This window comes from Equus caballus, chromosome 5 (genome assembly GCF_041296265.1).
Source record: "Equus caballus isolate H_3958 breed thoroughbred chromosome 5, TB-T2T, whole genome shotgun sequence".
Classification (NCBI taxonomy): Eukaryota; Metazoa; Chordata; class Mammalia; order Perissodactyla; family Equidae; genus Equus; species Equus caballus.
Genome location: NC_091688.1, coordinates 99,049,644 through 99,193,822, shown reverse-complemented (window position 1 = coordinate 99,193,822; position 144,179 = coordinate 99,049,644). Strand labels below are relative to the sequence as shown.

The 144,179-nt window shown below is 43.2% G+C and overlaps 2 protein-coding genes and 2 long non-coding RNA genes across 14 annotated transcripts; 2 read left to right on the top strand and 2 right to left on the bottom strand.

Annotated features, from left to right (window-relative positions):
- The first annotated feature begins 23,908 nt into the window (after nucleotides 1-23,908).
- IL12RB2 (interleukin 12 receptor subunit beta 2) lies at nucleotides 23,909-100,285 on the top strand. Of its 7 annotated transcripts, XM_070268866.1 has the most exons (18): nucleotides 30,243-30,369; nucleotides 30,861-30,953; nucleotides 36,005-36,116; nucleotides 37,814-38,101; nucleotides 44,458-44,572; nucleotides 45,502-45,686; nucleotides 47,301-47,443; nucleotides 48,130-48,280; nucleotides 57,204-57,283; nucleotides 68,469-68,688; nucleotides 76,389-76,589; nucleotides 81,552-81,650; nucleotides 81,741-81,899; nucleotides 86,179-86,316; nucleotides 89,071-89,161; nucleotides 91,616-91,715; nucleotides 91,919-92,053; nucleotides 96,302-97,320. In XM_070268866.1, exons 3-18 carry the CDS (start codon nucleotides 36,041-36,043, stop codon nucleotides 96,839-96,841), a joined length of 2,721 nt encoding a protein of 906 aa, XP_070124967.1. In that variant the 5' UTR covers nucleotides 30,243-30,369; nucleotides 30,861-30,953; nucleotides 36,005-36,040; the 3' UTR covers nucleotides 96,842-97,320. The 7 variants fall into 7 exon arrangements, with proteins under 7 accessions (XP_023497656.2, XP_070124970.1, XP_005610566.2 ...); XM_023641888.2 differs by lacking the exons at nucleotides 30,243-30,369; nucleotides 30,861-30,953 and adding an exon at nucleotides 23,909-24,043; XM_005610509.4 differs by lacking the exons at nucleotides 30,243-30,369; nucleotides 30,861-30,953 and adding an exon at nucleotides 24,864-24,898.
- Nucleotides 83,642-96,303, bottom strand: LOC102148316 (uncharacterized). Its single transcript, XR_290356.4, has 7 exons — nucleotides 94,613-96,303; nucleotides 93,419-93,649; nucleotides 90,332-90,498; nucleotides 89,977-90,071; nucleotides 89,734-89,892; nucleotides 88,721-88,845; nucleotides 83,642-84,244 (listed from the first exon to the last, which is right to left on the bottom strand). It is a non-coding gene; the product is annotated as an uncharacterized lncRNA (long non-coding RNA).
- Nucleotides 100,286-109,147: 8,862 nt separating the features above from the next.
- SERBP1 (SERPINE1 mRNA binding protein 1) lies at nucleotides 109,148-124,652 on the bottom strand. 4 transcript variants are annotated; one of them, XM_023641883.2, is made up of 8 exons: nucleotides 124,005-124,652; nucleotides 120,443-120,593; nucleotides 119,660-119,800; nucleotides 119,463-119,552; nucleotides 118,748-118,867; nucleotides 115,896-116,073; nucleotides 112,762-112,935; nucleotides 109,148-111,374 (listed from the first exon to the last, which is right to left on the bottom strand). In XM_023641883.2, exons 1-8 carry the CDS (start codon nucleotides 124,315-124,317, stop codon nucleotides 111,318-111,320), a joined length of 1,224 nt encoding a protein of 407 aa, XP_023497651.1. In that variant the 5' UTR covers nucleotides 124,318-124,652; the 3' UTR covers nucleotides 109,148-111,317. The 4 variants fall into 4 exon arrangements, with proteins under 4 accessions (XP_023497651.1, XP_023497653.1, XP_023497652.1 ...); XM_023641885.2 differs by having other exon boundaries at nucleotides 118,748-118,822; XM_023641884.2 differs by having other exon boundaries at nucleotides 119,463-119,534.
- Nucleotides 124,608-126,677, top strand: LOC111773627 (uncharacterized). Of its 2 annotated transcripts, none has more exons than XR_011439373.1 (2): nucleotides 124,608-125,379; nucleotides 125,475-126,677. It is a non-coding gene; the product is annotated as an uncharacterized lncRNA (long non-coding RNA). The 2 variants fall into 2 exon arrangements; XR_002808296.2 differs by having other exon boundaries at nucleotides 124,653-125,344.
- Nucleotides 126,678-144,179: the final 17,502 nt, after the last annotated feature.

The window sequence follows — 144,179 nt, the reverse complement described above, 5'->3', positions numbered from 1 at the left end:
GTTTCTTTAAATTTACATGCCACGAAAGATTGGAATCTCCTTTTTGCCAGCAGTACACTGAGAATATAGCCGTTCTCCCCAGAGCATATTAAAGCCAGCAGGTGCGTGTAGTAGAGAAATCACGAAAGGCACATCACTGAAACATTTTCAGAGTCGGCAATAACAAGTCATTTAAAAATTAGGCTTGACCACCAAGTGCAACACGTGACCCTGGACTGAATCCTATGCCAAGGGCAAGCGTGACAGGAGATTTGTTGCCAAGATTATTAGTGGGACATTCAACAAAATTTTAATATGGCTGTGGATTATTTTTTAAATGCTGTATCAGTGTTAAACTTCCTGCATTTGATACTTATATTGCGAATACTTAAAAATATACCTTTATTTGTATAAAAACACACTGGAGTATTATAGCTAAAGGGCCATAATATATGCAAGCAACCTCTCTCAGATAGCTCAGTAAAGAATTTGTATTGAGAGAGAGAGAGAAAAAGGAAAAGTGACAAAATGTTATGAATAATCTGGTAAAAGATGTATAGGAATTCTTTGCATGCATTGTTTTCACAATTTTTCTGTAAGTTTGAAATTATTTCAAAATATAAGGTTAATTAAAAAAGCGCTAGGCTGAGACCCAGGAGTCCTGGACCCAGGTTCAGATTTCCCATTACTACCTGAGTGGCATTTGTCATTTCATGTAACCTCTCTGGACCATGTAAAATACAGAAGTTCCTTGTGTAACGGTGGGTCGGCATCCCGTTACAGGGAGAATCCTCAGCTTGTCCATCCCCGCCCTGGGCAGCTTTGACTTTCCCACTGCTCCAGACAGCGCTGCAGAGAAGCTGTGCAGGGGCTTCCTTGTGCTCATGTGCAAGCTGACCCTAGAGTTGATCCACATGCATCAACGGGGATAAACTCCAGAATATAACAGCGAAAAACAGCACGCTGCAAAAGGCTACATTAATACTGTCCCATCTATGTAAGCTTTCAGACAATAAAATACATCATAAAAGGATAAACACATACAGTGGATTGATACACACCAACTTCACCAAGGAGGTTACCTCTGTGGGGGGGAAGATAAGGGGCGGTAGGATGGGCTTTAGTTGTATCTATAACGTTTTATTTCTTAGAGAGAGAGACAGAGACAGAGAGACAGATGGAGAGAGACACAGAGAGTAATAAAAGGTTTCAGCTGAAGAATCTCTCAGTCCCTTCCAGCTCTGACGGTCTACATTCGAGTTAGATTTGTAACCTTAACAAACTTTACAACCTTTAGCCTGGTCACGAGTGTGTGTAGACTAATTGAACAGAATTCAACAAGCACGTATTGAGAAAATACTTTACGCAGGGCCCTGAGCCACATACCAAGGTCGTCAGAGATGAATAAAGCGTGGTTTGGAATGCTTTGAAGGAAAAAGGACTCTGATGTTGTATTAAAGAAAAAGCTTGGTTAATCATTTCCTTGAGATAATGGAACTTAGGCTACAATTAAAGGAGATAATGAACACGGCGGGGGGGAGCGGTTTGGTCGGAGAAATGCTCAGTAGCCATAATTCCTGATGTGAAAACAGGAGCTTCCCGTTCTGAGCATCCATTGTTGGCTCGGTGAACCTCCTAAGGAAGTCACACCCCAGGAGGAAACGTGTTATCACACGTTGGAATTAACCGGCCCTCCATTAACAGCTACGATTGAAACTGCGTGTTTTGAAACAGCAGAAAAAAACAAGCAAAGAGAAAATATTTTTGATCCAGGGCTGGTGTCATTTAAAGTAAAACAAAGTGGAAATTTGGTACTTATGTGGTGAATTTCTGCAACTCAATAAACAAACTGAATAGTTCAAGCAAAAAGTGCATCTGTTGGTGCATCACACCATTACAGCCAAACATCTCTCTACCTCCGAGAGTCACCTTACAGAAACATGAACAGAAGAGGGGTTTATCCATGGAGTCTCTTTTGGTAGAAAAGGACGGAAAATCTAACTCAAATGAACTTAAAGGAAAATAGGAATTTATTGGATCAAGTAACTAAAAAGTCCAGGGGCAGAGTTAGCTTCGAGTCCTTGACCCAGGAGCTCAGGCGATGGCCTCGAGACTCAGCTTTTCCCCATCCCTTGGTTTGTCCTTCTGCGGTGTTGGTTTCATTTTCAGGCTTCATATGGCGGCCGAGAACGCCTCCCGTCTCAGGGCACTCTCACTGCCAGCAGTCCCAAGGAAAAAGAGATGGTCTCAGCTGAGTGGTTCCTACACAGATTCCAATATTTAGGTGCTTGGCATGACCTGCATTACATGCTTATCTCTAAACTAAAAACTGGTGCCAGGGAATGCAATGCTCTCAATTGGCCAGGCCGAGTCACATGCCCACCAGAGGAGTCAGGGGTTAGCACATATGGGGGATGACGTGTTCTCAGCTGACACTTCTCACACTTTACTGTGCATTAAGTTGGCGGGGGGATCTTTTAAAATGCAGATTCTGATTCAGTAGGTCTGGAGCAGGTCCAGAGAGTCTGCATTTGCAACAATCCTGGACATATGAAACTCCGCTTAACAGGCTAAACTGCCATTTTAGGATTGCAAGTATAGTGAGCTGCAGGCTGGACCAGCTACAGAAATTCAGAGGCCCGGTGCAAAATGAAAATGTGGGTTCCCTGGTTCAAAAATTATTAAGAATTTCAAGAAGGTGACAGCAGAGCGTTAAACCAAGCTCAGGGCTCTTCTAAGCTCAGGGCCCGTACAACCTCACAGCTCACACACCTGTGAAGCCAGCCTTGATTGCAGCCTCCTGTTCTGGTGAGTCTGGGGCCAGAGCAGGATTGCAGTGAATGGTGGGAGAGAGACTGGGGCAGACCCTGAGGTCCTTCTCTGTTCTTCTCCCAAACAGGTTCTGCCTCACCTTTGAACACGCGTTGAACAGCTATTTGAAACCCTTCTCTCTGGAGGAGCACCAGTTATCAGCCTGCTTGTCGAGCCCACGTCCCTCAGCCCCACTCTCCTGAGAAAAGTCCTAAAATGCTTACCTGCTTCTTAATTGCCCCTGATTTTACTCCCATATTAGGCTAGTGTTCTTGCTACGTGTCCCCAAGGCACCTTACACTTTCCCCGTCATAGCACTTAGCACGTATTATTTCTGCCAACAAGCTCAGCGGTCTGTCTTCCTTCCTGGACCATAAGTTCAAGGAGGGTGGGGACACAGGCTGTTTGTTAATCTCAGTGGACCCTTTCTCTAGTGTGGTGCCTGGGACGATGTTTTATAAATATCTATTAACTGAGTCGACAATTATAGTAATAGTTAACACTTTCAGCATTGTCAGACATTTAAATTTAGCCATTCTGGTGGGGAGCGATGGTCTCCTATTGTGGTTTTAATCTGCATTTCCCTGATGAGTGGTGAGGTAGAACGCCGTTTTGTGTGCTTATTGGCCTTGTGAATACCTTCTGTGTACGTTTGCCAGGGCTGCCGTGACAAAGAGCCACAGACTGGGTGGCTTCTACAACAGAAACTAAATTTTTCATGATTTTGGAGGCCAGAAGTTTGAGACCAAAGTGTCAGCAGGGTTGGCTTCTGAGGCCTCTCTCTTTGACCTGTGGGTGGCTGTGCTCTGTCTCCACGTGGTCTTCCCTCTGCGTGTGTCTGCATCCTAATCTGCTCTTCTTATAAGGACACGAGTCACATTGGCTTAGGCCCGTCCTAATGACCTCAATTTAGCTTAATTACTTCTTTAAAGGTCTTATGTCCAAATGCAGTCTCATCGTGTGGTGCTGGGGATTAAGACGTCAACATATGAATTTGGGGAGAGGGGACAATTCACATAACACATAACACTCTCTTACATGGAAGTGTCTTTCAAATCTCTTGCCCGTTTTTCATTTGAGTTGTCTGCTGCCAGGAGCTCTTTGTGTATCCTGGATGCTGTCCTATTTGCCTCTTCTCTCTCTATGGACTCCAGGTACATATATATTAGACATTTTTATTGTGTCCTTTATGTCCCTTACATCTTTGTCTCTCCTGGCTTCAGTTTGGATATTTTATTCTGACCTCTACTCTAATTTACTTATCTTCTCTTTAGCTGCCTCTAATTTACTATTAAATCAATCCATTCAGTTCTTACTTTGTATTTTTCAGTTCTATAACTTCCATTTGATTCATTTTTATAGTTTCCAGGTCTCTGACAAAATTCCTCAACTTGTTGTTTAATTTCTTAAACATATTCTCATAGCATTTTAAAATCATGTCTAAAAACTCTAATGTTTGTACCTCCTGTGACTCTGTTTCTATTTTCCTTCTGGTTTAGGTCAATTATCATTTTTGTAGGCTCAATTATTTTATTTTTTTTAAAGATTTGTTTCCTTTTTCTTCCCAAAGCCCCCGAGTACATAGTTGTATTTTTCTTTTTTTCAGTTGAGGGTCTTTCTAGTTGTGGCATGTGGGGTGCCACCTCAGCATGGCCTCATGAGTGGCGCCAGGTCCACGCCCAGGATTCGAACCAGCAAAACCCTGGGCTGCCAAAGCAGAGCACGTGAAGTTAACCACTTGGCCAGGGGGCCGGCCCCTTGATTATTTTTTGATTGAGTTCTAGACGTTGTACGTGAAGAATTATAAAGGCAATGTGAGGCTCTGTTTGACTTTTACTTCTGGTGGGAAGTTTGGCCAGAGGTGGGTCATCTTAAAGCAATCCGAGATTAAAATAATGCAAAGCAAGGCTGCGGTTCTTGTGAAGCCAGCCTATTTCCCATTCACATTTACTCCCAGGACGAAGCCCTTCAGGATCCCAACCGAATGCCTGGAGTGTTTACCAGTGAACCTTTTCTGAGCTCTATCTTTTTGCTCCTCCATTTTTTGTCCCTACAGCTCATGGGACTCCTCACGGAGTGTCTCAGTGACCACTTTTATCAGGCCTCTCTAAAAGGAAAGAGGGTCCAAATGCGAGTCTCACATATCAAGACTTTCTTTTTCTTCCAGGCCTTGGTCCTGCAAATTCTCAATGTCTTCCCCGTTCTCTTGCCAGCTGGGTATGGATGGGAAAAGAAGTAACCAGAATCAGCTTTTCATAATCTGACTTTCTCAGAGGGTCCCACTGCCAGGACACACCGGCTGGTCTGCTGAGCTGTGCTCAGGTGTCTCTGGGAAACAGTGCTACTGTCTTGCAAACAAGGAGCCACATCACCAATCTTGGCTTTCTCCAACAGACAGAAGTACACACACATGGGGACAAGTAAGCCTTAAAAAGATGTTTCCTAGAGAATCACTGCTTTGAAGATGTTTATTTTCCTCAACTCCTCAGCTGAATCTGTATATGTTTTAAATTAGATAATAAACTCCATCTTGAAGTGGGGCTGTTGGACGTAAGCTCAGCCAGCAGTGTGAGCCCTCTATGTCAGCAGCCTGAGCAAGAACTCCGCATAACAGCGGTTTGGAGAGTGACTGTGCTGGATTGAATAGTGTCCCCCCAAAACTCCTGTCTACCCGGAACCTCAGAATATGATGTTATTTGGGGAGAGGGACTTTGCAGATGTAATTAGTTAAGAAGGGTCATGCTGGATAACAGAGGGCCCTAAATCTGATGACTGCTGTCCTCATAAGGCCACATGAAGCCATAGGCAGAGGCTGGATGCTGCCACAGTTGGAATGCCAAGGACTGCTGGGAGCCGCCAGAAGCTGGGAGAGGCAAAGAAGGATTCTCCCCCAGAGCCTGCGGAGGGAGCACGGGCCACCTTGATTTCAGACTTCCAGCTTCTAGAACTACGAGAGGATAAATTTCTGTTAAGTCACTCAGTTGTGGTAATTTGTTACAGCAGCCCTAAGAAAGTAAAATAATGACTAACAAATTTAATCATTAGTTCTGTCAAGGTAGTATTAAATCTGAGACATTATTTTGATTTTACTCCAGATTTAGTTTATAGAGGTGACAGAGTCATGACATGGAGAGGTCAACGCCGTTGAAAAAAAGCTCTATTTCTCACAGTTCTCAAGAGAAAGGGGGGCATACAATGCCACACAGGGCCACATAGGGGAGTTCCAGGATTGCTCAGGAGGTAGAAGGAGCGAGGGGAGAGCATGGCCCAGAGCTTTCTTGTGGTTTTCATGGGAAGGCAGGGTAGGAAGGTTAGGACTGGATGGTTGGAGTAATTTCAGTGGGCTCTGGGCTGGCTGTGGGGGTAGGCTTTGCTTGTCTGGTACCCGGACACAGCGTGGTTTAGAGCAGGGGAAATAGTGACTCGTGTGTGGGAATTAGATAAGGGAGGTGCCTGGGGAGATGGGCTTTGGATTAGGTGGTATGATGGATTGAATGTTTGAGTCTCCTAAAAATCTGTATCTTAAAGCCCTAGTTCCCAGGGAGATGGTATTTGGAGGTGGGGCTTTGGGAAGTAATTAGGTTTAGATTAAGTCATGAGGGTGGGACCCTCATGGTAGGATTTGTGTCCTTGTGAAGACAGGAAGAGAGAGAGATTTCTCTGCAAGTGCAGGCACTGGGGAAAGGCCACGTGAGCACACAGCGAGAAGGCCGTAAGCCAGCCAGGAGGACAGCCCTCACCAGGAACTGACTCTGTTGGCACCTTGATCCTGAACTTCCCAGCCTCCAGAACTCTGAGAAATAAACGTCTGTTGTTTTAGCCACCCAGTCTATGCCATTTTGTTATAGCAGCCTGAGCTGACCAAGTTGGTTTGTACACGAAGGGAGTGTTTGCAGGCAAGTTGTTTACCATCTTACGAATTAGCTAGCCCTGAGAGGGATGGTCTCTCCCTTGGTCTGCAAGGCCCCAAAATGTCAAACCATCATAAAATACAGAAAACAAAAAATATAATTAATACAGACACACAGACAGAAGTCACCAGAAGCAGAAGTAGTAGAGAGAAGTTGAGAGAGAAGGAGACAGAATCTGAAATTACTTACTTCTTTGTAGAGCCAAATTTCTTGAAAAAATAACTTACATTTCTTGTTTATTTATTTCTCATTTACTACTCACCAACTACAATTTGACTTTTTCCCTTGCCTCTAAAAAAATTCCTCTTATGCAGATAATTGACTTCCTTGATGCCAAATCCAACTGACAGTTTCATTTATGTCACCTTCTGTATGAATCCTTGCTGTTCCCCCTGCCCTCCCTGGGTAGAATTGGTCTCTGTCACACTGGCGCTGTTTTTGTAACTTATGGAAATTTTGATAAGCACCTTAAATATTTCATTACATATATACATAAGCATATACGCCCTCTACTAGATTGTAAGCAGCCAAACTCTGAATTCCTATCCTTAATGTTTAGAATTGCTTCTATTCTTAATGTTTAGAACCTAACACAGACTAGGTTCCCAATAAATCTTTTACAAACAAATTTAATGACTAAACGTATTCCTCTGAAGCAGAACTTAGCATTTTGGACTATTCCTTGCTCTCTTAAACTAAGTTCTCCCTCAATTTCCGTGACCTGATTCCTGATTTTCCTGACCTCTTCCTGATTTTTCTCTTACCTCTTACTACTTCTTGTCTATCTCATTTTTTTTCACATCCTTTAAAGTGGGTGTTTTTAAGGGTCCCAGGAACTTTATAAAATCTCCCCAGATGATCTTATATACTTGCATGTTTTCAGTTACCACCTTCATGCTGATGACTTCAACATCTCTATGTCTTGGCTAGATCTCTCGTCAAAGTTCCAGGCTAACATAGCCAGCTGCCTACTAGACATCCTCCATGCTAGCCCCAAGCTGCCTCAAACTCAGCACGTCCAAAGCTGAACTCACCATCTTCTTCCCCAGACCTGATCCCCCTTCAAGTTTCTTAACCCCTCAAGTCATCCTAGACTCAGTCTTCTCTGTAACTTTCCATAATCTCCTGGTCGAGTCTTATTTTGGAGTCTCTTTCTAAATGTCTCTTAATTCCACACTATCCTCTACATCTCTGTGCCTTGCTCACAGAGTACCCACTCTCTCCTTCCTCCAATCATTCTCCTCCCTGTTTCAAGAATGACTTAAAAAAAGAATTAGGTCAAGTCCTGAGAATTAGTTTTAAGTTCTTCAATAGCTCTCTATCTTCAGGATAATTATATTTCCTTAAACATAACATGCCTCTTCCTTTGTCTTCTCCCCGAAAGACCCTTTCTATCTTATCAGCCTGTCAGTCTCTTGTCCATGTAATCATTCAGTTAACTTTGATGTGCAACTTCTATGTGCAAAAAAAACACTGGGCTCATGCATCCTCCATGTTCCTATTCATTCTTCCAGACTCGCTGTGAGTGTCACATTCTGTGTAATTCTGTTTTTGATTCCCTCAAAATGTTAGATACTCTTCTGATTATTCCCATAGCAGTGTGTACATTCTAAACCTTACTCTTGCACATATGCTGTTTTTTTGCATTTGTTTTCTTCACTAAAATGGGAAAAGATTGAGGACATGAAATGTCTACCCACATTGGTAGTCTCAGCGATTGGCACTGTAAACTGAATGAATGCTTGAATGGCTAAACCAATGTTCAAATATGAGCTTTAGGAAGATTAAATTGGCAAAAATGTAATTAGGGCTATAATACAAAGGCAATGAAGACTTGAACTATGATGCTGGTAGTGATGATAGAAATACTAAAAGTATCAAGGCGGCAAGGTTAAAAGGATTTGACATTCAAGCAAAAGTTAAGAAAGAGAGAAAAAAAACAAAATTTACTCGAAGTCAATTTTATTCAGTTATACACCCCTTTGAAAATCTAAAGAAAGCTAAGGACATTCATTCCTGAAAAAATGCACATAAGCTCATTCACAAAATCTTTTTGCATATTACATCAAGAGATTCCTTTCTTAAACATCCCCCACTCAAGTTCACACATCACTACTTGAAATCTGTGAAATTGGATGGATTGGAGGACAGCGATAACATTAACCAACCTATGAACAACTTGAAAAATAGCTGGTTCAGAGGCGTGGAGGGAAGTTGGGTTTTGAGAATATAGAAGATCCTGTAGTGTGCATGGTTTTGACTTCTCTAGAGAGACCCTTGAGAGCATGACATGTGTAATTTCCAAGGATACTGAAGCATATTTGAATCCTGGGGCACTGCCATATAACAGCAAGTCACTTAGTTAGCCCAGCTGAGTGCCTAGCAAAGGAAACTCAACTTCTTTATACACTGGCCCTAACAAAGTGAAAAAGATTAGCTTGTGGAATGGGTATATGCAAAGGAAACTCATGGCTTTAAAGGCTAAATTTAAATTGTGAACCCAATCAAGCATTTCCTTATGTAAGAATTGGTAGACATATTCATTCACCTTGACTATCAAGGTTTACTGTGTTGAGTTTGAAATGCTAATGCACCACAGAGACAGAGATGCTTATTAGACGATTGAAATGGTTATTGGAAAAGGAACTGAAATTGAGATGCAGATTTGAGAGTCCATCTTGCTGAGGAGTGAATTTCATATATCTAAGTATGAGATTACCAAGCCTAATAGGCTGAATTTTAAGACAGCCCCAGGATTCCTGCACCCTTGTAGGCACAAGTTTGTATGATCCTCTCCCCTTGGGTGTGGGTGGAAGCTGTGTCCTGTCTCTAGCCAACAGAAATGGCAGAAGTGATGGGCTATCACTTCTGTAATTAGATACTTCACATGGCAAAGGCGAAGGGATTCTGCAAATGTAACTAAGGTCCCAAATCAGTTAACTTTGAGTTAACCAGAAGGGATATTATCTTGGATGGACCTGATCTAGTCCGATGAGCCCTTTCAATGAGGGACTGAGGCCCTCCCTGAGTTCAGAGAGGTTCTCCTTCTGGCCTTGAAGAAGCAAGCCATCATGAGTTCTGCAGCGGCATGGAAACGAATTCTGCCAACAGCTCTGTGAGCTTGGAAGAGGACCCCAAACTTCAGATGATATCATAGCCCTTGTCAACACCTTGGCTGCAGCCTTGTGAACCTGAGCAGATTCACAGGCTGAGCAGAGAACTCAGCTGAGCTGTGCCTAGACTCCTTATCCATCCAAACTGTGAGATAATAAGCACAGAGTCATGCATTTCATAACGACATTTAGGTCAACGATGGACTGCATGTACAACAGTGGTCTCATAAGATTAGTACCATATAGGGGCCGGCCTGGTGGCACGGCTGGTAAGTTCACACATTCCGCTTCAGCAGCTCAAGGTTCACTGGTTCGGATCCTGGGTGCAGACCTATGCACTGCTTGTCACGCCATGCTGTGGCAGCATCCCACATATAAAGCAGAGGAAGATGGGCATGGATGTCAGCTCAGGGCCAGTCTTCCTCAGCAAAAAGAAGAGGATTGGCAGCAGATATTAGCTCAGGGCTAATCTTCCCCCCCCCCCCCAAAAAAGATTAGTACCATATAGCTTAGGTGTGTAATAGGCTATCCCATCCAGGTTTGTGTGAGTACACATTGTAACGTTTGCTCAATGATGAAATTGCCTAATGATGCATTTCTCAGAACCTATCTCCATAGTTAAGTGATGCATGACTGTGTGTCATTTTAAACTGCTACATATGTGGCAATTCGTGATGCAGCAATAGAATACTAATATATCAAGGGAAAAAGAATATGGAGAGAACAAAGAGGGTAAAAAAAAAATCTACATTTGAGTGACTGGGAAAAGAAATAGGGACAGTAATGGATATTAAAAGGGGGGTGGTGGTCAGGTGTGTCTTAGTCAGTTCAGGCCGCTATAACAAGATTATCAGAAACTGGGTGGCTTAAACAACGATATTTATTTCTCCCCGTTCTGGAGGCTGCAAGTTTGCATCAGGGAGCCAGCATGGTCAGGTTCTGGTGAGAGCTCTCTTCTTGGCTTCCTCACAACAGAAGAGAGAGCTTGGATCTTCTCATCCCCTTATGAGGGCACTAATTCCATCTCGAGGGCTCCATCCCCATGACCTCATCCAAACCTAATTACTTCCCAAAGGCCCTACCTCCAAAGACCCTCATGTTGGGGATTAAGGTATCAACATGCGAATTAGGGGGGACACATTCTGTGCATAGCAGGTGGAGACTTCCAGATAATCAGATAGTAGCTGATATAGGAAGCTGTCTCTAACTCCAAACACGCAGAAATACTGAATATTAAAAAAAATTGTTTACGATATAAAGCCAAGCCAAAAGCAAGAGAGAACAGCCCCACTTGCCAGAAATGAAGAGGGGCTCAAAGTAAGAGCATCGAGTAGGAGCTAAAACAGAACAGCTCACGGGGGTAAAGGAAATAATTATAGACCTTTGGGACGAAAATTTTACTGCCTCTGAAGAGAACAAGCAAACAGCCTCGGAACTGTGCTTGATGGAAAGCTTGAGGGATCCTCTGAACCACACAAGGCGGTCCTGTTAGTGAAAGTGAGACTAGGAAATCTCCCCCAAACTAACACAATAAGACAATAAAAAGAAATAAGAAGTAACAGAATTAGAAGTGAAGAGACAAAGGTTTCATTATTTTTAGGTGATATAATAATTTACATAAAAAATCCAAAATAAACTATGATAACCAATAAGATAAACTATCATCAAAGGTTTTTATAATAATTTACCAGAACAAGATCAGTATATAAAAATCATTGGTGTCCCTTGGTTCCAGCAATGTCCAATTAAAGAACATAATCAAAAGATTTCATTTATAAACCAACAAACAATAAAATAGATCAGAATTAACATAATAAGCAATGCTAGATCTTTATGCAGAAAATTTTAAGTAAAAATTATTAATAAAATGACTATACCATATATATAGTTTGAAATTTTAAAGTATACGTAGAAAGAAATATTGTTTTAAAATTCCCTCTCACGCTTCCTCAGCCATTCAATTGTCCTCTTCCTGGGTAGCCACTCAGCTTCTCATGCGTTATTTCAGAGATATCCTATGCACACACAGGCAAAAGAGAATTGAAGTTGCAAGTGGCATTACAGCTGTTAATCAGGGGACTTCGAGAGAAGGAGATCATCCAGGAGGGCCCAATGTAACCAAAGCTTCCTTAAATGTGAAAGAGAGAGGCAGAAGAGAGAGCATGAGTCAAGTGATGTGAAAAACACTTGACTGGCCGTAGTTATCTTTGAAGATGAAAGGGAACCATGAGCCAAGGAACACTTGAGACCCTAGAAGCTGGGAGAGGCAAGAAAATGGATTATCCCCTAGAGTCTCTGGGAAAGAATGCAGCCTGACAACACATTGATTTCAGCTCATTAAGACCCATTTCAGACTTCTGACTTTCAGAATTGTAAAAATTTGTCTTGTTTTAAGCCAGCAAGCTTGTAGCAGTTTGCTGCAGAAGCAATAGGAAACAAATACAATTGGATAATGCAAAATTCTGAAAATGAGGAGGAGAAACGGATATCCTCGTGTGCCACTCATGTGAGTGCCAATTGGTACAGCCAATTTTGGAGAGCAATCTTATAGTACGTAGCACAGCTCAATGTGTGCATCATTTATGACAGCCAGCCCTGGTGGGGTAGTGGTGAAGGTGTGGTGCTCTCACTACTGTGGCTTGGTTCATTTCCTCGTCAGGAAATCACATCACCCATCTATTGGTTGTCATGTCGTGGTGGCTGTCTGTTCCTGTGACTCTGAAAGCTGTGCCACTGGTATTTCAAATACCAGCAGGGTCGCTCGTGGTGGAAAGGTTTCAAGAGAGCTTCCAGAGGGAGACAGACTAGGAAAAAGGAGCTGGCCACCCACTTTTGAAAAAAATTGCCATGAAAACTCTATGAACATCAGTGGAACATTGTCTGATACAGTGCCAGAAAGTGACAGGATGGCGCAAAGAGCCTGGGCAGGGTTCCACTCTGCTGTACACAGGGTCTCTAGGAGTAAAATCAACTCAACGGCACTGACAACAAATCATTAGGACCCAGCTCTTCTGTTTCTGGGTACACACCTCAGAGACACATCCATGTACAGGCACAAGAGGCATACCTGAGGATGTTCATTCATCCAGGCATTATTTGTGGTAGCAAGGAGTTGGAGGCAACCTAGAAGCCCATCAATATGAATAAGGATACGGAAATGTGGGTTAACTTTTGATGGAATGCTATGCAGCAGGCTGAAACAATGAAACAAAGCTGCTTGTAACAACACGAATTGACCATAAAAATATGATGTTGAGACAGAAATAAAAGTAAAAACAGTATTAAATTCATAAAATAGTACCATTCATTTAAATGCTTAAAACATAACAATGTTAGATATTTATCACACATTCATATGTATGTAAATAAACATATGGAATGTGGATTAGAAAGACATACATTACGTAAGTGAGAGTGTCAATGCCGTGGGAAGGAGAAGAGGACTGGAGATGGAGGGTAAGTGAGGAAAAAAGAAAAGAAGACCAAACAAAAACTTAAAAGGGACGTGAACTAGACTCGACAACACAACAAAATAAAGAGCAATGACTCCAAGAAATAAAATCAGAAAATGGATACCACAGAAATACAAAGCATCATAAGAATCTGCTATGAACAATTATAGGCCAAAAAAATTGGACAACCTAGAAGAAATGGATAAATTCTTAAAAACATACGACCTACCAAGACTGAATCATGAAGAAATAGAAAATCTGAGCAGACTGATTACTAGTAAGGAGATGGAAGCAGTAATCAAAAACTTCCCCAAAAACACAAGTCCAGGAGCAGACGGCTTCACCTGTGAACTCTAATGAGCATCTGAAGAAGAGCTGATGCCAATCATTCTCAAATCCTTCTAAAAACACAGAAGAGGAGGGAACACTTCCAAATTCATTTTGCGAGGCCAGCATCACCCTGATACCAAAGCCAGACCAGGCTACTACAAGAAAAGGAAATTACAGGTCAATATCCCTGATGAACATAGATGTAGAAATCCTCAACAAAATATTAGTAAACTGAATTCAACAAAACATTAAAAGGAAAACTCACTATAATCAAGTGGGGTTTATTCCAGGGATGCAAGGATGTTTCAACATCCACAAATCAATCAGTATGATACACCACATTAATAAAATGGAGGATAAAAGTCATATGATCATTTCAATAGATGCAGAAAAAGCATTTGAAAAAATTCAACACGCATTCACGATAAAAACTCTCAACAAAGTGGGTATGGAGGGGATGTACCTCAACATAATAAAGGTCATATATGACATGCCTTCAGTTAATATCATACACAATGGTGAAAAGCTGAAAGCTTTTCCTTTAAGACCAGGAACAAGACAAGAATGCCCACCCTCACCACTTTTATTCAACATAATAAAAGAAAACCTGTCCAGAGCAATTAAGCAAGAAAAAGAAATAAAAGACATCCAAATTGGAAAGGAAGGAATAAAACTGTCTCTACTTGCAAATGACATGATATTGTATATAGAAAACCCTAAAGGCTCCACCCAAGAACTGTTAGAACTAATAAAGAAACTCGGTAAAGTTGCAGGATACAAAATCAATATACAAAACCAGTTACGTTTCTATGCACTAATAATGAACTATCAGAAAGAGAAATTAAGAAAACAATCCCATTTGCAGTTGCATCAAAAAGAATAAAATACGTAGGAATAAATTTAATCAAAGAGGTCAAAGACACATACACTGAAAACTGTAAAAAACTGATGAAAGAAATTGAAGAAAACACAAATAAATGGAAAGATATTCCAAGCTCAGAGATTAGAAGAATTAATATTGCTAAAGTGTTCATATTACCCAAAGCAATCTACAGATTGAATGCAATCCCTATCAAAATTCCAATGGTGTTTTTCACAGAAATAGAGCAAAGAATCCTAAAATTTGTTTGGAACCACAAAAGACCTTGAATAACCAAAGTAATCTTGAGGAAAAAAAGAACAAATTGGAGGCATCACACTTCCTGATTTCAAACTGTATTACAAAGCTATAGTAATCATACAGTATGATATTGACATAAAAACCAGACACATAGAGCAATGGAACAGAATAGAGAGCCCAGAAATAAAGCCACATATCTGTGGTCAATTAATTTACAACAAAGGAGCCAAGAATATACAAAGGGGGAAAGAACAGTCTTTTTGATAAACAGCATTGGGGAAATTGGATAGCCACGTGGAAAAGAATGAAACTATTTCACTCTATACACAAATTAACTCAAAATGGATTAAGACTTGAATGTAAAACTTGAAACTATAAAACGCCTAGAAGAAAACATGGGGGTAGGCTCTTTGACATCAGTTTTAGCAATGATATTTTGGATTTGACACCAAAAGCAAAGGCAACAAAAGCAAAAAGCAAAAAGCGGGACTACATCAAACTAAAAGTCTTCTGCACAGCAAAGTAAACCATCAACAAGATGAAAAAGGCAACCTACTGAATGGGAGAAAATATTTCCAAGTCGTGCATCTGATAAGGGGTTAATATCCAAAATATACAAACAACTCACACAACTCAATAGCAAAGAAAAATCAGATTAAAAAACAGAGGATCTGAATAAACATTTTTCACATAGACACTCAAATAGATAACAGGTGCATGAAAATGTACTCAACATCACTAATCATCATGGAAATGCAAATCAAAACCATAATAAGATATCACCTCACACCTGTTAAAATGCCTATTATCAAAAAGACAAGAAATGACAAGTGCTGGTGAGGATGTGGAGAAAAGGGAACACTTGTGCACTGTTGGTGGGAATATAAATTGGTGCATATTGTTTTCCACTATGGAAAACAGTGTGGAGGTTCCTCAAGAAATTAAAAATAGAAATACCATATGATCCAGCAATTCTACTTCTGGGCATTTATCTGAAGGAAACAAAAACACTAACTTGAAAAGATATTTGCACTCCCTGTTCACTGCAGCATTATTTAAAATAGCCAAGACATGGAAACTCCCTAAATGTCCATTGATGGATGAATGGATAAAGAAAATGTGGTGTGTATATATATATATATATATACACACAATAAAATATTATTCAGCCACAAAAAAGAAAATCCTGCCATTTGCAACAACGTGGGTGGACCTTGAGGGCATTATGCTAAGTGAAATAAGTTACACAGAGAAAGACAAATACCATATGATCTCATTAAATGTGGAATCTAAGAAAAGAACAAACACACACCAAACCCATAGATATAGAGAACAGATTGGTGGTTAACCAGAGGCAGGGGGTGGGGGTGGCAAAATTGGTGAAGGTGGTCAAAAGGTACAAACTTCTGGTTATAAAATTAGTAAATCCTAGAGATGTAATATACAACATGGTGACTATGGTTAATAGTGTGCTGTATATTTAAAAGTGGCTAAGATAGGAAATCAAAGAAGTTCTCATCACAAGAAAAAAATTGTAACTATGCATGGTGATGGATATTAACTAGACATTGTGGCAATCATTTCGCAATATATACATATATCAAATCATCATGCTGTGCATTTGAAACTAACATAATATGTCAATTATATCTCAATAAAAAAAATTGTAACCATGCACTTTCCCTGATGCTGAAATCCTACTTCGAAAGATTTATCCCATGAAATAACCACACATGTTCAGAAATAAGTAGATAAACTATATAAAGGATATTTCTTGCAATATCATGCATAATAATGGGAAATTACAAATAAAAATGTCTATTAAAATGGAAATAGTGCACGAATTGTGGCCTATATATACTTCTGATATGAGGAAGTTATTTAAGAAAAGTATGAGGTAGAGTCACACACCTTGATGTAGAAAGAACTTCAAGATGAGTAATGCTGGTAAAGAAACAACAAGCATACTATGGTCCCAAACACACCACACAAAGAAAGGGGTATGTTTGTGAATACAATGAATAGAAAGTGGGTGTAGAGATTAGAAATTGTTAACAGTAGACACAGCTCAAAGTCATGTTTGCTTGGGAACTTTGCATAAATCGAAAAAATAGAAAGTGTCACTATCAAAGTATGGTGTGGAAGGACTGAAAGAGATTATGAGAGGACCAAAATCTCCCTATACACCAAAGAGTGACAATTGTTGAGTCTGTGATGGGGGTGTGGGACAAATGGCATTGTTCATATTTTGTTCTCCACTCTTTTGTATTCATGACTCTTGCCTGAAAAAAAAAGGGGGGCCAGCCTCGTGGCCTAGTGGTTAAAGTTCTGCGCACTCTGCTTTGGCGTCCTGGGGTTCACAGGTCTGGATCCAGGGTGCCGGCCTACTCCACTCATCAACCATGCTCTGGAGGCATCCCACATACAAAATGGAGGAATATTGGTACAGATATTAGCTCAAGGCTAATCTTCCTCAAGCAAAAAAGATGAGTGCTGGCAATGGGTGTTAGCTCAGGGTAAATCTTCCTCACATACACACGCATACACAAAAGTACCGATGTATTAGTCATAAAAAAGGGGTGAGGCACAGGACTTTAAAAGACTTGCATGCTGCATACTCCATGTACTGACTATCATACTCAACACAATTCTATACATCTAGGGCAAGGTGAGCAAACTTTTCCTGTAAAGGACAAAATAGCAAATATTTTAGCCTTTGTAGATCACATAACATATATAATCTCTAGAATTCAGAAAAAAATTACTAGATGTGCAAAGAAGCACAATTAATTTGACTCATAGGTAGGAGAAAGATCATGCAATGAAAATAAACCCAGAAACAGCAGAGAAGATAGAAATAGCAGGCAAGGACTTTATTACAACTATGATAAATGTATGCAAGGATTTAAAGGAAAAACTGATAAGAGAGATGAAAATCATGAAAAAGCAACCAAATGGAACTTCTACAGCTGATAAATATTTTAGTATCTTATGTAAAACTAATTGGGTGCATTTAATAGATTTGGCACTACAGAAGAAAGAGCAATAAACTTGAAGACATAGCAAGAGAAACTATCCAAACTGAAGCAAAGAGAGAAAAAAAGTTGAAAAAAAAAGAGCAGAACCTCAGTGTCCTGTGGGAGAATATAGAGCACTGTGTAACTGGAACCTGAGAAGTGGGGCAGAAGAAACACTTGAAGAAATAATGTCTGAAAAATTTTTGAAATTTGGCAAAACTAAAAACCCACAGATTTAACAAGCTCAACAGACACTAAGCAGAATAAACACCAGGAAAACCACACCAAGGCACGTCACAAGATAATATTGAAAATCCGTGATAAGGAGATCTTGAAGGCATCGAGAGAAAAGAAGACATTACGTACAAGAGAACTTCTCACCAGAAACAATGCAGAGCAGAAACATGGAACAATGTCTTCAACGTGCTAGGGGGAAAACACCTGTCATTTTATATACAATAAAAAAATTCTTCAACAATGAAGGTGAAATAAAGACATTTTTACACAAACAAGAGCTGAGAAAATTTATCACTGGCACACCTGCAATATCGGACATTTTAAAGGAATTTCTTAAAGTGGAAGTGAAATGATACCTGATGGAAATGTTGATCAATACAAAGGAATGAGGGCACTGGTGATTGTAAATATGTGGGAAAATATAGAAAACTTTTGTTTTCTTTTTTTAAACTTCTTTAAAAGGTAAACAGTTAAAATAAAAGTAGTAACAACGTATTGTGGGACTTATGATAAATATGAAAGTAAAATGTACAATGGAATAGCGTAGAAGAAATGAAGATACAGGTACCCTGCTGTGAAGTTCCTGCATTATGCACCATTTGAAAGTAGACTGAGATAAATTAATAAAACATATTTGTAAGGACTATCAGACGTATGAAAAAGATGTTCGTAGGCAAGGATATACTGTTTAAATCCATGAGATACCACTTTTCACCTGTTTGATAAAAATTACAGCAGATGGAGAGCACTCACTGTTGGTGATAATGTGGTATGCCAGTAAGAGCGTGAATTACTACAGTTTGGATAATAATCTGGCATAATCCATTCAAGTAAAGAAGCTCTTACACTTTGATTCAACAAGCCACACGGGAGACTTTACTACACACAAATAAAAGAACTGTATATTTTTACACAGCCGTGTGTAAGAATATTTTTATTTTGGTAAGTATGTTGTATTTTTGTTTGGGGGAAAATTGGAAAAAACCCGAAGACCTATAAATAAGAGGATGGTTGACTAAACCTTAGGACACGCATAGTATGCAATACTTGCAGCTACTGAGAAAATGAGTTAGATCTATTATGTTTGTTATGGAACGAAGTCTACACCATGTGGTAAAGAAAAACAAAAAGATAGACAGATGGATACATAGATAGTTGAACAGCACGGTTCAATTTTTATTTAAATGTGGATAAAAGCCTATTATGCTTTTACATATCTATAATGGCAAGAAGAAAAATGTGGAAAGAGTCTCATAAAACTATTACTTTAGGGGGAAAGATTGGAGGGGAGAGGACAAATTATTAAAATTTGATATTACTCTGTTATGTTTGACTAGTAGGAAAGGATACTTATGTGAGATTCTTCCTGTCTCAGTTTTAGCAGAGGTCCTGTAGGTCAAAATCAAAAACTCTAAGACACCGTCCAGCAGACAGCAGCGCTCCACACCAGCGACTTCTGATGTCTCACATTTTCCTCCTTTCCAAGGGGGAGCGTTCGTTGTTGCCCTTCCACCACTTTACATCATGGGTGGGGAGTGGAGAGCAGGAAACATGCGTTTGGGGATTACAGGCAGCGGACCAGAGGAGTCATAGACCACAGGTGGCTGCCACTGCTCACTACTCAGAGAACGTGGCTCTGCACTGGATGAAGCGACCGGACAGGATTTGGGGTGTCTCACTTGGGAAATCAGAGTATTTTCTATGCCTGGGAAGCATGGAGCAAAGGGATATTTGGAACGTAAAAGGTTGAAATGTAGAAAAGAATGTTAATACTCACCGAGCATCCACGTTCCAGAGTACTCTACATTAGGCTTTCATTGAGGAACTCTGTAACTAACTAAATAAATGAGGAACATATGTGCGGTTTGGTGCAGGAATGTCTTTTATGTGAATCACTCTCTTCTTTATAAGAACCTATGAAACACTTTCTCTCGGGCCACTGAAATTCTGCCTCTGATGATTAGGTTAAAAGTCATTACATTACGGAATCCAGGAATCCTGTAACTCAGCTGTTGAGAAGAGCAGAGCCAGATTGTAAACCAAGTTTATACAGAATGGGACCCTGTAGCTGACAGTGTTTTAAATTTGCCTCATGTCTCATTTTACTCTTTAACCTTTATTTTCATTTAATAAGGGCTCTGGCAACCTAAAACCTCTTGAAAATGCATCCCTCCTCCCCAAGACACGGCATGTTCCCTGTGGTCTGTTCATCTATAGACAACATCTGTGCTCGCTGAATGCCAGCTGTGGAAAAGTTACAACTCTGCATTTTAAGAATCTTTGGGGATTACTGATAATCTAAGAATCTTACACTACAGTTTTCTATGTAAGCCTTTCAACATACAACACTACAAGTAAATTTAGGAGTTATATTGGTGTCCTGTAAGTGTGACACTTTGGACAGATGAGCAAAATGAATAATTAAGCGAAAACTTTTAGAAATGGAACTTTTGCACAGTGAAGCAGCAAGGATGAATAATTAATCTTAGCTTCTGATCTCCTGATTAAAATAAAAGGTTAAAATGCATGTCAAAACCCTCTTACTAAGCTTATCTTGTGCCAACATTTGTCTGAGGCACTAAGTCACTATGTTGGCAACCTTCTTAGTATTTATTCTGACAAATGACACACAGCGGTTCACAGCACAGTGTGAGTAGGTATTTTCAGGACTTTTGGTATCAGCAGTGAATCAAAATAGACACTTAAAGGAATGGAAAAGTACCAGCAATGGAACCTGAGCTAGTATTTCCTAGAAAAGTCTTTGTTGCTGTCACTGTGGTTATTCACTTAACTCAGCTTTTGATTCATCTAGCTAGAGCTACGCGGAGGCCATCTCACACCCCTAGACTTCAAAATAAGCATCCTAATGCTCATAGGTTGATGCTCTGGGTGGTATGTTAGGCTCTTGCTTCATCAGGCATTCTCCACTACTTAGGCCTTGTTCTCAGAAAACACAGAAGCAAGATTTTTTTTTCTCTAGCTAGACAGGCAACCACTGCCAACAGCCACGCATCCACTAAGGAAACTCCCCAGATACTAAAAGGAGAAGGAGCAGGAGGAGAAAGAGAAAGGAAGAAAGAAAACAAAAAGCCCTCTACAGACGGTTAGATTCCATACGGAAGGGTCACTGACTTGCTAAGAAAAACTATACATAACTTTCCAACCACTTGTTTTTTTTACTTCGTTGAAAGTTTTGAAGATTCAACACCACCTGTAACTTTGGTTCACCAAAGGGAGTGAGATCGCTCCAGAACAAGTCAATTCAACTCAGTAAACATTTGTGGAGCACCTGTGCCCTTCACTGTGCCAGGTGCTGGAGATAAGGGAGCAAACAAGACAGATGTGGTCCTGGCATTCATGGAGCCTATAATACAGGGGAGATGCAGGCAGGATGAGAGAACTGCTGTTATCCGTAACTATTAGCACAAACCTTCCCCTGATCTTTTACCCTAAAACTGAATGATACACTGATGGACTTAGAAGATGATAATTGCTCTACGTAAGATTGGTCATCTTTTGACATTTTTTGCATCTAGGGAAAAGAAAAGAAGAATGAAGGCTATCATTGTTGCCTGCATCTTACTGTATTCTCATAATTCATTGTCATTGCTTAACAATCAGATTCAAGTCCTTTCTCCAATACCTCTCACCTGCTTCCGTACAGGAAATGGCTAGGATGCGTTTGGAACACCATCTTGCGTCTGGCTTAGCAATTTTATAAGATGCTGCAATTAGAAGTTAACAGACTAGTGGTCTTTAAACATTTTAGATTGTGCACTCCCTCAGAAAAAAGGGATCTGAGAATACACCTCCAATATATGTTCAGTTGTTTTTTGCATTTACTTATAAATTTTACATATGCATAAATATATATTGCAAATATATATTTATAATAATATTGTAAAATCTACACAAAAATACAAATTAAATTTTAAACTGAGATAAAGAGTAAAATACACTTTTGGAATAATTTATTAACAAAATAAAAGCCTTTCTTCTCACTAAAAATTATTGAAAATAAGCTAATCTATGAATTATATACAAGCTTATTATTAACATTTGGTTACCATAATTTTGTTTTCCCGATACTGATCAGTTGTTCTTTCAAACTAATCAGAAGCTGCTGCATTTTCAGATTTTTTTAACAAATGGGTTCAAAATTCACCGAACTACTCAATTAAAAGATTGAAACAAGATAGCAAATTGTTTCTGAGTTTTTTTAAGCATTTTTTTTGGTAGGTGACAAACTTACATAATATTTAGTAAAAAAGAAAAAACCCACACAATAAAGGCAAAATTTTGAAATATTTGTTTTCAAATGTTCTCTTCATAGCACTTTCTCGTGCAGTGTTAAAATGTTATCTTTACCTTGAAGGAACAAAGAAGCCTGTGATTTTTTTCAGAAATATCTATTAGGTTACATACTACTGAGAGACATACATCATTACAGCAAATTTAGAATATTTGCTTTCTTATTGTAAGAGAGAGAAATAAAATAATAACTCACTTTTAACAAGGATAATTCTTTTTGTTTTAAAGACTGGCACTTGAGCTAACAACTGTTGCCAATTTTTTTTCTGCTTTTTCTCCCCAAATTCCCCCAGTAAATAGTTGTATATTTTAGTTGTGGGTCCTCCTAGTTGTGGCACGTGTGATGCCGCCTCAGCCTGGCCTGATGAGTGGGGCCATGTCGGCGCCAGGATCCCACAAGGGAAACCCTAGGCCACGCAAGCTAAACCACTCGGCCTCAGGCCGACCCCTAGGATAAATCTTTTAACTTTGTTGCAAATGATTTTCACAATCATTCACCATCTCACTACACAGTAATGTTAAGGTTCTACAGTTTAAAAGATTTATTTTATCAAATTATTCACATGGGTAAATTGTTGAAGTATGTAAACTACAATATGTCTAATCTCATGAAAGCAGCCTACTGTACTTTGTCCAAGTACCTTTTTCATACTTAACATCTGCAAGATCGCGAGGTGCCCTATGCCCACTGCCCGCACAATACAGTGAGGTAGTTGGCTCCGCACGTGCTCAGCAAACCTGGCTTGGTTTCAGTGGACTAGAAGAATATCCCAGAGACAACAGTGGGACAATCTTTTAAGAAATGCTGTGTTATTAACACTCATGTCACTGAGGATGATATTGGGTGAAACAAAAAAGTAATTGGGGGCGTTGGTCTCTGAACGTGAATGTATCTAAAGAATATTTTAACCAACTTATTTTGCTTATATATTCCTTCTTATTTGAATGAACAAGAGTGGTAGATAGTAAACATATACATCTAAATCTATCTAAAAGGAATATTTCAATAAATAAAATTTTAATTAAAAATAATCTAAGTGACAAGAAAGCATTGCGTCAACGTTTATGAAACAGTTCTTTTTATTTCTTACTGGTACATAAAAAATGATCTGTCTTGGGGTTGATAACGTCCTGGATTCAACGAACTATTGTCACCAGGAAGGGCACCGCTGTCACCCCTCTGCATTTGGTGCCATTCGCCCTGTTCCCTCAGAGTCCCCCTTAGAAGATACAGAACACGGGACGCTTTAGGGTCGGTGTCATGCCACCTGTTAAAGGCTCGTTTTTCTCTCCTTTTTCAGACAGCAAACACAAACGAAAGTCAGCTTGCTTCCCGCGCCAGGTGGTGCGCGCAGCCCAGCGCCGAGAGCCGGGCGCGGGGTGCGGGGTGAGCTGGGCGGCCCAGAGCGCGGAGGAAGGTCTCCGAGGAAAGTTCCCGAATGAGTGTCAACCAAGTGCCACTTCTGTGGCTGCGAAAGCCGACGGCACGGTTTTGTCGGGCTTATCGCACTCACCACACAACTCGGCAGTTTTGACACAGGCTTTCCTACCCGCGATTTCTCTCCGGGGAAACGGAGGTGTGGCGCGGTGACCGCCTCCTCCGGGCGACACGGGCCCAGCCCGCCTGGGCGGAACCGGCCCCCGGCCCCTGCGGGGAAGCCAGGGCGCGGGCAGGCAGGGCGGCTCCACCGAGGCCCGCCGCCGCCTCCGCCCACCCGGGGCCCGGGCAGAGGGCGCGGCGCTCCCCGACGCCGGGAGCGCGGTGAGTTCCCGGGGGCGCAGGGGGCGGACTCCGGGGACCTGGGACGCTGGCCGAGGCGCGCCGGCCCCCCGACGCCCGGAGCGTGGTGAGGGCCTGGGGCGCAGGGGGGAGGGATCCGGGGACCCGGGACACAGGCCGAGGCGTGCCGGCCCCCGACGCCGGGAGCGCGGTGAGTGCCCGGGGGCGCGGGGGGAGGGATCCGGGGACCTGGGACACAGGCCGAGGGCGCCGTGGCCCCTGACGCCCAGAACACAGTGAGTGCCCAGGGGCGCAGGGGGCAGACTCCGGGGACCCAGGACACTGGCCGAGGCGCGCCGGCCCCCGACGCCCAGAGCGCGGTGAGTGCCCGGGGGCGCCGGGAGTGGGGCGCAGGGGACCCCCGACATGCGCCGAGGGCGCACGGATCCCCGACGCCCAGAGCACAGTGAGTGCGTGGGGGCGCGGGGGGGAGGGCTCAGGGGACCCGGGACATTGGCTGAGGCGCGCCGGCCCCCGACGCTGGGAGCGCGGTGAGTGCCCGGGAGCCCGGGGGGAGGGATCCGGGGACCCGGGACACAGGCCGAGGGCGCCGTGGCCCCTGACGCCCAGAGCACAGTGAGCGCCTGAGGACGCGTGGGGGAGGGCTCCGGGGACCCGGGACATTGGCTGAGGCGCGCCGGCCCCCGACGCTGGGAGCGCGGTGAGTGCCCGGGGGCCCGGGGGGAGGGATCCGGGGACCCGGGACACAGGCCGAGGGCGCCGTGGCCCCTGACGCCCAGAGCACAGTGAGTGCCTGGGGGCGCGGGGGGGGGGGGGGGTGCTCCGGGGACCCGGGACATTGGCTGAGGCGCGCCGGTCCCCGACGCTGGGAGCGCGGTGAGTGCCTGGAGCGCGGGGCGGGGGACACCGGGGACCCCGGGACACGGGCTGAGCTGGGAGTCTGCTGCTCCCGAGGGTTTGGGCGGCGGCCTCTCCTCGCCGAGGGCCGCGCTCTCGGGGCGCTGCTGTTCCCTCGAGGTGCTGTTTGGAGTTTGGCCAGATGGAGGCGAGGGGCGCTCCCGGAGCGGGACACGGGATGGTGGGGGCTGAGGAGGGAGGGGATGGCGTCTCAAAGCGCAGAGGGCCCCCCTCAGGGTCCAGCCTGGGTCCCGGCCCACGGGCGTGACTCGGGGCTTGAAAATGTGAGGAAGATATGGAGTCTTAGTCTTGCACCAGGGCGAACTGTCTCTTCCTCGGCAGCACTTTCCTGCGTCCTCTGTAGACAGACCCCGAGACCTCGCCTGGCCGGTGACTAGCGGAGCGCTTGGTCCGCCGCTCAGCCTCCGTTTTCGCGTCTGAAATGTCTCTGGGGAGGTCCTTGTCACCTGGGTGAGGGGCGCTAAATATGAGCGTTGTCAGAGATGAAGTACCCTTATGATTAGCTCTGGCTCTTACAGATAGTAACCTCAAAGCATACAAAAGGCCTTTTCCCTGGTGTGTCTAAAGAACAGGGCAAAGTTCGTTTTTATTCCTTTTTAAACTCTGAATGATTGTTACAATCCCCTAGTGTATATCTTGTCTGGATAAGAATCTTTGTTGAGCACCTACTTATGTCCTTGGCCTTTGGGTACACATTGTTATGCCGTATAATTCTGTACGAACTGTATGGTTGAAGTGGTTGTTGGTATTCCCATTTTGCAGAGGTGGAAACTTTCTCTCTTTGGTGAGATGCTGAGGTACAGCTTTCTGTCTCCAAACCGGGTGCTGCTTGCCTTTGCGTGTCTGGCTCAGAACGTTCTGTCCAACTCCACTTGGGCAAGCGAACGTTAGTTTCTTAGTTCCCGTTAGCAAACAATGCTCCAGTGCCCTGTTTCTCTGTCACACAGAAAACTGAAAGAACTTCCGTGGCTAAGAGCAGACACTCTCCTCCTTAGTTTTAGTGTGAAATCCTCAATTCATTACTGTTGCTTTGTTAGGCACCTAAGGCTCTAAAAGAGTTTGCAACATTCTTTTGTCATGTGTTGTGTTTCTTGAATGTTATGATGGTTACATAGAATAGTAAATTTCCAAATTTTGGCAAGCCCTGAATGTTCCCTGTGTTAGAATGAGATCTAGTGTGAAAAAAACTCTAAAGCACATGTAAGATTTTTATGGGAGAAGAATCTCTAAGGACAGCAGATGTTGCATGTCGTTCCTCAATTGTGGGCTTATTTTTGTATCACGGCACCTGCTTTGTTCTCTGGCCGGTTACTTGTCATCTTTGTAATTACACTTACAGCACTGCTCTCAACTCTTACATGTAAATTTGTGCAGACTAACCTGAAAAGAAAGCCAGATCCCAAAGAAGCCTTGTCCAATGTCCTTTGGGTGCTCTTTCCTAATGGGAACAATGGTTTTTGAAAGCACAGGTAGGTACTGAACATCCAGTATGTCCAACACATTGTGCTGGTCACTGTAGTGAATATAAAGAAATGTAAGACCCAGTTCCTGTGCTCAAGAGGTTAAACTGTTTGGGAAGACAGTAATTATGAGAACACTGAGCATATCATAAGTGCTAGGTGGCATAAAGTCACGTAATATAAAGCAGGTTTGGGATCTAGCTGTAATCAAATTAGTCTTTCAGTGGTGAGCCAGAAGAATAGGCAAAGAGACAAGTCAAAAAGCCAGGCTGTCTAACGTAATTCTGACAATATCCTTGAAAAGTAAGTGATATTATCCGTTTTCTTATAATAATAATAATGGCAAATGACAGTATTTATTGAGCTCTTCCTGGGTCCAGCCACTGCACTGAGAGATGCTCATTTAACCCCCATAATCCTGTGAAGTAGGTGCTTTAGCCATAAGGAAACTCAAGCATGGGAGGTAGTTCTAGTTTCTCTAATTTACTTCTGGTTTTTCTGTATTATCTTAGTCAACTCGCAGATTTCCCCACCTGTAGAATAGAGATACCAGTAGTTACTTCATATAGTAGGAGACCAAATATTAACAACTCAGTGATATGCTCTGCATTGTGATAAATTGCCAAGTAAATGCCTAGAAAAGATTGCTAAGATTAGAATCTTTTTTTTTGGAGGAAGATTAGCCCTGAGCTAACTGCTACCAATCCTCCTCTTTTTGCTGAGGAAGACTGGCCCAGAGCTAACATCCATGCCCATCTTCCTCTACTTTATATGTGGGACGCCTACCACAGCATGGCTTTTGCCAAGCAGTGACACGTTGGCACCCAGTATCCGAACCAGCAAACCCCAGGCAGCCAAGAAGCGGAACGTGCGCACTTAACTGCTGTACCACCGGGCCGGCCCCTAAGATTAGAATCTTAATTTATGTCCCTTTTGCAATGATATGCCGAGGAAAAGGAAAACGTTAAGTAAAATATCAGGCAGAGATGCTGATACATGGAGTGGTTCCTGAAGAGACTTTTGTTGAATTCTTTGTTTATATAAGAAACCTCGAGAAACATCTTGGGATGGTGGTCACACTCCTCCCCAGTGTGCCTCCAATTATATCAAGATAGTTGTGAAATTTCTAGAAAACTCAAAAAACAAAGTAATTGTAATGTGCTTTAATATTTCTAAATAGCACTCTACGAAAAGCCTCAGGGGTTACAAGGTGAAGGAAAACTTGCCAGGATTTCACAATACCCGAGATCCGAGGGGAACCCTTCACCCCCGTGCCCTTGTCCACAAAAGAGACTTCAAGATTGAGGATGTCCAAGCAGAACCCTTTCCAATAAACTAAGGAAGAAAAGTTAGTGAAAGAAATTTAATTTTCTCAATAAACGTTGATTGCCATTTTTCAAATAAGGAAAAGAGGCTTTGAAATATGAAGTTACTCATGTTGGTGACACAGATAGAAGTGGAGGAACCAGGATGGTACCCAGGTCCTCTGGACCCAAACACCATGCTCTCTCCAGTACATCGTCCTTCCCAATAGAAGATGGCTTATTTTTTTTTTTTAATTTGAGTTCATAATAGTTTACATCATTATGAAATTTCAGTTGTACATTATTTCTTGTCTGTCACCACATAGGTGCTCCCCTTCACCCCTGTGCCCACTCCCCACCTGGTAACCACTGAACTGTTTTCTTTGTCCATGTGCTTGTTTATATGCCGCATATGAGTGAAATCATCTAGTGTTTGTCTTTCTCGGTCTGGCTTACTTCACTAAGCATAATTCCCTCCAGGTCTTTTCATGTTGTTGCAAATGGGATGAATTTATCTTTTTCCTGGCTGAGTAGTATTCCATTGTATATATATACCACATCTTCTTTATCCAATCATTAGTCAATGGGCACTTGGATTGCTTCCTTGTCTTGGCTATTGCGAATAGTGCTGCAATGAACATAGGGGTGCATATCTTACTTTGGATTGTTGATTTCCAGTTGTTTGGGTAGATACCCAGTGGTAGGATAGCTGGGTCATATGGTAGCTCTATTTTTAGTTTTTTGAGGAATCTCTATACTGTTTCCTACAGTGGCGGCACCAGTTTGCATTCCCACCAGCAGTGTATGAGGGTTCCCTTCTCTCCACACCCTCTCCAACATTTACTGTTTTTAGTCTTAGTGATTATAGCCAGAAGATGGCTTATTTTATTTGTAGTTCTAGAAGGATGCAGAGGGTGAAAATAGAGAAGCTTGGATTGTTGAAACTCAGCTGAACAAGTGCCATGAAATTTGTAGGCTTCTGGAGCTCATCAAAGAAAGAAAAGAGGAAGTGTAGCAAGTAACATCAGTTGATTTGAAAGTACCTTGTGTCTTCAAGACTCCATCCGTGTCTCAGTTCTTCTTCCCTTATTTCTTTTTTATTGTTCTATTGTGGGAATGCTTGTTCCATTTGTAAGACAGTTCACAGGACAAATGCTTCAGGGGTTGGGGCCAGATAAGGTTCCCTAATGCATTTTAGATGTAATTTGTTTACCCACAACATTTCAGGAGCCCATCTATTTTGTCTTGTGTGATATATTTGAAATGGAAGTAAAGACAAATAGAATTGACAGAAAGAACATTCCAGAAAAACAGAAAAGAGAGAAAAGTCTAAGGGGACCTTTGTTAAGGAAAATAATAAAGTCATAAAGGGGAGAAGGAGAAAACAGTCTGACTGAGATTTAAAAACAAGAAAATAAACAGGACCAAAAGTTCAGAAGTCTCCTGAATTTGAGCAAGAAAAGCAAGCTCCTGTACATGGGTAAAATTAGGACTCCAAATGCTTACAGTGAGAAGAGAGAGAATTCAGGAGAGACTCAGCAGCTGCCTAAGAAGGAAGAGCAGGTGGGTGTCCAATTTGGCTCCTGTGCGGGTGTTGGGACTGTTGGGTAGAGAGAAGAAAAATCAGAGAATATTGATGTGGTGTTTCTTTCCCTCCCCTTCAAGCCACTGAACATGCCATTATGAAGGGGCTGATTTGATGTTTGGGGCCTGGCAGGTCAGCATTTGTCCTTGTTATGGCTTGTTAGGTTTTTCACCAAGTGGTAGATTCAGAAGGAAAAAGGAGAGAAAGCTCCAGTCAGGACAGTTCTTTTCCTGACAAAGCTCACAAAAAGTCAGGGCAAGAGAAAATTAGCTCCAATGGCTAAGTTGCAAGTTAGCCACTTGGTTCTGATTTCCCTTTTCCATGCTTATAGTGGACTAGATCATTAGAGATGGTTACATATTGTGTCTGCACTGGGTTTTGTTGTTTCATCCTCTTTTGAGGGAGGTAGGTATCAGAAATAATGATTCAGGCTTCTGGAAATTATAAGTGCTTTCCTAGGTGGATTTCAGAAAGATTGTATGTAACGTGCATGGTGCCTGGAACATAGTAAGAGATCAGCAAGCTGTAGCATCAGTATTAACTGTCGTGTTAACATTAGCATTGTTTTTAGTACAGTGTTGCTACTGATCAGAAGCAGTCTCATATGCTAGAAGTGTGTTGGATTAGAAATCGGAGACCTTGGGGCTGGCTCTGTGGCTAAGTGGTTAAGTTCGCGCACTCCGCTGCGGCGGCCCAGGGTTCGGATCCTGGGCATGGACATGGCACTGCTTGTCAGGCCACTTTGAGGCAGCGTCCCACATCCCATAACTAGAAAGACCTGCAACTAAGATATACAACTATGTACAACTATGTAAAGCAGGAAAAAAAAAAAAAAAAAAGAAATCAGAGACCTACTCCAAGACCTATGTTCTGATCTGGATTCTGCTATTTAATGTGACCTTTGACAAGTGCCCTCTTTTCTCTAGGCCTTAGTTTATCTATCTGTACAACGGCAAAGCTAGAATAGATGACCTCCGCAGCGTTGTCTTTATGCTGATCTGCCCCCAGTAAGGCATGTCTGGAAGTCGCTTTGCCTGCAGAAGGGAAGGATTTTGTGTCCTGCCTCCTTGAGTCAACTGGGTAATTAACAGTGTCATTTGATGAGCGTTCAGAACAATCACTTGGTTGTTCTGCAGCGGCCCAGACTCAAATGTCTGCCGTTGGGCGGGGGAGGGAGTGCAGGGGCATGCTAGTTACTAGCTAACCTTTGAGGTTTCTTCCTCCTCTAACTTATTAAATTCTAGGACAGCCAGGGTTAAGAGTAAAAATTGCCTAACATAGGATTTTTTACCTAGTCTAACAAAACATTCAATTTCAGTACATTGAAGGTCATAGGTGATTTAGAAAAGAAATGCAGAAGCAGGGCCCAGATGGGAAGACAGGAGCCAGCCTCAGTGGAGTGCCTGCTTTGTGCTAGGTATTCTCATGGGTCCATGACCCTATCATCTTAGTCTTCCCCATAACTTTGTCTAGGTAAGCATTACTGTACCCACTGTAGGAATGAGGAAATGGCTTTTACAGTTAATAGCACACCGTGGAACGGAGCTCACGAGCCTTTTTCTTCTCCCCAGTACCTAGCTACCCTTTGAAGCTCGTGTGGTGGTACAGAGAGAAGTAGTGTGGAAGTAGAAAGTATTCCTGCCTTCATGAAACTGTCACCTGTGGTAAGGGTTTTTCCTAGCCTAGTAAAATGTGAGTTTGAAGTGGCTGCATATTTTGCACTTCTTCCTGGATAAATGGGGGAAAGAGACTCACTGGGGGGTAACTGTTACCTCTGCCCTTCTGCCAGTTGCTGTATTTCTCAAGGTCCCCACCCCCCCTCATTGAAACATTGTTTTCACTGTCTGGAAACTGTCACACTTGAGTGATGAGTCAATGACATAGCACACTTTGTTTTTCTGATTCAAGAGAGAGTTGTAGTTTTAATATTGACCCTCCAGGCAGGCTGCATGAAGGATGTTTACTGTTGATAGAAGGTTTCATTTTATTGGAAGATACCTCATTTACTTGAAGGTCTTTGGGGTCTGAGTTTCTTATAAATGGAGAAGCTGTTTTACCTGGTATTCAGAGAAATTGATCAAGTTTGTGTTTGGATCCATGTACTGTATAAACTTGAATTTGTCCTCTGCTTTGCCTATTTCATATATAGGTTGGGTATATATATTGTACATATGCATATTTCATATATATACATTTTTAAAATTCTTATAATAACCAATTGAATATTTGACTATTGAATATTTGACTATTTGGAGAATGCTATGGCTTCATGAATTGCAATGCACAAAGTGAAAGATACCCTGTAGATACCCTTTGCAGTCAGGAAGCGATTAAATAGGTTCTCTTTAATCCATATATATCTGTTCATTTAGTTATCTTCAAATTGTGGCCTCTGCCTGTGAGGAGCTGGAAAGATAATGGAAGAGACAGGCAGACACCTAAACAAATTTGTTCCATTCAATATGGCAGGTGCTTAAACAGGAGAATGCCACGATGCTATGAAGATAGTACAGTCATGCGTTGCTTAATGATGGGGATATGTTCTGAGAAATGCATCGTCAGGCCATTTTGTCGTTTGTGGACATCATAGAATGTACTTATACAAACCTAAGTGGTGTAGCCTCCTACACACCTGGGCTGTCAGGTACTAATCGTCATATATGCGGTCCACTGTTGAGTGAAACGTCGTTATACGGCACATGGCTATGGTAGGAGGTTTCAGTCTGACCTGAAGACATAGGTAAAGCTTCCCAAGACCTCATTGCTTCTTTCCGTCTCTACTGCTATAGCTGTGGTCCACATCACCATCATTTCTTACGTGGGTCCCTGCAATTGCTTCCTAACCAGTCTGCTTGCTTCCACTCTGGACCCCATACACGGGGCCAAGGCTAAGTCTTTTGTTTGTTTATTTTTTGTTTTTTTGCACGTGTGTGTTTAATGTAATTCTTATCTTGTAACACACCAATTAAAACTCTGTTAAATAAATTAAATCTCTAATTAAACTGGTTTCTCATAGCTTTGGGAGTAAAATCCGGGCTCCCTTCCATGGCAGACAAGCCCGTGGTAAATCTGGGGCCTGCCTTCTCCAATCTGATCCCAGGCCATTCTCCCCACAGTCACTTTCCCCGCCTCCCTGACCTTATTTCTGTGCCTTGTCCACAGCAGGCTTATTCCTCTGGCTCCAAACTTTGTACTCACCATTCTCTCTGTCAGGGAAATTGTTCTTGAGGCTTCATAAATCTCAGCTGCATAAATCTCAGCTCAAGCTTCATCTTCTAGAAACACCTTCAGGGGCCGGCCTGGTGGCGCAGCGGTTAAGTTCGCACGTTCTTCTTCTCGGCAGCCTGGGGTTCACCTGTTTGGATCCCGGGTGCGGACATGGCACTGCTCAGCAAGCCATGCTGTGGCAGGCATCCCACGTATAAAGTAGAGGAAGATGGGCACGGATGTTAGCTCAGGGCCAGTCTTCTTCAGCAAAAAGAGGGGGATTGCCAGCAGATGTTAGCTCAGGGATAATCTTCCTCCAAAAAAAAAAAAAAAAATGAAAGAAAAGAAAATAAGAAGAAGAAAAAAAATAGAAACACCTTCACTGACCGGCTTCTCTCCTCCCGAGGCTCTCCCTCCCCTTAGCCTCTCTTCAGTTCTTCTTTTATCATTATCTGAATTTGTTTGTTATTTATTTCTTTGTTTTCTCTCTCCCTACTCCAGAATGCTGGTTCCATGAGAGCCAAAACCCAGTCTGTCTTGTTCTCCATTCTATCCTAAGCTCCAGGCACATAGCAACTGCTTAATCCGTATTTATTGAATGAATGACTGAATAAAAGGTGTCTGAGCAGAGTTGGGAGGACGAGTGAGACTTAGCCAGTCTAAGAACAGAGGAAAGGTAAGAGAATAGCAAGAACGAAGACACAGAAGCATGAATTGACAGGAGACGTGCAGCGGAACTATAAGCAGCTCGGTGTTACTAGACCGTAGAATGCTGGCAGAGAGCGGTAGACCCCCAAGAAATCCATTTTATATTCTCTGTAAACTGAGCTCCATCCTCAGATTTTAGAGCCACCACACTCCTTGGCTCATGGCCCTCTTCCTCCGTCTTCAAAGCCAGCAGCAGCAGGTTGAGTCCTTCTCACATCACAGCTCATTGACTGACTATTCTGCCTAGTTCATCACATGATTAGATTGGGCCCATTTGGGTAATCCAGGATAATCTCCCCATCTCAAGGTCGCTAACTTTAATTGCATCTCCAAAGTCCGTTTGTCATGTAACATAATATATTCACAGGTCCCGGGGATTAAGGCGTGGGCCTCTTTGTGAGCCCTTATTCTGCCTACCACGGGGATGTTTATAGAGGGTTTTCTATAGCTCGTAATCCTTCCCCCCTTCCTCCCTCCTTCCCTTCTTTCTTTCAATAAACGTTTATTGAGTACTCTTTCCCAATGCTAAGTGCTGGCATACAGCAATGAGTAAGACAGTCAACGTTCCTGCTCTCATGGTGGCTTAAATTCTAGCACAAAGATAGATGGCAAACAAGTAATCAAGTAAATAACAAGGTAGTTACAGATTGTGCCATGAAGGCCGTAAGGCAGTGAGTAGAAAGTAGCTGGGCAGGACCACTTTGGCTAGGTGGTCAGGGAGGGGCTCTCTAAGGAAGTGACACATAATCTGAGATCTGAAGGATCTGAGGCAGCTACTAAGAACCAGGGGAAGAGGATTCTAGCACAGGAAGTGAAAATTGCAGAGTCCTTCAGGCAGTAAATTGCATGTCTTGTCCAAGGAGCAGGCTGAAAGCCAGTGTGAATGGAGCACGGTGAGCAAGACAAAAGAGTAGAGTAAAGGATGGTGGCAAGACGGAGAAGGGAGGCCATGCAGGGGCTGTGAGAGTGTGTGTGGTAAGGACCTTGGGTTTTATTCTAATGGCCATGGGGATGTGTTGAAGGGTTTTAAACAATGACAGCATTAAGCAGGTAATATCATCTTAAAAGGTAGTCAGCTATGTGAAAATGACTTGGAAAGGGGCAAAGATGGATTGGAGAGACACATTAAGGGGCTACTGTAGTCATCTGGCGGAAAGACGACAGTGGTTTGGACTAGGGTGAGGATGGTGGAAATTTCTCTAGGGTGAGAAATGGAAAGCAGTAGACTGATCTGTGACACATTTTGGAGGTAAAATTGACAACACTTAGTAATGGTTTGGTTTAGAGGGTGAGAAGGAGGGTGGAATCAAGGATGACGTCTAGGTTTTTGAGCAACTTAAGGGATAAAAATGTTATTCACTGAGATAGAAAAGGCTGGGGGAAGAAGCAAGTAAATAAACAAGGTAGTTACAGATTGTACCATGAAGGCCATAAGGCAGTGAGTAGAAAGTAGCTGGGCAGGACCACTTTGGCTAGGTGGTCAGGGAGGGGAAGGAAACCAAAAATTCGAACAGAATATGTTGACGTTGAGCCGTCTGTTAGACGTCCAAGGAGATGGATGCGGGAGATGCGCCCAGACAGATGTCTGAGTTGAAGATATGCATCTGAGAGTCTTTAGCGCAGATGATATCTAAGAGCCGGGTGACCAGATGAGATTCCCCAGGAGAGAGTAGAAATAGAGGAAGAATAATGTCTTGAGTGCGCTGAGTTCCTCCAAGAGTTAAAAGTCAGGAGGAGGAGGGAGAGCAAGCAGCAAAGACTATTGAAGAGATGCCAGCATCTTTTGGGGCTTCGCCGGGTGATGAGTAGGCTAGAGGCAGAGGCTTCAAAGAAGAAAGTGAGCACTTTCCTAGAAGCCCACCCGGACAGGACTGTCGTATCTCTAACACTTAACGTCGCACCTGCCACGTGAAGGGTAGCTATCACTTGAATGAACAGATGAATGTTTCTGAGGCTCTCCAATACACCTAGCACTTTTCTAGGTATGGGAATAAGAGGCGAACGTTTGCCTTGGCTGGTTCCCAGTGGCCTGACGTCACAGAACTTTCTAGCCTGCTTTCTGAATTTTTGGCCCACCTTTAATAGAAGTTAGAGAATTTGCTAATGACTGATGGGGCCATTCCTTAAGTTTAAATGTGGAAACAACTGAAAATCACCAGCTTGCGTTTTCCAAACCATTCAAGAAAAAAATTCTTAGTAAAATAAATAAGTAATAAACACGCAAACAAACAAGTAAAATTGAACTTCTGTAGAAAACCCGAACAACCCCCCAAACCCTTAGGATTCATTTCTTACTGTAAGAGATCATCTTTTACTAAGTTCCAGGGTAGGGGGTGGGGGGGCTGGTAATGAGGCATTTTTAGATTTCCTGTTACATCCAGAAGGACATGGCCAGGTCAGAAATTCTTGTTAGTGTGGGGATTTAACACGACTATGTTTGACTATGACGATGCTGCCCTGTTTGGAAGAAAAGACAATTTTGTGTGGGACTGAGGCTCAGAAGGTTCAGTACCTTTCCCCTGCTCTCAAAGGATTTAATCGAGTTCCAAAGGACTCCAAGGCTGTGTCTCTTTTCCCACCCTTTGCTGACCCCAAGAAGCTTAAGTGACATGGGGGTTAGAGGTGGCCAAGATTTTCAAATTACTAGTTGTAAAGGTATACTTTGTTTTTTAAAAAATAGCAAACAAAATCTTAACAATATGGAGAAAAGTAAAGGGGCATTTTTAGCCCTTCTCAATGATGCTGATTCTGGTATTTTCTGAATGTATTTAACATGAATGAATTTGTCTTCTTTTACAAGGAAAAATACAGAGGCGTATTCCAGAGTTGACTGTTGATGGCATGTACAGTTAGAGGGTGCTTGTTGGCACTTATTTTTATCATCATGTCGCTGTTGGTTAAGGCAAAAATAGGTAAGGTATTTCTGTTATCTAGTCTGTGGAATTATTTGTGGTAAATTCTCAGTTACAGATAAGACATTGGTGGTAGATGTTCTGGTAGTTGATCTTTTATAGTCAATCTTCTGTCACGTTTGAGTAGAGAAGTCTGGTTCTCTATCTGTAACTGATATGTATTTTAATTTTTACTGATGATTAATGTAAGAGTATAATCATATCATTTCCTCTTAGGAAAGGGAGTAGGTGATCGAGCTAGGCATCGTGAATGAATGTTTCACGTTACACTGCATTTTAACAGAGGGTATTCATGGGTGAATTCAGCTATGCACGCTCAGTAAGCTCAATTTTACGTGTTTGTTTGCTTGTTTATTACTTATTTATTTTACTAAATATCTTTTTCTTGAATGGTTTGGAAAATGCAAGCTGGTGATTTCCAATTGTTTCCAGATTTAAACCTAAGAAATGGCTCTACCACACTAAAAAAATAATGACTGGCATTTTCTCTGCTTTTTTTTTTTTTTAAGGAAGATTAGCCCTGAGCTAGCATCTGCCACCAATCCTCCTCTTTTTGCTGAGGAAGACTGGCCCTGAGCTAACATCCGTGCCCATCCTCCTCCACTTTATATGTGGGATGCCACCACAGCATGGCTTGACAAGTGGTGTGTAGGTCCATGCCAGGGATCAGAACTGGAGAACCCTGGGCTGCCAAAGCAGAACGTGCGAACTGAACCACTGCACCACTGGGCCAGTCCCTCTTTGCTTTTTTTATTGGGAGCTTATTTTTGACTTTCTGGCCCATTAGGATCAAAGAAGATTAAAGAAACAGAAAACAAACATATAAGTAAGATAAGAGAGAGAAAGAGACTTAGTTTTAGTTATGAAAATAAAAATGAGAACTTTTTATTTTAAATGAGTTTTCAGTATTTTCTGTATTTGATTTAAATAACTTCTTTACCAGTTTCTGTTTGTGGTTGTTGATTCAAGCAATCTTACTGTTACCCAAAAAAGACTTTTGGTGGAGGCTTTATATCCATCTAAAAATTCGGGGTGAATCTGTAATTCTCAGGTTCTTTCCTTTGCAGTTACTAAGCACCATCCAAAACTGTTCATTTCTGAATAGTTGTCATGTTTATTGACGCAGAAACTTCTGGACAGTAGCAAGGACCTCTCTTTTAAATCAGAGTTTAATGTAGTACCTGGAATATCATAAATAATATGGAGAACTCTTTTAAAAAGCATACATTCATGTAATTTCATTTTAGCTGTACTGGGTGATGGTACATCCAGCCCATGGTCTTACATCTTGAAGGAATACCAAAATATGGCACGGTAAAACCTAATTTCCATCCTTGGTGCCGACTGCACCAGAGTAGTAATCTGGTGAAAAATTTGCATAAGAGAGATTGGTTTTTCCTGGAATTTGTATTCCTGAATGTTCTTCCAACCCTGTTTTCTCTCCACTTTTCTACTTGTAGTTCTGGGTATAGAATTACTGTGTTGAGAAGGATGCATGTTTTAATGCAAATACAGTTAGACTTCAATATGTTTGCCTTCTGCTCTCTTTGTGCCAATACAGCCAGAGTAATGTAGGTTACTTATATTTCCATGATTCGATGGGGTTAATTTTACCCTGCTTTTAGGAATTACGCGCCTCTGCATTTTCAAATGGGAACTCACGTGCCGACTGAGTATTGCGTTGTGTCTTACTGCAGACGTGTGCAAGAGAGGGGACGTGACCGTGACGCCGAACCATGTAATTTCACTGGGATCAGCAGTCAATATTTCGTGCTCTTTGAAGCCCAAACAAGACTGCTCGCGATGTTCCCGCTGCAACAAGTTAATCCTCTACAAGTTCGACAGAAGAATCCATTTTCAGCAGGGTCGCTCCCTCAGTTCTCAAGTCACAGGTCTTCCCCTGGGTACAACTCTGTTTGTCTGCAAACTGGCCTGTGGCAGTAGTGACGAGATTCGAATATGTGGGGCAGAGATCTCAGTTGGCGGTGAGCATTCCATTCTGAATTCCTAAAAATTGGTGATCTTTGGGTATTTGTCATGTGTTAAACAGAAATTCAAATATAGGGCAGTGTTCCTTCCTCTCCCACCACATGAATATATTTTATCTTGAAAGCAACATGAGCACCTCAATGTGAGAAGTCCAGAAATCAATAGAATTGGGGTCTCATTCGGTAAGTTTCTCTTCTCTTCTCCTCCTCCTACTCCTTCTTCTTATTCTTCCTCTTCCTCTTCTTCTCTCTTTCTCTCCTCTTTTGGGCCAATAGGGCCATTTACTGTAGTCCTTGGACTCCAATGGCAGGAAAATGGATCTGTGTAGCTGAGTCTTCATGCCTTCTTGACTTATGAGAATTTGTTCAAAGCGACAGCCTCCTAAAACAAGAAAGAGATGTCTCTTTTGGTTTTTGCAGCCCAGGCTGACCACCCAAGGCTGAGCACTTCTCCCCTCTCTAACTTAATGCACAAAAAAATCCTTCTTCCATCCGCACTCACTCCTGACCACTGCCTATCATACTTAGCAGAGGTTAAAAGAGGACTATCATCATACTTATTATCTTTTCCTGGGTTTTCTAGAAAACTGCCTGAGGCAAAAGTGATGTGCTAACACTTCGTTGGGGGAGGAGGGGAGTTGTAGAGTTCTAGAGAGTGAGGGAGTGAGCCAGGAAAAGAGCAAAGCAAACACGAGGTGGTGACGTTCTGGAGCTGGCCAAGGTGTCTACAGAAAATGCAGCTGGGTGCTTGGTCACTATCAACATCCCCAGAAAGAACATACGGAAATACAATGGCTGGGGAAGAGAGAAGAATTAAACTGTCTGCCATTGGTCAAAGTTCACCCAGAGGGTATCAACCTCCCCCTCCCTGGTCCCTCCAGGCAGCTGCTGGGGGTAAGAACCAAAATGTCAGAGTTGGCATCTGCAGCATGAGCCGCAATCCTCAGGGGGAGCCAGCAACACACCTTCCTGCAGGTTGTAGCCTGCATTCTGCAGCCTCGAACACCCAGCCAGCAAGGCAGTGAGCATGCATGGGCCCTGAGTGGTCCCATTGCACTCCACGCCTCCATGGTTCCAGGGAAGCTCCAGAGTGGCAGATGAGATGCATGAGGAGAGTAGGAGGAATTTGCTGCAGCAGGCTGGCTGACCCAGATGCAAGGACAGGGTCCCTGTCGTAAAGACAGTGATATAAAGCTCCGTGAGACTCTCTTCAGGAAAGATGGAAACCTTTTCTCTGTGACCTAGAAGGATATGGTCAATGCTAGGCAACTGGAGGGCCACCAGCAGCTCTGAGCCGAACACCAGGCAAGTGAGCAAGCAAATCCCTGGGGGGCCAGGAGGCATAGGCTGGTCTGGTCCTCCACTTCCAGCTCAGGGCCTCCTGTTCACACCGCTTAGGGGTCACGTGCTCTCAGCTCTGAGAGTCTGTGGGGTCATAAAAGGAACATGGGCTTTGAGTCCCAGCCCTGCCACTGGCAGTGTCCCCTTAGACAATTTCAATACTCTGAGCCTCAGTTTCTCCGTCTGTGTTATGGAAATGCTAACACCTTCCTCATGCGATGGTGTGGTGATCGGAGGACAACCTGTACACTGAGTGTTTGGCCTAGGAGCAGGCACACAGGGGGCACGTAGGTGATGAGCGCTAGTGTTGCAGTTCCATTCGGTTTTACTCTTTTCTTCATGTGAGCAGCTTTCTGGGTAGCTCAGCAGGTTTCCCTTAAAAGAAAGTACATATGTTGGTTGTAGACAAAATGAAAAATTTTTTTAAAAACACTATTGTTCCTCATCTCCCTTGTCCTTGGAACACCTGAATCTTTCACCCAGGTAATCCACCATCTCACTAGACCGAATTTACACATTCGTATCACACATTCCTAGCTCTGCAACGTCAGCTGCAGGTGTCCACAGTGCTGCTGGCATTTTCTTCTGTAGGAGGCTCACAACAGCCTTGGAAGTAGCATCCTTGCACATGTCCTTGGCCCTTCCATTCCACTTGCTGTCTTTGCTCAGATACACGAGAGTGCTGCAACCCTTTCTGGTTTTTGACTTTTGCATCCCGCGTATGCGGATGCCTTTGTGGCAGTTTGAGCCTCGGAAGATCTTGGGGATGGTGAAGAGTGTCTGTCACGGGGCAGCTCCTTTGGGGGGTGCTGCAGGGTGTTGCTTATGCAGCATGCTCAAGTGGTAACCACACCATCAAATGGCTGCTCTTTGAGCAAGTTTAGCACCTTCAAGGTGAAGGACTGACTGGAAGCGATGCATTTTTCTGAGTATGGCTAGTCATCCCAAGAAAAGACACAATGAATGTTGGTTTCACCCAGTGTAGTAAGCTTAATCCTGTCTAGTGAGGGAGTAAGCAGCCCATTTTCTTCTTTGTGATAAATGGTTGTCCATAGTGCCATTGCATATCCCGAGAGGGCCGGTCATGTAGTTGGCCGGGTCTTCAGAACTGGGGATGGGTCCACAGCCTTGAAGCCTTTCCTTCTTGGCCCCTTCCTGGGCTGGTGTTGCTCTGCTGCCCAGGGCTCATCCAAATTGTGTAGTAACTCAGCAGTCAGTGCTCTGCTTGACCTCATAGGGTTGATCTACAAACTAGTGAGACAACCAAGGCAATAAATGAAAGACAATGGATTTTTGTTCGATTGTTTTCAATATATGCCTGGCTGTTGATTGTTTCCAAAAGCTATATTTCTAAAACTTTTTATTTCCCATAATAAGTGGGACTCTTAAAAACAGTAACAAGCATAATACTCATAATAGTGTCTTAATTTTCAGAGGCTTTGATTTCTGCCCTTTCCTTGGCATCAGCTATTATACATTTGTGTTGAGGAAAATTAGGTCTGGTTTCCCCAGGGACCAACAGTCCCTGTCGAAACCGAGTCCTGGGCTGAAGTAGATACTTTAATTTCATGGTCCAGGGAACTCACACTGAGAAAGAGGACTTGATTTGTGTGTAAAAGCTGTGATCTTTAAAATGACAGTCTCTGTAAACTTGGAGGAGTAAAGGTGAGAAGGAGAACTAATTTTTTCATTATGTAGAAGAGCCAGGAACTTTATATCTCATTCGGTCATCAAAAGACCCTATGAAGGGTTAGGGTAAAGATGGTGGTTTGAACACATGCATTTACTTTCATTCCCCCTGAAATAAAGCCAAGATACAATAAAGAAAGTTTTCTAGAGGCACAAATCCAAAAGGACAAAAGAAAGGGAGGGTAGATGCAGCAACAAAATTTCGGGAGCTGGAAAGCAGGTGGAGCAGTGATAACCGGCTTAACTGACAGCTGGCAGTGAGAAAAGTCAAGATGCAACCTGATTTAATGCAGAAGCTCCCGTCCGAGAAGGACTCAGAAATTGGCGTGACCATGTACTTCTGAGAGTGAGGGTAAAAGTGGGGCTAAAAATGAGAGATGTGATTGAAAATCTATTTCAAAAGCAGATTCTTAGAGCCCCTTCCCAATGCCATGGAGCTGGACAGTCCTGCTCCACTTCACTGGCATCGCACTGGAGGCTGGATAGCTGAGGTCTCTGGCCTAGTTTCAGCTAGTTCCCTTGAGGTTGGTGGCACCACACTGACAAACAGAGGGATTAAAGGAACACTTACATTCAGGCCTGTACCCTCCTCCAGGCAGATTAGAAAATCTTCTCTGGGAAATCTGACCAGGCCAATAGGAAATATCTAAAATTACTGACAACAGAGGTTCCCAAGAAAACCTAGCCAGATCACCCTGCGCTGAAACCTAGAGTCAGCAAGTGCCCTTCAAGTGACACACACGCAGAGCTCCAATCTGTAATTTAGTGCCTGCTCCTGTATATGCAGAAAATACAGGGATCTGAGGAAAAGGTCTAACATGAAGGACAGAAACCAAAACAAACGTGGAACAAAGCTTATAAGCAAAGTGGAAGAAATAGGATGTATTCAAGGAGAGGAAATGTTAAAAAACAAAAACTATCCTTGATACCCTTAGAGATTTAAGAGAAAATATTGTGTACAGAACATAAATAGGATGCCACGAAAAGGAAATATTCAGAGAATAGAAAACATGCTCTCCTCCAAAAAATGATAAGCAGAAATGAAAAACTCAATGCGTGGGTAGAAATATAAATTGAGGAGGTTTTCCCCTCATAGTATAGCAAAAAGACCAAGAGTTTTAAAATACAGAGGATAGAATATAAAATTAGAGGAAAGTCCAAACTATGAAAACTAGGGATTTTTAGGAAGAAAAAAAACAGGAGAGAATCTTCAGAGAAGTAATTCAAGAATGTTTCCCAAACTAAAAGACAAAAATTCCCAGAATGCATGAACGCTTTGAGAATCAATAAGAATTAAGGAAAACAGACATTCATTAAGCACATCTTTGTGAAAGTTGAGAATAGTGGGGACAAAGAGAAGATTCTAGAATCTTCTGAAGAGGGAAAATAAACAATACTTCAAGAATCAGAATGACTTCAGTTTTCTCAGGAGCAACCTAGAATGGAGACATCAACAGGGCATTGCCTGCAGAATCCTGAAGGAAAGTTCTTTTCAACCTAGAGTTCTATACTCAACCAAAATATCAGTTAAGTGTGAGAGTAGAATAAAGACATTTTTAGCCATGCTTAAAATATTACCTCCCCTGTACCCTGCCCAGGGAACGACTGGAGGATATACTCCACCAACATGAGTAATTAAACCAAGAAAGAAGAAAGCATTGGATCTAAGTAACAGGAGATCCAACACAGGAAAAAGAAGAAGGGATTTCTAGGACACTGAGAGCTTGCAATTCCAGAATGACAGCTGCATATCAGGCAGGGAGGCAGACCCATCTTATTGGAAAGTTCGCAAGGCTCTAAGAAAGAGGATTTCAGGCAGATGAAACTATGAGAATTCTCAGTGTGCCTAACTATGTTGAACAGGGATTCAGATAATTGGCTTGAGAATTTGGAATTATATCAATAAGAAGAAAACTAAACAATGGAAAAACAAGACAGTTAATTACTAACTCCAAGATAAACAAAGAGTTGTACAAATAATGAAAAGTTAACATAACTTACATGGCTTACTCCTAGGTAGCTGTGTATACAGATGTACAAAGTGTGTCTATACACATATACTTGTATGGGTGTGTATATACATACACATACGTACACATACGGAAGAGTCTATTATTCTAGGAAAAGAAAGAGTTTGTTATTTCATTAAACAAAACTATATAAACTGCATATTGTTATACCCATTTTATAGATGAAGAAACTGAAGTTTTGAGAAATTAACTTGACTAAGGTCACACAGTGGGTGGTTACTGTGTCTGGGTTTATGGTGTGTGCTAAGGACAAAAAACATTTATTCCATCAATTAAAGCTTTTTCTGGTGCAGACAATACGCAGGACTTCCGTGGTGTACTTGTTTTATCTCAGCCAAAGGAAACATCTATGGACATGTGGGGCTCTGTATTAGGGTGGAATATGATAACCGGGCAACAGAGTCTTTTCTCTCACCTCCATTAAATCTGAGAAACTCCTAGCTTTGGGTTCTGTCTTTGACTACAAAATGGCTTCTTTTAAAAATACACACCTTGTGATAGAAGGGGCCATGCCTGCCTTGTACTCTCTTGTATTTCCACAGCAGGCTCTGTGCCTCACCCTTGGAAGGCACTCATTGTCTACGTACATAGAGAACTAATTTATGAGTGTTCATGAGGTGCTCCAGTGATGCTGCAGAAGTCAGATTCACATGGCACAGCCCAGAAGGATGTGACTAGTGCCAGTGGGTAGAAGTGTCTTGGCAGCAAATTTCACGTCAAGGGAGAAAAAAAGCTCCTAATTTTTAAAGGTTTCTAATATTTGAATGGGCTTCATTCATAAAGGAAACTCACCATCACCAGGGGTAACAGGGCTGCACCGGGTGTTCACACGTCAGGGAGAATAGTGGCATATGGCGGGGAAGCCTTGCCCTCAGGACGGCCACACCTGGGCTGGGGCCCCCTTCTGCCACTTCATGGTTTAGTCACCTTGGGAAAGATACTCAACCTCTAAGTCTCAGTTTCCTCTTTGGTAAAATGACGGTAATAATAGTACATACTTGATGGAGCTATTGTGATGTCTAATTGAGAAGAACCACACACTCAACACTTAGCAGAGGACTTGGCAACTAGTAAGAGTTTGATCCATATTCACTATTATTACTATTGTTATTAGAAGAAATTTGTGCCTCTGGGGCAACTTTGAAGTTGGTGGCATCTAAAATAGTTCCCGCTCGGCTGGGTATGGGAAATGTGGGGGGAGTATTGTTATCTTCTTGGCAAAGAATGATAATGGGATTGAAATATCACCTCTGTGCTATTTAAAACATGAGGTTTTGCTCTTTCTTTTTAAAGTTGTTCCAGAACAGCCTCAAAACTTATCTTGCGTACAGAAGGGAGAACGTGGGACCGTGACCTGCATCTGGGACAGAGGCCGGGACACCCACCTCTATACGGTGTATGCTTTACAGTGAGTGAGACACTGCATTTCTGCAGGTTTTGTGTAGGTCATCTCTTAGATGGTGTTGAGAAATATCTAACAGTTCTAGTTTTATCAAAGAGAAAAAGCGATAGACCCCTCTGGATAACTGGATACTTAGAAAGAATTCTGATGTTCATCCCTGAAAACGGCTGCACTCATCTGACGTGTCAGATGTGAGAGCTTGTGTCTTGGGCCTGAGGTCTAACTCAGAGTTCTCTTCAGGGCATCCACGGCCCACACTGTGGACATTCTTCCCTGCGCTACTAGGGTTAAACTGGCTGAATTATCTCCCTTCTCCCTTTTGCAGTTGCGGACTCTTGGCGTCATGATATATAAATAGACTCTTGCTTGTGGTAGCTTTCCATTAGCCTTGGAGAAGTTTCTTTTTAAAGCACCTTTGCCTAACCTGAGAGTCCACAAAAAGAGAGAGTCTGGGAGATTCTTCTCCTTGGAGTTGATTCCATAATCCCATCCAAAGATCCAGCTGGTTTGCACTGTGCCTAAGTGAGCAGGAGATGGGGGAAAGGAAGTGGGGCCCAGGGTTCCAATCTGTACTAGGAGCTGGCACTTCTCTGCTGTAAATGCCAAGGGGGCCACAGATCCTTTGGATCTGATTCTGTTTGCTCTAAGGAGCCAAGATGTCAGCCAGGGTTTTGAGAATTCAGGCAGCATAGGCGTGGTTATTCATCTATACGAACATCAAAAAAATCTCGGTCCTACCAAAAAGAGGGAGGGGGGGAGGTATGGTCCTATTAATGATCCTAGAATACAGATATTCCCATAGTGTATTCCCTAGTAAAACTGACTATAAAGAATTTCTAGAATTTTAAATATTTGAACATTTTGTTCTTTTGTGCTAAAAAGGAGACAGTAGCACGTAAAGTATCTTGCTGAACACCATTGTCTTTTATTTACAGGTTAAATGGACCAAAAAACTTAACTTGGCAGAAGCAATGTAGTGATCATGATTGTGACCGTTTGGACCTGGGGATCAGCCTGACCCCTGAATCCCCTGACTCCGGTTACACAGCCAAGGTTACTGCGATCAACAGTCTTGGGAGTGCTTCTTCGTTTCCATCCACGTTCACATGGTTGGACATAGGTACATATTACTGAACTCGTTGTAAGTGTCATTCATTGGCACATGAGCAATCACTTGAATGTTCTGTGATTGTTTCAAAAGGAACAATGGTTGATGGAGAGTGCCAGTAGGCACAGGCAAAGGACAGATGTTACTTTGAGGCAAGTAAAAGAGTCTCTGACCCGAGAGCTACATAGAGATGGCTGTATAAAATGGGATGTTCAACATTGTTCTCTCTGTTGGAGAAATAAGAGCCCCGGCTTCAAGTCTCAGGAAAGCACCAGCCGCCAGCGATGCCATCTGACTGAGGCGAGGTCCTCTGAGGGTATTGGAGAAGCTCAGTGCAGGCCTCCTTGGTGGCGGTGTCTTTTTACCCCCATGGCTGCCCCAATGTTCTGAGATAGATAGACTACGTGTGGGCCTGCTGGGCTAGGGCAGCCAGGTGCAAACTATAAGTAAAGTGTATCAAGGTACAAATGCATCTTGCTCTGAGAATACCTAATTCCACCCCTCCCATCGGCTTGGGAGGTGGAGTGAGCCAGTCCCAGCACATTTCTGACAGTTGAATCAAAGGCCAGTCGCAGGCATTCCCAAGTTCTGACCATGCCAGGTAGACTCTGGGCTTCTGGCCTGCCTGAAATTCCAGCCTCACACTCTGCCTCTCATCTCTCTTCCCACAGCACCTCTCTGGACACATACTGCTAACTGTGAGTCTGCATATAGGCATTTACTGTACATTTTCCTATTACATTTCTCCCCATCCCGCCTTCCATCCTCTCTTCCATCTCTTTACATTGACTCTTCATCTCTAAGTCACCTTCTTTCTCTCTCATTCTTTTCTTCTATTCCCTGTTCCTATGTCCCTTTCCTAGAACCTACCAACATTTCTTCTCCTTCTGCGGAGATCATCACTAGCTGTCTCTGCCTTCTTAGGCATCGTAATTGGGTTTGGCACATTTTGTCGTTAGTGCCGTCAAGTGGATTCGGAGTCCTAGCGACCCTGTGGACTGCAGAGTGGATCCCTGCCTGGTCTTTTTGTGTCATCCTCTCATCAGACAATGCTCTGCTGCTATCCATAGGGGTTTTTTCGGAAGTGGATGTCCAGGTCCTTTTTCCTAGTCTGTCTTAGTCTGGAAGCTCCGCTGAAACCTGTCCACCAAGGGTGACTCTGCTGGTATTGTAAACCCCGGTGGCACAACTTTCAGCATCACAGCAACACGCAGCCACCACAGTATGGCAGCCAACAGGTGATGTGGTTCCCTGACTGGGACATGAACCCAGGCCACGGCAGTGAGAGCCCTGAATCTTAACCACGAGACCCCCAGGGCTGCCACGTTGCTTTTCTTTAAATCATTGAATTAAAAGGAATTGACACTATCTATCACTAATATTGGTGGTCGTTTATTTGGTATAAGTGAGGGTAGATTAAGGGGAATTATTTTAATGATTTAGAAGTGAATCAAACTTTTTCTTCTTTCTAAAAGCCAGGAACTTCTCTCTTGTATATTTCACCAAATTTGGTGGTTGTGCATCTTACAAATGAGTTTTGTTCAACTCTATATCTCATGTTAATACATACGGCAATTTTGGGTCTCGGAGCCTGAATCATGCTTTTTTGTTTGTCCTGGTCACTAGTGAGGCCTCTTCCTCCGTGGGACATCAGAATCAAATGTGTGAACGCTTCCGTGAGCAGATGTATCCTTCAGTGGAGAGACGAGGGGCTGGCGCTGCTCAATCGACTCCGATATCGGGCCAGTAACAGCAGGTCCTGGAACATGGTAATGGTCTTGAGAGTGGGGGCCAAACAGGGAGGGTGCTTAGGGTCATGGCACACATCTCTGTCTTCTCACACCAGCAAGGTGGGGAATTTAAGAATGTTTAGCCCACCAGGCCAGCCTGGTGGCACAGCGGTTAAGTTTGCACGTTCCACTTCAGCGGCTGGGGGTTCGCCGGTCCGGATCCCGGGTGCTGACATGGCACTGCTTGGCACACCATGCTGTGGTAGGCATCCCACGTACAAAGTAGAGGAAGATGGGCACGGATGTTAGCTCAGAGCCAGTCTTCCTCAGCAAAAAGAGGAGGATTGGCAGCAGATGTTAGCTCAGAGCTAATCTTCCTAAAAAATAAATAAATAATCTCTAGTGTAGAAACTTCTCCCAGGCCTTTTTGAAAACTGGTAATTTTTAACCTTCACTAGTTTTCAGCTGGTTTCAGGATCCTGTTTGGAACCCGTGTAGATGGGTTCTTAGTCCTAGGAGATTTGGGCTTTGTTTTTTTGAGAAGCTATTGTTTCAGATTAATGTCATGTGTATTCAGTAGCCCAGTCATTGATATTTCTTCTCATTGAATGACAGATCTGAAAAGATAAAAAGAGTTATCTGGTCTAGTTGCCTACCTTTATGTTAAAGTTCTATACATTAATTTAGTATTAATAGACACCTTTAAAAATCTTGTCTGATTCAAGGTTAATGCTACAAACGCTAGAGGAAGATATGACTTGCTGGGTCTGAAACCCTTTACAGAATATGAATTTCAGATTTCCTCTAAGCTGCATCTTTCTAAAGGTAGCTGGAGCAATTGGAGTGAACCACTGAGAACACAAACACCGGAAGAAGGTACGTGTCAAAAAACAGAAAGAGGTGAATGGAATGGGAGGAAAAAAGGGGGGAGAGAGGAAGATACAGTGATTCCCCTGGAACAGTCTTTACAGTACTGGTACTGAGTGCATTAATTAACAAGTTCATTTTGACGTTAACTAATTACTGAGACTGTCCAGGGAGATTTGTCTCTATTGCTAGGAAATTTTTAACATAGGAAGTGCTACTCCTGCTTGCACATATTGTCGTGTTGGTTACAAGCTTGTGCCCAGTAATGTTTAGTTATAACTCTCATTTCTGCTTCACAACTACCTCAGTAACTCTCTTCTTCCGCAAAACTCAACCAGTAATTAATTCCATTCCTTTATAGTTAAACCTTCATACATTTTACCTTTTGGATTCTACGAAAATTAATATGGCTTTCTAAGCCATACTAGAAGTTTAAAAGAAAGGTAGACTCTGGATACATAACATTTTAAAATAAAAAGTTTGACATCCAGCATTCGTTTCTCCTCCAAATCTGGCAGCCCTGCACTTCTTCATGCCTTTAGTACTGTCCGCTCAGATGAGCGCCACCAGACTGCCCATAGCTATGAAAGGATGTCAAATAGATTTTCCAGTCTGACGGACTTTTCTTTTTGGTAATTATTGGGAAGAAAACTTTATTGAAGTGTAATCAAATATTTTGTTGAAGCAAAAATTCTTATATGAACTTTATGCCAATATTAACAAATCCTTGGAGACACAAGATAGCCATCTGAATATTAGTTTTCAAAAGCACTCAATTAGTGATATGATATAGAACTTTTCATAATTTGTGTAAATTTGGTTCAGAGGAAAAATTATTGGCATGGAGTCCATTGCTTTATTATCTGGAGAGTTTGAGGTGTTCATGTGAGAAACTCTTAATGCTTATTTGTGAAACTTAGGGATCCGTGTGCATGTGAACTGGCTTCATGATTATGTTACATTCGTTTCCTTTGAGCTACTAATGGTTTTTGATGGCTGATGACACTTATCAATCATACCCCAATGACATTCAAGGACCTAAAGAGCCTATTAATAAAATATAATACCTAATATGTGAATTGTAGAATAATTGTATATTCTTCCTTTCTTCTTATATTAATTGCATTTCTCTATTTTAAAAAATATTTAAAAATGAATTCATCCAACAAATTACGATTTATTCCCTCTATTTTAGGATAAAAATCTCTTAAGTTAATCTTGAGCCACTTGCTCTCTGCTTGTCATTTTTATAATCCAGAACTTACTCCTGTTATCGTTTTATTACACAGTCAAAGTAATGTATTTTTTTTAATCCCTCATGGATTAGGTTTTGTTTATACATAGTACAGATTAAATTCTTGAAAATGGGCCATATTTTATGTCCAAGTCCAAGGCAGTAAACAGGCTGGGACATTTTTAAGTTATATCACGTTCGACTAAACTATAAAAAGTAGGGAAACTCTGGGCTTGTGAATTCTTGTCATTCTCCCTCCCATTTGAGAAAGACCTGCTGAGAGATATGTGAAAAGATTTTTCTTTTTTTTTCCCTCTAAGTGTCTATCTGTCGAATTAAAAACCCCTGAAGGTAACTTTGTCATATCCTAGAAAATAAACCACCACTGTGACAATGCGTGTAGCACCCTGTTATGCTCCTGTACCCGTGGATGGTTATGAATGGGGAGCTGGCTTCTTCAGAGTAGGTGCAGACAGCCATGCAGAGAGAAACCCGTACTCCTGAGTTACCACCGTTACCAGCTCCGTGGGCTTCCTGTCGACGTCTGACTGTCCCTTTTCTGTGTGTGATCTTTCTGTGGGCTGTCTCTTTTCTCTTTTCTCTGAGCTGCATGGTTTTCACCTCTCACCACTGTTTCTGTCATCAGTTTCTTTATGAAACACCAACTGATGGAAACCTAAAGGTGTGAATTTTTTGTGAACACTTCTTCCTTTAACCCTTTAGACCTGGACTCATACATAAGTTGGCATCTAAAAAAATTACTAGTAAGCTTTTCTTTTCTTAGTTACTCTCTAAAACTGTGAACCGTCTCAGGATAGAGATCTTTCTCTGCAGCCTTTGCTAATCAAAACTAGGAGCAGCATAACCTCTCCCGGAGGATTGGGCGCACTTATTTATATCATGTCAGCAGAGAATGAGGGCCTTGACTCCAGGTGGCCCTTTCCCATGTCATTCAGTCCAACTCTTGTCATGGTCCTCCATGAAAAACACTTTTAAATGACCACTAAGTAAGACATGGAGTAAAAGAAACCACTTTCCCATGTTTAGGAGGATAGTCCCGCGATCCTATCCATCGAAGGCATGCCTGATCCTGGGGAGCGAGCCGCCATATTTTGCTTCTAGTGGGAAAACACTGTTGAGTTTGGGCTGTATGGTGTCCAGCCATGCCTGAGAATAGGCCAGGTGTTGGGGAAGGCACTCCTTCACCACTTTGAACCCCCAAGGCGGAGACTCCAAAATGAAGATGCGTGAGGCGTTCCTTAGAGCTGTGTTATCAATCATGTGTATCTGTCTGTTCACTCACCGTTTTCTGAAGTCTTATTTACACATTTGATCTTGTTAAACTCTACTGTGGACTGTTAATAAGGGAAGTGTTACGTGCTCATACTTGTGCCAGAGTGGTAAAGGAGGAGTCCCCCTCCACCACTGTGGTGATGGCATGGGTGATTGGTGAGAGACCCCCAAAGAGGGAGAAAATGCAGCGTTACCAGCTGCAGCCACCCCTTCTCACATGGAGAAGCTAGGCAATTCATTCATCCATTTGTAATTTTAAAATATTTCCAAGAAAGTTTCAGTGTGAAAAATTAAATACTAGAGGTTATTTTACCATCTTGGTTAGCAAGCATTTCTTAACAGCCTAGCTCAGGGGTCAGCAAACATTTTCTGTAAAGGTCCAGAGAGTAAATATTTTCAGCTTTGCAGACCATACGATCTGTCACAACTACTGAAATTTGCTATTATAGTGTGCAAGCAGCCGTTGATGATATATAAATGCATAGACAAAACTGTGCTCCCATAAAGCTTTATTTATGGACACCGAAATTTGAATTTTATATAATTTTCACATATCACTAAGAATAATTCTTCTTTTAATTTGTTTTCAACCATTTAAAAATGTAAAAACCATAATTAGTTCACAGACTGTACAAAAACAGGGAGCAGCCCACATTTGGCTCACAGGCCGTAGTTTGCCATCTCCCAAAGTAGCCAAACTTGAAAGAATCCTACTTGTGTCCTTTTGCCTAAGGCTTGAGGAAATGGGGACGGATGGTTCTTACCCTTCTAAAGAGGCTTACATGCAAACATTTTCATTAGAAGGAAAATGTTATGTTTGAGATCCAATAATAGTCCCTACCCTCTTTTATTATTCTTTTGGTCTCCCCTAAGTTGAACACCTACCCTGGAAGAAATAAATGCTGAGCTCAATTATTTGACAAGATGCTGATCACTCCAATAAGAAGAAATGCTTTCCATGAAGCCCTCCAAACAGAAACCAATGAAAAAATTGTGTTCTTCTGGATGGCCTGTGAGGAATGTGTGTGTGTCAGGAGCTCTGCCAGGTGCTGGGACATAATGAGAACCAGTCAGACCCTCAGACTCAAGAGCGTCTAGTCCATCTCAGAACATTAGGGGACGATACCTGAAGGAGCTGACACCAAGAAAAATGCAAAGTCCAAAGGGAATCCTGTGGCCTTCCTCCATCTAGGACGTATGGCCTCCGAGGTCGTTGCAACAGGAGAAGGGAGCTGTTTCCTCCTTCAAGTGCTCGATTCCCTTGACTTCTGTGAAGTCACGTGTTCCTGGTTTTTATTCTATCTTATTGGCCAATTCTTTTTGGTCTCTTTTACTGGCTGTTTTTCTCTTCTCAACCACAATTCCTATGGCTTTACACTGGGTAGGATTCCTTCTTTACCTAGCTGACCTCGTCCAGTCCCATGACTCTAAAACTAGATAAATAGAGAGAGACAGAGACAGAGAGAGGGAGAGGATAGAGTTTCAGTCCTGGACTCTCTGCAGAACTTCAGATTTGTATTCTAATTGCCTATTCCATATCTTCATTTTAGATGTCAACAGACATCCCAAATACTGCACAGCCTAAACAAAACCTTTTATTTTTTCTTCAAAGCAAAATCTTTCTAAAATACTTCTGTTTCAATCTTTTCTATCCCAGTAAATGACACCTCTGTCTCCCTAGTTACGCAAGTCAAAATTTGAGAAATTATCCTTAAATTCTTCTTTTCCCCCACTCCCCCATATCAGCAATTGACTCTCTCTCCTAAACACGTTCAAAATCTGTTCATTCCTTCCGTTGCCACTATGATTATCCTAGTTTAAGCTACTTTCTTCTTACAAAAACTAACAATGAAAGGAACACTTACGAACCCAACATTCAACTTAAATACTATAAAATTACCAATATATTCTTACCCTTGTCATGCTTCCCCAGAGGTAACTGCCATCCTGGATTGTATGTTTATCATCCTCATACTTTTCTCATAGCTTTCAGAAATGTATGTATCTCTAAACAATAATTAGTTTTGCTTGTTTTGAGCTTAATCAAAATTATATACTACACATAATCTTTTGCAACTCACTTTCTTCCCATCAGCAGTGTAACACAATGCCTCCATTGATTTCAGGATGGATGAAACATCCCTGCTTCTACTAAGAAACAAACTCTTCGCTTGTGATCTGTATGGTTAGAAGTTATATTTCTAAAAAAAAAAAAAGTTGATGGAAGTATATTCAACTATGTCAAATGCTGCCACTAAGGCCAATGAAATAAGAACAGAGAAGTAACCATTTGATTTGGTAAAACTGAGTTCACTGCCAACCAGGAGCAGTGTCAGTAGGGTGATGGGGACAGAATAGCAATTGGTATGGGTTGAGAGTGAATGTGAGGTAAGGGAATAAAGACGGTGACAATTCATAACTCTTCAAGAAGTTCTGTGAAGAAGAGCAGAGATGCGGGGCAGTAGCTGGCACAGGATGTGGTATTGAGAAATTCTTTGTCTATCTTTTTTGTTTTTAGGATCAGAGATAATCAGTATATTTGCAAGGTGATGATAAGGGCCCGGCAGAGAGGGAGAAATTAATGATGCAGGAAAAGTGGGAGAGAGGTCCTTGATGAAGCAGGAGGATGGGATGCAGAACTCGGGTGAGGGGTTGAACTTTGATGGAAGTAGGGATGCTTCACCCACAGTATAATCAGCGGGGGTGCTGTGTAAGAGAATTGGCGGTGAAGTTTGAAAGTTTTCATCGTGGAAAGATGGGGGAATCCCTGCCTGACTACTTCCTTTTGCTCAGGGAAGTGTGATGCAAAGGCATCAGTTGAGAGAAACGGATCATTGGAAATGGGCCGGTGGAGGGGCTACAGCACCAGCCGTTGGGAAGGAACACCCATGTGGATGCTGGACCATCAAGAATAGTGACAGAGGAGAAAGAAAGAGTTGACAAGGGAGAGTGAACCCAGTGTTAAACACCATGACTCAAAGAGGAGGAGGTTGGGGAGTCTGTATGGGACTTCCCATGGAGGCATAGCAGGTGGTAACGTCTGAAGGCAGAACCCACCACTAAAAACTTGTTTAATCAAGCAGGTGTTTGTAAGATCTGTTTGAACTGTGTTGTTTGGAAATAGATTTTGGATAAACGTATCACACCCCAAAGAGTGGACCTCAAGGAGCCAAGGCGGTGAATCACTCATCTCTCTCTCTCTTGTCCTGCTTACGGCATGATTTGGGCCGAAAAATCTTTGCATGTTTCATTTAGTCCACTACTTGAAACCTCTCAAGATAGGCCTTTTCCATATTTCCTTTGTGTTAGATTCTCCATTTTCAATGTTCTTGGAGGTCTTTATACTCCTGTTCACTGCGGGCTGAAGCAGTGGAGGGCTTGCTCTCCACGGCAGTTCGGCTGTTCTTGTCCACGTTCCTGCACCTGCCTTGGCTTCAGATGTGGATGCTCCTCTCAGTAGAACGCATGGCTTGGCCCTGATTTCTTTATCACATCTGTTGTTTCACAGAACCTTGCACTCTTGGGATTCTCGAGTTGAAAGAACCCTGGGGTCATTTAGATCATTTAGGTCCACCTCCTGCTTAAATTAGGATCTTTTTTTCATATTGGTGACTCCCTCCTCTTTAACCCAACAATCTTTCCCTTTCCATAGGAGATGCTTTCATCTCAGGAGAGCCGACTTCCATTTCTCAGTATTTGTGTTTTTAATCATTTGTACCCATTTGTTTTGTAATCATTGGACACACAGGCCTTTGACTTTCCTTTTCCACCTGCCTGTAGTAGCTGTATCTGTCTTCTGTTAGATAACACTGAGGTTAGAACTTTAAGTGACTTTGTGTTGGTTGAATGTCAAGGGTTCTAATATTAGCCCTTTGATTGCTTTCTGCAGCAGTGGTTTGACACCCCTGGTCATGAAACGTTACACTTTGAAACTCGTACAGATTCAGCTAATGATTTCCCTCCCAGAGGCTCACATTGCAGGTGGGCACCGTTAAAATTTCAGATTCACTTTCAGTTTATCCTTTGAAGAGAATGTGATTCTAGAATTTGATTCTTAGTTCTGTAATAATCTACTAGGTTGTAGATCTTTAATGAGGCAAGGAGTGTTCCCTTTAAAATTCTTACAAATATCTAATTAACTGAAGACAGCGCTATGGACCAAGTCAGCTGGCTCTGACACTGAGCATACCCCAGTTTCAGGATGCTGATTATGTAGACAACGTCTGGATTATCTCATCTGTGGCACGTTCCTATCTTTGCTCAGTACATTGACCTGTAATGGAGGAGCAGCGGCTTTAGAGACGCAAGACCTGGGCTCAGCTCTCAGCTTTGCCATTGACCAGCTCTGAGTGTTCTGTAAATCATTCAACCTTTGTCAGCCTCCTTGTCCTTGGCTGTAAGACAGCTGTAATCACCTGCAACTGCCTGCAACCTCAGCGTGGTGTGAGGATTAAAAGAGATAATGTACATAAAGTGTCTGAATATCACCTGGCACATAGTAGGTGGTCAATAAATGTCAGGTCCCCTTTCCTCTTGCCTGTGCTTTTTTTTCTTTTTTGCATCTGGACAGCAGAAAAAGGTCCTGGGCTTGCTTCGTGGGTCACTCTTCATGATTCTGAAGGACTGGAAGCATTTTCAGAATGTCTTATGTATACGTTTCTTACTGCTGAGTCCTCAATGAAAGGTAAACACTACACTGGTAGGAAGATGGGGGGAAGAAAAGAATGAATGTTCAGAAAAATCAGAAAGAGAAGAGGGCAAGAGAGGCAGGAAGAGGAGGTGACAAACGAAGAAAAGAGAACACATAAGGGGCACGCCTGCTGGGGAGGGAAGTATTATAGAGAAGTCAGCAGCCGTGTCAGAGCCAGGCAGGGGCATGGTGCAGGGCGAAGACCATGGGCTCCGTAAGAAAACAGACCTGTGTTCAAAGCCTGGCTTCTCCCATCATTAGTTCTGGGACCTTGAACAGGTGCGTTAACCTTGCAGCACTTCAGTTTTCAAATGAAGAAGACAACACAACTAAATTTACCAGCTGCTCAACATGTGTCAACACTCTTCTATTCATGTAAATTCTCACAATGGCCCCATGCCATGTGTAGAATCATGATCCTCATGGGGCAGATGAGGAGACTGGCTTAAGGATGTGGTTAACATTTTTCGAGATCAGAGAGCCGAGGTTTGTCCGTAGATGGTCTGGCTCTGGAGCTCACACTTTAACCGCTGCACTAAGCTGCACACATCACGGGGGTGACGAGGAAGTGAGGTGTAACTGTGAAAGAGCCCACACAGGACCTGCCCAGAACGTCCCTTCCTTTCCCTCTTTCTCTTCTCCTCTTCCTTGCTGCTTGTCTTCTCTTATCCATGTGGGACTTAATTTTCTGGAAACTTCCATCTGGTTAAATGGAACTTGCTACTCCAGGAGGAACCTCAATGTACCCTCACTTCAAATACACTTTAAGTGACTGTTAAACAAGTTAGGTTGGTGCAATTGAAGCCTGATTTCAGGGGTTGCTTCCATTGACTCCCTCCCTGGCTATAAATCAAAATAAATATGATAGTGGGAAAAATAAAACTACTTCACCCACTCACAGACACACAGGCATACACACACATGCAGACACTCTTACACAGGAGCTGATTATTCAATTTCTCTTCAAGTATGTTTGATTGACTTTCTCAAATTGAATTAGGTCATATTTGACCATTGTCTTACAGATTGGCGGTTATTTCTTCTATGGGTTCAGCCTGTGCATCAGCATCAAGTAGATAATATTGCCTGATTTGTCCATTTGCTCATTCATCACTGAACAAAGAGTCATCGGAAGCCTCTTACATTCTAAGCACTGTGCCACTGTGAGGACGGTTGGGATGAATGAGAGAGGCGTTCCTTTCAAGTACACCATTGTCTAACAATCATAAAACCCGATAATTATACCACAACATGAAAAGTTCAGGAGTGGCGATGAACACAAAGTTTATTATTTGTATTTTGTATTTTTACAGGATTGGAAAATGTTTCCCATATGATTTATGTCTTTAATTTTCTCCTGAGAATTCTTTTTGCATTCCAGTGAAAAAGAAATAACGATACATACTTTCTTTATTTTATTAGTACATGCATTAAGAGTAAGTTAGGAACCTAATTTCTTCATCATTTAAAAAAAATTTTTAAGGTAACTTTGTTTTTTCTGACTTCTGTGGCCAAAGATATCCATGTTCATTGTTTAACAAAAGAAAAAGGAAAATATCGTGGTACAAAGAAAATTGAAATTATGCTATAAGTCTACTCTCCCAGAATCATTTATAACCAATTGACTTTTTCAAGTTTTTATATTGTGTGTGTGAGTGTGTGTGTATATATATTTTTTTATTTTATGAAAATATGCTTTTTCCCCTTCAAAACAGAGCCTACCGGGATGTTAGATGTCTGGTACACGAAACAGCCCATTGACTACAATAGACAACGGATTTCTCTTTTCTGGAAGGTAAGTCTTCAGTGCCAACTTAAAATTCAGGAGAATTATATATTTGCTTCTTTGTTTTATTTTGGTTTTGTTGAGATATAATTGCCATATAAAGTGAATTATATATTTGAATAGTAAGTTTTAAGACCAGAAAAAGACCTTTTATTTCCCTCATGGCTTGGACATGAGGCTTCAGAGACCTGGTTGGAGCTCATTTTCTCAGCCACATCCTCATGATTCTTAATGTCGTTTACTTGTGCCAGATGAGGGGGGGGCTCTGCCTGAGTTCCTGCCTCGACACACTTGTATCTTTTCCTCCTCCAACTCAATCGGGTCAGGGTCCCAAGCATGTCCACCTCTGACCCCACTACACCATCTCTTCTGACTCTTGTCCCCTCTCTGCCCACCCTTCTCTCTCCTACGTACAATATGCCCAGCAGTGACCAGGCCACCTGACTTATTCACCTTTCGGGAAAATAAAGATGGCAATCTGGGCCAGCCTGTGGCCGAGTGGTTAAGTTCACATGCTCCGCTTCAGGGGCCCAGTTTTTCACCGGTCCGGATCCTGGGCGTGGACCTAGCGCCGATCATCAGGCTGTGCTGAGGTGGCGTCCCACATGGCACAACCAGAAGGAACTACAGCTAGAATATACAACTATGTCCTGGGGGACTTTGGGGAGAAGAACAAGAAAAGGAAGATTGGCAACAGATGTTAGCTCAGGGCCAATCTTTAGGGAAAAAAAAAGAGAGATGGGAATCTGTAGATGTGGATATTTAGGAATTAATTTTCTATAGTCATTAAAAAGGGAGAGAGTGGAAGGAAAGCTGCCCTTCCTTTCCAAGAACTCTAATAATAGTAGAAAATAACACTCATAGGAATAGAAAGCCTCTCTTTCTCAGGAAGAGTAGGAAGACAGTAGTAAACCCAGCAGCCTTCCAGCAAACAGTGAGGCCTAATGTCGTTACAGGATGTGAAGGTTTCACGAAGTGCCGAAAGCTGGCACGTCGTTTCGTTTAATCCTTATGAAAACCCTGGGAGGTGGGTACGAGGGATCCCCACTTAACAGGTGGGAAAACTGAGGGTCAGAGAGAGGAAGTTCTTCCCAAAGTGTCCCAGCTCCTAAGGCAGAGCCGGGACAGAAGCCTGTCCACAGCTCTTTGTGCGATATCACGACTCGCCTTTGTTGAAGGAAAACACTGTTTGCACCGGCATGCTCGTGAGAGGATGTGTTCAGGTGAGCCATCCTCCCCCCTCTTTGTTTCCCAAAACCTACAGCCCTCTCACTACACACTTTCCAGTTAAGGGTAAACAAACAGTTTTGGAATTATGAAGCTGATGAGCACGAAACCAGAAGAGTCAGAGTGGGAATGTAACGTCCTCTGATGGGGTTAGCATGAGAGATTTCGATAACTGCAGTCTTCTTCAGTTTTAAGAAATGAGCTCTTCCTCTTTTCCTTTCTCTCTCTCTCCCTCACGCACACAAACTGGTGTAAGAGAAGACTACTATAAATAGCTTCGTGAGTCACACTCAAGCTCTTCACTTTGAAACTAAAACTGCAGCTTAAAATTTGTTTTAAAATACAGCCATTTTTAACAGCAAGACAATTCTCAAAGCAAGACATTTAGAGCAGCCGTAACATGTGAATATGATAGGAGAACCCAGCCCAATTGTTGGCTGTTGGTTTTCATTTTTACAAGTAAGTGACTGGTTAAAACCAAAATTCTTCCTCCCATAAAGATTCCTGCTCCCAAACATCTTCAACGGTCATCTGAAGAGCTACGCTGTTTTAGTCCCTTCACTCCTCTCTACTCCAGGTTTCTCTCGGTAGAATGAGGGCAATGGTACTGGTACCTGTGTGGCTGATGAGACCGTTGGGGGATCTGTCAATGGGATCTCTAGAAAAATCTCTGGGGCCACCAAGGACAAGTTAAATGGTACTACATCTTGCACCATTTATTGTTATAAACAATAATGGTTATCTTAACATTGTTATTGTGAATTGTTATCTTAACAGTGAAAGCAACACACCCAGTCCTCTGTCTGTGTGCTCCTCTCTGTAACAAAGAGGGTTTAGAAGAGGCGGGATCCAGGTACTTTGAAACTAGACTAAACATTCGTTCCCACAGATAACGCTTAGCAAAAATGCACATTCTTCTCTGCTTCTCATTTTAATCTTCTCCCTAATCCTCGCAAAGCTTAGTGTCTAAAGTGACATCTTGGAATTCGAAAGGACTTTAATTCTCTTCTAGCCCACCCATCCTCTCATAAACATTGCTCCCACTCTAGCCAGGACAGACAGATGCCTCTGCTGGGACCTTCTGGGCCAGGGAGAAGTTCTCCTTGTGGGCAGTCTGTGCCATGATGGGCATCTCTTATTGTTAGAAAATCTTTCCTTTCGTGGAGTGAGAATTGTGGGTGCTTTGGACTGGAACTGGCTTGAACAAGAAACCAAAAAATGTAAATACTAGAAGCTTCTACAACTTGATGTCATGACAGGGCACCTTCAAAACCTGCAGTGACTGTCTGGCCTGAGAGGCCCCATAGGAAGGTCGGATCCAGTCGTGAGTTTTGCAGGGCCCCTGCAAGATCAAGTCCTTGCCTGCCAAATCCTGGGCTTCTTCAACGGCCTCAGATAGGCCTCTCACCTCGGAGTGGGAATGAAACCCTCACCAGAGGGACTGAGTGAGCAGACCTGCTTTGGACCAAGAACCACAGAAGCACAGACCTCTAGAGCGCCAGGAAGTCTCACCAGCACGCAGTCCCACACTCGTGACAACCGTGCAAACAGGTCTAGGAGGTGGAGGGCTTTCTGATGGGAGGATTTGGTGGAACACGGCGCTTGTCACCGGGAGCCTTTCCCGCCCCTTCTCTTTGGAACCACTTCTGTCCTACTCGTCCAACTGGGGCTCCTCACGCTGTTCTCACAAAGGCTGGAGAGTTTGGCGGGGTGCTGCCATGCCACAAGGAACTCCTCCAATGTCAGACTGCCGGACCTGCTGCAGCCAGGTCAGGCGCTTGGTGCTGGGGCCCGAGTCAGGCCTCCCCGGGGAGAGGAAGCAAGGCTGGAAGTTTGAGCCATGCTGGGAACCCCGCTGAGAGGGACACCCCGCCTCGCAGAGAGGGGATTTCAGGGCTCAGCCCAGAGGAAGCCCGGAGTAAAACCCCATGACCTGTGAACACAGTGAGAGGGTGCTTCTCTCGCGGCTGGGGAAGTGCGAGCTGACCTTTCGTTTCTGCAGGATGTTTACACTGGAGGAGAACGCCTGGGTGCTGAATGGGTGCAGCTCCTGTGCGTGGGGCGAGTGTGTGTGAGTGTGCGTGTGGGTAACGTTCGTGCATGTCCGTGTGTGTTGTATATGTGTGTGCGAGTGCAAAGGGTATGTGTGAATATGTGTGTGAATGTGTCTGAGTTTTGTGGGTATAAAGAATAGTAAGTGTGAGTGTGGGTGTGTATATGTGAGTATGTGTGTGAGCGAGTGCGTGCATGTGAGTATCCTGGTCCATTCAGGCCGCTGTAACAGAGTACCAAGGCTTGAGCAGCTTATAAACAACAGACGTCTATTTCTCACAGCTCTGGAGGCTGGACGTCCGAGATCAGGGTGCCAGCGCAGTTGGGTGAGGGCCTTCTTCTGGGTTGCAGACTTCTTGTGTCCTCTCATGGCAGAAGGGGTGAAGGAGCTCTGGGGGACGTCTTTCATCAGAGCACTAATCCCACTCTTGAGGGCTCCACCCTCATGGCCTGATCACCTCCCAGAGGCCCCACCTCCTTACACCATCATGTTGGGCGTTGGGGTTCCAACATGTGAATCTTGGGGAGACACAAACATTCAGACCACAGCAGTGAGTGAGTGTGTGTGTGTGTGTGTGGGTATGAGTGTGTGTGAGTCTGGGTGTGCTGAGGGTGAAGGAGGCCTTTGCTTTGTTGCTCCGGTTCCCACGTAGTTACTCATTTTTCCACACCTTGGTTTCTCCTGCAAGCTTCATTTCCTGAAGAGTAGCCTGTATTACTTTTTGCCACAGCTATTTTTAAGAGAAAACATACTTTCTGTGTTGGAGCCAAAAAGCACAACCTCATCTATGAAATAAAACCAGAACGCCTGGGCATTGTTGAAGCCACAAATGCAGTAACAAGTGGACAATGTCGCAGTGTCACAAACAGCCCCAGGGTTGCTTAGAGCCCTCACGGGGCCTTGTGGCAATCGTCTCCCTCGGAGTCCCTCCATGATCTCCTTCTGTGCAGAGGCTCCTGTTGTTTCCCTGGCTCTGATTAAGCATCTCAGTCCGTGATTCCCATACACTCTCTTCCAGTGAATGCAGCATGTGTCCGTTAAGAAGAAAAATCACCTCCAATAGATGGATAGATAGATAGATAGATAATGCACGAGAAGATATGACAATGGCTTAGAGCCGCATTAACCTTTCCAGTTTCCCCTGTTAATTTCTTCCAAGTCCTCTCACTCTCTTGATCACAGCAAGTCACAGACTTTCTGAAGTTATGGTTGAGGCCGTGGGTCTGGAAGAGAAATACCTGTGTGTAAATGAAGCTGAATTCACTCCATCCATTCATTCATTCAAACAAACTAGTATGTTAAAGCTCTTCCTTAGAGCTAGACACTGAGCTGCATGCCAGGATGTGGAGGCCGACCAGACCAAGCCCGTCCATGGGTCCTTGAGCTCCCAGTCCAGCAGGAGGGCAGAGAGAGGAGTGGGGATGGTGAGGGCACTCGGGTGTTAAGAAGGAGTGGAAGATTCAGCCGGAGGGTGACAGTCGTGTCACCCAATGGAGAAGGGAGTGGGTGAGAAGTCAGACCTCTCAGAAGGTGACACTGGAGCTGACACCGCAGGAACAGGTTCCCAGGACAAGGTGGGACAACCCTTGGCAGGAGACCCTCGGGGGACTATGGATACGGCAGATCATGGTGGTGAAGCGCCACCTCGTAGAAATGAAAGCAAGCCACAAATGCGGGCCACGTGGCTAATTCAAAATTTTCTCATAGCCACATTTTAAAAAACTAAAAACAGGTGGAAATAATTTCAGTAAATATTTTATGTCACCCAAATATATCTGGAATATTATCATTTCAACATGTGATCGATATTTAAAAATTATTAATGAGCTATTTTACATTCTTTTTTTCCTGTGACATCTTTGAAAGCTGGTGTGTCCACTAAGCACCAGTCCGGTACAGTGGGTCAGAGCTCCCCTCCAGAAAGCCCATCTCAGTTCAGACCGGCCTCTTCCAGGGCCCCATGGCTTCCCGGGGCCACTGGCTCCTCCTGCGCCAGACGGCGCAGCTCTACGGCCTTCACAAGCAGTGCCAAGAGTCAGGAAACTCTTGGTTCTAAAAGTCGGGAAAAGATTCAGAGTTTTTATTTAATTGTTAAATGAAGTAATTCATTTTGGTAAACAGCTACCCTCAAACCAGAGAATGTAAGAAGAAGGAGAAAATAACAAGCCCCCAAAGCAGTTTAAGCACAGCCTCAGAGAGACTGCTGGGATGGGAGGCCGCTCAGTCAGTCCATTCTCTGTCTCCTTCTCCCTGTGTTTCTCTGCGTCGTATGAAGAATCTTCCAGCCTGTATGGCATCGCACTGAAGGGACGAATTCTTTGGCCTCCTCATAGGAAAGACATTCAGTACAAGTAGAAAGTATTATTTGTAACCTGATTTATAATGGTGTGGGACAAAGGTCTGTTGTAAATCCCCAGAGAAGACTGGCTGCCAGGAGCTGGAAGCCCTCATGTAATTATAGGAGGTGTCCCATCTCAGAATCAATATTTGAGGACAAAAGCAGCTGGTGGGAAGATTGCGATAGTTTTGCTATAATATTCAACTCTCTCTCCTCCTCCCTCCCAGCCCCTTGTCCGTCCCAGGCGGCAGAGCGTTTCTGAAGACATTTTCAGAAAGGACGGGCTGCTTTGCCTTGCTTACGAGTCACATGTGGCACCGGCTGTAACGGAGGGAACTTTGGTTGGCTAGCAGAACGTGGTCACTGACAAAGATAAGAGAGTCAGTAGCAGAGAATTAGCGGAAGATAGAAACAGGTGGAAGGGGGGTTAGCATTTTGCTCTTACAAAAGTCCCCATCATTGTGCCATCTTTCTGGCTGCGGAACAAGATGGAAGTCATTATGCCGGGGTGCTACCCGGAGGTCTGACTATGGGTCAAACGGGTTCAGTGTAGCAGCACACCTGGCAAGTGTCCACTCATGCTGCTGCGCCAGCAGTGAAGAGTTCGACTTCCAGATACAGCCGGGCTTCCTGGGCCACAGTCCCAGCTTCACCAGTTATTGGCTGTGTCTCCCGAGCAAGGTGCTTAACCTCTCTGTGCCTTACTTTCCTCAAGCGCGGATAGTAACAGTATATACCTCAGAAGCTCATTGTGAATTGTGAGAAGTGTTTGCTGAGGCACTGTTGGGAGGCAGACTTAGTGCGTGACACTGAGGATGCAAAGAGGAGCGCACAGGCCGGCGGGAAGAGACATCCGGAGATAGATGGTTTCAATATGGTGATTTTAACACTTCCAGACGAGGGTTGTCGTTTGAGTCACTCCTTCACTTTGGACTGGGGCTGCTGAAGGCAGGGATGAGTTCTGAAATCAAGGTACCCAGGCTTAAACTCACAAATCCTGTGCTCTTTGTAATCAACTGTCTGACATTGCTGTGTTTGACACGGTTTACTTCCCTGAGCCCACTGAATCCTTCAATAAGCCTATGCTGTGCGTAGAATCATCCTCATTTTACAGAAAAGGAGATGGAGCCTCAGAGAGGTAAAGTAATTCTCCTAAGGTCACACAGCTGCTCTGTGGTGGAGCAGGAAAGCAGAGGACCAGCTCTGATAAGAAGAACTGAGTCAGCAGTGTTCCGAACCAAGCCTCCCCCACAGAGAAGGTCTTCACAGACAAGCTGTGACTCGCAAGTATTCAAATTCTCCAGCTTTCTAAGGGGTCGGATCACAGATGCTCTTCTTTGATACAGGCTAAGCTCTAACAGGTTTGTTTTTTTCAGATTATTTGCATCAGGGGAAGTCCAGAAGTAAACTATTATTTTATGACAAGTACAGTAGTTTTTTTTAGGCTCTAAGAAGAAATGGTTTCTGCATTCATAGGAGCACCTTCCTCCAATAGACGGCAAGCCTCCTCACCCAGTGTTTCCCTTTCTGCACTTAGAGTTACCCTGCGATTAACCGCGATCCAAAAATACTATAGAAAATTCCAGAAATAATTCCTAAGTTTTAAATTGCGGGCCATTCTGAGTAGCATGATGAAAAATCTCGCAGTGTCCCGCCAGGGACGTGAGTCACTCCGTTGTCCAGCGGGTCCACGCTGTATACGCTACCTGTGGGTCAGTCACTTAGCAGCCGTCTCCGTGATCAGACCGACCGTCCCGGTATCACAGTGCTTGTGTTGCAGTCACCCTTCTTTTACTTCCTAATGGACCCCGAGCGCAAGAGCAGCGATGGTGGCTATCCGGATACGCCAAAGAGAAGCCGTAAAGAGCTTCCTTCCAGTGAAAAGGGAGAAGTTCCTGACTTAACAAGGAAAGCAGAAAAGATTGTATGCTGAGGTTGCTAAGATGTATGTAACTTTCATTACACTATGTTGTCATAATTGTTCTATTTTATTATTATTGCTGTTAACCTCTTACTGTGCCTAATTTGTAAATTAAGCCCCATCGGAGGTATGTATGTATGGAAAAAACATCCCATGTGTAGAGGTCGGTACTGTTGCGGTTCAGGCCTCCACTGGGGGTCTTGGAAAAGTACTGTCTGAGGATTGGGCCGGGGGTCTACCATACTTAAAACAAGACAAAAGACCAGGGCCCTGAGTTCTGACACATGTCGGACTTTGTCCTGTGTGGACGGCATTCGCCGAGTTATTTTGGATGCTGAAAGCCTTTAGGCAGAACTCTTGTAACAGGCTCATGAGCGAGCTGTTCACTCTTTATTCTTGGACAAACCTAAGTCGGAAAGGCTAAGTTTACGAAGTTTAGATCGTTTCCCACAGGACGGAGCAGAAAACTGCAGGAAAGGGGCAATAGGACAGCTTTTCCTTTTCCTTTCACTCTTAGTCATAGGAGAAGTGACAGTGACAGGAGGAACACTGGCTTGAGCCTCGCTCTCAGCACGGACCAAGAAGGTACGAGAAGCACCCGGTCTTGGAGAGGCTCCCGGGGAGCCAGACAGCGCCATCCTCCCTCACATCCGCCAGAGGGCGCGCTCCAGTCTCACATTACTTTTCTGCCGGAACTACTTGAGTCAGTTTCTTAACCTCTCCAAGCTTCCGCACCCTCATGAGGATGGGGAGCTGTAAGGACTAAACGTGACAACAGATGCAAAGTTCCTGGCTCATGATAAGGCCCAATAAGTGACAGTTTCTCCCTTATCACTAACCCAGTAAAAATAAGTTCATCTGGAAAGACCCAGCTGGCTCCTCAGGTCGAAGTTCTTCTGGGTTCACAGCTTGTCTCCTTGTGACTCAGGACCTGTTGGCTCTGGAAAAAACAATTCGGGATCTCCACCCTCCCAAAATTGCTGACCTCATGTCGTTGCTCCACATCAGAACGTACCACAACCTCACAATTACAGAAGCTGCTTTGCAACTTTGGACCAGAAGGGTGCCTGGGGAGTCCAACTATGAAACATGGTGCCCCGGATTCACTTGTCTCAGCCTTGCCAGTAGAGCGATCACTGGTCTAGAAGTCAGGAGCCCTGGATTCCACTCTGAGCTCCTCCATCTATCCCTGAAGTGGCCTTAAGCAAGTTGCATCATGTCGCTGGGACCTAGTTTCCCCATTGATAGAATGGAATGTTGAGTCAGCCGTCAGTCTGCAGCATCCTTCCCACTTCTGTTGTTCTGTGATGATAGTCCTTCCATCATGGCCAAGTGTAACCCAGGGGTGATAGATTGCATACATTATTTGCAAACTTTATGTTACTGTTATTTTTTTAAACCAAACTAATTATACTGTTTTCAGTTGCTTCAGGAGAATATGTGCCCAGCTGGATAAATACTTGTTTTTCTATTGGCTCATGGGATTTTTGTTCCAAGACTCTGTTGGGCAAGTTAGGCCCATTTTGGAATTTGGTTAAGGAGACCAGTTACCTGAGAGATAGTAACCTTTATCCCAAAACTTGAGCTTGACATTTCGTACAAGCGTAAGTCACGGCATACCGTATTTATGTGTCTAACTACCTCAACCCCACCCCCCCACCTTCTCACTGATATTTTCACCTCGAAAATATGGGATTTGGAGAGGGAAAGCAAGGGTCTGGGGCCAGCCCTTCACTACCCCCTGGGAACTGTCCCTCGTCTTTCAGATCCACGCCTGTTTGCTAGATCTGTGATCTGCTGGATTCCGCAGCATGCACCAGGCAAGTTCATCGGATCCAAGAGGACCTGCCACTCCCCCTTTTCTCAGCCCCCCATAAGATCGAGTGAGACTTCGGAGCTGTCTCTGAAGAACGATGAGAGGGAGGTCATAAAGGCTGATTTGCAAGGTGTTCTCCAATTAGGGCTCAGTTTCTTTAGTTGTCAGAGTGAAACTGGAGACCCTTGGGTCCCTGGCAAGAATGGGGGGCTTTGTGAGCCCAGTTAACTCCTGGGGAGTGCCTTGCGGGGGAATGCATGGGGTGGGGCTGGGGTAGGAGTCCTACCTCTGGACCTAAGGAGGAGGCAGGCAGGAGAGAGTGAGAGCGCTGAGGGAAGGGTCCACCCTAGCCAGCTTTTGCTTTAGTTTATCCTGTTTTTTCCTCCTATGACAAGAGGCATGCTTATTAATAACAGTTCAGAACATCACAATTTCAAAAGTACGCCCTTATTTTCATCCACGTGGCAGGCCTATGAGCTCAGCAGAGATGGGCATGTGAAAGGCCAACTTACTGGTTCTCGCCAGTACACAAAGCTGTTTTCCAGGGGAAGGCTGGATGTGCACCCGAAGGAGCCCTCCGAAGCTGGCCTCCACCTGGGGCACGGACCACAGGTTACTATCCCTTGTGGACTGGGGAGGGGCCCCAGGACAGGACCTGCAGTAATCCAGCTCCCAGAGCCTGAAATATCAAAAGCTGGATGTTCACGGATGATTTACAGGGAGACATGCAGCGGTGGGGCCAACCCGAAGGCCTGAGTCAGCAGACAGGAACATCCTCGCTCAGTATGCTGCTTATTTCAGAAGGGAAATTATCATCGGAAGGCCAATTTATTCACTTAAAGTGAAAAATACAAATTTCAAGTGAACCAGGCATTCATGTTAGCCCAGCCTCTCCTGACAGATAAACTACGTAGGAAACCAAATTCTTAGAAGATCGCTCAGGGAGTAGCGAGTCAGAGAAAGGGGCATTTGCCAGTCTCAAGGTGTGTCTTTCAGCCGCTTGAGGCCACTCCGCACCCCAAGGAAGCAAGAGCCTTGCCAAGAAGTCAGTAATGCTCAAGTCTGGTGAGCTGAGCCCTCCCTCCGCGTGCGAGGCGTGGACGGGCGCTGCCAGCACTGGCCTTGGCGGCACTCCCTTCTCACTGCTTCTGTTTCCCATGGTCCTTATCCAAACAGGGCTACAATACAAATCATGAATTTTCCGCTTGCTTTCTGGGACTGCTCCCAAATGATCTCAATTGGAATTTCTGCAGTTCCAAAACTCATTAGTCACACATTTATAAACAGTGTCTTCGTTTCCTAGCACAGATGGCTAATCCAATTCACTAAGTGTGGATTTTACTAGGTTAGCTCTTGAAAATCCTGTTTTTGATTTTGTGAGCAGCCTTCCATTTTCTATAGACAAAGTTATACGTGTGTGTGTGTGTGAGAGTGTTTCACAAATTTAGAAATGGAGATTCAGAGGGGCTGAGTGCCTTGCCCTGGGTCACACAGCTGACGATTGAAAGAGCTGGAACTCACACCCAGATCTTCCGAGTTCAGATCCCACTCTTGTTCCATTGGATGTCATCAAGTTTTCTACTATTAGGAAGTTTCATTTGGAAGCAAGAAAAGAAAATGTGTTTTTGAGAATTAGCTTTAAACAATATTAACTGACTTTTTTCCCCGAAGTGGCGGGGATGGGCTGAGGCAGGAAAGTGTGCAGTAGAGGAGATGAGAAGATGTAAATAAAAAAGTCACTCAGAGGTTGCCTCCTGCCGCAGGGCCATGAGGCCCAGGCACAGAGCATCCAGCCACCTTCTCTGAGAGTGCACAGTAAGTGGATGTGTTCTGTTGCAGAATCTGAGTGTGTCGGAGGCAAGAGGAAAAATCCTCCACTATCGGGTGAGCTTGCAGGAGGTGGCAGGGGAGGAAGCCACACTGCAGAACATCACAGAACATACCTCCTGGACCTGGGTCATTTCCGGAACTGGAACCTGGGCTGCGGCTGTGTCTGCAGAGAACTCAAAAGGCAGCTCCCCGCCCACTCACATTAACATATCGGACCTGTGTGGGGCAGGTAAGTGCCGCCTGTTCCTTAATATTGTCCGTGGGATCTGTGTCTTACTCATCTCCTCTCCAGTCCAGGGCCTGGCGTGATAGCCCAGGAGCTTGGACTCCAGAGTCAGCAGCCTTCAGAGGCTGTCTTTTCCGCTCGGCCTGTGAGTGGCCTTGGACAAGTGAATTAACACCTCGAAGCTTCAGTTTCTCCCTCTCGAAAGTTGGGATTATATTACCTGCCTTGCAGGTCATCGTGAGATTCAGCACAGAGACTAATACACAGTAGGTGCTGAATCGATGTTAGTTACGAAATACAAGTTACATTAAATTGAACACTAATATCTGGCTAATTTTTCCGGAAGCAAGAATAATATGCATTGTCAAGTTCTGGAAAAAACATCTTATACCTACAATCAAAACATATTTTAAAATCAATAGTATTAAAATTATTAAAATGAAATTCTGATTGTAATGATATTATAGTAAAAGCTTTCTATACAACAGCTCTTTATTACACAAATTTAGATATGCATCCAATTATCTACACTGACAACCTCCCAACTAGCTATCTACATTTGAGAGTACCTCCTCTGAAAACTAACTTCTCAAGATAAAAACCCATGATTAGTCAAGAAAATGGATATTCATGCTGTTTCTCAAGACCTGAATTATAAAAGGATTCCACGCCAAGATCATTGGCCTAACTCTTCACCAAAATGCCTAATAGAATAAAACTACAATTAGATCCTTCCTTCCTTAAAATTCAGTGTAGCAATTTTAGCTACATGTGAGTCTAGCAATCATTTTGAAGAAGTTTCTACCAAAACATATTTTATAAAATGTATATTTTATATATACTATATAAATTATATATATGAAAAAATATATATGAAATATATATATATGAAATAACTAGAAAATAATACAAGTAAATATTGATATCACCTTGGGTTGGTATAGGAGTTAGGAATTGCTCTTAGCAATAAGGGGTGATCTGAGCAGACCCCTGACTTCAGTGACTTATTTATTCTCTCACATAAAAGAAGTTCAGGGGTAGACAGCTCAGGACTGGTGTGACAGCTTCGTGACATCATCAGGACTCCAGGCTCCTTCTTTCTGTTCCCTCTGCTAAGTTGGCTTCCATCCTCAAGATGGACATGGTCCAAGATGGCTGCTGTTGCTCCAGCTATTTCCTTCTAGGCAGTAGAAAAGAAGAAGGGAGGGAGAAGGGCTCAGCCCTTGATCTTGATGAGCTTTGCCCCAGGTCACACGACACACTTGCAGCCATTGACTGTCACCTGGCCACGCCCAGCTGCTGAGAAAGGGGTTTCAGGCAGCACTGCTCCCTTGCAAAGATGACAAGGAGGGGTATTTGGTAGCACCTGGTAATCTCTGCCTCTCGTGGGGCAGGTCCCTAAGGCAGAAACCTGAAGGTAAAGATGGATTAATGATGGGGGAAAAAAAGCTTAAACTTTATACATAGTAAAATGTATTTTTTAAACACCGTAAATAAAACTTGAAAAATGTAAATGGCAATTTAAGAAAAGTATATATCACATTTTTGCCAAAAAGAGGATTGATTATCTATTTATCTAACTTTTTCAAATAAATAAGAGATCAGAGGATATGAACTGTCAGCTCAAAAAATAAATATAAAAGGAATAATAAGGAAATGAAAATATGCCCAGCCTAACTGGCGATCAATGAGATGCAAATTTGGGAAAAAACATGAGAAACTGAAGTGGGCTAAGGAAGAGCAAGAATTAGTACAACCCACGTAGGTGAGAGTGTCAGGAAAAAAGACTCTTGCACACTGCTGTGGGCGTGCAAATTGGCACCGCTTCCTGAGGAGCAATTTGGCAATTTGTAACAGACTTTAAATATGAACATATCTTTTGACTAAGAAATTTTACCATTAGAAATATATCCTCAGCAAACGATAAGAGCTTAAAAAATGTAAGCATGAACATGTTTGTTGAAAAAGTTTTTGCAATAGTGAAACAGCACCCACAGCCTAAATGTGTGACCCTAAAGGATGGACTGGTTAAGTATATGACGGCCGTCACCTGCCTTAATCCCACGCCAGCATTAACACGATGCTGTAGCCAGGCTTTTATCGACATGGAAAGATACAGATAATAAGCGAAAAAGCAGGCTTTCAAGAGTACACGTGGTATGATGTCATTTTAAATATATGTTCACACAGTACACATTTTAGCACAGTAAAAACATCTGGGAGAATGTGCGTGAACCTATTAAGAGAGGTCATAGCTGCATCATGGCATTACAGATGATCTTTCTTCCCTTTGGCTTTTTATATTTAAAATTTTTTCTTCAATGGATAAGTACTGCATATGTAATTTTAAAGGGAATTCTGTGGGAGGAAATTGAAATCATAGCACTGTTTAGCATGCTGCTCTTGTTAAAATGTAACATGTCAAAATACCTTACTTCCTCAAACCTCACCGCAGATGGGTCTCGAGGATATAAGCATCGTGAGTTTTCTGGGCCCATTCCAAGTTCGTCAGTTAGAGTTGGTAACGGCTTGTCAAAACGAAACATTCATTGTTTCAGAGTTGGCCCCTCCTTTTTTTATTCAACAGTGATTTACTGAGCATGTCCTGTAGAAGGTAACGGGAGTCCAGCAGTAGGTAGAAACACCGTTGAGGTCCTCCTGTTATATATTGTCGAGCGGGAGCGCAGACACATACACAAGTAAACTGCAGCGCTGTGTGACAAGTGTGAGACTAGCGGTAGGCACAGGGAGCCCCAGGAGCAGAGGAGCGCGAGCATCGGCTGGGAGGGGAGGCGACGTGAGCACATCTGAAGACTCAAGTTGGTGTTAGCCGGGTGAAGGAGGGCAGGTGTGTGGGCGCGAGGGTGTGTTTTCAAGTGAGATCTGAGTGGGCGTGTAAGTTGAAGAGAAGAACTGGTGTGGGGGAGAGTTGAAGATAAAGCGGAGAGGGGAAGTCCCTGGGGAGCTGGAAGCTGATGGGATCCAGTGGCTAAAAGAGGTGAGAGGAACACTTCCTCCTCTCAGAACGGAGAGTCGCCACATAGGGATGAGGCTCAGTGAGGATGAACGTGGAGGGAAGGTGAGGGAGGACATTGAAACAACTCTCTAGAACATTGAGGTAGCTAGGAGGGTCCTGGGCCTGGAACTCTTGGCGTCTCAAGAGCCTGCTGCCTCTCCTACGACCACCCGGACCATCCAGTATAATCAGTTGTGAGTCCCAGAGTGACCTGGAGGACAGACTGCCAAATCGCGTGGTCCCGTCCTTGAGTGGTCTTGTCTCATACAAATTCTGAATGATCTGTAGGAATAGTGTACCGTGATTTTGTGTCTCCCTTTCTTTCAGTATATGTTCACACTACTTACATGTATAGCTTTTCTTCTAGGGAGGGAAGAAGAATGCCCCAACAGGCAAAGATATGTTGATTTTGAGAAAGTAGGGACAACTTTATTGTAAAAGCCACTTCCCACAGTATTGCATATCAAGAAGCCCAAGGATGATTTTGTTGGTTTATAATGAAAACTGAATGTATGCTAAACCCACCATCAACAAGTAAAAAGTATTTAATATTTCAGGCCAGTTCCTGTGCTTAAGAATTCTTGAAACTACAGGAAGAGGCAGAAGCCAGTCTAGTCATTCACAGAGGCCCACAGGGAGGTGGGAGACTGAGGCCCCCAAGAGGTGCAGTAACTTAGCTAAGATCGAATATCCCATTAATGGCAGAGCTGGGCTGAAAAACCAGGCCACCTGTCCCTTGGGTGGGCACTTTTTCCAAGTACCTTATCAACTTCATCACTATAGACGCTCTCAGTGAAAAGGGAGGTGGGAAGTTGAATGATTGAGGCTAAGGGAGTAATTTTGGATGGGGTGACAGAGAGAAAGTCAGTCGCTAGCAGAGTTGTGAAGGTGAGAACGCACTCTGGCAGACATGGGCAGGGTGGGGAGTCCAGGCTGGTTCCTGGCAGGTGTGGTGACTCAGGCGGGGCGACACCAAGGTGATTTGCTTCGACAACTCCAGAGAAAGCAGTGGTTGGAAAGGCTATTGCAGCCCGTCATCTGCAAAGGGTCTTATGAGCCCTAGGTGCTCAGTAAATATTTACTGAATGAATACATTTCATTCTCAAAAAGAAGATAATCTGTGGCATAGCCAGGACATCAAATGCCAAAGGAAATGAAGAGAAAGGAAGTACTGTTGGGGATTCCAGCTCCTGACAAGACAGGCACCACACCGGTTACCTGCTCTTACCGCCAAGCCAGGCCCTGAGGAGCACAGGAGAGGGCTGATGGCTGAGCCCCTGTGCGTGGGAATAGTGCTGAAGGGGGCGGGCTGCAGGAGCACTTGCTGGTTGCCTTCCTTTTTCTTGCCCGTATTGCCCTGATATGATCATAGCCCGGGCATTTCTACTGTGGGGCTGGCAAGTCCAGAGAACCGGGCAGAGGAACTTCACAGAAGCCCAGAAACCTAACCGTGGGGAGGGAGCTTCCGGCAGAGTGCCGGGGCGCTGGCTGCCCTGCGATTTCTCCAGCACCCGCCCCCTGGACCTGGCAGTTACAGAACAGAATGACAGCCCCGCTCCCTGTGAAGAGCAGTGCCAGCCACGGAGGCACCGGTAGGTTCTGGAGGGACCAGGTCTGCCTAAGGGGAACCTGGGGACAGGTGGAGCTCAGGTTGCACCACTCCAGGCTCTCTGGCCGGAGCTTCCCCCACGCAAGAGCTCCTCCTCCCACCTAAACTGACCTGGGGAGCCGGAGCGACAGCTAAGCTTTCACTCCAGCTGGGAAAAATAAAGGCATGACTGCCGATGAGCCCAAGATAATAAAACATGATCCTGGAGGAGAAAACTGGGGGAAATCTGAGAGGCACGAGTTCTGGGACAGAAAGGCACCAAATGGAGCAAGCTGTGCCACAGGGAATCTAACGAAGGCCACAGACAGCACGGAAGCTTGGAATGTGCGTGAAGAGTGTCCTGAGAAAGATGAGAGAGGCTGCTAGACACAGGAGTCAGAAAGAGGGGTGTGTGAAGAAGCCCCCAAAAAGACTCAGTATGGGAAGTTTAATTGTTGAAATAAAGAACTTAGCCAATAGGTGGGATAGCAGAAAGGACTGACCCGAAGACTGAATCAGTGAGTGGAAGATTGGGTGAGAAACTCGCCAAAAGGCATCAAAAATGGGGAAAGAAGCTGAAAAGTGAGAAAACTTAAAGCACTGAAAGAATAGAAAGAGAAGTAATGACAGCAGCTTAAAAGGAGTCCCAGTAAGAGAAAAAAGTAAATGAAAGGGAAAAAATACTTGAAAATATTTATCGAGACTCTTGCAGAATGTACCGTCTGGTGCAGGATGTCGATAGAGGGGAGGCTCTGTGCCTTCCACTCATTTTGCTGTGAACTTAAAGCTGCTCTAAAAGTAAGTCTATTTTTAAAAAGTCTACACACACACAAAAAATAGTGCAGAATGATCAAGCAGCGTCGACCCCAAGAAGAAAAGGATGGATCAGTATCAGAAAACTGTATCACTGTAATTCATCACATTAATACTGAAAGACGAAAAAAGGGATGTGTTCTTGACAGATGTAGAAAAGCATTTAGTAAAAAAATGTTTTTAGTAAATAAACAGGATTTTATAAAAATAAAACCTATTTGAAAACTATGAATAAAAGAAAACTTTTTAGTTTTTAAAGACTTTCTACCAAAAACATGCAGCAAATATCACCTTAATAAAGATACATAGGCACATTCTCTTTAAAGTAAGCAACAAGATAAAAAAAAAGGAAATAGATTTAATTTAAAGATTGGGAAGAGGAGATAGTTTAAGTGTGCAGCTAATAAGATTATGACATGGAAAATTCAGGAAGAGTAATAGACAAATCATTAGAACTAATTAGAGAGTTTAGCAGCTTTTCCAGAAAGAAGAATAACACTCAAATTAACAGTAGAAAATAAGATGCCATTTAAATAGCAAATTAAAAGCATAAAGTGTTTAGGAATTCAGCTAATAAAGAATTTATGAAAACTTTAAGGAGGAATTTTTAAACCTCCATTAAAAGATAAAAAAGCAGAGCTTAATAATTTCAATGAAACAGCATATTTACGAATGGAACAATTTAACATTGTAACAGCATTAATTCTCCCTGAATTAAACTATAAATTTAACTTAATCCAATAAAAAAATACCAGTTGGAATTTTGGGGGATTCCGATAAACTGATTCTAAAAACTACACGGAAGAATGAATTTTCATGAATATCCAAGGACACTGTTAAAAAGGGGAGCAAAATGAGGAGGGGTCTTTGCCACCCAGTCAGACGTCACAAAGCCTGGCGATGTGACCTGTGTGTTCTCGAGACTGGGCTGGCCCAGTCAGAAACCCATGAATACATGCACCTTGATGTGTGTCAGGGATGGAATCACGTTTGGAAAAGTTGATCGATTGTGTGGGAAAAAATAATAAAATTTATTCTCTTAAAACAAAACAAAACAAAACCTTTCAGCTAGATTTGGATCAAAAACCTAAATGTGAAAGTTGAAACCAGAGGCCGATAGGAGAAAAGGTGTTGAGTCTCCTCGAGACCCCAAGATAGAATTTCCTAGACAAGACTGAAAATGCACAAACCATGGATACATTTACCTACATCGAAGTAAGTATTTATGTGCAACAAACACGTCACAAAGTTATCAGGGAGCTGAAAGACTGGAGGAAGATATTTTTAGTGGTGAAAACTGATAAGTGATTAACATCTAGAATATAAAAGCTATTTCTGCAAATCAGAGAGAAGACAGGAAACGCAACAAAAAAAATAAGTAGGAACCGACAGTTCACAGAAAGAGAAATTCAAACAGCTGGTAATATATGAAGAGAAGCTCCGACTCACAAAAAATCAGAAATGAAAATAAAACCACAATTAAATACCACTTTACATGTACCAGATTTGTAAAAATGAGAAAGTCAGAAAATACCAAGTGTTAGTGGGGAAATGAGAACTCTCATGCTTTTCTCATTGGAGTGTCAATTGATTGGCTCTTTTAGGTCAATCTGGTCATATTTAGTGAAATAATATGTGAATTTACTCTACAGTCGAGCAATTCAGCGCATATACATCCAGAGACACTCGCACAGGCACACACAAGGACATGCAAGAGAATGTTCATTGCATCCGTGTTTGTGTTAGCCAAGCGCTGGCAGGACCTCCCGCTGTCTCTGGGAGACTGGAGCGAGAGAGGGTCGGGGCAGCAGTCTGCGGGCTGAGCTGGGTTTACGGACAGCAGGGGGCCTACGTCCTAGACCCGTGATGCTGAGTGAGAAAGATCAGAAAAAGCATCAGATGTACTCCCAGCATGGTTCATGAAAGCACAACACACAAGCTCCAAGCAACACTCATTTTCAAGGATACATACATGTCTGAATAAACATGTAGAGGCAGATTAGAAGGGTGCATATTATATTCACCAGAGCAGGTACCTTTGGGGACACACAAATGGAAAGTGAAATGGAAGATGAAGGGGAAAATAATTCTGCAAATAACACTACCCGGGGCCCTGCACCGATGCCAGTTCTCCAAGATCTGAGAAGGAGGGTGAACAAATCTGTGAACCTCAAAGTCCATAGAAAGACATCGGTTCTTCCTAGAACTTGGCTGGGGTGAGCTGTTGTTTTTGCATCTTTATCCACTGAGGTTTTGTCCTTGTCCCCTCCTCTTTTCTTCATACAGGGCCGTTGGCGCCTCTCCAGGTGTCTCCAGCCGCGGAGGGCACAGACAGCATCACGGTGAGCTGGGAGCCTCCAGGCGGAGCCGCCCCTGCTGTCCAGGAGTATGTGGTGGAATGGGCTGAGCACCAGCCCGGGGGCGGCACACAGGCCCCTCCACACTGGCTGTGGAGCCCCCCCACCAACGTGTCCGCCCTGATTGCAGGTACCTAATTGTTCACCTTCCTTCTGGAGAGTTCCTAAGTTTACATTTTCTGAGGAAATTGCAAATGGGAACCCAGAAGCTTGCCCTCAGTTACAGGCGGCTGCATGAGAAGAGGGACAGCGGTGACCTAGGGTCACCCGAGAACACAATTCTGTAGCCACAGAAAACCAACTGACCCCCTGAGCATACAAGTTTTCATTATGGAAGATTCTGTGCCCGGCAGAGGCCAGATAAGATGAATGAGTAATTGAACCAAACCAGCATGGCTGAGAGTGAAGTAGTAACCGCTCAGTGGGGTGGGCACCTCACATTTGGGGGTTCATTTAATTCTCAGAACAGTGCAGCAAGAGTTGTTATACCCATGGTACAGAACAGGAAACCAGGAGGGCTTTCATCCCCAATTCAGCTTCTTAGTATTTGTGTGATGATAAATCCAGAATTATATATATGATAACTGGTGTCTCTAGTCTTCAAATCCACATTTGTCACTGGTTACTATCAAGTGATAGAAAGCATCTGAAAATATGTTAAAATGATTGGACAGAACTTAGTGTCTTTTTTTTTGGTGAGGAAGATTGGCCCTGAGCTAACATCTGTTGCCAATCTTCCTCTTTTTGCCTGAGAAGATTGTTGCTGAGCTAACATCTGTGCCAATATTCCTCCTTTTTATATGTGGGATGTTGCCACAGCGTGGCTTGATGAGCAGTGTGTACCTCTGGGCCCAGGATCTAAACCCGTGAACTCTGGGCCACCAAAGTGGAGTGCGAACTTAACCACTATGCCACCAGGTCAGCCCCATTGATGTTATTTTTAAGTATAAGTTCAGCATAGTGGTTAAAAGTGCTGGTTCTGCACCTAGACTGTCTGGGTGTGAGTCCTGGCTCTGTTACTTACTAGGCTGTGTGATCCAGAGCAAAGTACTTAACTTCTCTGTGCCTCTGTTCCCTTATCTGTAAAATGGGGATAATAATATTACCTACCTCACTAGGTGATTGTGAGGACTGACTGAATTAATATAGAGAAAATGTTTTGAAGAGTGTCTGACACATTTTAAGCGCTTGAGGGGCCGGCCCAGTGGCGCAGAGGTTAAGTTCATACATTCTGCTTCGGCGGCCTGGCGTTCGCCAGTTCGGATCCCCGGTGCGGACATGGCACCGCTTGGCAAAAAGCCATGCTGTGGTAGGCGTCCCACAGATAAAGTAGAGGAAGATGGGCATGGATGTTAGCTCAGGGCCAATCTTCCTCAGCAAAAGGAGGAGGATTGGCAGCAGTTAGCTCAGGGTTAATCTTCCTCAAAAATAAAATAAAATAAAATAACATAAATAAATAAATAAAGTGCTCGATAATGTAGCTACCATAATTATTATTATATGTGACAGCGTTAAGATTTTAATAGGCTTTCAGCTCTAAATCCCGTAATATTGTCATTGCACCATGACAGTCATCACACCTGTCCAGGAGGACACACAGGCCCTGCTGAAGGAAATAAGACTTGCACAAGTGAAATAAAGAGAGGACACCGCGGGGCAATACACAGCTGCTCCTTAACCGTGTGCCTCTCTGCTCTAGCTGCTCAGGCTGCTCGTGGGCTGTGCTCGGTTCTAATCACTACACCTACAGAGAAGGCTGCCTGCATAACCCGGTGGGCATCAGAGGAAGTGAGCAAGTCCCTGGGCATCTGGAACCTTTCACGTGGGGACCATTTAGCTGTAGAAGAGAATTCTAGAAGGGTGTGGGGCGGTCTGATGGCTGTTGCTGGCTTCGAGGTGTGCATGAGAGCACGCGTGTGTCCTTCGCTGTTGTGGAGAGAAAAGCTGAGGCCCCCGCTTGGGAATTGCAAAAAGGCAGATGGCAGCTCAGCTTCGAGACAGACCTTTCTTTGCGCGTGCTGGTCTCCAGGCAGTGCGTTTCCTGTCCCGGGAGTTGTCGCGAGAGAACCAATTTTCCTTTAGGGCCGTTCGGCCCAGCAGATCAGATGAAACAGCGGAGAGAAAAGGCATTTCTTAGCTCCAAACCGCCACAAAATTGTAAAGGCTTTTTATAAACTGTATGAGGACGTCCCCTGGTGGGACAGCTGGAACCAAATACTCCCATAGCTCCTTCCTTTTAGACATTCTATACTTTACAAAAATACCATAAAATAGAGGACAAGAGAGAATGTTTTCCATACTTAGGGAACTAAAATGTTTTTAAGCACTTTAGAAATATTTGTTTGAATAAAATCAATATAACACTGGATAAAATAACTTTATTAAAGTTGCTCTCCTGCTTAAAACACTTGGTTAACTATGAGTTTGTGTTGATGTTACGTTCTGGAAATAAACACAAAAAATTAAGTAATTCATAGTTATCATGAATTCAAAATGGCCCTCTCCAGTCAGAAAGGGGATTCCTTGCCCTCAGAGCCTCACCAGCCTTTTCCCAGCACCCGGCTGGGGCAGAGTGAGGTGCTTTGGGGTGGGCTAGAACACAAGACAGCTCCTGGATTATAGGTTGGGGGCCCAAGCTGAGGTCATCAGTCCTGTCCTTCCTGGGTGAGAATGGTTCTGATGTCCAGAGCCCCTCCTTTTGCAGATATGTAGATCAGGGTGTCTAGAGAACCTGCCTGGATGCCTCGAGGATTTCGGCCCCTTTTCTGCCTGCTCCCATCATACTTTCTCCATGATGACTCCCCATCACTGATCCTCCACTGTGGGCCTTCTCCCACACTTCATAGCTGAAATTCGCTGCTTGCAGATAATTCACCTAAGAGATGGTTTATAAAGGTGGAGACAGAGCCCTCGCCCAAGGGTGCCAGGTATATATGGATGCATGGGAGTAGCGGGAAATGAGCCTGGAAGTTGGGGCCAGATGATGGAAAGGAAATGAAAAGCTTAGGAGCATGGGCTGCATCCACTGGGCAGCGGGGCTAAGGAATTTTGGAGGTGGAACACAGACATGATGAGGGGGTGTTCATATAGGAATTTGCCAGTAAAACAGGAGACCTTAGGCTCAGAATCAGGGAACGGGCGTGCTAGGACTCGACACTTTATGGGAAAGGAAATGTCAGCTGAGTTATGGCGCCACGTCTTCTTGCCTCCTCCAGTAACAGTGGAGGACGAAGCCCACGGCTTCTGAGGCAGCAGTTCCCAGGGGCTCTGCCCTGAACCCACATCCTGCATGGCAAAATGCAATGAAACCGTTTGCCTAATGAGCTCAACTGGGACGCCCACACCTCCACGGGGCGCCAGTGGGTGGTGGGCTCCTTCCAGCACTCGAGGCAGAGCAGCCGGGCACGAGCCTCGCCCGGATGAAATGGGAGCTCCTATTCCATGTTGCCCTTTGGGTTCCTGGGTCTGGATGCCACCCTCGAAGAATCTTTAGATTACTGGACTAAGCTGATGGCATCCTTTTCTCCATTTCCCTTGGTTCATGAATATGAACTGGAACTCACCCATGGCATGAGTTGGGATCTCCTCATGGTCTCTTCTGACAGCACTGGTTGCACATCTGAGCATTATATGCTACCTGCTTGCTGGAATATTTAAGGGACGATGGATTTTCATATAAAACACATACTATTTAGTAAATTATTCTGTGATGAAAATCCCTCTTCCCTCCCAAAAAATATTAAACCCTAATCAATTGTCAGTATAGGAAACCAGATCTATCTATGGCAGGACATTAAACAATACGGGAGAGAGGCCGTACTCTGACCACATGATGCTATAGTTACCTAGTAGGCATTATGTCTCTTTTTTCTTTAAATTTTCATTGGGAATTTAAAGTTATGGCATGGGCAGTATCCTACATGCGGGGCCTTTTCTTTACAGGAAGCAGAATCACTTGCCCACACAGATCTTCCTCCGCTTACCATGGGGTTACATCCCAATAAACCCACCCTCAGTTGGAAATATCATAAGTCGAAAATGCATTTAATATACCTAGCCTACCGAACATCATAGCTTGGCCTGGCTTACCTTAAACATGCTCAGAAAACTTATATTAGCCCGCAGTTGGGCGAAGTCTATTTTATCGTAAAGTGTTGCCTATCTCATGTAATTGGATACTATACTGAGAGTGAAAAGGACAATGGCCGTGTGGGTGCAGACTGGGTGTAAGTGTGCCGGTTGTTTACCCTGGGATCTCGGGGCTGGCTGGGAGCTGCGGCGGCTGCCCCTGCCCGGCATCAGGAAAGACCATCACACTGCACATTGCTAGCCCAGGAGAAGATCACAATTTGAAGTACGGTTTCTACTGAACGCGCATTGCTTTCACACTATGGTAAAGTTGAAAAATCGTCGATGGAACCATCCTAAGTCAAGGACAGTCTGTAAAACTTCATGACTGACAGAAAGTTGCAGTGTGGCACTTCAAGAGCTAGGAAGGAGCATTAACATTGCCAGGTACCTTCCGTATCTTCCAGGCTGCAAAGCCACTGATGTCTACGTGGAACCTGGCAGGGGAAGGGGTGGGGGAGGGGACGAGGGGCTGGCTTGCACCCCACGAGCCGGGTTAGTCACGCTCCGATGTGTCATCCTGTGCTCCTGTCAGATCCCCATAAGCATCTGTGGAACTAGAAGAGCCTTTCAGGTTCTGTGCCTGCAAAACACCAGCCACACCTTTCTGTACACAGCAAATGATTTATTTGTAGAAGTCCAGGTTTTTTCTGGAAGGTGAGTTTTGTTTCAAAAGCAGTCTGTGTGCTTCTATTTAAATCCTTGTTGGAACGGGAATGGCTTTTGTCTTTTTAATCACAATGACCCCGGACAGAGCCTCGGGTTTGCTTATTTGTCCACCATGAGGTGAAGCTGGGATGGCGCAGATCACCCTTTACTCTCAGTCCAGAGCATACTCGAACCATCTTCAAACTAAGCGTAGGCAAGAAATCCGTGAATGCGTCTGTACCAGATAGTGAAGTGGCTCCCGTTAGTGACTCGCATGGGATGCCGCACCTGTTCCACGAACTCTCTTTTCTTGCAGAGAACATAAAACCCTACACCTGTTATGAAATCCGGGTGCACGCGCTGTCAGGGGACCGGGGAAGGTGCAGCTCCACCCGGGGCAACTCTAAGCACAAAGGTGAGTCTTGTGACCTTTGGCCAGATTTTGCTTTAGTTTAATGATTTGGGTTTGGAGGGTGACAAAAGCCTCCTGTGTTCTACGTTCCAGCCCCACTGAGTGGCCCCCACATCAATGCCATCACAGAGGAGAAGGGGAGCATTTTAATTTCATGGGACGAGATTCCAGCCCAGGAGCAAATGGGCTGCATCCTCCATTACAGGATATACTGGAGGGAAAGGGACTCCGACTCCCAGCCTCGATTTTGCGGTATGTGTGAGAAACGAACGCAGGGCCTTCTGGTGCAGGTGTCGGAGAACACAAGCGTGTGTGTGTGCACACACACGCAGTGCTGGCACTGTGCCTGCCACTTTCCAGGTGCTCAATAAATATTTGTGAGATTGAGTGAAGAAGAATAAAAGACATCTACACACACTCACACGGTTACTGAATATATCTTATGTGCCAAGCAAACTGAAGAAATGAAGATAATGGCTCGGGCCCTCAAGGAGCTTACTTATATGGGGAGACAGCATTTCAAAAAGCTATGCAGGCACTTTGAGGCCAGCCCGGTGGTGCAGTGGTTAAGTTCGCACATTCCGCTTTGGCGGCCTGGGTTTCTCGGGTTCAGATCCCGGGTGCGGACATGGCACTGCTTGGCAAGCCATGCTGGGGCAGACATCCCACATATAAAGTAGACGAAGAAGGACACGGATGTTAGCTCAGGGTCAATCTTCCCCAGGAAAAAAGAGGAGGATTGGTGGCAAATGTTAGCTCAGGGCTAATCTTCCTCAAAAAACAAAAATTAATTAAATGATAAAAAAAGCAATGCAGGCACCTCAATACTATTGTGTAGACCCCTGAGGGCTGCGTTTAGAGAATTTTGGAATCCCCACATTTGCAAATACCGTCATAGCATGTTATTTTCTCCTTAAATGGGTAACATGCAATTTAAGTGACCTATAATTGTAAGATTAAAGCAATTAAAATAAATTCCAGCTGGAGCATTATCTCAAATGATTTCACGGCTCACTCAGTGAGGTAGCAGCTCTAAGTCACTTGCCAGATTTGATGTTCTAATTTTTTATTTATTCAGAATTTCGGTTTTTTTCTGGCTTGACCTTCTCCTTGTTTCATAGGCAGCTGGCTTTCTTTCAGGAGAATTTGTCATAAAGAAGTAACATTTTTATTTCTTCATGAGAGCCAGTAGGTCCAAGAAGAACGTAGCAAAGCCACCCTGAGACGTGGGTGCCAGAGCTGCCAGCGAGAGTGACGCATGCCTGGGAAGCTCGAGGAGCTGGTCTGCTCTCTTGACCTTGGAAGACTGGCAGTGTTGCTGTTCTGAAAATTACAACTTTTGAAGCCAGTTAATTTCTTGTTATATAAAAATTACTTGCACATGGTCACAGCATTCAAATAGTTCAGAAAGATATGAAATGGGCATTCCCCATCCTCCATACGTAGGCTGGTAGCAGTTTTTCATGTCTTCTTCCAAAAAAAAGTGACTGCACATACAGGCCCATATTTGGGATGAATCTGTATTTGGACCTGCCCTTGTTTCTGCCTCTCAATAACACACACCAGGGATCTTTCCACATCAGTCCACATGGATTTGCCTCACTCCTTTTTAACAGCTCTCTAGTATTCCATTGTAAGGCCTCGCAATCATTCACTTAGTCCACTGTGGGTAAACAGGCCCTATCACTGTACAGAACTGCTTCCCAGTGGGCCTGTCAGGGTCAGTTCTGAAATGCACCCCAAGAGGTCACGAATTAATTGACCTTGGGCCATTTGGAATTTGCTCCCCCCGAAAATTTCATTTTCACGGAGTTTAAACCGAGATGCCTATTTACAACCAGAAAGGTCAACAGGGTCAGTTGGTTCTTAAAGCTGCTCTTGTAGATATTGAAGAAAATACCTACCTTATTTTGCCACACATCTGAAGAATCTCAAGTCTACAAAAGGGCATTTTCAAATAAGTTAAAAGGGGGAAGAGGCACAGATTCAATCAGTTTAGATTACCTATCCCTTTTATTCGGTAAGCTCTGACGGATGAATAAGACCCTCTCCCCATCTTCCCAGAGCTCACGGTCCGCTGAGGGAGATGGAAAGCACAGGGAAGTGACGTAGCTACTGTCATCAAGGACTGACAACTACCAATCGCGTCTGGCAACCAGAAACCATGGTGGATTCAGAAGTGTGCTTGCTAGAGAGTGGCAGAGGGCAGTAGATGGGGGCGGGAGGAGAGACGCCAGGCGAGAGGCACCACAACAGCAAAAGGAGGAGGGAGCTCGAGGAGGGAGGGCCCTGTCTCCCGTGTCCTGCGCCTCTGTGCCCCCGGCAGAGTGCAGCAGGAGCGCATGGCCCTGCCTGGGCAGGAGAAAGGGGGTAGAACTGGGCTGGCGCCCAGGCACCTGCATTTCGGTGCGAGCCGCAGTGCTTCTGTGCACAGACACTCCTCTGGAAGTTCGCTGATTCCGCCGCGGGCACCAATGACAAGTGCACTTCCCTGCTGGCGCACACGTTATACTTTGTGACTACTTGGCTGTGTTTGCCGACAGACTGTAAGCATCAGGAGGGCAGAAGCCATGGCAACTTGCTCACCGTTGTCTCCCCTGCAATACAGCCAGGCACACAGTAGGTGCTTAGTAAAAACAGTATTTATGGAATAACAAATGGCTGAACACTGCCCTAGACTTTGTTAAACCAACATAGACTGAGAGGTAAAAACTAATTTCCAGTAACAAGGCAGCTGTTTTACCTGGTAACCCTTGACATTATTACCCGCAGCCATTCAGACGATTGGCAACTATCAACTATCCTAAACGGTGCCTTTGTCATTTAACCACCCTGAGCCTCAAGTTTCAGGTGCCAAGGACTGAAAGGCCCCTTTATCTCTGCGGGGACCACGGCCAGCCGGACCGAGGCAGCAGAACCAGGATTTCCTGCACGGCTTCTTGCCCTCTTTCTCCCATTACTCAACTCAACGTATTTGCCAACCAAACTGCTGACCCGTCACCCTCCTCACTGCTCCCCCCAAGAGTTTCTATTTTTATTCTTCAGACATGCATACGTGTGTGAGTGTGTGTGTGTGTGTATCAACTTTTTCCGCCCAACAAACCATATACACCCCTTCCCTTCTGTTCCGAGGTCTCATTTCACTGCCAGACCTGAGGATGTCCTTACAGTCGGACAGTGGCTGCGCTTTGCTGCAGCAAGATGAGCAGAAGGTCTCTCCAAAATTAATTTTTTAATCCGCTGCCTTAGGAATAAGGAGATTTTTGAGTTCAATCATCCAGCTTAAGTGCTAGCGAGCAGTTTCATCAGGTTAGAGGAGGCTTAGGAATTTTCCACAGGGTGCTTTTTCTCAGCAGGATGTAAGCTACAGCAATTGCTCTGACAGTTGCAGCTGTTAAGTGATCTGCTCGCCCTAGCCGCTCGGGGGGAGTGGACGGCTCCGGCTTGCTGCTCACCATAGTCAGCAGGGGCCAGGGAGTGTAAGGTTCTCCTTTCCCCACTAGAAGCTGAACTCTTGGAGGCCGAGTGTATACCTTTGTATACTCGGTGCCTTTTCCAGAGCACACAATGAATACCTGTGGCTGTTGAAATACATTCAGCAGACAAGAGCCACCATTCACACGCCCTGGGGTTTGTGAGCCATGATGTCGAGGCCTGGAGTGCTGAGTTCTGGGTTCCACTGTGATCCCCAGCACAGGCACTGTCTGTGGAGCGGACTGGCAGGCTGCTCTTGCCGAAGCTCTGGCGTTGACTTTGCAGCTCTTGCCAAGCTTTGAGAGGTCACCCCGAAACTCCCACCCAGCAGGTCGCTGGAGGAGAAGCCTGCCTACTGACTGAGGGCTGCCGAGACTCATGTTTCTTGGAGGAGAAAAACAGCATCAGCACATTGCTCCAAAACCAGAATCTTCCCTGCTGAGGATGTCAGGGGCCTTGGGAGCATAAGGAACTGATCACCTAGGCTGAAACTGCCAAACTAATCTGAGCGCGATGCTCTCATCTTTCGATCTTATGTCAAAGGGAAGCCGATCGTCATACTAAGGCCACTAAGCCCAGTCCCCAGAGCCTACAGAAAACGTGGAAAATCAAAATTAATAAATGTTACTCAAACGTCTATTTCATTAATTGCTAAACTTAGCATTCTTAAAATTCCATTGAAAACAATTTGTACATTTAATTTCCTCCCCAAGAGTTCTCAAATGTTCCTGATAAATGCCGGAAACTGTCTAGTCACAAGAAATAACAGGAGTTACTAGAGCTAAATCTCAAAGAAAAGTGATGAAAATTCTTTTGCAAGACTTTACCACGGAAAACATATTTAATTCTTTTGATATGCCATGAAGTGGGGCCTCCATAAATGACAGTGTCCGGGGCCTATTCAAGTATTAAGTACTAATGAATTAGGACTATTTCAAAACAGCAATGTGTTCTTCTCTTTCATATTAAATGGAGCATTAACAAATAAAAATAAGTAAAAGCCCACATGCAAATATTTCCATTAATACGTGCCTGTCTTCCTTTCTCTTCCTCTCAGAACTTCCCTATGGGGTGTCCCCAAATTCCCATCCCATAGACAGCCTGCGGCCCAGAGTGACATACGTCCTGTGGATGACAGCTCTGACAGCTGCTGGCGAAAGCCCCCGAGGGAACCAGAGGGAATTTTGTCAGCAAGGTAAGAAGCGACTTTAAAGACAGAGAGTCCACCCTGGGCTGGTGTGGCGTGGGGATGAGCAGATTTTCTTTAACTTGCTCGTTACTTTGCTGCTGCTACACCTTTCTGCTTGCTATTTCCTCTATCTGGAGCACCCTACCACCTCTGTGTCTGCTGGGACACACGGTCTACCCGCTTTTCAAAACTTTCCTCTTCCAGGAAGGCTTCCCAAATGCGTCTCCATATTTCCTTCATAATGCACTACATTTGACCCACGTTCAAAACTCTGATTCCAGCAGGCAGGCACTGGTATCTGTTTCTCTCCATCTCTTCTTCCGCAAGGTCTGGAATGGCACCCCGCACAGAGTCCTTGTTCCCTCAATATCTTTTCAATGAATGATGAGAATGATCTCAACAAGAGCAGCTGTTGCGTATCCCAGTCATTATGCACGTCACTGCGTCAGCTGCTTCGCATGCTGTGTTAGTTTGCTGGGTCTCCTGTAACAAAGCACCACAACCTGAGCGGCTCAACAGCAGAAACTTATGTTCTCAAAGTTCTAGAGGCTGGAAGTCTGAGATCGAGGTGTCTGCAGAGCTGGTTTCTTCTGAGGGCCGAGAGAATTGGCTCCACGCCTCCCGCCTTGCTCACCTTGGTGACAATCTCTGGTGTTCTTTGCCGTGTAGATCTCTGCCTTCATCTTCACATGGAGTTCACCTTGTGTGTGTCTGTGTATTCAAATTTCCCCTTTTTATAAGGACACTGGTCATATGGGTTTAGGGGTCACCCATGCCAGTCTGATTTCATCTAACTAATTACATCTGCAATGACCCTATTCCCAAATAAGGCCACTTTCTGCGGCACTGGAGGTTAGGACTTCAACATCTGAATTTGGAGTGGGAGGACACAATTTGACCCTTATAGCACTTGCTTTTGCTCAGTTAATCCTGACCACGACCATGTAAAGTGTCTGCTGTACGTGATTGTCCCTAGCCACACTACCAGGCACTCAAAAGGAAATGAATAAAGGAATGAGGGATTAGGGTGCCTTTTTACAAGTGCAGAAAGATTACCCCCGGTCATGGAGGCGGTAAACGGCAGAACTACAGGTCAGACTCAGACCTGCGTTAGTTAAGGTGGCGTCTATGAAGAAGTGACCCAGCAACATGAGCTCCCAGCAGCTAAGTTACGCTGCTCTCTCTGGCAGCACTAGTTTGCATCTGCTCCAAGCATAAAACAAGCTGTTCTTGCTTTGTGACACGGAGTATCAAGTTGATCATTCAGGACTTTGTCGTTCTGTGCCAGGTCCATCTCTACAGGGAAAACTGACAAGCCCTCTCCTCATCTCCCAGCGCTCCTCTGAAAGTTAACCTGTGAGCAATTAGTTGGATTAAGGACTCAGTGTCTGTCTACTCTGGTACTCCAGACTTGTCCCACCTGCCCGGAAGGAAGGCAGATGCTGGAGAAATGTGAGATTGTGCCGACAGTGTGGCGTGGTGACAGGGCTGCCTGCGTTAACTCCCCGTCCGGCCCTGGTAGCACACGTCTCCTGGGGGCCAGCGGGTCTCTGGCTTCTAGTGCCCCTGCTCACCTCCCTCCCAGCCTGTCCTTCACTCTGTCAGAAGAATCTTTCTGCAAGACCCTTGGTGCTGACCTTCCACCTCTCGTTCCCACCCATCAGTGGTCCCCGAAGGGCCTTCAAGCTAGAAGTCAAACTGCTCCGTTCCCAGGCCTGCATGATCTGGTCCTGTTCACCCATCTAGCTGTGTCCTCTGCCGCGCCCTCCTCACTCGGACTGGAAGCAGACCCAGACTAACTGTAGTTGCCAGCAAGTGCTGCCCCGCTTCTCCTTCCATGCCTTTGCATAGTTCTGTCTAGTCTGCGCTTCCCTAACCTGTCCACTTAGCCGACTCCTAGCCATCCTTCAGCCCTAAACTCTTGACACTATGCCTTTTGGGAAAGCTTCCTGAGCTGCTCGTGAGGCCATTTCCTACACTATTCTCTGCTCCGCTGCCTTGTACATACCTGTTTTTATGTGTATCCCAGGGTACTGTGGTTTACTGTTTACATGTTTACACATCTGTCTCCTGGACTATAGTCATGACTTCTAAAGACAGCAGAGTCCACGTCCTATTCATCTTTGTATCCTAGCACTGAATAGGGCCTGCGACATGGTTAATACTCAATAAATATTGGATGAATTAATGAATAATTCCAACATGTAGTGAAATGCTGTAGTTCTTTTCAAAGGAAGGAACTGGAACAATTTCAAAGACCCTAGTTAGACAGCGGGCTTATCCAATGGTTTGGTAAAATTAATGGCTACCATTTCTCAAGGGCCTCCTACGTTCAGATGCATTGCCATGTGCTTTAAATACACCATCTCTAACCTGCACAACAACCTACAAGGTGGACATCATCACTCACCTTTTATAGATCAAGAGGCTGAGGTCCACAGATCACATGTCAGTCAGGGGTCGGGCCAGGACTGAGTTCAGGACTCCCAGGTCACAACCAGTGCTTCGTCCATCACGGCCCCTTTCCTTCTGCCCCTGAGAGAAAGGAGCCTGGTAGCGCTGGAGCTCCTCCCTTAGAATCATAGAAACTGCCCCCCTCAGGGCCCCTTCTCCCTAACCGAATGGACAAAAGCGGGTTGGCCTTGTTCCGGAGCTCAGCTACCCAACAGCTGTGGGGAGGCCCAGACGGTTCACACAGGAGTCAGCGCTGTGACATGCTCGTCGAAGATAACTCAGTCACAGGGTGTGCTAACTTTGCAGGGAGAGCCAGCTGGAGCACGTTTGTGGCACCGAGCATTTGCATTGCTGTCATCACGGTGGGCATTTTCTCAGTGCGCTACTTCCGGCAAAAGTGAGTTGGTTACACCTGCCAATTTGGCAAATGTATTTTTTAAAGTGATAATAGCTGTTGCTGCTATGAGTCAAAGAAATGGACAGTCTCATACACTGCTGGGGGCAGACTGAATTTATTCAACTTTTTTGGGTGTGGTATGTTAACTTCTAAAAAATATTATACCTTTGACCTAGCAATTCCTAACTAGAAGTTTATTATAAGTATATCATAGGTGTATGCAGATATTTAGTGGCAACATGTTCACTGAAGTATTATTCATTAAAGGAAAACAATTTGAAACCTAAATGCCCAATGATATGAAATCAGTTAACTAAATCACGATATATCTCATGCTATACAGCATATTATGCATCCATTAAAGATGATGTAGAAGAAAATTAAATGGTATGAGTATATGGTATATTATATTTTATAAAAAGCAGGTTGCAAAACAATATGTACTTTCATTTTTTAAAAGTAATGCATACGCACATGCATACATATGCAAGATATATGCTAGCGTTAAATTTGGTTGTATATAACATAAAAAGCCAAAATAACACGATTTAAATGAGCTGACAGTTTCTCACCCAAGTGGAGGAAGTGAACTCAGGTGAAGAGCTGGTGCAGTCGCTCCAGAGTCATCAGGGACCTTTCTGTTCCACCGTCCTGACGCTGGCTTCCATCCTCCAGCTCCCCTCATGGTCCCACGCTGTAGGAGCTATAGCCATCATGTGGGCATTCCACAACTAGAGAGAGAAGAAAGGAGGGTCCCACACTTCCCTTTTCAGGGGACACCACATGAAGGCGTCATACATGACAGTTTTGCTTACATCTCATTGGCCAGAACTTGGTGAGGCAAGGGAGGCTTAAAATTGTGGTCTTTCAGCTGGGTTCACTGTCATCCCAATAAATCAGAGTCTTCTTCCTAAGAGGAGAAAATGGGTGTTGGGTGGCAACTGGGGCCCCAAGAATATACACGAAAATATTAATAGCAGTATCAGGGGACAAAATCATAGGTGATTTTAGTTCTATTTAACTGTATTTTCTAAAATTTCTTTAGTAAACATGCATTATTTTGTAAAGAGAGGTTTTTTTAATGTTAGTTACTTAATACAAAGCTTTCTTCAGATGTGTAAAGTAAGAGAAGAGGTCAAAATAAAACTAGGTCAAAGTCATTCTACTAACCATTGAACTTGTCTGAAAGGCTTAGAATTTATTGAAGCTCCATGTATGACACTTCAAAGCAGAGCTCTCTTTAGGGAGACTCTGAAAAAATTTAACTCAAAAAGAGTCAGCTAAGATCAGATGCATCCTCTGCACGGAAATAGTATCAGTTAGGGTGAAAGCTTCTGCTGTGAAAAAAAAAAAAAAAAATGAAAAGAGGCCCCAAAATATAGTGGCTTTAATAAAATAGTTTATTTCTCTTCCGTGTAATAGTTCTGAGGTTAGTCCCCAGGTTGGTTGGCAGCTGTGCTCCTCCAGGTCACTTAGGGACCCAGTTTCTTCTATGTTATTGGCTCACCACCCCTTGGGCACCGTCGTCATCTGCACCATCTAGACTAGGTCACAGGTACCTCTTCTCACATTTCTTTGGAGAAAAACTAGTCACGTGGCCACATCTCTTGCTTCAAAGGGCTTAACACACCCTAGAAGCCTACCTTTCTTATTAAACATCAAAGCTTATTAAAGCCAAGTCTTGAAGATGTTTCATATTGGTCTTGAATTTAAAAAAAAATAGTCAAAATATTTGAGTCACATGCATTTATAAGAAACATTTTTAGGATTTTTTTTCCTTTTCACATGATAAAAGTAATATAAACTCATCTTTAAATAGTTTCAAAAACCCAGAGATGTAAAAAATTTTAAAAAGACCTACCTTTCCTCTGACCACCCAATACAATCCTGTTAGCAGTCTGGTTATTTCCCTATGGTATTTTTTTCTTGGCATTTTTTTTTACATGGTTATGTTCAAGCTATGTATACCATTTATATCCTGTTTTGTTGTTTAGTTTTACTTTTTTTCTTTCCCTATTTTAGCATAATAATTTACCTGTCATTAGACACTCTTTATAAACATTCTAAGGAACTAACTAGTAAGCTCCCCACAGGTGGGGGCAGTCTGCTTGTCCGCTGTTCCATCCGCAGCATGCGCACTGTGCTGCTCCTGCATTAGAGGTTCAATCAGTGTTTGCTGACTGAGGGCCTGGCTGCACAGTGACAGCTCGACATTACACTGAGCAGAGCCCCATCGTTTATTTAGCAAACCCAAGTGGTTGCATCAGGACCCCTTGTCATCTCTCCGAACTTCACAGCACACAAGTCCAGCCTTGGACGACGCGGCATCTCTCTCCTTCAGTGTTCATATCTTACTCACTTGCACACCCCCAGACTGAACACCCCCACCTTGAAGTCGCTGCACTAAGAACCTGTGCACACTTCACCAGGTGTCACTGTTTTCTTTATCTACAGGGTGTTTGCTCTCCTGTCTGCCCTCAGAACTCAGTGGTGTAGCAGAGAAATTCCGGACCCAGCGAATAGCACTTGGGCCAAGAAATACCTGCTTGTGGAGGTAAGGTGTGAAGCCTGGGCGGTCAGAGGAGGGGCTTCTAGTGATCAGCACGCCTAAGTTTCCCACTGTAGCTACGAGGAAACCTGGTTGCTGAAGTCACTCATCCTAGGCTGCCATCTGGGCCAACGCTCCCGTGGCGCAGGAGCTCCCTGAAGCTTACGACCAAAAATCTACAAGACCCACAGCCGTTCATTCCTCTCTAGGCCTTATGTCCCCTCCTCACCTCAACTCACTTTAAAAGAAATGAAAAAGCAAGTATTCTTGCCACTGACTCATCCAAATTCAAGAGATCTGAAGCTTTACCACAATGTTCCCGGCCCTGTGTGAACACAGAACAGGTAAATAGAGCCCAGACCATTTTGGTCTTGGCGGGAAGCCAGCAAATCATTCCACTGTGCAAGGAAAAGGTTTGCAAGGAGAGGTTGCTTGGCGGGCAGATGAGAGAGTTGAGAGTAAAGGAAGTGAAGAGAGCCGCTGCCATGCAGCTATGGAGGTGAGACAGCTCACAGTGGGCCTGATGTCCGTCTCGGGCGCAGGGTCTGCAAGTGGAAGGCATCTGAATCAGGTGCAAGACTGTGCATTTAAGGGGGGCAAAGGGAAGGAGGTGGTATGCCGGGATCTTCCCATCGCCTGGGGCCCCGACAGCCCCGCCCTCCTCTTCTCCCTCTCACAGCCCTCCTCCTTAGCCACCAGAGCACTCCGTCGTCCACGCCCTTGCTCAGGCCAGACGCCAGTGGTCCCAGCTGCTGCTCAGGGGAAGAGCTGGTGGGCTCAGCCACGCCTGCCTCAGTAGGGACTGAGGTCACTGCTGTTTGGTGCCATTGAAATAAGGCTTGGACGCAAATCCCACTTCTGCCACTTACTGTGTGGATGACCCTTGGGCAACTTGCCTGATGGCCTGAGCCCTGACTTCATCCTCTGTAAAACAGGAATTGACATATCTCCCGTGTACACTGTTGTGAGGGTAAGCAAGGTGCCATGTACAGCATACAAGGCAAGGATTGTTACCTTCTTCCCAAGAAGACTCGTATTTAAAGTCTCATCTCTCTATCGAAGGGTTTTGTCCCTTTAAGTTATGATGGCAAGAACAGTAATAATAACAGTAGCTAATACATATATACTTTCAAAAATGATATATTTATATATCATATACATGATAGATAATTAAATATATAATTCTATTATATATTTATATGTTTATAAGACATATATTACATATGTATTACTTTCTATATGCTAGGCATTTTTAAAAACCTTTTTCATGCATTAATATCTAATCCATTCAACAGCTTTTGAGGTTGTATTATTATTCTCATCCTCATTTTTCAGATGAGGAAACAGCCACAGAGGACTAAGTAACTTACCCAACGTTAGTCAGCCAGTAAATGGTGAATCCTGGATTCACACAGTAGCATGTGCTGAAGGCCATTATCTGCACCCTCAAAGGTCTTTATATGTTATATACATCCACAGTCTACACCCTCAGGGGTCTTTATACGTCATATACGTCCACATTGTCTACGTCCTCAAAGATCTTTAAGCACAGGATGAGGCAGTGTTTCTGGCAGTCAACACCCCTAGCTGAACAGATTAACTAAAGAGGTGGTCACACACGGGGCCCTCCCCCAGTGGCAATGACATGATGACCTACAGGAAGGCAGTCGATAGAGATGCCACCGCTAGGGTTAGAGGGGAGTCAGTACCAGGAGTCGAATCCACGGAGCCTTCAGATCTCTCTCTCCCAGTGCGGAGATTCCAGGTCCCCCGCCTGACAGCCTGAAATAGCACACGGGGAGCAGCGCTGGGTCCGTCGCCGACACCTGGCTCCCAGGCTGGTGGCTTTGGCGTCGTGGGCTGTTTGCCCCTGCCTGGGCATGAGGGGAGACAGAGGCTGCAGAGCCACTGAAGGGCCTGTAAAAAGCCTAGAAGAAATGCTGAGAAAGACACGCAAAGAGTTAGAGAAAGTAATACAGGGAAAAGGTAACAGAAACTGCCACATACATGCCCAAAGCCGCATAGTATCCATATGTTCACTGCAGCATTACAGATAGAAGCCAAAAACTGGGCGTGATGTAACCTGCCACCGGGAGGGCAGATTAGACATTTGGGTCCATCCATACAACAGGATATTATGCAACTACTGAAAAAAATGAGATCTACATGTGTCTAAAAATCTCTAAGATATTTAAGTGAAAAAAAGCAAAGTTTGTAACAGTTGTCTAAACTGGGTTCTCACTTATATAAAAAGGAGGGAGATTTTACACACACCCCTCCAGCACATGCACAGGATATTTCTGGAAGCTTCCATATGAAACTGATATTGGTGGTTGCCTTTGGGGAGGGGAAGGGGGATATGAGGGCCACTTAATTTTATTACAAATTTCCTTTTAAGTCTTAAATTTTTTTACAAAATTGTGTGCATGTATTTCTCTTGCAAAAATAACTGGTGAATTAGAAAATTGGAAGAAATTTAGCTTAAACATAGCATCTGTGACGAGGGCCTCGAGGCAGCCTCAGACCCCAGGTCGCCTGACCCTTGAGGCGGGTAGACTGTTTAAAGATTCAAACCGCGCTCCCAGTGACAGGCTGAGGCCGACTTCAGAAACACGATAGTCTTCCATCTCCAACAAATGTGCTGCCATTTCTTAAGATGTGGCTAAAAAAACACGTGTCATGACAGCTCTGGAGGAAAAGGCCAAATGATAGAGGGGATCACTGGGACGTTATCCCTTTTGAGCTTGTAAAAGCTTAAAATAGTGTGCGTGAGGTCCCTGGGCCAACATCGACCTCAGAGGCTTGCCCAGGGACTCGCCGGCCGGAGGCCTGCCTTGTCAGAGCTCCGAGGGGCAGCCTGTCTGCACTGCCACGGCTTCCCAGAGGCCGCATGAACGCCTCACCTGGGCAGCCCGCAGCCGGTTCCGCGCCTGGGTTCACGCCCCCACGTCTGTGGCAGTGGCGCTTGGGGAGCTCTGCTTCCCAGAGCCACAGGATGTTCCAAGCCAGACCAACGTGCCGGGGCCAGTTGGGGCAGCGACTGGAAAGGAGCAGGCTCCTGAAAGAGAAACACACACACATCCCCTCTAGCTTGTCGGGGCCCTCTGTGAAAGTCCACCCTGAGATGGCACCATCACCCACTTTTTGGACACTCGCCACACCCAAGGCAAGAAAGGACAGCAGAGGCCAAATCACTCTTGCACAATTTGGCATTTAACACACAAGGGAACCGAAGGCCAGAGAGGTTGATGGAGTTTCCCAAGCTGTAGGGTGTGGGAGCTGGGACTAGTCCTACCGGTTTGCCCTGTCCCAAGGCTATTTTTTTGTCATCCTATTCCTCCCTTAAGACATGGTCCCTCCTCATAGATGACTTATGGACACGTAAAAAAAAAAGTGACAGTACAAAGCGTTCATGTGCCAAGAACCTCCTGGGTGGTCTCCTTGCTGGCTGTTGTAGGAGGGCAGTGGAGGGAATGCTCACTAGGGGCTTCATGAAAGAGAAAGGCGTCAGGCAGGAGGTGGCGCAGCCAACAGAAGCAAGGGTGGAGGCTGGCAGTGACCGCGCAAGTGTGGTGGCACTGAGAAGGTGTGTTTAGTGAGACCAGGACAGTGTGCCTACGACAGCTCCTGAGCGGAAACATGGGGAGGTGCAGGAAGGTGCAGGAACCTGACTGCCTAGCTAAGGGCTGGAAGCTTTACCGCGCATGGAAGCCTGGGTCATTAAACTAGGAGCTCTGCCTTAGAGAGACCAGGCAGTCAGCGTGGGCGAGTTTCGAGGAGGTAAGGAGAGCCCAATAAAGTCTATTAAAAGAAATGTTAGTAAAGTGCTTGAACTTGGACTTGGGAATCAGCAGTAAGTTTGGGAAGGAAAGAAATAAGACACTGAAGAGCTGGTAGCTGATGTGAGGCTGAAAAAGAGAAAGTAATCAAGAGAAGTAACAGAGAAAATTAGCTGGAGGGCAAAAAGGATGAAAATTTCTCCCAAAAACTTAGCCTGGAGGGGTCTTTCTTAAGAACAGAACTGATGAGGATATTACCCTGCCTAAGACCTTTCAGGGGTTGTATCAAAGCCCAAACTCCTTAGCATCCCTGAGAAGTCCCTTCATCACGTGACCTCCTCCTATTTCTGAAGCCTCAGTTTGCCTGTCAAAAGGAAAGAACCAGCAGGTTCTAGAATAGACCAGTCCTCCTTACCCACCACCTCCCTACCTGGAAAATACTATGTATCTGTCAGGAGGCAGCTCCAATGTGAGCCTTTTACGTCCTCCCTGCCTCCTCCCCGAGCCAGAGGCAAGCTCAGCCTTCCCTTGGCACCCACCGCGCCCTCTCTCCTGGAGGAACAGCAGCCAGTGCAGTTGGGTTAGAGGCTGAGCAGCGTGGTGCTTCGCTCACACTGAAAGGAGTCCATGGCTCCTGCCTGTGTGCGTCCCCAACAACGCTGGCTGCTTCTCCTGCCTTGCAAAGCCAAGGGCCCAGTGTCCCGCTGCAAGCTGACTAGACAGTGCAGGCTGGGAGGCCTTTGGGGACCCTGGTTAAGTTGGTTGTCAGGGCTACTAACACAGCCACACGAGCCTCTTCCTCTGCTCTCTCAGGAGAAGACACAGCTGCCCTTGGACAGGGTCCTGACAGACTGGCCCCGTCTGGAAGAACCTGAGCCCCTGGTCATCAGCGAAGTCCTTCATCAAGTGACCTCAGGCTTCGGACATCCCCATCGCCCCAACTGGCCGGAAAAGGGACGAGGAGTCCAAAGTCACTACACCTCTGAGGAGGACACGGGGTCCAGCGCCTCGAGCCCACCACCTCCAAGGGCTCTCACAGCAGAGACAGGACAACTAGTGAATCTGTACAAGGTGCTGGGGGGCAGGAGCCCCGACTCCAAGCCGGGAAACCCAGCGGGCCCCTTGACAGTCCTGCCCGTGGACTACCTTCCCACCGAGGGCTACTTACCCTCCAACATGGACTATCTCCCTTCCCACGAGGCTGCTGTAACTGGCCCCGGGGAGGCACTGGAGCCGCAGCCCATCGCCCTCTCCATTTTCCCCTCAAGTCCCCTTCACCCGCTCACCTTCTCCTGTGGTGAAAAGCTGACTCTGGATCGGTTAAGGATGGGGTGCGGCTCCCTCATGCTATGAGTGGCAAAGCTCGAAGCTTGGCAAGTCAGCGTGCCCCTAGCCAGCACAGCATACCTGATCTACCCAGCCCCTTGCTGCAGGGTCATCACGTCTGGGTGCTGCCATCGGGCCTGCTTGCAGCTAGAGGGCAGGCAAGCCAGCTCAGGGTGACTTGGGAACTGAGAGTTGGTGGTAACCCATACTTCATCCTGCCCTCTCCAGACCCTTAGATTACATCCTCCACCATGTGGACCCAGAGACTCCAATCTGGGTTCCGGCAACTGTCTTGGCTATTTTGGCCAGAAGGGGAAAGGAGAGTGGAAACCAGAACTCTTGCCAGCAACGGCAAACAGCCCACACGACCATTCATGCAACAACTATTCGTAAGGCAGCTACTCCATACGAGGACTTATCTAGATCAGTACTGTCCAATAGGCCTTTCTGAGATAAAAATGAGCTGTTTGTCTGCACTGTACAAGAGTAGACACTAACCACATTAACTACTGACCACTTTGCAGTGTGTCTAGTATGACTGAGGAACTGAATTTTTATTGTAAATTTCAAGTCACCACCGATACTGGCTACCGTGTTGGGGAGCACAGCTCTATCACGGATTTCTAGTGAGCATTAGAGGGAACCTTCAGAACAGATCAATTTAGTTCTCCAGATGAGGATATAAAAGACCCTGATGAAGGCCAATGAAAGGGCTCCCAGGACGGTCATGACCGTCCTCATTTGCGGAAGCCTAACAATGTACCTTCTTCCTAATGTTGCTAGTTTGTTTTGCCTTCATCCTTTCAGAGAATCAAGAGCAGCTTGATGGTGGCAAGCTACTGTAAACCCACCACAGGACCCCAGGCAAGCAGCCTCCCTCTCGGAACTCTGATGTCTTACCAAGGTGGGGCCCGAGGCTCTCCAACCCCGCTCTCTCCTTTCTGCTGCAGCAGGTGCTGCCTTCAGGACCAGGACTACCTCAGGGTCTAAGACCCACACCACCAAGTTTGCACTCAAAACTTGTCCCCTTCTCGCAAAGGCATCTGCTTTCCCTCCCCAGAAAGACTGAGCTGGTCCTCAGAGAGCTCAAGCTGAGCCTGGAAGATACTTCTCTTCTCCCCAGCACACACTTGGAACGTGATCCACGTTCTACTCCTTTCAAGCTGTGGCCCCTGGCCTGTCACTTTCCTCTCGCCCATCGCTGCCTCTGTCCCTTCACTATAGGCACTTCTGCTAAGCTGCCAGGGCAAGAGTCTTGGCTAAGTGCTAATAGTTCTCTTCCCAAAAGAACAGGATGAGAGGCCCAAGAATCTTTTTCTTAAATCCCTGTCAAGCCTAGGGCCTACCCGCTACGGCCATCCCACCCAAACACTGGAGCTCAGGCGGCTTTGGTTTATCAGACGTCCCTCAGAGCTCTGAAAACCGAAGCAGTGAACACGTGCTCTGCGTATTCATCCGTGCTTCCTGCCAGTCCAGACAAGTTAGTTCTGCACTTTCTTTGAAAAACTTAAGCTCTTTCCTTCCATCTCCATTCTACCCTATTCAGCAGCTGCACAGCACCCCAACACCACGGTTCTCGGCAGCTCAGCAGCTTCAGCTTTGGCTTGTCTGCACCCAGGATGTGATGCCCCCCATTAGTTTTCAATAGGCCATGACAGACAAGGCCACCTCCTCAGCAGGCCAATCTATCACCTCTTGACAATGGGAGCCAACATTTTTCTTCCAAAAGTCATGCCAACACTTGACATTCTGAGAAATGTGTTAGGCAATTTTGTCGTTGTGCGAACATCAGAGTGCACTTACACAAACCCAGATGGTACAGCCTGCTACACACCTAGGCTCTGTGGTACTAAACTTATGGGACCGCTGTTGTATATGGTTTGTCGTTGAGCGCAACACTGATGTGGCCTCTATGCAGCACGTGACTGTACCTGTTTCTCCTACTTTGATTTCCTTGACTACCTGCTATCCATCTTAAGTCTCTGCTCCCCTCCCTCCTTGGTCCCAATACCCAACTCCCAGTCTCCCTTTGATCCCCCAGACCCTTTCCCTTCCTTTAAAGCCCAGGCAATACTGCAGTCATTTGTTTTCCTAAAAAAGTAAACAAAACAAAACAAATAAAAACGTTTAAAGGGAGACTTTCTTGACTCCAAAGGCTCCTTCTAAGAATGCAAGGCCTTAGTGCCTCCCCTAGTGTGATGCCCACACCACTTACTTCCTCTACTGGACTCGCAATAACTTGAAGACAGGAAGCATGACACTCTGTTTCCCCAGCACCATACCTGGCTATCCATAGTAGGCTATCAACAAAAAGCCAAATGTGTCACCTGTCACCACTTTCATCTCACTCCTTCTTTTCCAGAGGCCAGTACAGCAGTCTCTGCTTCCTCTTTACGGCTACAATTGAGTCTGTCTGTTCCTCTTCATTCCCAACCCCCATTCTACCCCACTGTTCACTGACGGCACCGCTATAATACACGGGGCCGTGTCTTATTTTAAATACCTATTTGAGCATGCCTTTGGCTGCTCACTCTGCCAGATAAGATGTCCTCTTTCATGAATGACAGAGGATGGTGACCTCGCTCTACCCTTGCCCCAAGTAGTTTTCACAACCCTCCTCCCCCCCTACACAAAATCCCAAACCAGGTTGCCTAGTTCCACCAGGGCTAGGTGCAGCTCACCAATATTCACACAGCCAGGCTTGCATTCCTCAGGAAAATTAGCAATGATTTAAATCCTCACTCCTGATGGACATCCTAAAGTCAACCCAGAAATCTCTGCTCTCTTAAAACATCAAATTCCTTGATCTCTGGGACCTAAACACTACAAATAGAGTCCAACTGCATTCTTAATGGATTCCTAGTCATGTCCACCATTAATTCTTGTGTAGAGATCCTTACCTTGAATTGTTCCTTAAGGGGCCCTCTTTCCCAGAAGCCAGAGATTCTATTTCCTGGGCTTTTGTCTTCCTTACAGGCAATATGAAAGTCAAACTAGTGTTATCTAGTTCTTTCCCTTTGCTGCCTTTTCCCCTCCACCCTGTCCCAATCTCTCTGTTTCCTTTAATAGCCTACAGGGACAACACCAATGCCCTGAAGCCAGGGAGAGAGATCAAGCTAGGCATTCTCTTCTGGTCAATGCGCCCTGTCCAGTCCTTGGTTTTTCTCCATCAAGCTCTTTGTCTTTCACCTGATGCCTTGTCATCTGTCCCAGTATTGCTGCTCAAGCCTTCCAAAGGAGCCCTGTTTTTCTCTTCCTAGCATGCAGATGTTCACATTAGCCACCCTCATGAAAAGCTGACAGGTGAACCCTCAAGTAAATCACTCTCTAGAGTAAGAGATCAGAAAGGTCTCTTCTTCCCCCTAAAAAAAGGTAAGCAATTCCATTAATTGGCTAATTGATGATGAAAAGAAACAAGTCAGATCTTTACATCACAGCCTATACTGGAATAAATTTCCACTTAAAACTTTGCAGGGGCCAACCCCATGGCTGAGTGGTTAAGTTTGCGCGCTCCGCTTCGGCAGCCCAAGTTTTGGATCCTGGGCATGGACATGGCACCACTCATGAGGCCATGTTGAGGCAGCGTCCCACATGCCACAACTAGAACGACTCACAACTAAAATATACAACTATGTACTGGGGGGATTTGAGGAGGGAAAAAAAAAAAAGATTGGCAACAGTTGTTAGCTCAGGTGCCAATCTTTAGGAAAAACCAAAAAAATTTTGCAAAGCTCACATACATGAAAGTTACATAACATTTGCAATGTATGCCAAAAATAACTTCTTAATAAGGTGCTGTTACAGATCAATAAGAAAAAAGCCAACACTTCAAAGAAAAATTAGCTGAGTGAGCAACTCACAAAACACATGTAAATGTCCCATAAGCATGAAAAAAAACAATCACCTGTAACCAAAGAAATGAAAATTAAATATCATCTTTCACTTACCAAATTAGGAAATTACAGAAAAAATTAGCCAGTGTTAATCAGAGAAACTGCTGTTTGCAAATTAGTTGGCTCCTTTCTGGAGGCAGTTGGGCAATATTCAATAAAATTTGAATAAGCAACTCCATTCCTAGCTATGTAGACTAAAGAATAGCATAAATAGCATAAATTGAATAAAGAATTCATCACAGCAGAGACCCAGTTAAATCATCTACACAATCAAAGACTGAATTTCACAGAATCTAAGACTACACCAGTCTAAGACTACTCCGTTACTTTACGTTCTGAATAGGGAAAAATGTTGATTAAAACTAATATACCATCGATTTCTATGGTGCACATTCCACCCCCAAACACACACATTCTAACATGCTTGAAATTGGGATGGATCTTAGAATTGATGAAAAGCATACTATGCAGTCCTTTAAAAAGTCTAACAACATTTGACATGGAAATGGTCAGTTACAAAAGGCTGAATAGAATGACCTCACTTTTATAAGTCAATACAAAAATTGTTTTTAAAGAATATACTATACACCAAAATGTTAATAGTGTTACTTCCAGGTTTTTAAATTACATTTCTGCATTCTTTTCATCACAAATACTCATACTTTCATAATTGGATAAAATCATTAAAATATAAAATATTACCATTTTCCTTCTGAAGACCTGAGACAGTAGGTCTAGAGAAACACTACCAACCACTTTCTTTACGGCCCATGTCTCTTTCATTCTCCACCTCCTGTCTGGCATTTTCATTGACCCTTAAGTGCTCCTGTCACACAGTAGAAAAGGCAAAGAAGATGACCGACTAGGTGAGGGTTGGGGATGTCAGGGTAATAACTGAAGCAATCAATCTTTCAAATACAAGGTTTATGTAACAAGCCAATTTTTGCCAAATTCCCATTCTAGTAGGTAGTAGGAATTGTTAATAGTAACCAACATCTAACACAGTACTTAGTACAGGCAGTTTTTAAGGGATGTAATTCAGTTCTGACCACAACTGGTTAAGGTAGGTGTTATTTCCACTAGAGAGATGAGGAAACAGTTAAGTAACTTAACCAGTCACACAACTCAGCCCTGATCCTGGAAAGTGTGGTTTAGAGTGTAACTTTCAACTACGGAATTCCTCTCTATGCAAATGGCTGCTCTGCAGTCTACATCAATGGGGTTCTGACTGTAGTTGACTACAACTGTGGTTCCATAAAAATCTCTTAAGATTTTTCACTAGATAACCAAAACTGGTATTTCCATACTTCTAAAGTTGTACGTCATTCTTGATTCTTGAGAAATCTACCGAAAAGCCAGGTAAATTTTAAAACAAATGACACCAGGACAAATCCGGCACTCCTGAATTTGCTAATTTTATCTACCCAGCTGATCTAGATCCTTCAATACAAGGCAAAGGTAGGCCAGACAAGGTAAATTACACTCCCAAGAAAGTCCATTATTTTAAGCAAATTGATAAATGGAGTAAAGCTATAAACACATTACACTTTTTAAATTGAAAAGTAACCAATGTTTTCATTAAAATAGCTATAACCCCACCCAACTTACCTGATTTTTTCCCAAACGTGACAGCTAATTCTTAAGCAAAAAGAAATTAAGGCTGCATTTAACTCAATTTTGTAGCTTGTATGCATTGTTGAATCATTCTATGGTGATTGGTTCCACATTTTGCTGGCGGTCTTTTCTTTCTTTACAAGTGGCAAACCCATTCCTAAGCTGGTTCTGAGATTTACATCCCATCTCTGAGAAACATACACACCTATTATGTGTTGCCATAGGTCCCTTCAAGTCTATTCAGACTACTTTTCAATTTCCACAACTTTAAGGAATTCTTCCATGAGACATCCTGCTCTTGCCTAGGCAAGAGTCAGGTGAGGTTCCAAACACGTTCCCTTGCCAATTTCAGACATCTTACTACCTATAGGTAATAGGACTCAACTAAATACTATAAAAGCTATTAGGAGATTCTCACAGAGAATAAACTGTACTCAAAGGCCCTGAATTTTCACTGGAAAGGCAGAACACCCACCAGCAGGACTATTTTCAATAGCTCAAAAAGCTGCAAAAGTATTCTTTCAAAATTGGATGAAAATTAGTAGCAAAACAAAACCACCCATACCTTTCTGCAAGAAAGTCTCAATTTACTTGCTAAAATGGCAATTGCATCTCTCCGCACATTAGCTGTGAATGGGTCTGTGTAGCCTGAGTGCATTTTTCTTGCGACATCTAGACCAGAGCCCAGACCCCCGTCCTCAGGCCTCCTCTGCCAAAAATACCTCTCAATGTGAAAATCTCACTAAGAAATAGAAATCTTACTTGATTCCATCAAAGGGAATGAAAGACTATTTCCTTCTCTTCACAACACTGTAGAAAACTTGTTTCCTGAATTTTTCCCCCTCCCCTCATCCTTGTATGACGACTCTGTGACTGTCTCTGTTCCACTCCTATAAACACTCTCTGTGGCAGGGTAGCTTTCAGAGCAGCTGTGTAGACAGTTTAAAAAAAAAAACCCACTTTTTGAAGGATCTGTACAATGAAAACTACAAGACTCTCTTGAAAGAAATAGGCGATGACATAAAGAGATGGAAAGACATCCCTTGCACATGGATCGGAAGAATAAACATAGTTAAAATGTCCATACTACCTAAAGCAATATACAGATTCAATGCTATCCCAATCAGAATCCCAAGAACATTCTTCACAGAAATTGAACAAACAATCCTAAAATTCATATGGGGCAACAAAAGACCGCGAATTGCTAAAGCAATCCTGAGCAAGAAAAACAAAGCCGGCGGAATCACAATCCCCGATTTCAAAACATACTACAAAGCTACAGTGATCAAAACAGCATGGTACTGGTACAAAAACAGGTCCACAGATCAATGGAACAGAATTGAAAGCCCAGAGATAAAACCACACATCTATGGACAGCTAATCTTCGACAAAGGAGCAGAGGGCCTACAATGGAGAAAAGAAAGTCTCTTCAACAAATGGTGCTGGGAAAACTGGACAGCCACATGCAAAAGATTGAAAATTGACCATTCTTTTTCACCACACACCAAAATAAACTCAAAATGGATCAAAGACCTAAAGATTAGGCCTGAGACAATAAGTCTTTTGGAAGAGAATATAGGCAGTACACTCTTTGACATCAGTTTCAAAAGAATCTTTTCGGACACTGTAACTCCTCAGTTGAGGGAAACAATAGAAAGAATAAACAAATGGGACTTCATCAGACTAAAGAGCTTCTTCAAGGCAAGGGAAAACAGGATTGAAACAAAAAAACAGCTCACTAATTGGGAAAAAATATTTACAAGCCACTTATCCGACAAAGGGTTAATCTCCATAATATACAAAGAACTCACACTGCTTAACAACAAAAAAACAAACAACCCGATCAAAAAATGGGCAGAGGACATGAACAGACATTTCTCAAAAGAAGATATGAATATGGCCAATAGACACATGAAAAGATGTTCATCATCGCTAATCATCAGGGAAATGCAAATCAAAACTACACTAAGATATCACCTTACCCCCGTTAGATTGGCAAAAACATCCAAAACCAAGAACGACAAATGTTGGAGGGGTTGTGGAGAAAGAGGAACCCTCATACACTGTTGGTGGGAATGCAAACTGGTACAGCCACTATGGAAAACAGTATGGAGATTTCTCAAAAAGTTAAAAATAGAAATACCCTATGACCCAGCCATCCCATTACTGGGTATCTATCCTAAGAACCTGATATCAGATATCTCAAGAGTCCGTTGCACCCCTATGTTCATTGCAGCATTATTTACAATAGCCAAGACGTGGAACCAGCCTACATGCCCAGAAACTAATGATTGGATAAAGAAGATGTGGTATATATACACAATGGAATACTACTCAGCCATAAAAAAAGACGAAATTGGCCCATTCACAACAATGTGGATGGACCTCGAGGGTATTATGTTAAGCGAAATAAGTCAGTCAGAGAAAGACGAACTCTATATGACTCCACTCATAGGTGGAAATTAGTATATTGAGAAGGAGATCTGATTGGTGGTTACCAGGGAAAAGGGGGGGTGGGGGGAGGGTACGGAGGGGGAAGTGGTGTACCCACAACATGACTAACAAAAATGTACAACTGAAATCTCACAAGGTTGTAATCTATCATAACATTAATAAAAAAAAAAAAAAAAAAAAAAAACCCACTTTTGACCTCCTTGCAGAGGCAACAGATTAAAACAACTCGCAAAGAAAATTAAGTCAATAGGTCACTTCTCCAGCTACTGATGCAATCTTCAAATCTATTTTTTTCCTCTAAAAATCTGCCGTTACTTTTCAAGTTTAATAAATCTAAGTAGCACGACTGATGATCCTGAAAAAAAAGGGGAACATTCATGCTGTTCTGTAACTGGGAGGCACTGGTTAAGTTCTTCAAGCAAAGTATAGTGGCAATTTTCTCTTAATAAACTGCCCATTTTCTCCTAAAGAGAACTTGTTTCTCAGATGATTAAGTATTTTCACTTAGTATTACAAGCATCCAAAGCACATCTCTACTTCACTCAACATGACTTCCAGCTCTGCTATTTGACTCAAGAAACACCTGAGTCAGTGCAGTTGCTAAAACGCTTCGCTGGATTTTGCTGATACAGAGACTAAGTGCTACTCAATCTTCAAGGAAAGCTATTAGGAACAAAATGCAGTGGTCTGAAGCAGAAGCAGCTTTAGCCAATGCAGTCTTCCCACGCATTCTTCAGAAGCTCCTAACTTGGACTTGTGCGCCTAAATGAAGCCTTAGTAAACATGTACACAAAATCAAGTTGAAACCAGACTATCAGCCCTTTTTAGAAGTTGTTCATTTTATACCGAAAAAGTGTGGAAGCTTCACTGAAAATTCAGAATTTCCAGACAAAAGATGAATCAATTGTCTACCTTTAAACAGAAAATTATCTGTGTTCAACTCAACAATCACAAAAGCCTGAACATTTTCAGCCATGAAACTGGGGGCTGGGCGGGAGGAATCTACCATCTTCTCTGATGTGTTTAATCAGTCTGAGCACTCTGACAAAACGTCTAAACATGTGCTCTTCTAAATACTGTCAGTGTGGTTGCCAAACAGAATTCACTATGGATTACACCCAAGGTGTGAAATAAGAATTCAACACGCAAAGTTCCAGAACAAAATTATTCATCAGCTAACATCAAATTTTAGGCCCAATATGACACAATTCTAGGCAGTAAAATGTCAAGAACCAAGTTCAGCCGGACAACTTTATATAGAATCCTCATTCTAGGTAGATGAAAAACCAATGCCATTTCTTCAAACTAGAGATCTTTTTAGGTCCTAAAATCTGTAAGAGAAATGAATCAGCCAAAACTTGCAATTAAGGTGATAGAGTGTAAACAATACTGCCCAAAGCTAAGCTACTTCCCACTTTCCCTACTCAGTTTATCAAAGAAATATCAAAATCCTGAATACTAGGCTTCTCTTTTCACATTTCATACCAGTAGCACAGAATGCAACTATTTAACAAAGCCATAGCAAGACCAGTTTAGAGCAACTGTCTCATCACCTGGTATGAATCAATTATCTACATCGGTTAAAAAAATCCAAGTTGAATCAGAATCGTCAGATGCTGGCATCATCACTAGGTGTCTTTTAAATGATGTCTTTCATGCACAAGGCTCAGAATAGAAACGCACCAGGAACTGCCACAGGCTCACAAATTAGCAGCAAAAAGACTGGACTGACTCCTCTTTCTTCCTTACTGATTTAAAACACTAAGTACGTACATAAGACCCCAAACAAAAACATAATTTGGTGAATTATTTCTAACTTGTACAGACCATTTCTCACCTTTTCCTTCCACTTAGAAGCGAACAAGTGACTCCCAGTTATTTAAAACACACGTAATCAATGGCACAAAAGCTTAATTCTGCCCAAATGGATATTCTCCCGACTGAGAAACAGTCCTCACAAGCCATTAATTCCTGCCCCAGCTCAATCTATGGAGTTAATTAAAACAGACATTTGCTTTCTAACCTATACACAATGTACAGAATTTTCACCTCCTGGAAAAATGAATCAGCACTACAGGAAAATCTTCACACTAAATGATGAGAAGTGCCACCAAACGCGAAACACTGAACTATAATCATGGCGTTAAGCTTTTTACAGCAAATTTATACTTCCCTTAACAGCTTTTAGAATATACTTAAGCGGCAAGTTACATCTTTTGTAAAAATAAGAGCATCTTAAGCTAGAGGCTGCCAGATACCTTGCCCTCATATCCTGATTAGAGAGGTAAGAGGCAAACAATTTGCCTTAAAATACTTCTCATTTCACAACTTCCCATGGGGTCACATGACTTAATTTGTACCTAGAGCTTGCAGAACTCTTATGCTGACCTGTGAATGACAGCTTAGATCAGCTGGTAGCAAACTTTTTCTGTAAAGGGCCAGATAATGTTTTAAGCTTTGTGAGCTACCTATTTCTTTGTAAAGTATTATTTGTTTTTATTTGAAAATGCAGAAGCCATTCTTAGCTCAGGGACTGCACAAAAACAGGCCAGAGGCTGAAATTTGCTGACCCCTGGCATAGATACTGCACTTATTTAAACGACACATTTCTAATGTTAGTACTTTGCTGTGGCCAAAATCATGATGGTTTTAAATTATCTTTATATCCTAACCAGTTTCTGCTGCTAAGCTTCTCATCCTTTAGGTTCCCTTTCCCTATGTTCTTTGACTTCCTAAATTCCTCTCAGCCTGAAAGAGACTTATATCACTTATATAACCTCCACATTTGTCTAACTTCACTGAACAGGAATTTTTGAAAGCTGCCACTTATCTCAATGAAACTTGACAATTTTGCAAATGACAAATTATTTCACTAATTATTAGGTCTAGAAATTTGCTTAGAGATTATTTTACTGCCTTGTTACTAGAGAGCAAAGCATATTAGTAATCAAGTTCTGGGCTTTCTCCAGTTAACTTGGGAGATCTGACTTCTAAGACTTACTAAATACTTATTTACAGGTGAGTATCAGTCGAATTACAAATGTTTGGGTTAGAATTTATTTCCTAAGCATTTACTTTCTTTAGAAAGTAGAATTGCAGGCCGGCCCCATGGCTGAGTGGTTAAGTTTGAGCGCTCTGCTTTGGCGGCCCAGGGTTTCACCAGTTCAGATCCTGGGCACGGACATGGCATCACTCATCAAGCCATGGTGAGGCGGCGTCCTACATCCCACAACTAGAAGGAGCCACAACAACTAAAATATACAACTATGTACACCAATCATCAAGCCATGCTGAGACGGCATCCCACATGCCACAACTAGAAGGAGCCACAACTAAAATATACAACTATGTACTGGGGGGATTTGGGAAGAAAAAGGAAAAATAAAATCTAAAAAAAAAAAAAGTAAGTAGAATTGCATGCACCTGACAGCCCCAGAACTTGCTATTACCAATTACGTTAACATTGGGACAGTTGTCCATTAACCTACCGGATATAATCTTACCTTAGAAGTCAAAATCATTCCGCTGTAGCAGCTTCACAGTTCTCCAAAATTTTTTTAACCTTTTAATACTTGTTTGTTACTTCAACATAATGCTAGTGCTCTTTAAAATATATTTGAAAAATCTAATATACATTACACTTTGTATGCAACTCTAATAGCCTAGTAACATTTTTCTATTTCAGTGCAACCACCTCCAGTCATTAGAAAAATAACACAATCAGAATGGATAGTTAATATTCTCCCTCCAAATCCATACCAAAAAATAAGCCCAACTATAGATTTACAACCCTGGAGATGATGTGTTTAAAATAAAACTGAGTAAGGTATAGTACCTAGTGACACATTTTTAAATCTTTCAGAACTCCACATAGGTCTCAAATAGTATTTAAGTAAAAAAAGAAACCATACCCTAATCATTTCAATGCAAGCTGAAAATATCTTAACATCAACTCTGGCAGTATTTGCATTTAAAAGCATCAAGATATTAGTTCACTAAAACATTCCATCTGCCACCATTATTATTTAGGGCTCTATATCCATTAAGAGATTTTTATAGCATTATACCCTGTTCGTTTAAAAAAAAAAAAAAGTAGCATTCAGTATAACCTTCACACTCAGATCTGCTAAATGCCAGTCCTTGAAATTCATTTTCTAAGAATTCAACTTCCTAATTATAGTACTTATTAAAATAGGTATCCCTCAAAAAAGTGATTTAACAGCCTGGTTTAACAAAAATCCCACATAAACCAAACCTAAGTATAAGGGGAAAAAATGAACTATGAACATTATCTTGGGGGTGCGCACACAGGTCAGAAAACACGTGACGATAAATGGGCTCCTATTTGATTGTTTTTATGACTTTTAAGAAGTGAGCATGAAAATAAAATCTTTATTTTCAGTTATTACCCACCAATAAAAGAAAGTTAGGTTCACAGTTTTAGCTCTTGACACAAAGTGAACTAGGAGGCAAATTTACATCCATCAGATACAACTAATGGACCAACTTTTTAAAATTCAGGCTATCTTGAAAGCTTGCAACATACCAGATATTGCTGTGTATTCTCTAGTGACAGAATGCCAGCAATGGCTGACAATGAGTAGAACTTGTGAAGTGTTTTTCATAGAAGGTGTTTTCTATATGTTGCTAGAAATCAAGAGATTTATAAACACGTTACATGTCCAGAAACAAGTTAAGATACTTGAAAGTCTAAACACACTGATTTAGGAGTGCGTATGTTGCAATCTCAAGAGGGGTCAATAGTCCATGCGGACTAAATTAATACTTGCCTCTGGGTAGCAGGTATGTTTGTAAATATAAAATTATATTAGACATTAGCACCAGTGCAGAACACGCTCAGCATCATAAGATCCAAAACACCAGCACAAGTTTATCCATCATTAAAAACCAATTACGTCCTTCCTAAGATGTCAAACTAGTAGGTAACTAGATTGAGAAATCTAATGCAAATGAATAACTGTTATACTGTACAATTTCTCTCTCTTTTAGAAGTATATGGGAGAACTAATCAGCTAAGTAGCAGACGTTTTATGATTTAAGATCCTCAACATTGTAAAAGCTGCACGTTACCATACACAGGTAGAATACTGAAAATTGAGTGACAATACATTTTTAAAACTGTAAATAAAACTCCTTTCCTGTTTATTAATAAATCTGGCAGAAGACTAAAAGAAAATCCTAGAAAACCTGTTTATTGATCTTTCTCTCCATGTATGTTTTAGTAAGTGGTGATGCTCCTGATCAAGGAATGCATTATTAAGTTAATTTTCTAATGGAAAAAGAGGTAAAAGATTTATCACCTTCTGTGGAACAGTCATCTATCAACTTAAGACCAAAATTAATAGTAATATAGGATTTTCAGAAACAGTAAGGTTTTTGGTTTACACTTCATGGATGGTGCTGCTGTTCCAACCTTATAAAGTAAAGCTGTCTGCTTTCCAAATTCCAAAAATTAACATACTCCCCCATCTTACCATACTAACCAGTGCCCTTTGGTTTCTTTAGAACAAGGAAGCTTAAGGGTTGTTGATTACGGATGTACAATTTTGAGTTGAAACCTTTCACACATACAACTTATACTGAGTGGCCAGACACTTATTTTACAGAGCAGTTTAAATATTACGCATTAGCCAAATCAACTTGTTCCACCCACCCTGTCAGAGGGGAAAAAAACCCCAACACCCATAAAACTACTTCACTTGACAGGATGTGTCTATCAACAAGTAGCTTAAGCAACTTTCACAAGTAAGGTGTCTAGTTTGGTTTAAAAATTGAAAGTCACACATTTTAAAAGTAAATATAGTTGAAATTGTAAATCAATTATAATTTGAATCTAATGAACCATGCAGGAGGAACAAAGGGTTAATAAACCAATGTGCTTTGAATCTGTTCAAGTACTGATATTTCTGTATATAAAGATTTAGCATATATAACAGCTATCATGAGAAGTGAAAAAAGATTTTTCCCAGAAATGAAAATATTAAAACTAAGTTAAAATACATAAAGTAGTTAGTATTCCACACAGCATAAAATTTGACAATCCAAGTTTACATGTCCCAGTTGACCATGTGTGAAAATGCAAAGCAGGTATTAAAACTGATATCATGTCCAATATTTAAACCCAGTTTGTAATTGGGGGAACATCTAAATCCTTAATTAAAAACACAATGAAGTGAAAAGCTTTAAACTGGTACACACTGTTCACACCTATATTTCAAGTTTGGAAATGCATATTTGCAAGCAGCAATACAAAAGTATTCATGAAGAATGCATAATCTCTGAAAATTATGAAAACATCCCTGCTACCAATACATTTCTAAATACAAAACTGACTACCATATTGTTACTTCTGTGTAGCGAGAGAAGTTCATTTTCAAAACAGATAAAATTCAGTCTTTAGGTGTGAATGGTATGAATGACAGTCTTTTTTTTTTTAAATTTCTTAGTCGTTTGGGATCCTTAAGCATGCAAAACTTCAGAGAGGAGGGCCCAAAGGAAGCAGGGTTCTCTATGGCATCCAGTTAAGCCAGAGCTGGGAAGGCCTCTGGGTCGTCTACATCAGGAGCAGAAGCACTTGACTGAAAAACAAGCAAACCGAGATTAACAATTCTCAACTCCGGAAGTAAACCGCCAGTGTCCGCATCTAGACACAGAACTCTCAAAAATCTGCAAGTTAAAATACTCAGTAAACTGGGCCAAAGCTTTTATGTAAAAGGCAAAATTACGGATCAGAACAGGACTACAAATATTTGCAATGAGGCTTATCCTGAACTACTATCCAGACCTAGGAAGAGTCCCCAGAAACAGCACGAGTTATTGTATTTATGGGATATGCATGTGGATTCTTACTTTGTTGTTCAGTATTCTTCTATTTTCCCCACTTGCTAAACAAGAATGGCATCAATTTGAAAGCAGGCTAAGACTGATTACAATTACTTAAGCAGCACATTCATCAATGTTAGAAAAGGACCCAACTGCTATTTACAAGCAGAAATAACAAAATATATATATTGAAAAGGTCCATATACACAATATTGGCCTTTAAAAAAGTAATTGATTATCAGAGGAGGAAAGAGAAACAAAATATCACTACACTGTTATTGGTGACCATAATATCTATAATATTAAGTTACCACTATAATCAAACATTGACATATTCAATCAAGTAGGTGGGTCCCCCAAATTTGTAAATCAGGTATCGAGAACTCAGAACATCATGGTTTCCTAGCTAGACCACAAGAGAAAAAGAACTAACCCAAACTGACAATTTATTATTTAGTTTAATAAAATCTAGTCATTAAAAGCATGGACTTTGGCATCAGACAGAAAGAGTTCAAATCTAACAATTACTAGGGCTTCTATCAAAATATTTCCTAAGAACTTGTTTTGTGTCACACACTGTGCAAGGTATTGGAGATTACAGAACGTAGGACAAAAATGAATTCCAACTCGTACAGGACGGTCTAGTAAGAAATCAAAAACAAAAAAGCAACAATCACCTAATGAGTGTCACACAATTATACAACGGACATAAAGGGAATGTAAAGCTGAGACCAAAAATGCAGTGACGACTCAAGGCAAAGGGGTTGCTGGCATTTCAGGCAGACCTTAGCAAAAGCCAAGTTAACATGATTCCCTATACCTGAATTTCCTCTTCTGTAAAATGGGGATGTCAACATAGTAACAAGAATTAAATGACACAGTACATAAAACACCTAGCACAGCACTATGACCAGCACCTAATAAGTACTCAATAAAGGGTGGTAATTTAACTCTACTGGCAGCACTACTCAAACAGCCATTTAAGTGCTCCAAACAAAAATATAACCTAAAATGCAGTTTCTTAAAGGCTTGTCTACTCTTCTTTTTCTTCTCCTATTCATGTCCCCAAAAGGACCTGGGGCAGTGATTTACCAAAAGAGGACCTCGAATTATTTAAAAGGGTAAAAGAAATCTTAAAATTACCTTGTCAGTCCTGCTGCCACGGTTTGGACGTCCACCACGTCCACGGCCACCTCGTCCTCCCCTGCCACCACGTCCTGGGCGGCCAAGGTCTCCAAAGTTGATCTCCAGCTGAGACGTTATATCGTTTGCTGGCTTTCGGAAATGATGGTCCATAACTGACTCGTCAGCATGAGCCTAGAAATTTAAGTGAAATCCATCGGGTGATGAATCTCTTCATAAGTTATAAAGAAAACTTTAGTTCTGTATTCTTCCAACTATGCCTTGGGAAAATAAATTGTATACAAACTTCTCAGAATGCTTTTCTGTTCATCTATGAATATTATATGTTCTTTCATATAAATTAGAGAGCTGCAGATTGAAGTGAAACACAACTTTACATAGAGAACCCTGAAAAGCTGTGCACAAATAAAACCACACTTTGAATATACCAAAGGAAACTTTTATTTTTTAAAGATTGGCACCTGAGTTAACATCTATTGCCAATCTTTTTTCTTCTTCTTCTTCTTCTTCTCCCCAAAGGACCCCAGCACATAGCTGTATATTCTAGTTGTAAATCCTTCTGGCTCTGCTATGCAGGACACCACCTCAGCGTGGCTCGATGAGCGGTGCCATGCCTGTGCCTAGGATCTGAACCGGCAAAACCCTGGGCCACTGAAGCAGAGCATGTGAACTTAACCACTCAGCCACGGAGCCAGCCCTCAAATGAACCTTCTTGAAGTCAAAGTCATCATGCTTGTGAAATCCAAACACTCGTTTGTATTTATGTATAAGCTCAATGACCCAGTCTGCAAAATAAGCCAGAGAATTTTACACTGCTGAATGCCCGATTTTTTCTTGTATATAGGTAATGAATAGGTTTTAGTCTTCTAGTTGGAAACTATTCTTATACCACTTCAAAGTACATTTTAATTCTTCTAAATACATGTATCTTTCTCTTTTCTGAAGGAATAATGAACATTTTGTTCTATCTAAATATCTTGTAATAATAGACTGTTAATAACTATCCTTCAAAGTACAAATAAACTTGTATGTGTATCCATGTTTTCACCCCTTTAATCATCTAATACCCAAATTAAACCTCATTCCTTAGTCCCAGGCCAACTTAATTTAAAGGCAAAAGGTTCTTTTTAAAATAGCAATTTTAAAGGAGCCTAAAACATAAATGTAAATCTACAAAACCACTAGCAAATTAAAGTCAATACTAATTGTCCAATTTTTAAATGTTTGCTATTACAATGATATCAACTCATTAACTAGAAGGGTTTTTTTTAAAGTTTTTAGAAACCAGAAGCAAAACAGTGTAAGTTGATATACTACTGAAACACCTCAAAGGTTTTACTACAATAATAAAGAAAAGGTTTGGATGTTCATGGCACATCCCTAACCTTTAAGATAACTATTAGGATAAATTTGCAAAAAACTTTTTTTTCTAGAGCAATGAATGATAATTAGGAAATAAGAGCTACAGTCTCAGCTCTGCCAATAACACTGTAACTCAGTTTTCCATTTCTCAAGTTTCTTCTTTTCCCAACTACTTCCTATTTGTTGTGAGGATGAAGAGTAAGAGAGAAAGAGCGCCGAAAGTGTCATATACAACAAACTTAAGATCTACGTATATTCAAATGATAAGGCCACATACGCCAACAAGGCCAAATTTCAACAAGTACCCATCCAAAGGCAACATAACCATAAGAGCCCAAATATATCAAAGTGGCTTGATAATGAAAACGTCCTGGTTTCAAATTTTATTTAGAACCAATTCCACATTTTATAATTTTCAAAAATTTCCAATCGTATATATCACCTTGTATAATTATTATTTCAGAAAAGCTCAATGTAAAATAACACTTAAAACTGGGATATTTAACCTGATGTCTACAAAACGCATGAAGAGGCTTCAGGGTATTAATGAATCATTTAAAATTATATCAAAAATTTGTGTGTCTTGTTCTGGAGAAAAGTTCTGTCAGGACTCCAAAAAAGTTAAGAATAGTTGTCTCAAAGATGCCTAAGTAAATCCTTTTCATATTAACCTAAGCAGCTTAATAACTAGTTCAAATAAACCATCCTCCCCAAGGTGAACTTTCACGGTTCTTTAATCAGGAATCCTATTTGTTTTACCCTGATACACAAAACAACTTTATCTCTAAGAACTTTGAAAAAATAACCAAAAGTCTTCTAATGAAGCAAAATGTTTTCCCACAGGTCTTGACAATTAAGACAATGTCCTCATTTGTACTATTTTTATGGAGTCAATGTTTAAAAAATCATCTCTAAATCTAGAAAACTATTTAAGTCTCTTCAAATTCACTACTATTTCAAATGTTTCCAAGTTTGTTTCACAGCCGTCTTAATAAAATTAAAATTTACTAAGATCTTATTCAATCTTTTTATTACAGACTGCCTCCATAACATTTCAATTTAACTTTATGACTAAAACGTCACGCTTACACAAGCCCTAAAAGGATACAGCACTGAGACATTACTCTAAGAATTTGCCCCAAGGCTTAAACAGAAGCAACCAAATCAAAAACCACCAATATATCTTTCTCAAATATTTTCATTAGTTTCCACATTTCCTAAGTAAAGGAAACCTGTAAAATTCTCTGGTCTTTTCAAGACATCATCCTTCAGCAAAGGCGGATACTACCATCTACTGAAGAGTCCTGACCATTATACATGGCATAGGCAGACAGTTTCAAAAGCTGAATACTGAATGAAACCACTCACTTTTTTTTTTAGGTTAACCACATGAAAATGTCAACCTTTCAACCTAATACAAGTCCTTTAATGATTCCCAGTTAGGCAAAATTTTTTAAAATATCACAACTTTGAAAAGACCTACCCTATTTCTAAAGTGACAAATAAACTGTATGATATACAAATGACCAAACTTTCTAGGGAAAAAAAAAACCTACCACAAATTAAATGTAATTATGGATTGAATGGAGGATTAAGTTTCTTGGAACATATGTTAATACAGTTTGTTTTCCTTTTTTGAGCAATATATTTGCCCCAATGATGCTACATAGAACTTTTTTATAAACAGATTATCCACGTGAAATTTTTAAAACAAATAAATACAATTCAAGACATATTTAAACTTTTCCAAACACCACAAAACTTAATTTTACCTCTTCACTCTTGGACTTATGCAGAACAAATCCTTTCTTCCACTGCCCATCAGCACCTTCATTTGGTTTGCGAATATTAAACTCTACTTTGGCCCGGTCCTTATTTTGAATAGCCTTCCACTCATCCAAAGTCATTTCTTTTGGACCCTCTTCCTTTACTTCTTCAACCTCATTCTCTCTGTGAAAAGACGTTTACATTTTACACCTGATGGGGGATAAAACCTACGTAACTTATGATTATAAGTAAGGAAGTTAATCTTGGTTGGTTGGTAATCTTTTAGAGATTACCATCCAAGGATGGGAGGATCAATTTTCTTTGTAACCCAATGGCTACATATAACTTGGTAGAAACCAGGAATTCAATGCTTAAAGTATGGATAACTGAGGGATATACAATTTATCTTCATAAACTCTTAAATGATCAGCCATCAGTACTACAATCTTGAATTGGCTTTACCAAACCTAAAATACACATTTCTTAAAACCACACTACTTTGTCTTAAAACTGTATCCCTATGTGATTAAAAGTCTTGGCCTAGAGCTTCTCCTAAAACACATTTTTAATTTCCATCATTTCTCGCAATATGTAACTCAAAACATACATGAAGGTAATCATCTAGGATGCCTGTGAGCAACCAAGTTTCATATTTTAGAATATACAAGATCTGCTCCCGCACCCTTATTTTAGCAAGACTTAAAGCAAAACAAACTAAAAGTCAAGTGTCCACAAATCCTAAGTTCTATATACTCCAACTTTCAAATTAACTTGTACATGGACAGGAGACTGATGTTTCACTAGTGACAGAACTCTCCAGAAAACATACTGAATTCAATAGTTAACACTAAATTACTTATTTCCTAATGCAATTCTCAGGTTATAACTACTACGTATTATCCTTTTCGTTTTTCACAGAAACAAAGCACAGGCCTAGCAATCAATTTTTTTAGTCCAATCTCAATTTCCAATTGTCACCAAACAAGTTGTTTGCTATTTTGGGAGCCCTGCTTCTTTCCAAAGATAGCAGGTGATTTAGTTAGCCTTAGAGCTCAAATATCTCCCCCTTCCATGCTACTCTTTACTGTTTGACAAATTCCATCTTAATAAAACTTCCTAAACCAAGTTTACACTGAATTAATGAGATCTTGGCTATCAAGTCCAACTGTCAGTTTACAGATAAGAAAACTAAGGAGTGAAAAAAGGTCCTAGTTACACACAGGTTGTGATAACGGCCAAGAACAGAACTCAGCATACCTTTATCACATCATGAAACCATGACACCTACCTTCCTTCAACGGTTTTAAGGTCCAATGAGACAAAACAGAGGCTATGGAAACTATACATAAGGGAATTAATCAAGTAAGCCAAAGCCATGCTTCTTGAATTTATACTCCATACACAAAACATAATACTATGTTCAGATTCTCCCCTACTCTGGAGTAAGACTAGAGACTGCTCTAATACCATCATGATCCTCCTGGGTCCTGAGCTAAGGACTTGCTTCCAATACCCTACACATACGTAATTTCCTTCTGGTCAAGTTATAATCTTTGCAGATCACTCTTAAGGTGATTTAAACACGGGTTCTTTATTAAAGGAACAACAGTTATGAGCATTGTGACATGCTTAAGGTTACATAAGGTTCACTTAACTTACCCATCACAATTTCATTGTTTACCACACAAAATTACGATTCCATATAGTTTCATATACATGGATTTATATTACCCCAAGTTCAACACATCACTTAACATCACGTATTTCTATCTACTCTCTCCAATAGTAAATCAATGGTAATTCCTTATTCCACAAACCATGAAACATGACACTCCAGCCATTGTAGTGGTTCACCTTAAGAGCAATTCTTCCTGGAGAAAAAGTTTAGAAGAGCATCCCCTCCCTGACTGATTTGAATATGCCCTGGTTAAGAACTACTGACTTAAATCATCTGTAACGCAAGACTTTCAACCCTAACACTCTAAGAAACGACTGGCATATAATGATGCTTGGGTCGACGGAAACCAGAGGAAGGCCTTAAATGATTTCTACCAGCATAACTTGAATCTTTAACTCTCTCCCATCCTTGAATATATGAAAACTTCAAAACCAAGCCTTCTTCCTAAAAGCTCAGAAAATGAAAAGGATTAAGAAAGTGACTGAACTAATAATATAGTCTAGCCCTTACTCTGCTCATATATGTAAAAACAAGCCAATAATGCTATGTTCCAAATTCTACGCTGATGGAAAAAAACTTCCAAGAGATGAAGAGCTAATTTTAAAATGGTCACATTTTCTAGTTTTAAACTCTCTCAGAATAAAATTTGTAGTGTCCAAAAAACTTTGAACTATGAGTTCTAAATACCAGAAATTCTCTTATTTCAACCATTTGGTCTAATTTTTAGAACTCTCCCACTTCAGCTTCCAGTTCCCATCTATTCAATGTCTTTGGACAGCTATCACTAGAATTATCCATTACAACTTCCCTACCAAGTAAGGTAGTTAAGTAAAATGCATGACATCTTATCCTGTTCTCCATGCTTGGCTTAAGATAATTAATTTTTGTACTTAGGGCTAACAGGTCTTACTAAAATATGTATTTTCCTTATCTTTCTAAGATGACAGTAGTAATTTCAAAAAGAAATGACTCTTTCTATTTTTCAAACCATGAGAGCCCAACATACACATGTAAAGCACTCCTTTAAGTAGATACTATTTGAGGGATTGGGATACAATGAAAGCCTCTCCTCTTGGAAAGCCATCAAACAAGAGCATTGACCCTACAGCGTAGTTTCTCGGTTAAAAACCCAACTGATTTCAATGCTGGAGCATTACCACTACACAGAAAACAACTTACTTATTTTCAGTGTCTGCAACTGGATGTTCTTCACCTTCAGGTGTTTCCTCAGTCACATTTGATTGATCCAAGTCACTGCAATTATAAGATATTTGTTTCTGAATGTATTTTGGGGACTCTCTAAGGAAAGAAAGAAAAAGAAAGGCATCTAGGTCCATTTACATGTAACTGCAGTGTTCTTTATACAAAAATATTCAAAAATCCTCACATTCCCTAAGAAACTTTTCCTACTAAATCTACTCCAGAATAGAGTTCTAACAGAAAATAATTTAAAAAGGTATATTGATTCAAGCTACAGTTCAAGTACTGTACTCAAAAAGTAGCAGGACAGAGAAAATGGTTCTAAACGAAAGTTTCACCAGCTTATTAAATATCTGTAATGACCAGAAAGGTCAATAGGTAGGCTACGAACTATTTAAGACACACAAAAAATCAGAATACCCAAGAACTTCAACGTAGGGTTTCAGGAAAAGCTACGTACCCTTATGAAAAGGAAAATATTACATAAATTGAAATACAGAAAAATTGGTCATTTGACACATTATAATCCAAACATATCTAACAGGACAATCTTCTAAGGAAGTAGGTCTGAAAAAAGATCATCCATTCTGGTCCCAGACACAAGTAAAACTAAATAGTGTTATGGGTGACCCTCTAGTAATGTACAGGATCAACTTTACTAAAATTAATTATTAAAAAAAATCAGAATACCAACGTTAATTCATCTTTGACAGTCCCCCAGTTGTGAGAGCCGCTACCTCCACGTTTGTCCTCATGCTTCAGGCCACTGTAATGTGAAAAAGAACTAACAAAACTGAGTTAACATAATACTCTTTAGTTCTAGAAATTCAAATTTTGTCTTATTAAAGAAGTAGATTCAAAAATAAATATAAAAACCAATTTAAGACTTACGATCTATCACTTCCACTATGCCTATCAAATTCACGTTTGCCACGAGCATCAAATCCATCTCCTCGGCCCATTCCACGTCCACGGCCTCCTCGACCTCTTCCAAGACCACCACGGCCTCGGATAGGCCGGTCAATAATCGGTCTACAACAAATAAAAATTATATACTTCCAAGGTTTCCAGAAAAAGTTATAAGGGAAATTCATTCAAGAACTCAAAAATATAGGAACATATCTGCTAGCTCATAACCCAACAGTTAAGCACATGTTTTAGAAAATTCAAAATAGTCTATTTCTAAATATATGAAGAAAATCAGAAATAGGAAGCTCTCAGAAAACAAGAAAATTATTTTGGCATTCTCTAAAACTTTACTACTAGTGCACATACTTTTTCGTTGTTATTCATTTCACATTATAATGCAATAAAACTGCTATTCATCAATACACTTAAAAATTAAAATAAACACATCTAAACAGCATAAGATGAGTAATCTGTTCTACTATAAACAACTACCCAACAGGACTCTCCTATTAACTCAACATCTGGGGATAACAAGGAAAAGAAAGTGTCCATCAATTCAATTCAAGTGTTTCATTACAAGAAGTCTGGACACTAAAAGCTGTTACCAAATGTTTGAAGTATAACAATGCGCAGATTCATCTTTTTCTCTGAAAAACCGATAAACGTAACCAGCCACACTACTTGCTAATTATGCCCAATTTATAGCCCTGTGTTTCTATGTGACTATCAACTCACAAAACATGAAGAGATTTTTAAAAATCTTACCTATCAACTGAAAATTCTCCTCCTTCACCCTTTTCTTCAAGTGGCTTTTCAAATCGTCGTTCACGAGGTGGTCGCCTTTCTGGTCTTCTATCAATTATTTTCCCTTCACCTTGAAGTTGCTGATCAGGTCTTCTTCCAACGCGTCTTATTCCTAAAATGATAAATAACCTGCATAAGCAAATTATTTTAGCAATACAAAAAATTCAGGCCTAGACTTAAAAAAAAAAGTTGCTACTCTTTCAGTCCACTAACTAGCATTTCTTGTTGAAAAAGGTAAACACTGGGCATCTCTAAAGTGAAACAAAGTATTTTAGAGAAATCCCTATTTCAAGACAATAAACTTATTTCAAACTTCTATTTAGTTTGCCAATAATTTTCTCCCTAAAGCATTCTTTCTAACTGACTTGAAAGTCATCCCGGTAGCCACTATTCATTCCTCTCACTTTTCAAGATGCCAGTCTCTTAATTTAACTCTAAAATTAAAGAAATTTTAGGCAAATGCTACATTTTGGCTTTAAAGATACCAAAGAAGATTAACACCAGTAGCCATTCAAAAATAACCAAGCAAATCAACACACTCACCAGATTTAAGGACCCTCAAAAAACCTGTGAAAACCACACTATTTTATTTTACATAATCTGGAGGGTAAAAAAAATGAAAGTAATTCTATAAAATAGCAAAACTGAAAGGGAAACAAACGGCATTTAGGATTACATCTCCACAGCTTAAAATAGCTATTAAGCAGAAAAAAAGCACCATCTTCCCCTCCTATGAAAGTTTATTTACACATATGTATAGATACATATATACACACACGTGCACACCTAACTAAAAAACCCTACTACGCAACCAATAAGAAATAGTCCAGTTATTTTATTATTATGACAGAGAGATTTTCTTTTGGTTTGTGCCCTTACATTTATTTCCAAAGAATCTTTAAAAACCAGACACACACAAAAGGACCCTTTTTGGGTAATATTCAAGTAGAAACTTGCAGCACTAAGTGATGACAGAAACATTTACTGATTTCCCCCTTTATTACTTTTTTCCTTAGTGTCTGAGGCCCACAAAAGCAACCAATATGCATTATTGGCAGCCTTAAGGATAAGTAGATTGATGTTCAAGTTCATGACCGTAAAATTTCAGGTATGCTGTAATTCCCAAACCACAATTTCTGACAAAGTCAAAACTCAGCTGAGGAAGTGGTTTTATAACAAGACCTTAAGTTGATTCACTCTGGTTCTTTCTAACAAAGTGGAACCCCATCAGGAAGCCCAACTATTCAGTTGCTTGTAACTAGACTCAAATGGCAAATATCAAACTCTTCAGTAAAATTTTAAGGTCTGTTCCACATAAACTCTCAAGATAGATCAGACGGGAGATCTTAAACCAAAGCATTTCAAATAAATTTCGTCAGAGGTACAGTGTATTGGGGTGGAGTTATGGAACCAATCCTTTAATGATATTCCAGCCAACACACCCAAACGCACAAGGGCTTGCTTCCCCACCCAATATTCAATATTAGGCTTACAGAATCTAAAACACCTACTAAATTCATCCAATGACTGACATAAAAATGCAAACTTCTCTCGATATATTTACCTATATTCCCAAGCTCACCTGATTTTCACTAAATTCCAGGCTTTTAATATAAAAAAAAAAAACCCCACCTTGGTCTACACTCTCAGTGATATTCTGTAGTGTCAATTCTCAAGTTCTTCCAATGGACAAAAGACGAGCTACCAAACTAACTCAAATAAGCATTAAATACATATCTAAGGTGCGTCCAGCATTGTGCCAGGACCTATATTCAAAGGCACAGAGCACATGATCAGGGCAACAATCCTTCCCACCACAAGAGGCAGGGACTTTGTTTACAGGTCTACCATTCCCCAACGCCAAGAACTTTCACTGACAGGTAGCAGGATCTCAAAATGAGCACTTTTCATTCAACATTTTCCCTATATTTATAAGTTTGTGTTTTGTGCAATTTAAGGTTAAGAGTGTAGTGAAATGATAATCTAAGAAAAACGTTGATAGCTACTATGGACGTTTTCCCAAAGACAGACTACCAAATGACGAACTCAAACCTGGTTAAAAATTTATGAAATAATTCTCTATTTCTGTAACTTAAAATACTAGTTCCCAAGTAAGGGCTTATTTCACAACCGAGCTGTATACTCAAAACAACCGAGGGATCTAAACCACGCTTCATGCTTTGAACCTTCAAACTGTGTGAACACACCTACCTGGTACATTTCAGACTTATACTTCAGACTCAATTTTTTCACGTGCTCTTTTTGCATTAATGTGATTAAGGAGATAAAACTGAGCATAATTTAAAAAACCACGCAAGCCAGCGCTCCTTAACACAGACATTAACGACCTACTCAGTTGCACTACAGGTTGCTGCAAAGCTTAGCCGACTGCACGGCCTAAGCGCCATATACGTGCTTTGTAAGACTCCAACGTGCGCTTCCGCCCAACCTGTAATTTTCATACAAGAATTCTTTTGTTTTACTCACCACCTAGGTTCTTCATTCCAAGCCTCACAAAAGTTCTGTATGTAAAAAAACCCCCAAACCAAAGCCTAACACAATTGTCTTGGTTTTTAAAATTAGCTGAATGCTACCGAACGGTGAACTAAAGCTAAGGAGAAACAACCCCTTTCAGGAGCACGTGGCAGCAGAGGGTAATTTCAACTTCCAACATACAAAGGCCACTTCAGACTCAGAGCTTTGCCCCTACACCTCACTACTGATCGTGGATGCTTCCTCTTGCCCCCAACGTGCTGCTTTTCCTCCCATGATCACAGACAAACCAGCAATGAGGGCAAACGCACAACTCAAGCTCAACACCATCCCGTGCAGCGCACGGCGACCTGAAGCAACAAGCGCCCGCCAATGAGATCGCGCCCATGCTTCCCGCACACGTGGAGAGCGCTCCGTCGTGACAGCCGCCGCGCGCCCCTCCCACGAGGCCCGGGCCGCCCCGCGGGAACCCCGGGCCGGGGGTCGCGAGCAGGACCGCGGCCGAGGAGCCGCCTCGGGACGCTTTCCCGCTCCGGCCTCGCCTGCAGCCGACCGTCCCTCCCTCCCTGCCGACGGCTCGGCTCACGCCGGCGAGTTGGGAGTTTCTCAGAGAGTTGACGGGCTGCGGGGGACAATGCAGCACACGCGGCCCCCAAGGCGGCAGCGCCCTCCAAGGTTCTGAGAGCCCCGGACACGCAACGGTCGGGGAGTCCGGACCCCAGCTCCACCCCGGGTCCCTCGGGGACGAAACGGCCGAAGAAACGCCCCCCGCACCCCAGCAACCCGGGCCGCGCGCCCCTCCCGCGGCTGCAGCGCGAGCCCCGCGCCCGCCCGCCCCGGGCGCCCGGCGGGAAGGCAGCAGCCCCCGGGCCCGCGCACGCTCCTGCGCTCGGACCGCGGCGGGAACCGGGCCGGGCTCGGGCCTCGCGGGACCTGGCTCCGTCGCGCGGGAGCAGGAGGCATCGGCGACCGCGAGCCCCCGCTGCCTCCCTCCCTCCGCCCGGCTCCCCGCCTCCGACCACGGCTCTACCTTCTTTCTTCAGCGCCACGGGCGGCTGCGTCTCCTCCTTCTTGTCAACCACGCCGACGCTGGCGGGCAGCGGGTTCTTGCGGTCTTTCTGGGACTCCTTTCGCAACTGTTTGCCTGCCGCGCTGGAGTTGGTTTGGGCTGCGGCCTGGGCTGCGCTCTTGGCCCCAGGGCCCCCAACGCCGCCCCCGCCGGCTTCTTTTTTCTTGTTCTCTGCTGCCTTCAACACCTCGAAGGGGTCCGATTCGTCGTCAAATAACTGGTCGAATCGGTTGGTGACCACGCAGCCGAAGCCTTCCTGTAAGTGCCCAGGCATGATGGTGGCTCGGCGGCGCGTTCCTCCACGGATTGCAGCGGGCCGCGCCAAGCCAAGAGCGCCTGCTTCAGCTCTTCCCACAAGATGGCCGGGGCGAGCGAGGGGGGCCGTCTTCTCTTCCGGCGCCAGGCACACATCCGGGAGCGGCCTGCGCCGCACGGCACCATGGGGTATGTAGGCCAGCGTCCCTTCTCCCGAGGCGGCTCCCGGCGCCAGGACTACAGTTCCCAGAATGCAGGGCGCGACAACTCTTCGCGCGCGCCTGAGAGGCGGGACCTCACGGAGGGAGAGGCGCGTGCGAGCGGAGGGAGGGGAAGCGCGGGGGTGGGCGGGGCGCTGCCACCTGCTCTCTCCCCCCTTAAACGTGCGGCGTCTCGGGCTGCGCTGGAAACAGGGAAACGTGACGGCGGGTTCTGCCCGCGAAAGTTCTCTGTCGTTGCTTTTACTTTCCCGCCTCTGGCCCAGGGCTCACTTTCCCCACGGCTCCGGAGCGTCACGGTGACTCCCCGATCTTACAAGTGGAGACGCGCGAACTTCCGGGGCTGGGGGTGGAGGCAGCGCCCGACCCGTGCCTAGTCCCTCGCTGCTCGGTAGCCCCGGTACTGAGTCGAGGCCCTCCTTTGAGCGTGAGGGGGAAGACGCCTCGGCCCGCGGGGACGGGAGCTGGGGTGGCAGACGTGACGCGCGGGACGAGCTGCCGATGCCCGGGGAGCGTGGCGCGCCTTTCCCGGGCGCGGGACGCCGGTCGCGACGGGCGCCTGAGTTGCCGTGGCTCCTGGCTGCGCAGCGCTCGAGCCTGGGAGCCTCCAAAAGGCGCGGCGTGTAGAAACGCTCTCTACAATCAGTCCGGTTGTCCACTCGTGTCCGGCAAGCCAGCGGTCAGGTGTTAGCGAAATGTGCTCGGGAAACAACGTTTTCGAACGTCAGTGTGCAGTAGTGTGCTGGGGTGCAGTGAGGGGACGAGATCCGCGGGCGAATTCATTGTCATCAGCATTGATGTTAGTTGAGAAAATTAACGTCCATGGAGGTAATAGAGTGTCACTGCATATTCAAGCATATTGGGTAACGCTATTAGGTTTCAGTATGTCATCATCATTCTAAAGCCTCTTTCCTTTAACACAGAGTGTAACAGAAAGTGTGTTGTTTCTCTGTTCCAGGTGCTATAAATAACCTGAATCTCAACAACAACTTGTTGGGTAGGTAGTTTCCCCTTTTCACAGGGGATGAAACCATTGTGGAGGTGAAATGACTTTCCAAGCTCCCACCTCTGCAAGTGCTAGTGCCAGGCGCTGACCGTCTTCAGACTGCGATGGGAGGCTGTCGACTTCAACCCTCTCATCCACGCTCCGCCTGCTGATAGAAGTCAGTCGATTAGTAATTAATTTCCAACAGTTAATAAGATTTAGATGTTGTTGCATGTCAGGCAGGGTGTATAACAGGGCTGAATGTGATCTTATCAATTTCTGAGACGATTTTAAATCAGTGCCTTCACAGGGAAATAAAAGAGTCGTATGACAGGCGTGTGGCAGCAGGCTGGGTGCTTTTCTTGTTTCTGAATCCAGCTCCCACTCAGAGTCACCTATTCCTCTGTTGCCTCAGCCCCTGCCACGCACACTGGCATCTCACACACACCCCACCCCTTCCACAAGCTCTGGCTCTTGTGGCTCCTGCCCAGACGAGAGACAGGGAGTGTTGCCCATGCTGCTCGTGCCTGTTTGAAAATAGCTCCCGTGCTTTTGGAACATGTCCATGCTTTAGCAAACCTGTCTCTTTACCAAGGGCTGCTGACATCTGCACCTTCGAGCCGTCTGCCAGCGCTCCCCTTTTTCCCTCTCCCCCCCCCCCCACTGCCGCAGCAACAACACGAAGAGCCAAAACTTGGTATTTTACTATGTGTTTGATGCACTTTATGTGCATGATCTCACATCAACTCCCTGAGAAAGGGATTGTTGTTGCCTTTCTAAGGTGAGGACCACGAAGCGCAAACAGACTCAGTGACTTCCCCACTCCTCCCGCAGTCTGGGGAGCGGGCAGGCCTGTCCTTAGTTATTTTTATCCTGCGCACAGATCCCTGGTTGCCTCAAACAGGTCTTTGTGACCGCCAAGCATTAGGACAATAAAAATGTTTAAAGGGAATTGTATGGCTATGAGTTTCTGGGTCACTAATACTCCTCAGAGAATTTACCTATTCCTGTAACATAAAACTATGAATTAACATTTGGGGAAAACGGGAAAAAGGTGTTAGCACTTTCAACTTCCTTCTCTCCGTTTCTTCTCTCCTGGAATTTTGGTTAATCCAGAAAAGTTTTAAAGCCCATTTTTAAAGTATACAAATAAAGTTCAAAATGGTAATTCTTTTACATCTCACAGTCGTTATTTTATAAGCAATTAGTTTCACTACTGTTTCCTTTCTCCTAAGAAGTTAAAATAGGACCTTGAGGGTATTATGCTGAGCAAAGTAAGCCAGACCGAGAAAGACAAACACCTATGATTTCAAGCATGTGTGAAAGATAAACAAACACGTGGACAAAGAGAACAGTTTAGTGGTTGCCAGAGGGGAAGGGGGTTGAGAGGTGGGCACAAGGGGTAAAGGGGCACATTTATATGATGACAGACAAATAATAGTAATGTACAACTGAAATTTCCCAATGTTATAAACTATTATGGCTTCAGTAAAATGTTTCAAAAATTAAAAATTCCTGCTACTCTCGATAGAAAATATTGGCCAAATAAACCTCAAGGGAGAAGGAAAGGAGACTTCTTGGCAGACTGTTATTCAAATGAAAGGCATGAGCTGTAACGTGACAAGTATAAGATACCACTGATTAGAAATGTAGCCCAGGGGCCGGCCTGGCGGCATAGAGGTTACATCCGTGCACTCTGCTTCGGGGGCCCGTGGTTCACGGGTTTGGTTCGGGTCCAGGCATGGACCTGTGCACCGCTCATCAAGCCATGCTGTGGCAGTGTCCCACATACAAAATAGAGGAAGATTGCCACAGATGTTGGCTTAGGGGCAATCTTCCTCAAGCAAAAAGTAAATAAATAAAAATTACATTTTAAAAAAAGAGAGAAATGTAGCCTAAAATTTCAGCTCTCTGTAGCAATGCTTGAATCATGTATCATTCTCTGAAAAATACACGTGCAACTTCACAGCTTTATCCATAGCAAGCTCTCTAAAGAATTTTCTAGCAGTAAATGCTGAAAACTATCCAAATATCTTGATTAAATATCCAGTATATTGCCTAATGTTAAGGAAACTGAGAAACAGAATATATACCTCCTTCCAGCCCTCACTTGCTTTTAATACTCAATTCTCAATCATGTTGCAACTTTTTTACCCATTTCTTAATAATCTCCATCCCCTGTTACTAACTGCTGCTATATTATAACAATAATTACTAATAACTACTACAATTTGAGCATTGACTATGCACTGGACACTGTGCTAAGGTTCTTACATGCATTATTTCCTTTACTACTCACAGCAACATTATGAAGTAAACAGTATTATGACCTCTACCCCCCTTTTACAGGTAGGGAAACTGAGGTTAAGTGCCTCTCCCAAATTCCCATTACCTCAAAGAGTCCAGGCAGTGTGATGTCACAGCCTGGGCACCCAACTATCATACTCATGAGGGACATGGTAGAGGAACAAAGTCCTTCATCCTTACATTGCTATCCTCTGTAGCAAAGGAAAACCATTCTTCCATTGTAACACTTTGGGGCCACTGGATACAGGCACCTCATAAATGTAAATAAGAGACTCTAATTTTTAGAGTACTCTAAATATGTAATGCATTTTTAAAACAAAAGCAATAAAGCTGGTACTTGCAAAGAAAAGGGCAAGTCCTCTATGTCTGAGGATGGAATGCTAAGTGTAATATTGCAAGTCGAGGCTCTTGCTAGAGTTAGAATATCAAAGCTAAAAATAGAAATATTACACTCTCTATTTTGCCACCTTAACCTTACTTTGAAGGTTGATCCTCTTGATTTGAAACTTCCCTTCCTTTTTCCTACCTTGAACCCTTAAAAAAAAAAACAGCTTTATTGAGATATAATTCACATGCCATATACTTTACCCATCTAATGGGTACTATTGAAAGGTTTTTTAGTATATTCACAGAGTTGTGCAACCATCACCACTATCTAATTTTAAAACATTTTTATCACCCCAAAAAGAAGCCATTCCTATTAACAGTCACTCCCCATTCCTCCATCCCCAGCCCTAGGCAACCACTAATCTACTTTCTGTCTCAGATTTGCCTATTCTAGACATTTCATGTAAGTGGAATCATATGTGGGCTTTTGTGACTGGCTTCTCTCGCTTAGCATATTGTTTATCTAGTTGTAGCGTGTATCAAGAACTTCATTCCTTTTCGTGACTGAATAATATTCTGTTGTATGCATAGACTACATTTTGTTTATCCATTCACCAGTTGGTGGACATTTGGATTATTTCTGCTTTTTGGCTATTATGAATAATGCTGTTATGAATATTTGTTTACAGGACTTTTGTGGACATAATGTTTTCATTTCTCTTGGATAAATATCTAGGAATGGAATTGCTGGGTCATATGGTAACTCTGTGTTTAACATTGTGAGGAGCCAACCTGTTTTCCAAGGAGGCTGCACCATTTTACCATCCCACCAACAATTATGAGGGTTCCAATTTCTCCACACCCTCACTAATGCTTGTTATCGTCTGTCTTTTTGATACTCGCCATCCTGATGGGCATGAAGCACTATCTCATTATAGTTTTGATTTGTGTTTCCCTACTCGTTAATGACGTTGAGCATCTTTATTGGCCATTTTTATATCTTCTTTGAAGAATGTCTGTTTCAATCCTTTGCTATTTTCTAACAGGCATATTTATCTTTTTATTATTGAGTTGTGAAAATTCTTCGTATATTCTAGATTCAAATGCCTTGTCAGTTATATGATCTGCAAATATTTTATCCCATTCTGTGGGCTGAGTTTTCATTTTCTTGGTGGTATCCTTTGCAACGTAAAAGCTTTTAATTTGATGCAGTCTTTTGTGACAAAGTCTAATTTATCTATTTTTCTTTTGTCATTTGTGCTTTTGTCATATCTAACAACCCTTTGCCTAACCCAAGATCACAAAGGTTTACTTCTATGTTTTCTTCTAAATGTTTTATAGTTTTAGCTCTTACATTTGGACCTATGTTCCATTTAAAATTACTTTTTGTTCGATGTATTCCCATTTCTCTTAATTTAAATTAATTTTGAATATGTCAAACCAAAAAGAAAAACTGTAGGAGGAAAAAGAAGATAGTTATTATTCGTCTTATTCTTCTGTTAAAATCATTTTATTTTGGACATTATAATAAATAGCAAGTTTTCAGGTTAAAATAAATCTGATGAAGTTCCAAATGCGTCTGTATAAACCCCTTTGAAAATATATTTCACACTTAATACTACTTATCTATTCGTTCTCATAATAAACGTTTAATGCAACAACTGTTTATTGAACATCCACGTGTGGGTCAAGCACTGTCCTGAGCCCTGAGGATTCTGTGCAGAGCAGCACAGGCGAGGCTCCTGTCTTCGTGGAGTTTACACGCTGTTGGAAAGAAGCAATGTGTACACAAGTAAAGAAACACATCACCAAGATCATTTCCAGAGAGTGGTGAGTTCTGTGCGAGTGTAATGTGAGGAAGGGGCGGCTCTTTGGGACTGTCTGGTCAGAAAGCCTTCCTCTGGACTGACGCCTGAATCATGAGAAGAAACCAGCCATGCAGAGATTTGGAGAAAAAGCAGGAATAACAGCAAGCAAGAGAACATGATGTAGAAAGGAACTTGTAGATTCCAAGACAAAAAACAAAGGCAAAAACGAAAATCTCTGAGCGTCTGTAGCCAACTGAGCCTGAGGTTGGGGCAAGTTGGAAGGCAGGCCCTGTTGTGCATACAGCAGTCTGTGTGTGCTTCCAAGTTGCTTCCAGTTCCCTTTTTCAAGAAGAATCCCTCACCTAACATGGTAGTAAAGTATAACCCAGGAAAATATTCTATAATCAGAATTTTTACTTGTTATCCTAAAAGAGGCCAGATCAACATATTCTTGAAGTTCTAACCTGATACTTGAGGCATCGGGGGACAAAGGCCTTCCTGCTGATGTAAGAGGAGCCCAAACATTGCTCCATTTCACTATCTAAGAGAAAATTTCCCCTCCGCACTCCAACTGCTCCTGGCTTCTATGAAGTGGATGAGAGGCAACAATACCAAACAAAGATGGGCAGAAGCTTTCTCCGTGGGGATATCATGTTATTTGCCGGGAGCTCCCATGGAGCTGAGACAGAACATGTCCAGCTGGTATCCCGAAAACTGAAAAATTAGGAGAGAGAGTTCACTCTCAGCACAATGCTCAGAGGTACTAAGCACTGAATGAGTGGTAGCCGTTACCGCAGTAGCTTAAACTGGTCTGCAGAGGTACAGCTCTTGATTGCTGGCTGGAATCTCCTAGGTCTCTGCTGCTCCCGGGGGAAACGAATGGTGAGGATGAAGGAGGTGGAGCTGCCATAGCTGACATTCAAGGGGTAGAAACTCTGGAGCACATTGTGAGTGTCCAGAGATCTGCAGTCGGGCAGAGATGCAGGAGGGAGGGCTATAAGGCCTTGCACCCATCACTCCACCGGGAGTTTCTTCCTCTAGGGCCAACTCTGTAAAGATTGGGTTCGAGTTTATTAAGGGTATCCCTTTTACATTTTAATGTGGAGTCTCCGATTTCCTAGAAAGTGCATACAAAATCTTGCTATTCCCAGGGTAGAAGTTACTTTCATCAGATCTTCTCAAGCATTGAAGAGCAAATCTACAGAAACAGAAAGTAGGTTAGCGCCTGCTGAGGGCTGTGGACGGGCAGTGGGGAGAATGGGCAGTGACTGCTAATGGGTATGGAGTTTCTTTTAGGAGTGGTTAGAATGTTCTAAAATTGGATTGGGGTGACCGTTGTACAACTCTGTGAATATATGAAAACACACTGAATTGTAAACTTTAAATGTGTGAATTGATGGTATGTGAATTCTATCTCAATAGAGTTTTTCTTTTCTTTTTTTCTTTGCTAAGGAAGATTCACCCTGAGCTAACATCTGTGCCAGTCTTCCTCTATTTTGTATGTGGGTCACCACCACAGCATCACCACTGATGAGTAGTGTAGGTCTGTGCCCGGGAACTGAACCTGGGCCACAGAGGTGGAGTACGCCAGACTGAACCACTAGATCATGGGGCTGGCCCCTGAAGTTTTTTAAAATAAAAAGCATCTAACTCTGTAAAAAAAAAAAAAAATTAAATCTGTCTTTGAGCCATCGAAGATATTCAAGAGACTAGGAACCACTGTTGTGTGGCATGAACTTCTGATGGTGTCTTGTTATCTAACTCCAAAATACTCACAAGTATCGCATGCTGAGTGCTCACCATGTGCCAGGCACTGTGCTAGGTGCTGTTCATGTATTATACATTATATAACAAACTTAGAGGTAGCATTGTTATCCACGCTAAGCATGAAACTGATAAATGGTAGAGACTGGATTTGAATTCAGTTCCATATAGTTCCAAAAACTCACTCTCTTTCCATTATGCCACAGGTACTTCTCAAGCTTGTCCAACTAAACGCCCACAAGGGCTGGAAGGATACCACTTTTGAGGGCAATGTAGGATATTTCTGTGCTTTCACTCTGCCCCAGTCAGTCATTACATTCTTGCCATTCTTCCTATGATCTCCCAAACCCTCCTCTTCTCCACCCTCATGGCCAGCACGCCAATACAGGCCTTCATGTCTCTCTAGGAACATCACTGTAACCAGTGGCCCTGACTTCAAATTTCGTCTCATCTGAATTACCTGATCACATCACTCCTAGACTTGACAGCTCTTCCTGGCTCCCAGTTATGGACAGGATAAAGTGCAAAACCCTCGGCAAAGCACTCAAGGCCTTTAATAATCTGGCACCATCTCTTTTCCTGCCTCCCACCTCGTATACCCTGATCCTCAGCCATGGGACTACTCCCTCTACCCCATGCACGTGCACATGCTCCTTGCCCTTTATATACCTTACAATTCACATCCTGTTCTAGTAATTCACGTGGCAAATTCCTTTTCATCCACTGAGTCCTACTCTGAGTTCACTTCCTGTGAGAAGTCTCAAACATCATGTCCCCCTCCACATATGCTCTAATGTCACCCATTTCTACTCCATTGGCAGTACTCATCACACTGCATTGTCACTGCTTGTCCAGTCACTTCTTCTAGTAATAGAAGAGGTGTAGTAAATATTTGCAGTAGGACGTCTTGTTGTTATGCCCCAGGGCCCAGTGTTTAGCACATAAATCTGTGTGCTATGGATCTATGGAAAGAATGCACCCTGAATTTCCCACTAGATTATGAGTTCTTTTATTACAAGCATACTTCTACCTCCTAAACATCTGTTCAATGATACTTCATGCTTATTGAGCATCTATGGTGTACCATGCATGGTTCTAAGCATTTAATATGGACTAACCCATTTAAAACTCAGAGTAGCTGTGTGGGGTCAGTGTTATCATTAACCCGTTCTGCATAAGGGACCTGAGGCATGGAAAGTTTCAATAACAAGCTGTGTGACCTTGAGCAAGTACACGGCAAAGCCACAATTCCAAGTGGTCTGGTTCCAGCGTCTGCTCTCTGACACTCGCAGTATGGTCCATGTGTGAGGGTCCGTCAAGCGAGGGAATGAGTAAACAGAATCCTTTCCAACCTCCACAAGAGTAAGAGCCCAGGAACCCTGAGCCTGTTTCGGGAGGGAGGATGGAAAGTGCACTAGGAACTGGAATGAACTGAACTTCTCCTGGGCGTGATCGTAGAGATTTCACTGGGGTTGGTTGGAATACTGTGAGAATTTCAGGCATGTTACCAGCAGTATAAGCAATTGTGGGTTGGCCGATCGTGCTGGGCGAGGGCAGAGCCTGGTCTCAATCCAGGGGCTGTGTGGACTTGACTGCTGGGCTGCCCTCCCATCCAACCGTCCCCCCACTTCACAGCCTCATGAGCTGGGACTGCTTCTTAACCTCTCTAAATAAGGAGGAAAAAGTGTTTCCCCTCGGGGAGGGTCACCAGAGCCGGGTAATCATCTCAGCGGTTTGTGAACAACTGCCAGGACCTTTTCTAAAAGAGCAGAAGAGGGAAGAGAAAGGATCCCAACTTAAGCCAGTTTTGCTTCTTTTCATCAAGTTTGGATGGTTAGGAAAGAGAAGGCCGTTGTAAACATTTGCTGGAGGGGGATTTTGGAGACACAACACGGATAAGCCATCACCTCAGGGCTCACGGCAGCTCGGTAAGCAGAGCTGCCCCTCTATTTACACTTAGAGAACACCACTCTTCTGAGGAATTGAAGCAGCTTTTGAAACTAGACAGACCCTTTCTAGCTCAAGGGGATTCTGAATTCTGGTAATAATTTTAAGAACCCTGTTTCCTCCTTTCCCTGCATCGTCTTCCCTCCTCCTCTAGCTACAAATTTCCCTCAGAAACAGCTTTTTAAAATGCATTTCCACTGGGAAAATCCCTGAGTTCTTTTTTGTTTATGTTGAGAGGAAATGGTTAAGAATGAAAGTCAAAGAAAACAGAGAAATACTCAGTCTCCTTGGCTGCCTGCCCGGAAAAATGCCAAATGTCAGAGGCCTTGCTGAAAGCTAGCCAGCCCCCAACGGGAGGAGTGGCTCACCACAAGACAGGCCTCCAGGGGCATCTACGCCAACCCCTCAATGCTGGATGGCTTCAGGAGCTCTTCCCCAACAAGTCCTACCACCCGGCTGACAGTAAAACATTAGAGTCTTAAGCTCCCAAATCAGTCACTAAACAAGTGCCTGGCATCTCAGGTCACAGGCCAGGGCTTCAGGTATGTGAATGCTTTCATCTCTCTGGGAGGCCATATAGCAGGATGGTGAGGGCAGGCCCTGGGGCCAGAGGGACCTCGGTTTGGACCCAACCCACCACTTACCACCTGGGTGACTTTGCACAAATTGTTTATTCTCACCAAATTACTATTTCTTCATCTTTAATGTTAATTTAGAATAAAACAGTACCTACCTCACAGAGTTGTAGCATATCACATTAAAAGTTCCTAACACAATTTAAATACTCCACTCGGTAAATGTTAATTACCACCACTACCAGTTTTGCCAGCCCTCAACATTGACAGGTGGGAACCAACATCTTAGACTGCAGTATCTGGTACAGAGGCTGCAGGACCGTGCCTCTCCTAGGTTGTTTTCATTATGTCCACACCAGTAAGTCACTCCAGAGCATCTGGGTGGGTCTAGTTACTCAACTAGGAGTTACCAGGGCAAGGGAAACCTAAAAGGGAGCAAGTTGAATCAAAGACAAGTGATACACTTATTAATAACAGTACCTGTTTGAGCGCCTAATGCATTATCCCACTTAATCATCACAATAGCCCCTATGGGAGCATCATTTGTCCTACTCTATAAAGAAAGAAACTGAAGCTCTCAGAGGTTTACCTACCTAGTAAGAGGTAGAATTGGGAATTATCCCAGGATGATCAAACCCCAAAACTTCTTCTCTTTCACCTCTACTCTAAGGTCTTGGATCTGAGATTTAGCGATGTAATTTAGAAAAGCTCAATATTTTTACTCAACAGGAACTGTGGCAAAAGCTCAAAAGGCTCCCAGCAGCTCCTTACCCCACCTCGAGATCAGAATCCCCCTTAAGCACACTTCTCATAGAAACATGCTCGTGTGGAAGAGATTGTGAGCAAGCTTCATTGTAAACATATTACAAAGATACCAAAAGACAGGACAGGGCCAATACCCAAAACTGTCTTGTCTATCCACACTTGGTAATGAACGCCTACCAGCAGGGCAGAGCTAGCAGGAAGCCTGAGAGAGGCACAGCACCCAAGCAAAGCAACAACATGCCCTAGATAGTGCTGTGGCAGATGTATTTTCCAAAGATGAGCACTGCAATGCCTCATCCCACATGCTCTTCTGCAATGTGATCTTGCAACTCCCCATCAAGAGGTGGAGTCCGATGCCCTTGCCCCGCACCTGGGCTAGTCTTGAGGACGCTTAAATAATCAAATGTGTTGCAAGTGAAAAGATGTTCTGGGTCTTCTGAGGTGGGGGCATAAGAAACATTTCAGCTTGCGCTTGGGTGTCTTGGACCACTCACTCTTGAGATACTCTCTCTGAGATCCCAGGCCACATAGAGAAGTCATGTGTGGGAACTCCAGGTGAGAGCCCCAGTGGAGCTCCTAGTCAAGAGCCAGCATCAGCTGCCAGCCCTGTGAGTGAGGCATCTTGGACATCCAGCCTAGTCAAGTCTTCAGATTACTGCAGGCTCAGCCAGGACCAGCTCCACAATTGGTAGGGTCCAGTACAAAAGGAAAATTTGGGGCTCTGTGTTCAAAAAGTATTAAACGATTCAAGACAGCAACAGCAGGGCATTGAATGAAGCGTGAGTCCCTTCTGAGCATGGGCCCCTGTGTGACCACACAGGTCACACACCATGAAGCCCATCCTGGCCCTAGTAGACTCAGACTGCATCAGTTGCAAGACCCCCTGAGTGAGAATTCCCCAGCTGAGCCCTGTCAACCTACAGAACTGCGACACAATGAGCAATTGTTATTTTACTTCGCTAAGTCTTAAGGTGGTTTGTCATGCAGCAATCGATAATGAGAACATTCCCACAAAACAGCTGCGGGTGGCCCTAACCAGAAAAACGCTACAGGGAGATCTACAAAAGGACCCTCTGCTCAGATATATGCAGGAGGTTGATTTTACACAACAAAACACGTAAATCCCAGATCCAGGAGGAAGGCTTCCCTGGGGTCAGAAAGATGGGAAGAAGGCAGGCAGCACAGCTGCCTCAGGAACCACCGAAAGAAGAGGCATTACCATTAAAAATAAAAGTCAAAATATGAATAAAGTTCCACTCTGCCATTAGATCTGTTGGAGCAATGGGAAGAAGTTAAAAATGAGGAAGCCAAACCACTTGGTAATCTCTCTAAGGTAACAGGTTGAATGAGAGAGTTTCCTGGCGATGCATAAATAGTTTGATTTTCTAAAAAAGTTGAATTCTGCAAACTACAGCTTAGTTACTTCAACGAGCATCCTGGGCTAGTTTCTGGGCTAGTGTGTTAAAGGAATAGTTTGTGAATTACTAAAAGAGGAAGAACTGATCACTAGGATCCCACACAGATTCGTCAAGAATAAACCATGGAACACAGGGCTTGGCACACAGTAGGTCAACAAAAAATACTTGCTCTATGAACTAATTTTATTTCTGACTTTGATGGAGTTACCACACATTTCATAAGGAATTGAAGGCATTTGGCAAAGCATTTCATGAATTCGTTGAGGGAAAGAGAGAGGAACGTAGGCCAGAGGATACTGGAGTTAGGTGATTTGTAGCTGACTCAACAATCAGTTACAAACGCTTTGTAAGAGTCAGAAGGAATAGACACCCCCCCCCCCCACGCCTAGTGGAATAAAGCATAGATTTTGATGTCATTGCTTTGCCGTCTGTTAGCACTAAGACTTTGGGCAAATTACATAATCCCTCTCAACCCCAGTCTCCTTGCCTACAGAGAGGGAACAATAAACCCAAACAGGACAGGCATGAAGTAGTTAAACAGAAACCCCAGGTCAGTTGGCTACGTTCAGCCCCTAGAGAAGCAGGGCAGGTGGTTCCTCTGCCACGGAGACAACTATAGTGAGAGGCAGGAAACAACCAAAGAGGAAAAAGGTTCTGAGTTAAGAGGAGAGTCTTCCGGGCAGTGCTTGGCTCAGCAGACAGTCTTTTCTTCAGCGGACTTTATAAAGACTCAGAGGTCCCTAACGGCTTGTTCTTCCACCACAGGGCTGAGCAGAGTCACTGACATTCTAGAGCCTTTGGAGGGACTTTTAACTGGGCGGAGAGTCACGGCTCCTGATATATGGGGGTCTGTTCTGTAACTATTAGGTACAGAAACAAAACATAAGAATGATATAAAGTCGGCAACAGAAATACGTAGTGCAGGGAAACTCCATGCTTGAAAGACCCAAATTTAGGCAGCTTCAGAAACTGAGAGTTCTGTGCAGTTGGCAGATCAGCATTAAAACAGAAAGGAAAACAATCCGGGACAGTCCAGAAGGCCTGACACAGGGCCCGGGCCTCACGTTCAAAGCTCTCCAGTGTACACTTTTGATGTTTTCTCCAAACGAGGTTATATATTTGGATCTCCTAGAGGTATACTTACAGAATTGAAAGGTCATGTCCATTATGTAATTTTAAACTTGCTTTCATTGCTGGACCATACCACCTGTAATGTGTCATCAATTAATATTTTTAACAATATTAATAAATTTAGTAAGACAATCCTAATTATTCTGTGCATAGCACGAATACAGCACTTTTATCATATGTTAACAAAACTATTACTAAAACCTCTTAATGTCAGCATGACCACAGTTCTGTGACTCTATTTTCACATTTTTAAAAAATGTACCAAGATTCACAAAATCGTATATGACCTGGGCTTCTGTCAGCCTCCAAGAAAAGGTAGATGAAAGCCAGGTTCAGAGTCATGACAGTGAAAGTAGACAATTCAGGCCAGGACAGCATGGGGGCCTCTCCCTGGCTGGATTTCACCAGAATCAGAGACATGGCTTGGCTCGCTGGCCTTGCTTTGTGAGTTACCATCTGTGTGTTTTGAGGCTCTTCCTGTGTGGACACTAGTTTTCCTCCTTTAAAAAGGGGAAGATGATGGACTTAATGCAGGAAAATACCTCTGAGATCATTAAGTCCAACATCACCCTCTTACATAAAAATTTTCCACAGCTGTTCACTCCTGAGTCGAAATAGGTGGTCCTCAATTCCTTATCCCAAACTTTTGGAGCCAGAGGTTTTCAGAATTCAGAATTTGTCAGGTTTCAGAAAGATAATATGTGCATATAAGGCATATTACGTAACACTCCTGTGGGGTATACAGCAGACCTGTAATCATAATCGAACATTATTTCTGCAGCGAACATATGAATACTCACACTAAGTGGGAAAGAAAGACTATAAATAGCCACATAACATATGAGCTCAGGTCAGGTTTTGCCACTAAATGAATTCAGGCCAGGTTAGGTCTTGCCAGGAATGAGTTACAAAACAAAACAAAACAAAACACAACACCACCAACTCTCAGCTTTTAGAACTTTTCAAAAGATTTCTGAGTTTTGCAGTTAACCCCAGTTCCATGCTAAAGGTACATCTTCATATCAAATGAAGTGTATGCATATCTGAATATGTTTCCAGGAGACTTAACAACCTGGAAATTGTTCATGTCAGAATGTGCCTTGCCCTTTGCTTTTTCATCACTGATTTTTTTTTTTTCCTTATAAGATCCCTAGGTAAAAGAAGTCCTTCAGATAAGGGAAAAGAAAGGCAACTGACATGCAAAACTACCTTTCCAGATACAAGGAGACCATGTTATGTTTAAAACCAAAGCACCGGTGTGTTTGTTGGTATTTTTTTAAAACCTGAAATTGACTCATTTGTGTTTTGGGAAGTATCCAAAGAATTAGACAGTCAAACAAAGGTGCACGTTTAAAAAATGTTTGGGCCACATCCCTTCCCTGCTTGAGAACTCTTCCAAGGTTTGCTAGCTTTGTTTTAAATGTCCATTTCCCAGGTTTCCAGAGAGGCTGGCAGCTTTTCTGATGTTTATTCAGCATTGCACTCCCCGCCTCCCCCCAGCCTGTTTCTGTCTGAGGGAGTCCTTTTAGAATGCAGGGTGTGGGGTGGAGCGCAATACAGAAAGTGTGTAGGCGGTGGTCAAGGGAGTAGAGGAGGAGGGGACTAGGAGAGGAAGTGGGAAGAAAGTGGAGAGTGGGGAGGAAAGTGTCAGGTCCAATTCTGTCCTGGCCTGGAGCCTGAACACCTTTCCTTCCTTAGGGCTGCCTGCCTTCAACACTTCTTCGCTTTTGTCTCCCAGAGTCAGGTCCATTTTCTCATGGGCTGACTCTACCATACTCCCAGGATAAATTATTTTAATCAGGATCTTCTTCCCTACGTATAGAGCAACCAGTCCCGGACCCTGGTCTTTCCCTCATGGAAGAGCATCCGAGGACCAGGAGTGGAAAACAGCGAGGATGCATCTCCGCCAGGTACAGATACCAGTCTTGTGACTTTGCTCCAGTCTTGCAATCTCCAATAAACATCATAATCAAGAACTGGCATTTGTCATGAGTCTTCTAGTAGACCAAACAAGATCCTGGGAGGAAAATCCCAGGGGCTTCACTCCACTCTCTGACTGTCTTCGCTCAGCTGTACAGACGAAGAGCATGAGGCTGACATCTTGGAGGAGAGTGTCAGCTTCCTGGAGCCTCAGTTTTCTCATCTATAAATTGTGGATTTAAAATACCTACTGTCTTGTAAATTGGCGTGTGATAGACATAAAGAATGTAGCATGCTTAAGACAGTGGTGGTGCATATTAGATGTTTAATAATGTTATTTCCCTTTTGCTCCTTGTAGGAACCTGTGGCCCCCGCAAGCTGATGGAGAGGTTATAGAAGGTTGACAAGGGAGGGGAGAAATGTGAGGCCTCTGAAATTACGGGTCTTCTCAGCTAGAGCTGAAGAGAAAGTTGACTGATATATCTTGTTTAAATATAAAACATGTTGCAAAGGGGGAAAGGACCATTTACTAGAATCTGATTATTCCCCCCAGTTTATCTGACACTTTAGACACATCCCTTGCCTTTATCTCACTTCTACGGCCTTTACGATGCTTCTGACAGCAACATGCCCCAACAATAAAGAGTCACCTTTGTGATCTTCCTTGATGGCAGGGGGCATGAGGTCAATGGTTAGCAACCAGGCCAGAATCAGATGGACTTCTTTTCAGTTCCAGCTCTGCCATTTATTGTGTAGCCATGGGCAAATCTCAGAGCCTCTGTTTCATCATCAGTAAAATGGCATATGTAATCTTACCTAACTCACAGGGTCATTAATTTGCTCACAAATAAATTTTTTTTTTTAGTACCTGTCATGTGCCAGGCACTGTATTAGATGTTGGAGATAGACAGTTAACAAAACAAAATCCAGTCCTTACAGGCCCTACATTCTAATGAGAGACAGAGAATATGCCAAAATGTCAGATGGTGACTATGGAGAAAAATAAAGCCAGGTGAAAGGACTGGGAGTGAGGGAGCTGGTTACTTTTTATATAGGGTGGTCTGAAAAGCCTCCATAAATAGCTTCCTTTTGAGTCGAGACTAAAGAAAGTGAGAGAGTGATGTGTGTTCTAGGCTAGTGTGAGATTTAAATGAGATAATGCTGATAAACTTTAAGCTCAGTAACTGGAATACACTGGGCGCTGTATCAGTGTTAGCTGTTCATATTGTTAAAGAAGGTATTGTGAGGCCTGCCTGGTGGTGTAATGGTTAGGTTCGTGTGCTCTGCCTTGGCAGCCCAGGGTCTGCAGGTTCAGATCCCAGGTGCAGACCTACACACCATTCATCAAGCCACGTTGTGGCAGCGTCCCACATACAAAATAGAGGAAGACTGGCATGATGTTAGCTCGGTGATAATGTTCCTCAGGAAAAAAGAAGAAGATTGGCAACAGATGTTAGCTCAAGGGCAAGCCTCCTAACAAAGAAAGAAAGAAAGAAAGAAAGAAATTATTGCCTTACAGTGAAGGACACAGGTAGGTGAAAATCTTTCCAGTTGCGCCTAAGCACTTCTGAGGGACCCTCAACCACTGTGAGAGGGAGGCTGATGGCTCAGGGGACTTCATACACACGCACTTTACTGCTGGCAATAAAATGCTAATTCTGTGAGTAAAAGTACTTCTGTGGGAGTGGGACGTTTTAAGCCAGCAAAAAAGAGAGTGGGCTAAGAGATACTCCACGGGGAAGGCTTCAGATTCCCATTCTCTGTGACAAATATTCCCAACTCTGAAGTTGGCAGTGTGCTGAACTGTTCCCCATCATCAACAATAATAATGGCAGTGATGACATTAATTATGCCGTTCATAGGTTTGTAAAAGCTTTTCTTTCAAAGACCTCAAAGGTTTTATGAACATGACCTAATTCGTCCTCGCAACTTCCAGAAAGACGGGTCTAGTCCCATTTAATAGATGAGGAAACTGAGGAGTAAGGAAGCTCAGTAACTTCTTCAAGGTCAAACAATTGCCTGGGCAGCTCTGATCTGGATCCCAGACTTAATTTTCCAGTCAGGTCCCTTTTTGCCTGCCTCTTCATCTCTCTCGATCTGAGAGATGACAAGATGGGTGCAATGAAAGGAAGCCGTGACTCAGATGTCAAAGTGCCCACCTCCTGCTCACCACATGGTCAGGGATCAGTAAACATTGGTTTTTTAAAAAAGCTCTTTAAGAAAGGGCTTCTTTAGTGCTGTCAAAATATTAACTATCTGGCACACCTCTCTGCTCTGTGATGGCCACCTTGTGCTTATGTCCAGGTGGTATCAACAAATATAAACCTTGGTTGATGAGAGATGCCTAGTTTGGAAATATCCATAAGCTTAAATACAGATATTTGGTCTCTCTGAAAGTCAACAGGCATGAACCACGGAAACTCACTTTTGTCGATGACCTTCTCTAGGCTACGCCTTTTACACACGTTACGTGTTATTTAATCCTCACAACAAACTTTTGCAGGAAACATGATTGACCACACTTTCCAAATTAGGAAACAAAGTATCCAAAAAGTTAAGAAATTTATCTAATGCTACAGAGCTTTTAAGTGGCAAAGCTGGGGTTCAACCCCACGTCTATCTGACATCCGAGTCTGACATCTTCTCTAAGGCCAAACCACCAATTCCTGTTGCCTCACTCAAAGTACCTGCAGTCTGACGATCCAGTGTGAGTCATTTACGACCCGTTTCTCCCTTTGAATGAAATGTTAGCAAAAGAGTAAAATCAGCAGGTAAAATTTGAACAATGCAATTTTGCTATTTTTGAACTTTCCTCTTAAAAGTTTAACAGGTTGGTATATGCAGCTAAAATTTGGAATTTTGAAAGTTCTATCTGGATTTTAATTATCTAGTCTATCCCTTTGCAGCATGGACAGTTGGTAGCTTTCTAAACGTGTCAGTGCCCGTGTTTCTTATGGTGGTGACAGTCTGCACTTCAACTTTGAAGACATAAGAAAGGTCTGAAATCTGGACTTCAGTGACACTAAGTGCCAGAGGTGACGTCTTGTAGTTAAATGCTGCAGACTTTGGAAAGAATTTCACTTATAATTCCATCATTCAAACTGGTAAAGGAACGACACCAGTAGATAAGTTATGTGTGTATAATACCTTAAGCAATCACCAAAAAAGCTATACAAAGGAAAATGCTGAAAAACACTGCAGAAAAATCAAAATGGAACTCTCAAAAATGTTCAAGTAACTCACTGGAAGGCATAAAAAAGAAAACAGAAATGAAACAATAAATAGAAAAATAAAAATAAAATGGCAAATTTAAGACCTCACATATCAATAATTACATAAAATGTAAATGGTCTAAACACACCAATCAAATGACAGAGACCGGCAGAGCACATTAAAAAATATGATCCAAGTATGTTGTCTATAAGAAACTCACTTCAAATATAACAATATAGGCAGGTTGAAAGAGAACGGATAGAAAAAGTTATGTAATGCAAACATTAATCAAAAGAAAGCATGAGTGGCCATGTGAATATCATAAAAAGTAGACTCCAGTAAAGAAAATTACCAAAGACAGAGAGGAAAAATATATAATGACAAGGGAGACACGACACCGAAAGGAGGCGGTCCTCACTATGTATGCAACAAACGACAGAGCTGTGAAATGTGTGGAGCCAAAACTATAAAATTAAAAGGAGAAATAGACAAATTCATAAATAAAGTTGGAGATTTTAATCCTCTCTCTCAACAACTGATAGAATACCTAGACAAAAAAATTAGCAAGGATGTAGAAGAACTCAGCAACACCATCAACCAACCAGATCTAATCAGAACTTTTAGAATATTCCATCCTAAAACAACAGAATATGCATACTTTTCAAGTACCCATGGATCATATACCAAGATAGACCATATCCTATGAGATCTGCCATAAAACAAACCTCAACAAAATTAAAAGAATTGAAATGCCATTTTGTGTTCTCCAGCCACAATGAAACCAAATCAGAATAACAGAAAGATAACAGAAACATCTCCAAGCACTTGGAAACAAAACAAAACCCACCTAAATAATTCCTAGCTAGGTTAAAAAGGAAGTCTCAAGAGAAATAAAAAAGTACATTGAAATAAATGAAAGTGCAACATATCAAAATCTGCGGGACACGACTAGAGCAGTTCTTGGAGGCCGTCCCTTCTGTCCTTTGAGTCCCCAGAGATTTGCATGTTCTTTTAGTAAAACACAGAACTTCCCGTTTGAGAACCATTCCTTTTACATCTTTCTTCTTCCTTAGATTGTGAGTGGACAATATCTTACTTATTCTTCTACTCCAGCATCTGGCTTAGTGCTCAGTAAAAGTTGTCTGAACAAATGAATGACTGGACAGCGCAAGCTACTTAGCTGAATGGAATTGAGTCTAAACCAGTGTCTGCATGGGAGCAGAACGTGTTTGTGGTAAACCAGTGCAAGGGACGTGGGCCCTTACACAGCAGGAGCTGCTGCACAGACACAGTTCTGAGCAGCAGCCCGGCTTGTCTCACAGGAGGGCCTCCGTGGAGTCATAGCTGCCAAAAGTGGCATCTGCCTATGAGAAATGAGGGTGGGGAAAATTCAGCATGCATAGTTCTGTATCTCTGTTCTCAGTAAAAATAATTTCTTTGGTCAGTTAAATCAGATCTGGCCTTCGCCTTATTCCTCTGCCTCAACTATCCAATTTTTCCCAC

What these genes read in the sequence shown, in the direction of transcription:
- IL12RB2 (XM_023641888.2), top strand. Translation starts at nt 36,041, where the DNA reads ATGGCATGTACAGTTAGAGGGTGCTTGTTGGCACTTATTTTTATCATC. An exon ending in ACAGCAGGTCCTGGAACATG is followed by an intron (nt 47,444 to 48,129) that starts GTAATGGTCTTG and finishes GTCTGATTCAAG; the next exon opens with GTTAATGCTACAAACGCTAG. An exon ending in GTGCGCTACTTCCGGCAAAA is followed by an intron (nt 89,162 to 91,615) that starts GTGAGTTGGTTA and finishes CTTTATCTACAG; the next exon opens with GGTGTTTGCTCTCCTGTCTG.
- SERBP1 (XM_023641883.2), bottom strand. Translation starts at nt 124,317, where the DNA reads ATGCCTGGGCACTTACAGGAAGGCTTCGGCTGCGTGGTCACCAACCGA. An exon ending in CGTGGCGCTGAAGAAAGAAG is followed by an intron (nt 120,594 to 124,004) that starts GTAGAGCCGTGG and finishes TTATCATTTTAG; the next exon opens with GAATAAGACGCGTTGGAAGA. An exon ending in GGAGAATTTTCAGTTGATAG is followed by an intron (nt 119,801 to 120,442) that starts GTAAGATTTTTA and finishes TATTTGTTGTAG; the next exon opens with ACCGATTATTGACCGGCCTA.